The sequence below is a fragment of the Seriola dumerili genome, unplaced genomic scaffold, assembly GCF_002260705.1.
Source record: "Seriola dumerili isolate Sdu_G_001 unplaced genomic scaffold, Sdu_1.0 BDQW01000091.1, whole genome shotgun sequence".
Taxonomy (NCBI): domain Eukaryota; kingdom Metazoa; phylum Chordata; class Actinopteri; order Carangiformes; family Carangidae; genus Seriola; species Seriola dumerili.
Genome location: NW_019174346.1, coordinates 775,766 through 891,619, shown reverse-complemented (window position 1 = coordinate 891,619; position 115,854 = coordinate 775,766). Strand labels below are relative to the sequence as shown.

General features: G+C 40.4%; 1 protein-coding gene across 1 annotated transcript; it reads right to left on the bottom strand.

Annotated features, from left to right (window-relative positions):
* Positions 1–20,701: 20,701 nt before the first annotated feature.
* On the bottom strand, positions 20,702–106,150 carry LOC111222370 (seizure protein 6 homolog). The gene is made up of 16 exons (XM_022746081.1): positions 105,906–106,150; positions 61,972–62,724; positions 61,397–61,518; positions 49,087–49,279; positions 35,448–35,633; positions 34,447–34,615; positions 33,755–33,921; positions 33,477–33,671; positions 32,517–32,655; positions 24,862–25,058; positions 23,258–23,452; positions 22,103–22,294; positions 21,378–21,572; positions 21,148–21,186; positions 20,945–21,053; positions 20,702–20,861 (listed from the first exon to the last, which is right to left on the bottom strand). Exons 1-16 carry the CDS (start codon positions 105,991–105,993, stop codon positions 20,702–20,704), a joined length of 3,099 nt encoding a protein of 1,032 aa, XP_022601802.1. The 5' UTR covers positions 105,994–106,150.
* Between the last annotated feature and the right edge of the window lie 9,704 nt (positions 106,151–115,854).

Genomic DNA, 115,854 nt, shown 5'->3' with positions numbered 1-115,854 from the left:
TCAAATGTGACTCTACTCCACACCACCATCACTGTCACATTACCACAGCAACTCTTAGTCCAAACAGCCTCATCAATGCAGACGTTACATTTGTCATGTCAGTGAGCTATTTGCAGGGAATCGATCAGTTGCAACCTCTCGGCTCCAGCGAGATACGGTGTATGTGTGAGAATTCAAAAGAGAGAGACCAGTAGAACGAGTGAGACTCACCGATTCCTTACATCTGACCTCAGATAATATCACAGGACCTGTGCTCAGCTCTTCTCAGTGGCCTTAGCTATGGGTCCTCTCTCTAGAGATAGTGAGGGATCAAAGCAGCCATGACACCGAACTCCCTCATCAGGAGCTGTCAGAGATCAGATCAAACCCTGGAGAGAGAGAAGGTTCTGCAGATAAACCAATCTGTGATTATCGCAGGGCTGATAGCAGAGCACAGAACAGTAGATCTGGAGCCTTTTTCTGTTCCTGCTCAAGCATGAGGCAGGTGATCAAACACATCACTGCACCCTGCTTACCCACAATGCTTTTGTGTATGCCGACCATGGGAGAAAAGGAAGACGTATCTGTCAGTTGAACAAAGCTTTCCTGTTTTTTGAAAAGAGGAGGGAAAATCAATGGCTATCTCCAGTTTGTGGAGGCACAATCAATGTTGTGTGGGTCTTATCCTCTCAATGGAGATGAGAGAACAATAACAGACTGTGGTCATTTCAGGGTCACAGCAGACTTTGGGAGATGGCTTCTGGTTGAGGGGCTTGTGTTGGATCCCAAGTGTTGTGTTCTGTATTGATTACTTCTTTATCCTCTGTGTCTTCGAGAACCTGTGCCCCTTCACATAGAGAGGAGGCAAATCAGGCCGTCATGGCTGCTCAACTTCCTGTTTCTGAAGGAGACCTGAGGCCTGCTGTGCTCTCTTTGATAACGCTGCACCTACCAGGACCTACAGCGTTTTAAAACACGCAGCCTACGGACTCAATACGTTTCCTGGGGCTTTCCTGTTTTGGAAATATTTTACATTATAATTGTAATTTCAAAATTTGCATTTGGTATTTCCTGTGTAAAATAAATAACTAAACAAACAAACAAACAAACAAATAAATAAATAAATAATTCCAAATATTATTATGAAAAAATAGAATTAATAAATAAATATATTTCCTAGCTAGCTAGTTCCTACTACTACTACTACTACTACTACTAATAATAATAATAATAATAATAATAATTACAATAATAATAATAACAATAATAATAATATCAGGAGAGGATCAGTCAGTAGACAGTTTGATGTTGATGAAGAAAATATTAATAGATAAATGAGGCGCAGTAAAATTAATTAATATTGAAATAGACACTGTATCTTGTGATTATCACAAAGTATAAACCTCTCCTATTGTCCCAGGTGGAGTTTGTATGATACAAGATTTCCATTTTAATTTCTATCAATCCCCTAAAATAATTCTTAATTCAGTTTCTCACCCGGGGGATTAGACTACATCTGTTGTTTACCTCCTGTGATTTGTTACACCTCTGCCTGCCTGCAACCAAAAAACTCAAACCACTGCTATTCATTCAGTCTCTCTTTTTGAACCCAGATAATCCGTGATTGGCACAGTGTGATCCTCTGAAGCATTAACATGATTCAAAATGATTAGTCGTATTCTTCATGTAAATCCATCTTTGTTACAAGGCGTTCAGTAATACAACTGATGTGATTCTATTGATGTAAACCACAGTCAAACTTCTCTGGGTGATGCAAGTACATTGACAGGCAATGCATCATATCACACAGGGATTTGCATCAGGCAGGAGACTGTCTGGGCCCTGAATCCACCTCAGACACTAGCAGCTGCTCTGAGATTTGTGACTACGACTGGTCCAGGATCAGATACGACTAACGTGAGCTAACAGCTGAAAAAGTCTATGGATTTTCTACCTGTAGCAGACACATTATCTCTGACAGATACTAACATGTACTATTGATGACATGTTTACCAGAAGGCTGACAATGCAGCACACTTTGGTCAAACCAGTATCCCTCCATCTCACACCATAGATGATTACATCACATGTGAAGAAAGCATTTACATTTCTAACAGGGGCTGTACTGTGCACAGACTGCACTAAACACCTGGACACGAAGTGACGTGAGACGGTGTTGCTACAGTGGTTGCTTTCTGATTGCTCATTTTGTGAAATGCTCAGGTTGTTTTCTTAAGTGGCGGTAATCTCTGACATCAAGCGAAGGATAAATCAACCTGCAGAGTGCATCGAGGGGCCAAGTGTAGAAAGATGGAAAATGAGAAGTGGGACAATCTGTCAGTATTTGTGATGAATGGAAATGGAGCTCTCCTGGGTGACATTTCTCTGATCAGTCATGTTTTGTACATTTGTGGCAAATTACTCCATCAGACATTGGTAGCACCTGCCTGTCAGACTGAAGGAAAGCCTGATGTCTCACAGACAGGTGAGTGACAAGGACGAGTCCGGGCAGAAAACCAACTGGAGGCTGTGGTGCCAAACGAAAGAGGAGAGAAAAAAAAGAGTGAAGCCTGTGACTCCTTTGTACATGAATTCCTGTGGGTGAAGCAGTATCAGTCAATCTGGGGCTAATTCATGTCAGAGTGTGTGAGCTATCTCCTTCAGAGGGCAGCAGCAGGTTGATAAAATGCAAGTGGAAATGAAGTTTTGTTGCACAAGCGGACAGATACAACAGCAGGACAGAGATGCTGATGCTGTGACTTTCCTTGATCTCAGAGCAGATTCTGACCATCTTTCTAACTCCCTGTTTCATTTGTGAGAGTCTGCTTAGTGCGAAAAGTCAACATGGGTGAGGCCGGAAATGTTGAACGGCAGGAAAAATGTGTAAGCAGTTGTTTACAGTTTCCAAATACAATTCCTTTTTAAACTGAAGACGTAAACCTGCGTCTCTCCTTCATTTTATATATATATATATATATATATTCATTCCATTCTTACTTGGATGAGCACATATATATACATACATATAATTCAGTAATTAATTTATAAATAAGAGTTTTGTACAATATTATAAAATATCATTTATATTCATATTTTCATTTTCCTGACAGTGAAAACTAAATAAAAGAATCTGATTGGACATTGTGAGAAAGGAGACAGAGGACGTGCGGTCAGAGGCAGGTGAGAAAATAAAGCAGATGGTGAGGTGGGGGTTCCATGGCGAGTGCATAATGTGCCCTTGGGCCTGGGGAAGCAATGTCTGAATTAATATGATTTGTCCACCTTTGATATTTAAGAGGATTATACCTTATGTTCAAACACAAGGTTATGAATAACCCGGGATGAAAAGTGACACACAGCAGAATAGAATTAGCGGCTCCTGAAAGACTTCTTCATTCATTGTTAACTTCTCTCCTAATCCTTATTAGGATGTCCAGGTCTGAGGGAGCTGGTCGTGGCTATGGGGACATGTGCCCCTATTGTGTGTCTGATGGTTAATCATGCTGTCATGGCAGGAGGAGGGGAAGCAAATGGGAAGAGAATGAGGGATCAAGAAAATGCATAAAGGCCCCCCGCTCTTTGTGGGTGTTACCCAGTCTGGAGCTCTGATCCTCCACCGTGGCGTTAAATATGAAGTGCAGAGCGCAGGCACTGGCTCCCAGCATGTGCACATGAGGTATATCACATGTGTGTTCACTCACACACAGACCTGCAAATTACATGCAGCCTATTGAAGAAAAACAGCAGGTGCTACTGGAACATCAGCCAAATACTATATTTCATTCTGGATATCAGCTAATAATTTTGTTTTATGACATTGTTGGTTTGTTTCATTTCAAGACAACGAACCTTCAGCGGGAAGAACTTTGACTCACTGCTTGATGATGTTTTGTGTAATTTATAGTGGATGTCATCACAAGTCTTTGCAGCTGAAACAGCGAGTGAACATTTCAACTAGAATGCAAACTGTTCTCCATGAAATGAACTAATGAATGCTTCTAGAGAAAGGAACATAATGAACATCGAATGGTGTGTTTTGACTTGTGTGTGTTATACATTATGTTTTCTTCCCGTTGATGGAGGCACCGGATGTTTCTGACGCTTTTCAGCACAAGGCTGGAGATGATGCGTTGTTTCCCTTCCCAACATCCAGCGACACTGATCCACGGGATTTTTATCTGTGAATTACAAAAATATCAAACACAAACACACACACACACACACACACACACACTGGAGAGCCCAAAACTGTTTGAAATTTTCCCCTCATAAACCAGAACACAACAGAGTTAATATTTAGTTATTTTGAATTCCTGGGATCATTTAATATTCATTTTCACATTGAGTCTATGGGAATCTTTCCAAACACTGGATGAATTTCCAGCAACCAGACTCATCCCTCAACTTTCCAGAGGCTGAAGATGTGGATCCATGGGCCAATGAATGGTCATGTGACCTGATACATGACAGGTCTGTGAATATCTGCGTCAGTATCATGCACATGGAACGAGTCAGGACATTTATTAATGTGTTGAATGATTGGAGAGAAATTCATTTGCATCAAACAGCTACAATATAATGTGCCAAGCAATTAGCTACAAGATACAATCAACTGTAATTAGAGATATTCAAGAAGCTCACACACTTTGAACAGAAGTGTTCTCCTCTCAGTTAAGACCTGAGAAACAAGAAGTGTACATGCTATTTGTATTCCTCGAGGTGTTCACCTTCCCCTCACCCCTCACCCCTCACCCCTCACCACCGTACTTCCATCACATGCTATATTGCGCTGGTGTGACCTCAGCACGCTCACATACACACTGTAGCAGCACCATCATGTAAATGAAGTCATGAATGCCTTTGGGAGACCGCAGGTTTATCAGAAACATGTCCGCCAGAGCAGCTCAGTATTGTCCATCCACAGAGCGCGAGTCATACTCACAGCCCAAAGGTCAACACCGACACCGATGCAAACACAGCTGCATACATAAAAAGCAATTCAGGCTGTATACCTGTTGTTGTTGTCGTGCTTTGAGGGCCTACTTTCTAATTCTCCATAATGACTTCATTTACATATCAACTCCTGCGTGTGTTTATTCTGTTTAAAGAACGATTCAGGAATTCCCTTCACATTTCCTCCTGTCAACATTTGACATTTCTCAATCACCAAAACAAAAATAAAAATAAGGGTGTTGTTATGGAAACCAAAAAGGTTTTTATACTTCAGTATCTGAACCATAATAAACCAAACAGTGCATGACATTGACAGCAGTGAAAGCTCCTGGTTATTCTTACGCCTGCAGAGCTCGCCATCAAAAATGTAATTAAATTATGAAGCGATAAACACTGGGCTCGTCACGCTTGTTTGTTTATCCATTATTAGAAGCAGAGAGCTCTCACCCTGTGAATAAAAATCAGGGCTGACCCGAGCGCCTCCCCCACCGTACTCCGGCATAGTTATATATGAGGCAGATGGAAGATGGATTTATACCATTGTTTTATGAATTGGTCTTAACAAATAATGAAATGTGTGGTTTGACTTCTATCACTGTACATCCAACCAGTGGTGACAAATTGTTAACACAGACGTGTATTGACCCTTCTCCATTGAAATGAAAGTTCTCAACAATATTTTTCAAGTTAAAGGTTACATAAAATACAAATACAAATAAATAAGAAACTTGCAGTCTCTCCTGTGTGAAACCTTAACCCTTAAAAAATCACCTTTTCAGGACTGTTGACATCATTCTTGCAACAATCCATTTTCCTGTCGCTGCCTTTTGTTCACCTGCTTGTGCAAAGCTTTTGTCAGGAGTGAAACACTTGCCCTACTTTATGTGTAAATACACACACACACACACACACACACACACACACACACACACACACACACACACACACACACACACACACACACACACACACACACACACAAAAATTGGAGATGCATTATTCTTTGAGGGTGAAATTCAGGGCCAAGTCAGGCGACAATTCAGCCACATCTTTTCTCCGACAACTAATACAAGTTATAATGACAGATACTGTTGTTCTCATTTAATATACTGTATGTCTAAAAAAAATAAAATGGCATAATTGTCGTAGTTAGAGCAAATTATGACACTTGTGGGTAAACGTTCTGTAAACTGCCATTAGAAGTGAGGAGGCTGTAAAAACAGCACAGAGAGCAGGTGGAGAGGCAACAGGCTGCAGCCCCCAACAATCTGCCATAATAGCCCCTCCATTTACTGACAACTCCCACCTCCCATTCTTCTGTGTGACTGAAGTAGTTTCAGCAGTGAGATGCTCCACTTATCATCTTATCTGTGTTTAAACTTTGTGGTACAGTATTATAAATGCTTTATAAAAGCTTTATGAAATCTATTTTTTATTCATCATATTTTCATGTTAAACTCCGTGTTTCTCATTTCTTATAAAACTATATGTAATATTTTCTTTATTCCTCCTGTGACGGTCATTTGCTAAAAAAGAAGTGAGTTGTTCTAACTATTTCAGGTAAGTAACAGTGTACAAAATCACAGGGTGAATTTCTCCTTAATTAACAGTGAGAGCTCTTCATTTGAAGAGGCTTGTCACTCCTCTCAGGTGAGGTTCAATTAGAACAATTACACAAGTGTAAAGTGGCACTCTGTCCTCAGAGAGAGAGGAAGTGTGTATTGTGATCCTGTGGCTGATTACAGACTCCACTTCATACCACAGACATGATGAGGGTGGAGTTCACGCCTTGCTGAGGTTATGAACTCTAGCTGGACTCCTGATTCCATGTTTTCTGATATGATAATGATCCACTCGTGTCTGCCACTGACTCCCCTCCTCTTCATCAGCACAGAGAATCACAGTGAATGTAACAAGGAGAGGAGAGTTTTAGTGATAACACTACAAGGAGAACTTTTATAACTATTATATAGACGCTTTACATCTGTTACCATATAAAAGGAAATAATATATAATGATAATGATATAATGATTCTGTATATTATGGTTTTATTTCAGCAGGATAAATCATATGTGGTGTCTTGTGTAGTTTATAGTATGGTGTGTGTGTGTGTGTGTGTGTGTGTGTGTGGCCTCAGTATCTCTTCGTCATTCATCTCTGGACTTGAGCTCAGCTCTTCTGTCTGTAATGAACTTTGTCTCAGATGCTCGATGATTCACAAGCAGCTCGTGACTGGTTTTAAACTTCTCTTTACATTTTCAGACAGAAGAGTTTTGTTTTTCTTTTTTACCAGGAAATGAGTAAAACAAAAAGATCACAGCTGGTACAAATGGTACACATCTTGCTTGACTTCCTTTTACTTCAACTCTTCATTATCATTTGAACCTGAGACTAAAGTGACGTGACAGAATTTCATGTCCATGGACTTTAGCAGCAGCGAGCCGGTGCAGAGTTGAGCGGTGTGACAGCTGCGAGTGAAACAGTATGTGTTTGATTATAACACAGACAAGGTCACACTTTCATTCGTGCACTATACACTTACCTTGCACATTATCACACATGCTTCATGACAGTTGCTGCAGAGACTTGATGGTACATGACGCCTTAATCATCTTTACAGGTCGATTCACTCAAAGAAGAAAACTCACCTTATAATCAATATGCTAATTTTCAGTGATTAGGTATGTTAAACACTGAATACATGTCTTTTTTATTTTCTTCCTTCTTCATAGATTGATTAATGTTCATTGTGTTACTGTGCTCTGTTTGGAGCCTGGTCATTAGAGGATGAACTGCTATTAGTGGAGGAGCAAATATCCTCAGGCCTTAGAAACAGGATCGAGCTCCTTCTCTTCTTTGTCATGTTTCTGCTGCAGCTGTGACACTGCTCCCTGCAACAGTCCCATAAACAAGATCTATCTGCAGTAAGGCTCCCGCCTCCTGCCATGACAATATTACAGTAAGATATCTAATAACTCAAACAACAGAGAGCCTTTTCCTTCTAATTAGCTTGAAAGTGCTGCTGACAGCAACAGGAGTGTGGAGATCTGGGTAATTTGACTGAAGGTTGCTGGGAGATCTTCATGTTTTATTATTAGGGAAATAAAGTCCTGTATCACCACTGAAAGCATTTATTTAGGCTCTATCTGTAGAGTTCATCCACAGATATGTAGTTAAACCTTAACAAAGCCTGTGGTTCATCTCCTAGACCTGCACTTCTTTACAATCAAGTCACATTAATTATCTTTGACTCATTGAGATCAACTGACAATTCATCCATCTGTACATTATCAATATCAGCTTATCCATAGTACAGGATCACAGAGATCCAACTCACAGTGGGTAAACATTCACCCTGATAATTTGCACTTTGTCATTCATCATTCCAATGTCATTAAATGGTCGAAAAATATCTGTCATTTAGGATTCATTCATATAAATTATCCATGAATAATAATTTAAATAATCAAAAGAATGGGAATCAAAATGAAGTATAAGAACAGTACATGCCCATCATACTGCATGTCATTATATAAGAAACATTAATTGACTTTAAATGAATTTAGTATCAGTGTTAATACATTGAGTGTAGTGTATTTTAAAGGGTCAGGCAATTGCAGCAAGATGGAAAAAATTAGCATGGAGAGGAAATTATTTTACCAGCTAACATAAAAATAACACACAGTCATTAATGAAGTAAAGGACAATCAATAACCAGAGTTAATTAATATTTAGCCATCACTTTCCAAATGGAAGGTGCTAGAAGAAGGTTAATAGGCTGACACACTCACATTACATTGCTGTTTTACAAATGACTTTGGAATTGCATGTACACAGTGTGACACTGGCTCAGGGAATGAATGAGTGAATCAGGCCTCTGCTGCAGTCTGGTCATCAGGCGTTATGAATGTGCCATTAACAGGACGTCTGCTGACACACACTGAAGCTGTGACACTGTTTGTTTCCACCAAAGAGAAGCGACAGAGTTCAGTCATCCACAGGCTGTTTCAAAACAGTAACACCTCTCACAGTGCACTGTACATGTGAAATATTCATGTATTTTAATGAAACATTTTTGTTAATAAAGAATCACATCCTTTCAATGGAAATTTCCGCCAGCTTTTCCTTATATATCTTCAGCCACAAATGAAACGTAGAATGATTAATAATAGTATAATTTGAAAATGCATTTGCTGCTAAGTGATTAATCAAGACACTTGTAAAATATAGTCCTGCGCTGTAGTGCCTCCTGGTTAACATATTAAAGAACATGTTAAATTTTAATGTTTAATTATAAGAAGATCTCAAATGAAATATTTAAGACTTTTAATGATTCAGGTGCTGATTTTGATTTGTATTTGCAGTGTTTCTTCCACCGCTGCCTTTAAAAAACTAATGTTCTAAATATGTTTAAATATCATTGGAACAACTATAACTATTACCGTATCATTAAATAATTAAATATCTGTCCTACAAATACATTCTTGTCCTTGTTGCTGTTAGATGATCAGTGTCTGTAATAGGCCTCAGGACAGGTGCATACAGTGAGCGCTGCTTGCTAATAGTTAAATGTAGAGCACTTGACAAATGATATTGAACTTCAAACCAACAGTGGAGTTATTAATGTTTAAACACCTGCTCAGCTCAGTTCGACTTAAACTGATCTGTCCTCTTTGTCCAGTTTTGCTCCGTCTCACCTGCTGTAACTCTCGTCCTCTCTCATGGCTTATCAACTCTCAGGTTATGAGAAGGTTTTTTCCACATTCAAGATGTTACCGGATGTGAAACTGTGCATTTTTATATAGATCCCCTTTATTCAGGATTCTTGATGTTTGCACTTGTATCTTTAAATATTTCTTTGTTTTTTTGTTTTTTTTGAAGGTTATGATTCCAAACAATAACTTCAACAGAAATTATCTCCAAAATGGGAGAGCACACGATCTGCAAACAGAGTATTGTTTACTTCATCTTAGTCTCCTCATGCATCTAATAAGCAGCATAAAGACACATTTTCCAAATCAGAATTGGTTGATAATGATTATTTATCACTGTGCTGAGCTGAAACGTGTGAGAAGACATTGAAATCGATGCGACCTGCAGATTCTTCCCTCCATGGCAGAGAGGGGATCTATTATGGAGAAATCATGATTTATGTCAACGGCAGCAGGGGTGTCAGGTTGAGCTAGGGATGGAGGTAAGAGCCAATAATGATAAATGCCCCCATCCACATGCCCACCCAGCCCCTCCCCAGTACACTCCTCTGTGACCAGAGGTGAAGCGCTTCAGCACTTCTCTCCATCCCTGCACCTCCACACCTTCATCCAATCGTATTGTTCCCCTCTCTATTATCGTACCTGTCTTTTCTTTTCCTCATCACATGTAGTCTCCTCGTCGTCTCCCCTGCTCTGATGTTGTCTGTTCCATGAGATCTGTCTCTGTGGAGACCAGTGCTACTGCTCATGATGGATTCCAATGATCCAGCGCTTTAGGGAACAGGGAGCGACGCAGTCACCTTTAAGCTGTGGCGGAGCAATCTGTCTCTGTCAGACATCCCCCATACATGCAACATGGGCCAGACAGTGAGGAAGAGGAAGAGGAGGGGACGAGGAAAAGATATGGCCAAGATGGTTACGGGATGGGATCAAATAGACTAAATGGAGATAAAAGAAGAAGAAGAAGTTGATTTATTTACATGCCTAAAAAAGACAGTACTGTATATACAGTAGAGTTGTAATGTAATGTGCTGGATGCATTGGTTGATTTGAAATATTACGCTATAGAAATAAAACTACATTAACACGACGCTATAATGTATACATTTCAGTATAATTAGTAAGACGATAATCAGTGGTTCATCTCAGACTCATACGTTGTGCAGTTAAATCTGTGGTCTTGACATTTCTGAGGTCGGTACTGATTTTATTTTAGTTTAATTAGTTTTGATTTCTGCATCAGTGAAATCTGCTACAAACGACAGGTTCACTCAGACTCACTGTGGTCGTCAGTGACGATTAGCTCCAACAGAAATATGATGTTATCATTTGTTAACGACATTATCAACTGTGACTGGAATGATTTTCTTTTATGAGAGCTATTTAATTTGTATCGATAATAATGATCAGTGACTATCATGGCCACTCTGACCTGTATTTGTACTAGCATGTGTTTTGTTCCCACAAGTAAGACAAGCAGCTCAGGTGAGTCATTAACTGTCGAACTGACTGGAGGTGCGTCAGTTAACCCTGAATAGTAGTTATAATACTTTGCCTTCATTGTCCTTTCATTGACACAGTTCAGTGATCAGACATAAATGAATGTTGCTATAGGGGGCACAGCCAAACAGGCCTGACATTATTTACATTAGTTTTCAGCAAACAGCAGCTATGAGCTTTGAGTTGTCTGTGTCAGTTTGACCTTCTGCATGACACCGTCTCGAATATGCAAATAGGCCAATGTTCTACATTTAGATAAGCACGTTTTAACTTTTCATAAGCAGACATTTACATTCAGAAATGCCCCAGCTGATTGTCAAACAGATGAAATAAAATCTACTTAACGTGCTGAGATGCATGAGTAAATAAGAGCGTGCCACTCACCCCAACTCCATATTTGCTATGTGGCACATAGACACCTCCCGGCTCTTAAGCTTCTAGCAAACAGGATTGTCCGCTGCTGATTTACATATGGGATGGATAAGCAATGACATCCCAGTGCACCTGGGTACTTTGTTGGGAAGGTTAGCCCATAGGTGAATTAGCTATTATATTTCTAATGATAGGAAAATAATGACATTACTCACATTATGTACACAACGCTAGTAGACTCAACAAACCAATATACACAACAAAACAACAACTTTTCATATATTACACAATTAAAACATGTAGTGTGTATGTTGAAGTTATCCTGGCTGAACGATCGACCTTTATAGGCGACAGTTAGTAACTTGAGTTGATTCTGTAAAGATCAGAGTTGGAAGGATTCACATTTCCTGCTGTGGACTGAACAATAGCAGAGGTAGTGATGCACGGACAGCTGACAAAATGACTTTTCTGAGCAGGAACATGATCTAAATACTAATCAAACATCGTTTACAGCTGGCTTTATTTCAGGCTCCTGAGAGACTGTCCCGTCCTGCTTTTTCACCATGGTAACCAGGGATTCATTTCAGAGGTGTCATGCTGCATTACCATCTCACCGGCTCATCCACTCCCCTCCACCCTCTGCTTCGCTCGCTTTGTCCCCTCTCCATTCAGACCCCCCAGTCTCAAACCTGCAAGGAAAACATCTCGTCTCTTCCTCTACACACACACACACACAAACACACACACACACACACACACACACGCTTGCTCATGACGCTACACCCACTGAAACAGACCAACATGTTTCCAACACACTGAAGTAACAGGGTTTAAAATTCTGGTTGTTGAACTTTCTCTAAAGCTGTTGTCACTCTCATTGTTACACACTGAGATATGGAGTAACACTGTAAGTTAACACTGGTTCAGGAACAGAGCTCACACCTCAACTACACCCATAAGATTCTGTCAGTGACTGTGTTCACAGTTTCTTTTCGATCACTAACGTGCACTGGTCAAGACTGAAGTCACACAGTCAGTCATTGTTCATTGCTTTCACTCACAATGCATTCAATGACCACATATTCCAAAACCCATGATCTCTTTTCCATTCACACTCCACCACCAGCAAAACACTCTGCAGCACATTTTTCAAATGCTAACACACTGTTTTCAAAACTGTTTTAACTATTTCATGCATTTCTGCAGGAACCATATTGAAATATATAGAAAATCTTTTTGCAGAATATAAATAATAATGATTGATCCAAACCAGTGTAAACAGTGAACGTGTGAAAGAACTGCGGTATCAATATGTCCAGGTGAGATGTTCAATAACCAAACAGGGACATACACAGCTACACATAATGTAGATACTGTAACACATGTATTAAGTGTTCAGTTGGCTTGAGTGAGTTCTGGAGGTGAGATTAACTGTTTGGCCAAGATGCAGACAGTATGAAGAGTTTTGAAAAAGTGGCCTCAGTATTGAATAATGCTTGTTAGGAATTTAAAAAAAAACTGTAAATAGTGGCCTTATGCATCCAGAAGCACATTCTCACACACACACACACACACACACACACACCAGTGGCAGCGATGGAAGGTGGTCGCCTAAAGATTGAGTGAGTGTGTTCACCCTGTCTCTCCTCTGGTAGATCATATAAAGGCCAGATTCCCAACACTGAGTCATTTTCCCTCTGAGGTTCCACGTGAGCAGCACAAGTCCAACAACCTCCTGCTTTATTCATCCTTACAATCTTTTATCCTCCCTCTGCATCCATTTGTCCCGTTCACGTAAATGCTACCTTTACATCATTTAACCTTAATCATCAATTAGCATATGTCTTTGACAATAAACAAATCACTTTACATGGAAAAGGGCAAAGATGTGCATCCCACTGGTCAAAGGTCATGTGTTTGACTGGACGTGATGTGGAGGAGGAGATAAAGATGAGCCACAGGAGCCTTATCAAGATCAATCTGCTGAAACAGAAGATGTGTGAGTGAGTTCACATGCTCAATAATCTGTGGAGGAACACTCAAACCTCACAGAGTAATCTTCAACACCCCGTCTGAAATCTCTTATCCACAATATACACACACAAGATTGTTAAAGACAGTGATAATCCTCCTCACACTATATCATTCTTCCATTTAGACAAACTAAGATTTCCTCTGTGTCCATGCACACTGTCACTTTTCACAGCACTTGTCTAGTGTGTCCTTCTCTACAGGAACAAGGTAAACAAGAATTCAATGCACCATTCAAACAAACACAAGAGATAAAAATGTATTTCCTTCTCAGTCTGAGATCGACTGTCAGAAGTCGTCTGGAAGTCGGAGCAGTAAATTCAAGCAGTTCTTTGTTTGGATGAGTCCCGGTGATCACAGTGCATTAAGGAAGCCCTGACCCTCCATGTCTGCCGGAGAGTGAGATTTGGCATCTTGCCACATCAAACAACACCAGAGGCGTGCAGAGTGTTCACCCCTTTGTTCTGTGTGAAATGGTTTCCTGGGGCTGCACTTTGTAAGAACAAAGACAGTGAGCTCTGTCTGCGTGTGTGATTATGACTTGGCAGCCTGCTCATCGGCCGCTGCTCCACGGGAACTGTAACACATACAATACAGAAGCAGATCGGAGAATTTCCCTACATGAAAACTGAATGGATCAAGAGAAGTCAAAGAAGAGAGAATCACTTTCTCACAATTAACTTCATTGTTGAAGCAGTAAAATTACTCATTCAACAAATCTGTTAAAATAAATGATCAATAGCACCTGCATGAGGTCAGTAGTATTCAGATTATGTCATGGTGTATTTCCATGTCTCTACATCCGTCCTCAGTCAGTGTTACTGTAAGTTGTAACAGGACATTAGTGATTGTCAGGCCTCTTGATTAAAACTGCTAATTAGAAAAAACAGGATCAAAGATTCAGTAGTTTCTGACCAACACGATACTTTACTATTACCTATTGAAAAATGTTTGATAAACGTGATGAAAAGGCAACATAAAGTTTGTGGGTTTCAAATGAACAGAGACAATAGCTGTCTGAAACATAAAGTGAGTAGGCTGCTGTATGTCTGATGGTGCACAGACAAGCTTCTACAGAAATGAAGTGTGGTGGCCCATGCACTGCAGGTCTATGTGAACAGAGGTCAGGTATGTGAGGCCCACAGCCTCGATGGAGCAACCAACCGTGGAGGCCTCTTCATTTCTGCAGCACCTGGTGCTAAAGGTGACACAGCTTCACGCTGTCCAGTTCTCCAGGTTCCATTTCTGAGCAGCTGTCTCTGCTGCTGTCTCTGCTGCTGTCTTAATGTTAATCAGATTAATAGACTCATGCTTCAGGGAGAGATAGATAGACAGAGAGAGAGAGAGCTGTCTGTTAATTTCAGCTAAAAACACAGAAGTAAAAGGTGAGAGGAGCCTCAGGGTGAAACGTCAACGCTGTGATAAATCTGATTAATCTAAAAATCTATGTATTTTTTCAAAAAAATGAAAGTGAAGAAAGAAAACCATAATCTGTTATCTGTCTGACCAGTGTTAAGGAATAACAAGTGACACTTTGTGCATCAAATACTTAACATTTAACTAATATTAAATGACAAATCACTGTTTTCTTTTATCAGCCACATGTTTTCTCAGCATACAAAGCTGCTGGTCATTCCTAACTGCTACAACTAAAAGCACACTATACAAGAGACTGTGTGAATGGGTCATTACGTTAAACTATCCTTCATAATAAGTATCCCACAGCCCCGTGGTGAGCGCACTGTGAGCTCAGACAGGGAGCTCTAATGGTCTGCTGTATTAGCGGGTTAATTGCCACGTCCTGGTCTCTATTGGATTGTGAGTTGGGGCATTTTAGCTTAATTGTGAGCCATCCGCAGCTCACCACCAGTGCATTGTGGGAATAATAAGTGTTGGAGATGGTCTTCATGATGCACTTGATGCACAGTTTACCCCTCAGAAAACTGACCTGGTAGTAGAGTGCCACCTGCTGGCTCCACGATATAAGAACACCTCTTTGATGACAACAGAGCCAATACAAAGGGCAGATGATGATAACTGAAACACAGTACTGTACTATACTATACTATACTATACTGTAGTACACTATACTATACTATACTCTACTTAGGTCAATAACTTCTGAAATGTAACTTTAACAAAACAATTTAACAGAAACCAAGTTACAAACAAAGTAAATGTGATTTTACATATTTGTCAATTGTTTATCTTTGCAAACAGAAATATAATTTTCCACAGTGACATGTGTCAGAGAGATGTTATGATACCAATCTGCTGCTGTTATTTTTATTTAGTCTTTATCAGCAGTTATGTGTTGTATTTTGTTGTTATTTATGTTATAATTTATATAGTTTATGATTATCAGCTGCTTCTAATAGCACCAAACAGAAAGTGGAGTGATGAGATATCTGTATTTTGATTGGTTGCTCTAAGTTCTAATTATTTTTTTAATGCAGTAAGATTACATACAGCAACACAGAAGCTGGGCAATAAAAATAAAAAACAACAATAAAAAAGCACTAAGTCTTATTAAATGACATTTTATCATACATTTTTATAATTTTCTATTTGTTCTTTCTTGTATTTTCTAACATTGTGGTATTATAATACTCTATCTTTTATAATAGAGGTGGATCCTCAGTTGTTGTCCTCTTCCTAGGCTGCACAGGAAATTTACATTTTAATGGCTGAAGCTGCTGTTCTCCGCTGCATCAGACTGAAAGCTCAGCTGAAATCGTGGGTGACTGCCCCCAAACGACAGACAGAGACACACCAGCTCCCACATAAACACAGGCAGAAAAAAATGAACATGGCTGAATACACAAACACTGTATATAATTTAACCTCATGCAAAATAAAGAGCCAGACAGAAAAGAATAATGTGACAGGACAGTTTAATCCCCTCCAGGTTAACATACTGTGACTGGTACCGACTGCCACTGCTCATGTAACAAATAACGAGGTAGACGTGGATTATAATTTGGGATTACTTGGCATAACATCGTATGATAAAACATACACAGTGAATAACTCTAGTTGTTTTATCATAATATCAAAAATCTTAGTCCCTTTAATCAGACACCAAGAAACATCACACACATTTGAAGCTGCTAAATCTTCTGTCACTGAGAACGAGCTCAAAGGCCTCAGTCAATTCCTCTAATCCCAATGGATCCCTAAAAGTTGAAGTCTTTATTTGTTGAAAGGTCAAATGGGATGCTTGTTAGATACAGTTCATGTGTTTTTATAATGCAAAGATGTCTGACAGTTTAGTTTGATGTCTGCAGCTCAAACAGTGTGAAGACGTGTTCATGACCTGAAAATCATCTTCAGAAATTTAAACTTTGCAGAACTTTTTCTTCTTTGATTTGACAGGTTCCTGCAAACAGCCCTGACAACACGGTGTGCTAAATATGTTTTTGATAAAACAACATATATTAAAAATTCCCTGTAATTCTCCCATAAACAGCTTGAGGCTGACTCCTCACTCCACCAGTGTCAGAGAATGTGAACTGTCAGTCTAACATATCCTTATAGTCTAAATCAAGTCCCACCTTCTGTCTGTTCCTCGTTGTGTAATGAAACTTTCAATGTTCCATTTCTCTGTGTCGTGTGTGTGATAAATTATATAATATAATGTACAAATGTGAACTGAGTGAGAAGTATGAGACCTGCTGGCATAGCACACAGTTTCTAACAAAAGCTTAAGAATATGGATTTCACCTCATGTAGGCCTCAGAGTGATGGCTGCCTGTTGTCATGCTGCCATCTAGAGGTAAATGATTGTATGACAAATTTATTTTTGCTGTCCCCTCTCCTATATTGCTCATACAAGATTTTCTACAGGTTTCATTTGAATATGAATGTGTTTTCTACACAGTGGTAATTGGTTTAACAACTTATCAGATACTGATTAAATTCATACGGTCTCAGTGTTATTGCTGATACTTCTGCTTGATCAAGTATTCTGAGTATTTGAGTCTACTGCAGTTAGCCTGGGATAGAAATCTATGGTATATTTTGACTTGTCATAGTAGGAAAGGTAATAATAATAATAATAATAATTATGGCTCTGTTCAATTAAAATGTCCTGACCAAAAAGTATGTTAATCAAATATGAATGTATATCAATCAAACACAACGATACTTTAAACAACAATTAATTTTATTATTAATCAGAGGATTATAGATATTTGAAGGTGATTTGGTTTCACCAGCTGTGATGCTGAAAGAAAGATTTGTTAGATTGTAAAGGATATGCACAAAGGATATGAGGTCTATCTACAAATTTAACACAAGCAGATGCACCACAACAATGTGACACAGAATAAAAACCCAGCCTGTTACCTAAGGATTTATTTTGCAACATCAGAAAATAAATCCACATTGTGTTGATTTGTAACACAGGAATCAATCTGAATTTTTTTGTTATCACTGGATTTCGCTGGGCTTTATCTCACGGTCTGCTGATGTTGTGGTGCAACCACATTTTGGAACATACACAAATGAACTAGTTGCTACTTATTCTTTGAGGCAGACTTGACAGTGTGACATAGGAACAAAGTTATGCATAGCTGATGGGTCCCATATAAGAACATGAATCCTCTGAGGCTATATGCAGTGGGAACCACTCTTCAGCTAGTAGGAAAAAATCCGGCATCATTTGGTATTGTTTGATGAAGATAAACCGTGTGATGGAAAAGCCGGAGCACAGTCTGAGTGCTAAGAACGTCAGGCCTACAAATACAAAATAATAGTTGAATGAAAGATTTACAAACATTTCCACATGTGATTTCTCAGGTTATAGTCATTCGTGAGGCACTCATATTGGACAGGCAGTTTATTTACAAAGAGCAGACCCATACACACACAAAAAAAGTTATAATGGCAAATTTTCCAAAGAATCCTGGGTAATGGGGAAATGTATCCAACAGATCTCAACAATCAAAGCACAACCTCCCTCCATCTCTAACTGCTACTTGCTGGGGGCCTCAAAAAGTACTCAGAAACATACAATCACCAACGGTCATCAGCAATTTACTTTATAAAAATATCACCATGGTGACCCACAGATTCACAGGTTTGACTGTGAAAAGAAGGACTTATTTACAATAATAATCAATGTGAAGGGAAATGGGAAGACAAAAAACATTTAGGAACAATAAAAAAAAAAGTTGGAGGAAAGATGAGCAGTGCAGAGAGGGTCCCAAAAGGCAAAGCTTGAGCAATTCTTGCTTTAAGGTCTCTAAACAGACACCTCTTAAATCTTTTTCATTTGTCCTGTAAAGACCAGACAAACACACCAGTTAAAACGAGGATGGGACAATTTATCAAGTGGAAATAAACATTTTAAAAGCAGAACTTATGAGTTCCTCATTTACAATACAATAAAAATAACTGTTCAATATTACAACAAACACTCAGTAAATGTTTTCTATTTCAGTGGTTTGACATAAAACGACCTCTGTGCGTTTAAATGAAGAGAGAAGATCTTTATAGTACAGATATATTCGTAGTTATCAGATGATTTACTATAAAATACTTTATTAGAAAATATAGACTATAATCGCAACCACTCAGTATGAACATGACAAAAACAGAAACAATATGATGAGATATTGTTGGATATGCTATTACTTTACTTTAGGGTGGACAGCTATTCATTTTCATTATTTATTATCATAAAAAAGTGATTGACTAATAATAATATTTGTAATTTGTAAATACTGTATATAAATTAACTGCAGTTTCAAAATAGTCTTTTTCCAACAGTTCTTTATCCCAATTATTCCTTATCTTTTCTAGATTAATTCATCTTGATATATGTATTAACTTCAGTTTCTGGATCAAACACAGTAATCAGTAACATACCCTAAAGTAAGGTGGTGCAAAAGACGCTGTTAACAAAATATGACCAGTGTGTATGTGACACAAACTTACATACAATTGTTATTTGGGCATGACAGCACATCATTATCAGCTTTATTGAAATGTTGGGATGACAGGGGCATAGGGAGGGAGAGCAGTGGCTTCAAAACTTGTTTGAAAAAGTCATATTTTTCATCCTCTATAAATTATTTTAGGTGTAAAGAAACAGGATTTGAATTCATCAATAGGTCACTTGTCTCATCAGCCAGTGGTTCTGGTTGTATGTAAATGCAGAGATGTAGGTTCAGACTGGATCTGCTGCAGAAACATATTCCTAAATACGTCATACCTACAAAGTGCCGATTGAAGCCTGATCAGAATGTGCTTCAGGTTGGGAGAGGTAGTCAGAAATGTGTGGCTGCGGGTCAGGGGACAGTGAGAGGGATGTGCTCTCAGTATCAGACGGAGATCTCACCTCAGTTGTTCTGCAGTGGAGCCAGAGTGGACAGACTGACTGTGTTTAGTATCTAGAGTGAGTCTGCCAGTGCTGAAGGAGCAGGGAGAAAGAGCAGGACGTGCCGGTCACAAGTGAGACCAGCACATGAAAAGAATTATGAACAATAGGAAACTTATATCCATATAGTCATCACAAGTCACACAGCAGCCTATGACTATATCATAGGATCTTATAGATCTACTCTATATGTATAGTGTTGTGATTTATCAGTGCGTTGGAAACAAGGAAGGAAGATAGAGTAAAAGTTTAAAATGACTGAATAGCTTTTTCAAAGTAAAATATCTGTTACTGTGATTGGCCCACTCTGACAAAGTGGAGCCTGCTTTGATCCTCCACCTTTGATAGACGTGAGGAAGATATTCATTTCAAATAAACAATGTCTATGAATCAATAATACTGTCTTTTTTTTCAAATAAACTAGTTTCATTTGCGCAGAGCAGTTTCGAAAATGTTCATTCACCCACCTGGTGTGAATGCAGCATTCAACAGAATACATGCATATGACATGGGTAAGGGACAACATACCACAAGGTGACAGAATGTAAGGCTGACGTGTTACTGTCACTCCTCCGAGTGGATGAAGAATGGAAATCCAGGGTGTAAACCTCAGAGCAGGGTGAGGGGAAAGTGTCTGTCTTTATATTCTTATGAGCAACATCATCGGCTCACACCACTAGCTCTTACTGATGAGGGAATGGTGAGGAGAGATGAGGCCCTCTGCTGGTGAAACATGAGATGACGACAGGGTGACGGCCAGATGGGAAAGGATCAGGACAGCACACTGGTGTTCTGTGAATCCACGTCTTGCATGCTCATGACATCTGTACTTACTCCACTCTCATATATCGGGTTGTCGAAAGCTGACTCTTCCGTCATGTTGTCATACGGTGGCGAGGATGTCGGCATTCTGATAGACTTCCCTTGTAGCCTGAGTAAAGAGAAGAGGAACAGTCCTGTAAAGGCTCATTTGATTTCAAATGAAATTAAAGTAAGTTTTAAGTTGTGACTTACTTTGAGAAGTAGACATAAATCCCGAGGACAACCACCAGGATGATTGCAGTTGGAACAAAAACTGCAAGGGCAATATTGGTTCCCTCCATGCCATAATCCAGATTAACAACTTGAAGGAAAAACACAAGAACAGGTATTATTTCTGTGAAATATTCACAATAAAAAAATACACTAATACTGAATTGTTTGAAAACATGGCTCACCATCCAGCCTGCGTTCATTCACATACTGGGTCGAGGATGCTACAAAGACACACGAGGGAGTATTTGGACCAGAGTTGTAAGACAGAGAACACAGTGCACGTATTACACTGGTACATAAAATAAGTACAAAGGCTTTACATTCACAAACAGCAAGAAAATCAATATACATTATATAGTCTAGGACACACTGTATTCACTAATGTTGTGACAGTTGTGTGGATGTGGTTCACCTCTGCAGGCGGGGGGAGTGCTGTTCCACTGTGATGGGTGTCCAGGGACGCAGTAGATGGTGGCCTCTCCCTGCAGCTCGTAGCCTGAGTGGCAGGAGAAGGTCAGCGTCTCTCCTGCTTGGTAAAAGGCCTTTTCAGAGCTCTGCACGCTGGTGGAAGCAGCACCAGGGTTCCTGCACGGCTCGTACTTTTCAGCTGAGAGCAAGAACGATGTCTTTATTCTCACAAAATGATTCTGATGCATCTTTTTTTAACAATAGAAACACTGAGATACACGCAGATGAACACATGTAGAAAAGGCAACAAACACATTAACTGAGACATGAAAAGGTAATATTTTGTTTTTACTTGTTTTGCAAGTCACCAAAAATACATTAAATTAGACAAATGTTCCTAAGTGACAAATCACAAATGATCCAGTGGTCTGACAGAACTTCACATGAAGTGTATGGTGAATGGAATCAAGTTTAAAATCACAGACATGCTTCATGTGTTTGTTGTTGCTCTGAAATGAGCAAATCACTTGTATTTGTTGAGTTTCATTCATGCAACATTTTGAGGGTGAGATTTTGTGTTTTTAACTTTATAAGATGAAACATAAATAATTCAGTGTATCTGCATTTCTGATAGTTTGTCAACAAATAAAACAAAATTAGCACAACAATAACTCACAGTATGGATGTGTGCAAGAGTACGTGCATGTGAGTGTGACCTGTGCGACTTACGGACACACTTGGGCAGCCTCTCGCTCCACTTGGGCGTGGCTGAGTCTCGGTTGTAGCAGGTGAGGAGGCCGCTGCCGGACAGGATGTAGCCTTTGTTACAGATGAACTGCACAGTGGATCCGACAGCGAAGCGGCTGCCCGTCATCACCTTGCGACTGTGTTCCACGTTTCCAGGGTCGTGACACGTCATAACTGGTGAATCACAAAAACAAAGGATGATCATCATTTGTCATCTCTGCCATTGTAGTGTGCTAGAGTAAAATACAATTTTTTTACATTATTGTTATTATATTAATTTTCTATGATTCCATGTATAAATGAACCAGGTAAATTCCCAACAGGTACCTGATACACCTGTGTTAATGCCACACGAGATACTGAAGGACTATTCACAGTGAAAATGTAGCTAATGTAGCCGCTAGCCAATAGCCTCAAGCAGAGAAGAGGAGCCGGCTACAGAGGTCTGGTGAGCTCACTTCTCTCCAACTCCACCAACATTGACTGACATGACATCACCTATGCAGTCGTCCTCTCCAAGTGCACACATTACAGTAGCAGCCACTGCAGCTAAAGAAGGTCACAGCCAAATACCAGTGCGTAGTATTACACAGCTAAAGAGAAAGTCACAATGTGACAAACACTACAGTTTATAGGGGCTTGAAACTGGCTTCTAACTGGGATTGGACTGAAATATGACCCACCTTTGAGTCAGTGTTTGCTACTGTGAAGTCTTTATTTCCCTGGATCATCAGTCTCTATCCAGTTCCAATCTGCTTTGAATATGTTTGTATATTTGGTGTCTTTTTTTAAATTGTGTTCATACTGTATAGGATGTATATGGTAACTGATCAGGTGTTTCATTCCTTTCACTTCATTTTATCTGTAAATTAAAATGTTAGTCGTTTTAAGGAGCTTTATAAAAATGTACCTTGCACTGGAGGATTGTGCTGCTGCATGCACTGCTGAGTGCTGTGACGATAACTAAACTGGCTGAACAGCTGTTCTGAAAGAAACTGATGACCAGAACACAATGAGAATTTGATTACATAATCAAGTCTGATCAATACGAGACCTCCAAGGATTCAGAGATCATGTGACTGGTGAGGTTTTACTCTCATTCATTCTCCCTGTGCTGCTTTGTGTGCTTCCTCTCACCTTCCTCACACCTCGGCACATCGCCGCTCCAGGAGAGATCCCACTGGCACATGAGGATCTCAGAGCCGACCAGCTCGTATCCGGGGTAGCACTGGTAGGTGATGACGGTACCATGGATTAGATCAGGGTGGGACGTGCTCTTCCATCCATTGGTGATCTCCGGCAGCTCAGAGCACGTGTCGTTCCTCGGCACTTCTGTTGGCGTTCGACATGGAGCGGTTTGTGTTGGTGGGAGAGAGGAGAAATACAATTGGAAAAATTAATAATTCCAAAAGTGGTGGGAAAAGACATTGGCACTGGGAGTGCAGAAATAATTTAATGTTAAATTTTCTTGTATAATGAACATTACATTTTCATTCTTAATACAGAATCTAGATTGTAAAGGGACAAGATTTGTTGCTCCAGGAAATCCAAGCATTAATATGCAACAACTTCCTCTGCAGGGAATGAATACGGCTCGAATATTGTCTGTTCTGTGTGCACTAAACAGCAGCGGATGGGGAGGGAATGTAAATACAGGCTTGTGATGTTTGCTGGGAGGAACACAGCATGTGGTTTGGAACCAGTCAATCTGTGCCTTCTTAAATGCAGTATACATGGCCAAGAGCACAAAGCAGTGGGCAAAACCAGCTGATGTTGAAGTGAACCCTGTTATTGTGTTTCTGGGTCTGGTGTTATCTAAATCCTGTGCACCTGGGACAAGCAGGAGAACAGATGGACAAAGAGATGAAGAAAGAAACATATAGACTTTTGTTTTTCTAATTGGTGACCAGCTGAGTTCTAGATATGAGTAATGTTTATATGATGGGGAAATAAAGTATCTATCTTTCTATCTTTGTTTTATATTCCACACTTATCACCATTTTTTGGTTTTATGTCCATCTTGGAAATTAACTTTTAAAGGAGTATCATACATATAATTCTAAGAAAACTTGAAAATGTGATTTTATTTAATAAAAAGCATAATGTAATTAAAGTTGAAGGTTGTATACTTAAGATTTTTAAACATGAAAATAGCAGCAAACAACTGTTTTCTGTGTAGTGGAGTAATGGCGCTGTGAGCAGAGAACGAAGCTACACCCCCTCTGTGTGTGATGTCATCTGAGTGTCTCTGCTCTCTGTTTTGGTAGCCGGTCCTGCAGCATGTGCATGTTAGGGCATGTGAGTCCCTCCCCTACTCTTTAAAGCAGGATGGTAGGGTCCAGTATGAGGCGTTCAGGTGACAGTGATCTTCCAGAATTTCCTCCACTGCAGAAAAAAAACCACGTTCTTCAGCTGAAAAGGCCTCGGACAGAGACAGACATCAGACCAGAGACAATCCTGGTCTGTCTTCTCTGAGGTGGAGAGTCCTACGAGCTGGCTCCAGCTGGTTTTTCTTCTCCTTCATGTGTCAGTAACTTGATGGTTCATAATGTAACATGTCTGTTCATGAGTGACAGCTACAGTAGAAATGCTAACGTTAGCTAACGTGCTGTTACCCATATTATAGCTGAAGGATGTGGAGGCGTGGCAGACGAAGCTTTTGTTTTGGTGTGAGATTCTCTAGTGCGACACCTGGTGGTGGCAAATATCGTATATATAACCTTCGAGAATCAGGATCTTACCAAAGAAGTGGACCACAAAGCCGTTGTTGTATCCGTAGATGTTGGTGGCAGGATCTGACTGAAACTGAATAGTCACATCAGCCATGGACGTGTAGAGCTTGAAGCGTGACCGTGTGCCGCTGTATTGACCCAGGATGTTGGCTGTGAGGTCATCACCATCGTAGAAGGTCAGCAGGTCATTCTTACCCACATGGAGACTGTGAAACACATAAACAAGTGGTTACATTTCTTCCTAATGATATGAATGAAGCTTGTCATATAGAGCACAGCTCTAGCAGTTGGTTATGTGTTGTGTTTGCTGTGTGTCTTGCTCAGAGTCAACAGTTAAGTGACTGCTACACTCTTTGGCTGATGAAAGCAGAAGCTGATGACATAAGGCGATGTCAGCAGCACTTGGAAAATATTAATTCTGTTTATATTGGATGGATCTGACGTGAAGTAAACACTAAATAATTCATGATGTAAGACTCTGCCTCGCACATCGCTCTCATGAATATGTACTGAAATGTGCATGCACAAATATATCAGCATAATATAATAATATCCTTCAGGTGACTAGGCCTATACAAAAAAACCATACAGTACACTGCAATATTTACATAAAATATAATGTAAGGCAGCCGAGCCAGTCTGATAGAATCTCTGCTGAAAATGATTAACTTAAGAATGCATTAACCTTTTCCATTTGGTGATTCACATGTCCTTGCCCTCTTTATAGAGCATCGGTAAAGCTTGACATTTATTCGCACATCGGGGATGGTGAAGGGTGTAAAAAGTAATAAGCCGCAGAAGTTGTATTTCCCTGCTGATATAATAAGCAGGGGAAACTAGTTGCTCTTTATGTGCCTTAAGGCAGGCATCAAAATAGCTCTGCAGATTGGCTGGATGATTGTTCATATTCACAAGCTGTGCTGAATAGAAGTGAACAGTGATAATTAGCACAGTGCCATCACACACGTCAGGGAGCCAAACTTTGTGGCTATGAATCACCTGTCCCTTGCATGAGCTCTCCACTGCCGGGTTCATTTGCAGGATTGAACAACTGATTAACAAACCAGCGTTTTATTAGAATGGTAAATAATACTCTCCACTTTTCTCTAATATGCAAGTTGTAATACCTGGAAAAATAAAAAACCCTCTTCTCAAATCCTCTGTCTTGTCTTTTCGCCTGTATTCATCTCTCTTTTAATGATTTACTTTAAATTCACAAACATGTTATGCGGTGCTGAGTTGTGTTCTTTTTCAGACAAATGTTTGCAGATTTGCATCATTAGTTCGGTCAAACTCAAGACTGTCCAAATGAAAAAGTGGGATCAGAGACAATTTACTTTTCTGAGAATAAAAAGAAATGCACCCGAGCGTTGCCACATGAGAGGGAAGAAAGAGCTGCAAACTTTTAACTCTGATGCAATCTTTCAATAAAAAGCTGAACACATGCTGTTTTCTCTAGGTGTTTAAAAAAAATCCCACATCCCTGAGAGAGATAAAACAGAGTGGCAGACAGGTGATTCAAATCAATGAGGTCACAGCACAATCAACAGAAACACATAGAAACAGACTGCATAGAGATGTCAGACTTTGTCAAAAAAGCCCTCACTCTGTCCATGTCCTCACTCTAAGAACCAACAAAGCATATATTTAAACCATTGAGAAGAAATACGCATGCAATTTAAAATTCAGCAATAAGCCTGGTGAAGAAATGTGCTTCAGTAACATGCACAGTGAAATATTTAAAGTTTTTAAAGGTTTTTTATAGATATCGTTTACACTGTTCTGGAGTAAAAATATAAATATAAACAAAAAAGAACACTTGGATCGTATGTCAAAAGACACTTTAACACTGTCACAGTGAATGGGAAACTGTCCAGACTTTTGACTTTCGGTACTATATATAAAGGCTAAGTCCACAATACAGCACAATGATGCATCATCATTAAAGTTGCTCCAAGTAGCAAAAATAAATTTCATCTGCATAATGTTTTAAAGATGAGGAAAACAGTCACTGTGGTCCTCTGAGTATCTGAGTAGAAAGGTTGTGATCTCACAAAGAAACAAGAACATTAGATCCTCTCATGTTTAAATCTACTCTCTAGACATTTTGACTTTGTGATTTTTACTCTCTGATCTTTCTATTTTGTCTTTGTTGCTTCCTAAAATATGGACATGTGAATGTTGCAGGATTGTCTAACCTAACGAATAATATCTCTAAAAGCCCTGCTTCAATGTTCACATTGATTGCTGCCTGATTTGACCCACCTGGCTGACACACTATATAAGTGAGCGAGGGCGTTTCTTTTAGACTTTAAGAGGGCTTGTGTGAGGGTCTGTGCTGAAACACTGATGCACAGATTTAAACATGAGGTGTTTGCAGTGCAGTGCAGTGCAGTGCAGTGGAGTTTGAGGAGTTTGAGGCTCTCTCCTGTTTTTCTCACAGTCACCATCAGAGCTCATGAGGCTGAGGCTACTGAGCAGGAGATCTGAATATAGAGTTACTTACCACAGAGGTAGGAGTCTGCGATGAGGCTGCTTTATCAGTGATTGACAGAGTTTTAGGATGATGAAAGGAAATAAATGACCCGAGTCTGTTTACCTCCCCTCCGTCTCTTCTTCACAACAGAATCTCAATATTACCTCTGAGTAGAAACAAGCTGCAGTTAAAATCAAAGACATGCACCCACTTCAGCTTTAATTACCCAGACTAGGAACAAATCCTACCTATTCATGTTGAATATCCACTTCAATCAAAAATATATTCTAGGACCCACAAGCTGTATACTCAAGGACAACTAGTTAGGCTGGAACGTCCCTGAGGGTAAAATCATGTGACAAAAACATCTGAATGACACAATTCTGTCTAGTGGTAAAATTTGGACAAAACTAAATTCCAGCTTCTCCTGACACACAACACCTGTTTCCATTTCCACACCATCACAAGAACACTCCATGCATCCACCAAGTGTCTCTTAGGAAGACATTTGTTAACGAGTGTAACAAAGGATGAAAATAGCCACAAGGTTTTCACACTAAAAGCTTGTAACACTTTTCTATTTGATGCACTCCATGATTAGATGCATCCTGCCCACACACAGTGACTGTATCAGATGACAGACAGGATCTTAGTAGCTGGTCTACAGGTTCCCTCTGCAGAGTTGGTCAGTCTCATCTGATTCAGCCCTGTCACAATAAAGCAGGTGTCCATCAGTGTCTTTTTCTATCTACACATCTCATGCTTTGCACATTGCTACAAACCACATTCTTCAGCTCATTTCAATAATCCGGGAGGTAAACTCGATGGCATTGCTGTTGATCTTCATCCTTTTCTGATGACTGTATACCACAAACAATATTGGCACCATTAAATGCAATCTGCTTTTAGTTCTTTATCTTTCCATGAGTCAAAGCAGCTCAAGACTGAACCTGTGCTTCTCATTTTCATCTTTATGCAAAATACGCTTCATCCCTCAGACTACTGCAACATCAGCAACCCTAAAACTCTGCTTTTTCCTTCTGATATCCAAATGAACATTAGAAGACAGATGCTCCTTTTTTCCTCGGCAAAAAGCATAAATCTACTCTAACTTTTTCACAACAACACCGCAACGTCACACTGACTCCCATTCGATGATTTTGGTCAGATGTTAGACAAGATGTGAGGCCAACACTGCAGCCGCTGTCAAAAAAACATCAGATTTATAGTCGACAGCAAATCATACACTTCCCACTTGACACATTGTGACCTCTCCTCCTGTCTGGCTTCCTAAATATTCTCCGCAGTCGCTCTAACTCATCAAGAATGCTGCATTCAACCTTGGTTTTAAATTTTCCCACTGACTCCATCCATTTGCTCCACTGTCTGAAGTGTATTCAAAACCCCGGTGACAACACGGAAGAATGCCAAGCGAACAGTGCCTTTAGCCCAGACTCACTCAGCAGTCTGTGGTTAGTCACTACAGGCCGCTCAGCTGCCGTCTGTGTAGCAACCTGGCAGTCACTTCACCCAAATGTCGTCCCACCTGGCTTTTTTAAATGGTTTCCCCTCCAGTAAAGAAAGCAGTCGCTCTCTGTGTTGACTCTGACTAATATTCTAAAGAAATATTCGCACCCCATCTCCTCATGTTCTTTCCTTACTTCACACCTCAGAGTAACATTGATTAACTGTTGTCACAGTTGTTGTTTGATTAAATATCTCCTCCATTGACATAGTTAGGTGTTCCAGGTGACTGTCTGCCTGAAAAAGGACTTTTGAAAACTTCTCTGCATACTAATGGCACCAGCCCAATCCTGAGGGGGCGACAGCTGCAGCTTTATACAAGACTCTAGGCATTTTGTCACCTTCACTGACCTGTCAAGTCTAAAGAAGCCAACACTTCTCCTGTGACTCCGACCAAAAACAAAATCACTTTCAGTGTGAAGATTTCAACCTCCTTTTGCTTCTCATGCTCACATTTACCCTTTGAATTCTTCTGCTTAGTGAAAAATACAAATAACCAGTTTCCTGGAACCAGCTCAAGTCGACCTGCTGCTGTAATGCTAAGAGCCTCCACAAGAGGACTCTGTAAACCCAGTGTGTCCTATCTATACAAGGTGTCTGATCCTGCTCAGTACACTGACACGTAACACTGTAAAACAGACTTCCTCACTGTCTGGAATTGTGAAACATTTGTGGATATACCCTGAATGCTAAAATCCACATGTGAAGCATTTACCTTGCTGTGTTCCACAGGTGAGGCTATCAGCTGTAACTCTTGTCTCCAGCTCTTGCTGGAGCCATGCTCCATGCTAATTAGCAAAGAGCCAACCCTCCTGTTTGGCCTAAATTAATTAATCAGTCCTCATTATGCACACCGCTCCTCTGTAATTGCCAGCACAGACACAGTGATGAATGATAATATAGAAAACATTCTCATTAATGTGGAAAAGTGTGTGCCCACCCTAATAATGAGACAGCTCTCATCCACAAGAGGCTTTTGCCACTTAAACATGCATAACACATGCACACAAATAAACACCCTTTCACACAAATTACATGTTGACCGAGTCTTTAGGAGCGTTTTCTCAAGCTGAGCACACCAGACATGAGGGTAATGGAAGGGTGTGCGGGATCAGACAGGCTGTGGGTTTCTACAGCCCTGAAAGCCATGCATGACCAACCTTGTGATAAACTAGAGCTCGCCACAGCACCATTAATTTACAGCGAGTGGCCTCATGTGGCTCAGTTTAAAACAAACTTGAGGCTGGCGCAATTTAAAAAGAAATCTCTGAATGGAAATCACTTTACCTCCAATCAAACTTGTTTACTGCTGCATGGAAAAATCCCCTCTGATTTTTTTTTTTTTTTTTTTTTTTTTTTTTTTTGTCCTAGGTGCACTGGTTGACTTACAACATCAGTCATTAATCAGAGTCTTAATCTCCAGCTAAAAAAAACAAAAACAAAGGGGCAAGCAGGGCCGCACAAAGCCCATTGTGTATGATTGTGTATCCTTCCGTGATATTATTTCCTTTTTCATCTGTGGATCAAACTTGACTGATGGCTTATATCTGAGTGAAAGAAACGGTTTGGGACATTATGTGCATTGTGGCCACAAAACTGGGCCACTACAGCAACATCCACTTTCACCAAATCCTCCACTGACTCAATGCTACAGATACGAGGGAATCCCTGGAGTCGGTGTATTTCAGATGTAATTTAGCGACACATAAAAAAATCTGTTGGCTATAGGATCATTTTAATGCTATTCCAACATATTTGTTAATTTTATGTCGATATAAATTATCACTGATTTCTCTGATATATTCAATAATACAGTAACTTTGGGGTAAAACTAATACTGTCAATGAATCAATAAAGCCAAATTAAAATACAGTAATGTCTGATCGGGGGGGGGGGTGTATCCAGATTGAAGGATAAATGAAATGCTCAGTTTTGTTGTTTGAATACAAGTCAGCAAGGTTTTGTGGAACATCACAAAAAACCAAATAAAAGTTTTTTTTATTTTATTATTATTATTATTATTATTATAATTATTATTAATCTAGTTCTACAAAATATTTCGCTGCATTTGCTGCATTTTACAACATGTTTCCATTTTTTCTCAATAGCTTTTTCATTTTTTAAAGTATCTATTTATATTTTTTTGCTCATGTTTACATTGTATGAAACATGTTTCATTTAAGTTAAATAATCGTTTTACTTTTAAAGGAAAAAATTGTAGATTGTTGAAGTGTAGATGGAAATGTCAACCATGTGGTAGAGGCACAAAACTTAAAAAGGGAGGAAAAGGTCAGATGAAAATGGTGTGTGTGTTTTTCAAGTTGGTTTCCAAAGGAACAAGGAAAGCAAGATGATGATGATGATGATGATGATGATAATAATAAGGTATAAACATCATGTATTTTCTGTCTGCTACTATAGTTTACAATCTGTCTGCACAGCATCCAGACCCCATGTCAAAACAAAACCTTGTAATTTCTTCAAACCTCAGAAATATGTTTTCATTTCTTACAGTAAGAATGAGTGAGTGAATTAAGAAAGCAAAACTGGAGGCAGCAAATGCCTGCATGCATAAATAACCACAGTGACCAACAGCTAACAATAGCCTCTGTTTGAGATTTTGTCAGTGACTGTTTTTCTACAACCTCGGGCAGTATTCCCGCTGGTTTAATTTTAACCTCTCTGTGCCCTCTTGTGTGCAAGTGCTTCAGGCAATAACACAAATCGCTTATGCTGTAGTTTTTGTGCTCTCTGTAGGATGCATGTTCATTGAAATATTGTGGCAATCACTCACACAAGGCAAACAGATAAATCCATAGAAGATGAGCAAACAAAGATGGAGATTCTCAAGCATTTATGGAAACAGTTGGAATGGGAAATGTGTCCGTTTACACGTCAGAGCAATGACTGTGTGTGTGTGTGTGTGTGGTTGGGCCAGTCGTGTACAGTAAGAGTGAAGGTTAAATAGTTTGCCTATTTGCATCTGGATTAAATGAAATCTTTACAGTCATTGTGCTCAGGACAAACAAAAATCAGTTCAGCAATGTGCAGCATTAAGAAAAAAGTTCAATCAATAAAAGCAAAATATTTACAGACTCAAACAACAAGAATGAGTGGAGTGACCTCTACAGTCCAGTAGTGGTACAGTAGCAGCATATGGGCTGGTATGTGCAATATGACAGTAGTGCATAATGAGTGTGGGTGGGTCGGGTGGGGTATTTCTCACAGCAGTCACTCAGTCTTAGACATCTGTGTGCACGTGCATGTGCATTGTTTGTGTGTGTGTGTGTGTGTTGAATTACAGTTGGGAAGGCTGGATAAGTGGCTCAGTAGTTCACTGCCAGACCATATTCATTTCAAAGCCAACTCTGAGACACACACCAGGGAAGTGGGAGCAGGGAGGCTTACTGGCTAATCTGGTCAGAGAGTGAGTTGGAAGCTACACAGAATTCTTAATGTAGCGAATGGAGGGGATGGGGGGGATCTAATTAGTGACTGCACCCACAGAAACTCTTCCCCTTGTGCATGTCATGTGTGTCCAGATGAGAAACAAACCATGTGTGTGTTTGTGTCAGGAGATGGAGTGTTTAACATCCTGAGGTCAATCTGACCTCCTCTGACCTCTGTGTGATTTCTACTCTTACACCTGAGTGCTGTCTCTTACACTTGGATGTCAAGCATGATCCTCTTGTCCTCTTCCACATGGATGCCCCAGATGCAGTCCTGCCCCTTGTCGTAGGCCTCAGGCCAATTAGGAGACAACACCACACCGGCCGAGTCTGTGATCTCCCCACTGCACACAGCTGCAACACACACACACACACACACACACACACACACACACACACACACACACACACCTCAGATTGATGCTGAGAAACAAATGCATGCACTGCAACAGATTTCACATTAGAGAGGAAACGTCACATCATGCAGGTTGTGATGTGCAGATACCGATATACACTGATACATGAACTATGTGACTTCATAAGATGGTACCACAATCTTAATAAACAGCTGAAATGAAGAGTGCAAGGTCCATGACATGAAAACTGCATACTACCCCTGAACCACTTGGTGACCATGACCCACAGGAGCAGAAATTAAATTTCCTCATATCTAGCTTAACTAGAGAGCTTTTCAATTTCTCCATGGCAGAATGACTATGCTGGCAACAAAGAGCGGGAGTAAGGTCAGCATGTCGTGTGGGAAGCATGTGAGAGGGAAGGAGGCGAAGGGAAGGGCTCAGGGGTAGATCACTGTTTAGTATGGTGTGTAGTCTTTGCAGCACGGCAGTGTTCATCTTAGGCCAACTATTGTATGCCTTTAATCTTGCGCTCTTCTAAAATCTGCCCTGCAAATACACATATCAAAGTAAAATCATTGTTACAGTTTCAAGAGGAAATTTAACACGGATCAGAGGAAAGCAGCTTAGGAAGATATAGTTAACTGCCAGTGGTGTTTAATGTTTGAATAAAAAGACTTCACTAACCCTGCACTGATCAGGCAGACAATGAAAGCCTCAGGTCTTTAGCCACTCTAAGTTCTTCACCAGAGGAGGCACATTTTCATAAAAGATCTAATGTCGCACTATTACTGGATCAGATGAAATGTGTTGACTCACCCCTACAGGCCGGCTCAGTCTCATTCCACTGTGGGTTTTGTGCGTCCACACACTCAATCACCACAGAGCCTTGCTCTAGCGTGTAGCCAGGGTCACATGAGAATTCAACCACTGCTCCCACACTGTAAGTGGAGTCACTGCTGCTGAAGTTGCCGTATTTCACAAAAGGCTCGTAGCACATTCCTTTTGCAAAAGCTGTGGGACACAGGAACTGCATTAATACCTTGCAGTGTAATGTTGTTCGTTAGCAAACTCTGCAATCTGCCTGAGCAACTTGCCTTCGTATCTGATGGCTGCGCCAGTGGAAGTCACTGTCCCGTCTGTGGTGAACTCTATAAAGAGGTAACGTCCGGTGCTGAGCACACCCTCGTTGGGCAAATACTCCACCTCATAGGAGTCGTACACAGGGGGAGAGTCAATGTTGTTGCCATTCTTAATCATCAGCCTAAACACACACACACACACACACACACACATTAAAAGACATAAGCCTTGAAAGGTAAAATAAGCATAAACGAAGTTACAACCCATCTGAGAGCTGCTCACTGTTCCAATGTTGGTTGTAATAACTTTGTGATAACATTCTTCAACACTTGGTAATGAGGTGAATGGTCATGTGTGACGATAGCCATGTGGATCAGTGAAGAAAAATGTAATGCAATTGCAGTTTCTTTCCTCTCACTACCTTCTGTAGTCCCTTCAATTCCTTCGCTTGATAGAACACTGTTAAGGGATTATAATGATAAAGGGTCCTTTCAAATCCATCTGTCACTCCCTGAAGATTTTGGTTATTTATAGCCTCGAGGGTTTTAATGCTCTATCCACAGGCACACTGTTATTCAGAAAATGAGTTTAAAGCCCTGGTGCCATCTATTAGCTGAAGACAGACACACATACACACACACACACACACACACTCTAACTGTGCACTCTTACTCTCGATGTGATTTTAGCATTATGCATACGCCACCTGTCATCGTCCTCTGCCAGAGCCACCTTCTCAAAGTGAATGTGAAGCCTGTGGCCTTCAGGGACCTCCAGGACCCAGTGGCACGTCAGATTGTTGCTGTAGTTGCCAGGGAAACCAGGAGAGACAATACGGCCATAGGTAGCATTTTTTATCATTCCCCCGCAGGATGCTATATGGGAGGAGAGAGTGAGAGGAAGAAGACAAAGAGTTGGAAGGTAGGACTAGGTGAGAAAAGTAATGACACCAACTATGGTAGGGGTTTCGGAGAAAAGCCCCTGTCTGAGAACAGATATCATCAGTATCCAATGGACTGTGGCTGGGACTGCACTCGGTGGCTCAACCTGGGTGTAAGTGTGTGACTGTGTGTGATGGACTTGTAAAGAGAACAGCAAAACAGCAGCAGTAACACTATCAGTTCAGAGCAGCTGCAGGCAGGCGCACAGAAACGCTGGAGCTGGCAGATGAGCCTTTACCAGCAGGAGAAGGATTGTCATGCAGCCCAGTTCTAATTAAGGCAGCAGGTCCAATGGCCTTGTTTTGCACCATCTCCAAAGAATAGCTCCCTGCGCTGCTAATCACATGCAAACACACTCATTTGGCCTCGGAGTGTAAGTAATCAACTCAGCAGGAGACAACCTCGTGAAAGCTTTCGTTAATCAAAATCACCTGTATTAGAGGAAAGCTGAAGAGAGAGCGAGTTGCAACATATATCCCTCCTATTTTTAAGATCCTATTTTCCACATAATTTTAACTTCATTTGTACTCGGCAAAAATGTTTTTGGTTACATTATACATATGATATATATACATTTATAACTTGGTTATATATACATTTGGTCAAATCTAATTACAGATAAAATTGTGAAAGTCTGCCCCCAAGTCACTGTTAACTACTGAAACAAAATCATCCCAAAGGTTACAGTTATAGTCCCTCATTGGTCTGACATGCTCCTTTTATTGATGAGTTAATGTGTGTCTGGGAATGAACCGGTCCGTCTTACCCACACACTGGGGCTCCTTCCCACTCCAGTAAGGTGTGGTTGCATTGCGACAGGTGAGCATTTTGGGGCCTTGCAACTTGTAGCCGGTGAAACAGCGGAAGTAGGCCTCTCCTCCAGCGTGGAGGTGTGTCACCGACACTTCCCCACCAGCTGGCTCTTTGGGGAACGCACAGCTCAGCACGAAGGCTAGAGAGGAAATGGAGAGAAAATGTTTTTATCTTTGTAAAATCATCTGAATCTGAAATGTGCTCTACTGTATGAATGCTGATGTGGCTGTTTTAGTACTGTCAGTAAAATGTGTTCAGTGTGATGCTTGGTGCTGAGGTCTGTCCACTGTGTAATCTGTGATGCCCAGTAGTGATTAGACAGAGAGAGAGTGGGAGAGTTTTTAGAAACTGGAAGCACGTTCATGCTATAATGCAATGCAATTATATCCAAACTCAGCTAATTACCCTGATGATCCTGATGATGAACCACTTTATCAAGAGACCCGCTTTGTCTAACTTCATTTTTTATCACAACTTGAAATGTTCTTCCACGGTCCTGAGGCTCCAGGGAGATTTCATGACAAACTAAGTTTTTAGATATCTAATTTCCCAGGAGCCAAAGTATCATTCAGGACAAAAGTCCAATTCTCGCCAAAATAAACAGCCAGCAATGTTCACTGGCTCCACAACATAATCCTCTGTGTCCTGCATTGTGTATAAAACCTTGCTGTTTCGTTGCATTGTTGACCGTGTTGTCTCTGCTTCAAACCACTGAGCACCACACACATTTATATAAAAAGAGTTTCCCATTAATAAATCAGGTGTGTGTGTGTGTGTGTGTGTGTGTGTGTGTGTGTGTGTGTGTGTGTGTGTGTGTCTATCTTTGTAGGAATCTGGCACTGACATACCTTAACCCTAAAACCAACACTTAACCCTCCAACAGCCATTGTAACTTGTGGGCTCCAGCATTTGGACCCACAAATATAACAAAACACACACACACAGCCTTACAACCAACCCTCAGCTTTGTTTATGAACACTCCAGCTCTTAATTAATTGCAGTTTACCAGTATATACAATATGCAAATGTATAGAGACATGTTTGCAGCACAACAGTAATTAACATCACTGTGTGGTCCGGTGTAGAGCCTCTGCAAATACTTTGACAAATGGAAATGTTGCAGAACAGTTGAACATCATAGCGGGTCTGTAATGTGATAGCTGGAAGAGGAATTGCTTCTGTAGTGGCTGTCACAGAGTTGAGATTCCAGCAGGGTAAGATCAATGTCCCTGGACTTGCTTTGCATTGTTGTCCTGTCACTGCTTTAAACAAATGGTGCAGGATGGGATGGAGCTCACATGGATAATAGAGTGAACTAACCAAGTCTGTAATGGAAACTATTAAACAACCTTTTCTCCCTGTCTAATAGCCACACTGTTCTACCTCATTAGTGCGGGCACTTTAATGAGCAGACTAAAACTTTTAAACTTCTGGAAATGTGTGAACAACGTAACAAGCAACATAATTGGAGCCACTATGGCTTGTGTTACAACAACAGTGTAATTGTGTAGCCGCTAAATTACAGGGACCTTTTTAAAAAGCTGAAACTTTACTCCAGCTTTGCAAGTTGCATGCCGGTGTTACAGCATAATGGAGTGCATGTAAAGCCAAAATAAGAATGAATAGAAGAAGAAAACAACAAGGGAAAGGGCAGCTGGGAGAGCTGTCTGTGTTCAATTCATATTTGGATATATTAAAATTCATATTTGCAGTCTTAAAAGCAATTATGATAATAATCGGGCATGGGCCATGTTGGGTAAACACCTTAATCTACTTATGTAAATATGATTAAGTTGGTGTTTAAAGAATTAAGATGTGGAACACTTTCAGCTGTTTGGTGTGAGCCTGTAAAAAACTCCACTAACCTGTCTCATGGCTTGATTCTTATCCAATTGAACTGCATCATAAAACTGCTCACTGCTTGTCTAGTTGTATGAACCAATGAGGAAGAAATGGCAAGATCTTATCAGCATTTAAAGTTAGTATTTGCTGAGGAAGCTGAAAATCGTTGGTTGGGTTGGTTAGGTTAGGTTGTTTATAACATGTCTGACCCAATCTAAATTTTTCTGATAAAGTAAACAACCAGCCAAGAACATCTGTGAATAGACTGTGACTCTGGTCCCTCAATAAAAAGAGCTAAAAGCCTGGCCTCTCACCATCACGAGTTTAGAGCTGGGGAAGCAGCAGAAGCTGACACCTGATAGACAGGCTCTTTGGTCCACCGTGTGAATGCTTTCATATGTTTTGGTTGTGAGGTCTTTGCATCCACAGATGCTGAGCAATTGGAGGTTAAACAGGACAAAAAACACGGGACACTGTAGCAGGTTGGATTTGAACTGCTTTCATTCCAGGCAGCCATTTGTGGATGAAAAACATCACTTTACTGATGTCTCTCACATTACCTTGAAGCTAAATTGGATATTCAAAAATGTCACTCTATCAATCTTTGAACTTGAACTCAACGGAAAATGGGCCTAAATGGATAATGGCCATAAAGGCTTGTGAAACTGCCCCCATCTACAATGTTTTAATCTACTGACTTAGGTTTTCCTTTTATACAAGCCACTGGTTTCCACCGTAATGAAATGGGCCTTTCTTTTGCAGTAAATCAGTGAGCCACAGGGACGAGGTGCGCTGCTTCTGGGTCATCCATTCAATTCATGGTTTATCACTAGCTCCAATGAACCTAGTTATTGCCATTATCATAGCAGCATTTACATCCCTATTGAGCATGCAGTGGGAGAGCCAGAGGCAAATATTGTGGAGCCAATTCCTGAAGTATTAAATTACGTGCTGCCTCCATTCCAGTGGATGTGGTGCTGGGCCATAAAGTCTGATTGTTTTGCCATTACAAATAATAGATCCACAGTGCAGGCAGCCAGGAAGATTAGCTGATGGCACCGTAGGGCCACAGGAAACAGATGTGGAGCTTATGTCTTTTAGTTATTGTTGTAGAGGAGAGGAAATAGTCAGATTGGTAATATTCAGGTAAACCCTCAGTTTCGACTAGTGTGGACGAGACAAAAGATAAGTGTCCACTACATAAGAGTGCTGCCATAATACTGTTGAATACTGTTCATCTGAGGAAGGTGCAGGGTACAATAACATGTACATTATCTGAATTACATAGAACTACATACTCTGCTATGATTCATATTTAGTTGAACATGTTTTCACACATAAAATCTGGGTCTGAAGCTCATCTCCTCTTACTTCCTCATTGAGAAATCTGGATCAGGCCTTGAGCCCCGCCCACTACCCGCCTGCTCCAGGTGGACAGGTGAAAGAGCAGAGAGCATCAAGATGGTGAGAGGAGGAAACATCAGAGAGTCTCAGCCACATGTCTGAGCCTCAGTCAGAACCAGACTCAGAGGAGGAGTCTGTTGAGACCAGAACCAGAGACTAGCAGACGGAGCAGAACCGTTAGCGCAGTTAGCATCTTTTATTTGTTGTTTGTTAGCTTGTAACTGTCAGTGGCTGACCCAGTGTTAGCGGTTGTGCTAATGCTGACTCTCACTATCTCTGTACTGACAAGGTTTCAGGTGTATTTAGCCCCGCCCCCCGTCCCCACCGGTTGACATGATTGGTTCCTCAGGTCTGTGACGTATGAAACCCTGAATCTGTGTTTATGAGACTGTCTTTGGTTCATTGCAGTTCAAGGTGGAAACACTGAGTCATGGTGTTGATGGTTATTTCATTATCATATGTCTGTTATTATATGGACACATGGTAACACTTGATTTTCATTGGAAGGTCTTTAACTTAAGATAAAGCACTACTGTGGTGATGGCCACTCTGGTGATTTCTTTGGTAAATAAGATTTCCATTTTTAAATACTTACTTTGCTTTAATATAATACGTGTATAATGGCAGTAATATTTATGCTCACTGTGGACCAGTAAAAAAAAAAATCATCCCACTTCCATATTAGAAAGAGGACATCACAAGTCCAAACATGAAACACTGGGATCAATGCTGCAGTGACATACTGTTACTTTGTTTAAATATTGTTTAAAATCGGTGTCCTTAAAAAGATTACAATTAGTGGGGAAAATAGCTGAAAGCCTTGGGGACTTAAATGGCATGGTTTTAAATTTAGAAAGTTGCTTTATACACTATACAAGTAGCTTGTCATAACCAATGTGTAATCACAAGACATCTGAACATGAGCTAAATGTTTTTTTCACTTTGTTTTTGTCATTTCACAGAACTCGATCACAAGAGTTCAAGAGCAACACATCCTGTCTTAGTTTCTCTCTCTCTGTCTAATCTGTGCACCAGAAATGGATTTTTCCTGCATTTTATAGTTTCTGTTTAAATTGCTTCCTGCCCTTTCTCACCTATCTGAATTTAAGTGTCCTTGTTTAAAATATGGAACCACAAATGTGTATTTTGGATTCGATAATGAGTTCTAGTTTTTCAGCCCTCTCTCAAAAGTCACTAAAGATCAACTTTTGGAAATCATTTAAAGAAAGTCGACATTTCCTGAAAGAGTACTTGGTGCAACTCCTGCATTCACCCACACATCGCTGCCATTAATGAGCCTCATTCTGCTGTGTGCACATTTTTCATTTGCCTGAGTAGTTCCAAGTGAGAATGCTGCTCTTCAACCAATAATGGACAAATATTGTTGACTAGGGCACAATAGATGAGGTGAGGAAGCCAGCAATAGCAAGTTATCTACCACATTTGGACAAACAAATAAAATGCATTTCAATTTAGACCTAATAAACTGTTGCACTCTTAAATTTCAAGTGTTGAATCCCTTCCGGTAGAGAGCTGGAATGGGATCAAACTCTGCAAGGTGAGGGCAGGAGATAATGAAATGGTGTGGCAGGAAACACAACACAAATAATGAAAAGTAGGTCCGATTGTTATTATATTTAATGGGGAGAATATTATCCACCGTGTGTTGCATCAGCATTCAGAGGATTAAATGTGTGTCCACGGAGAAAAAATCCCATGCTGATGACTGGTCATATATTGTTAGCTGTCTGATGCGCTGACAGCAGTCCTGCAGTTATAGCAGGTGACTTGTGGGAGCTTGTGACCATCGCTGTAAATAAGCCTTATGTCCTGGTTGTGCACCAGAGCATTACCTTTTACAGGGAGATCAATAGTGTTGTCTCAGGGAAAGTGATCCACTTGTAAAAAGCCAGACCAATGTTCTGCCATGATCTGGCCTATTGATATTTATGTGGTTAGGTTAAAAACTCAATTTTAATGGTCATTTACTCAATAAACTCTATTAAAAAGAAATAACTTTGGACTGGAGGTGGCATCTCATCAATGCTGCTGAGAAATTGTGGCAAATGGTGAATCACTGCCAGTGGCACCGGCTCTCTGGCCACCTCACTTATCAGCCCAGCTTATTACAGCCAATCATTAATTTCTGTAGGAAATCATTGCCATTGGCAATGTCATGAAATATGTCCCATTTTAATTCAAAAAATCCTGAAATGACAATTCAAGCTAACCTATAGATGTAAAGAGGTCAGATATGATGATGAGGCTGGTTCAATTCCATCATAATTTAACTACAATTTCAAACGAAGTAACTTCTAATTAGGAGTACAATGGGTCTTGGGATGTGCACATTTACATGTGCAGTGTTACATTTAATTATTAGTTCCTACAGTGCTCATGCATACAGATGATTTTCCTTCTTAAATAAATGGCAGCATTCCTTGATCCTTCTATTTCTTGCCAAAAACTAGCAAAAATATTGTGCCAGTGCTGTGATTAATCTGTTATGCTTTCAGAAAAATAATCAAACATTAAAATTCCTTATAAGAACCTTATAGGATAAAGTATCCTCTCGACACTCGGATGCATTGTTGCACAGTAATCTTAGTTTTAGGAATTTCTGCCAATCCTTGTTACAAAAAGTCAGTTTAGGTTTTCACATTGCAAGTTGTAATAAACCTGCAAATAAGGAATATTTAACATTTTAATAAGGAATATTAATGTCAGTGATGAAAATGCTGTCAATTTAATTTCAGGGAGAATATGAGCTTGAACTGATTATTATTATTTTCTGTAATAACTTGGACAACAACTCTTTAATAATTGATGTCATTGATGCTTCGTGTGTGTGTGTGTGTGTGTGTGTGTGTGTGTGTGTGTGTGTGTGTGTGTGTGTGTGTGTGTGTAAATTTGGATTTACAGAGCCAAATATCAATTCTGGTTATTTTCCTACCAAAACATTTGGGTTGTGAGGAGAAAAACCTGTATATGCTAAACTTATAAATATCATTTCCCCAGCGAAGAATCCTGACTGTGTGCACACACTGTTTACACTCAGGATGCACTAACTCATGTGTAGCGTTAACGCCATATTTTAGGATTTACTCTCGTTGAAATGGGGCACCAGTCCTCTGGGAGGACAACAATGAATTACTTCATTGCCAAATTTATCAATCTCATATCGGAAGCCATGACTTCTCGATTCAATGGATCTCCAGTCTCTACGTCAAAAGAATACAACAGGACAACAACTGGGTGTGAATAAAGGAGTTTATTAACTAAACTACTGTCTACAGAGTAAATGCAAGGTGTAATAATCATAAAGATGAAAATAATAATGAAATGAGCAGTGTGATGAGTTGGCAATGGTGGGAGAGAATATGTTATGGCTATACACTATGGCTATACAGCTAATGATACTACATCTACGAATAAATATTGCTATATTTCGACATCAACCCAGTCATGAGCAGAGTGTTAAGACCGGCCTACTGTGAGTTGTGCTGCAGCTGAAGACCCTCGGCTGGAACCCAGGTGGCTGTGGTTGCCGTGGTAACCCCGGAGACGCGGGATCCAGGTGGATTCTCCTGGAGGCCGTGTCCCGTTATCACGATGACGGATTCTGCCGGTGTCTCAGCGGTTCAGCTCTGGTGGAGTTTGCCAGGAGACTTTCTGTCTCGGGCACTCTTGATTTCTGCTCGGCTTCTCTGCAGGCGGTCGTGCAGATGTTATCTGCTGGTGTCTCTTGCGGGTTGATGCGAAATAACTCTAATGCTCTTCACTTTGGCTGGATAACTTTAGAGGAGACTGGCGTTGACCAGATGACTCTAAAGTTGTCAAAATCTTCAAAAAGGAAAACTTGATGATGATTAAAAGTTACAAAATTACTCTGAGGCACTTCTGTTGCTTTGGTTCAGTTGGTCTTGACTTGGCTTATAAAAATAAAAGATCGCGCATGTAGACAAAAATCATGTTACTTGGAGCTTGTGGCAAAGAAAAATAAAAGACGCGAAAAGTGCAAAAATGACTAAGAGCCATGAGTTTGTGGCTAGCAGCTTAGAGCTAAGAGTTTACATGGCTACAGAGCCGGGCTTTGAGCCGGGACTCTGAACTTTGAGCAAAGATCTCAGCTTCTAGTTTCTGCATCGTTCCTCGCTTCTCGCATCTTCTTGTCTTTAGGCATTTGCTTTTGGCTTAGGCTATTTGGCTTTTTGCTTTTGGCTTTTGGCTTTTGGCTTTTGTTTTTTGGCAATGTGTGAATTGTTCACGACTGTTTTATCCCCTGGGGGCTGGCGCATGTTTCAGGGGCGTCACCCATCTTCTCCTGTGTTTCCACTTGGAGAAGAGAGTAATTTTCCACTGAACTTTGGAATAATTTAATTCTAGAGTTTACTTATAAACTCGCACATCCGTCTTCCACCATGACCACAAAACATTAAGTGAAATAACATATAAAACTACTTGCACTAATAATGGCAGAGAGGAGTAATAGGAGTGTTGATTTCATATTACATCCTTCAAACCTGGAATTAATCACGATACAAGTGGTTAATTGATCAAACAACAATATAAACATTTCCCAAAGCTAATAGTCTATAAATGTGGATTACACAGCAGTTCTTTGACTGTAATAATAATAATATAGACATCATGGATGTCATGTAGTGTGTGTTCCCTCGTGTGAAGGATGCTGACAGTATGGTCACAGGAAGGACATTGTCTTAAAATCTACATGTTACATTTCAAACATTCTATGGGATAGAAGTTTGGGGTTAAACTATTGCATAGGAACATCTCATGAGTTAGGGAACAGTTAGATATTTAATTTTACATTCTTCCTTAGATCTGTGTCTGTGAAGAGAGTTCTGCTGGTCACTACCCAGGATTGGAATGTGGGTTGTAGTTTATGACTCTTATCTAGAGAGGGACAGAGGAAGGGAGGTTGGTGTGTGTGTTCATGCATGGCACAGACAGGCCAGGATTCACACCTTAGTGTTAATCAGTCCTTTTGTTGTTACTTGTCCTATACAAGAAACAATCAAATATCATTAGACAAAGTCTTATTGTTACAAACTGGAGATTTTGCCTATATTCTCCAGTTGTCTGGTGTCCATTGGTTGATCCTCTGGAGCGGACCCTTTGACCTTTGGTCTGGTTCTGTGTCGTTCGGACATGCTAAAAGCATGGTCTGTTTGTGGAAGAGGGGTCCTTTATCCCTGTTTCCTATCAATTTGATAGTTTGATGGTGGGAAGAGTCGCAAAGTGTCAGTTGTGGGTCCGTAACTCTGTATGTCCTTATAATGAACTTCCTTAATGGCTTGTGACTGATGCCAGGCCACGCATGTACGTTACACATGTTTATGTCGTTAGCTTCATGCATGATTTATATTTTAAAACTATATGGAAGCTGCAGTGTCTGTGTGAAGACATTATAGTTAAATGGACACATTAATACTCCCTGTTCCAGGTGAAGGTGTGTGTATGTAGTGAGGAAAAGATAAGGATTTACATGGGATGTGGTCTTCCCCTCTCCAGCTCCACACTCTCTACATTAAAACACACTCACAGTCATGTTCCACGTGTCAGGCTGCTGCTGAAGTTTATAGAGGCATCCATCAGTCTGCCATCGCAGGCCCAGCCAACGCTGCAGCAGATATTAATTACCCTGAGCTGAGATCCATCTCTCCACAGCTCTGTCCCCTTCTCCATGCTTGTCCAATCACATTTCTCACAGCCCATTATAAAAGACAAGGTGATACGCTGATTACCAAGGGGAGGATCACAAATTGAAATATCTTCTGTGTCTCCAATATGTCCAGTCTTCAGGAAATCTGCTCGTTGCACTTTTTCTCATTAGTGGAACTAAATCTGTTCCATCAAATTACAAACCAAATAAATTCAGCTAACCCCACTCATCTGATCTGTTTTTATATGCTTATTGCTGGTGTAACCCAGGGTATTTTCTGTAGCTTCAGTTATAGATTTCCCTAAATGCCACTTATGCAGATAATCGGTAAACCCTGTAAATTACTGATGTTCCCTGAATGCATCACAGGCAGGTCAGCTAGAGGGCTGCCTGCGGAGAAGTATCCGGTAGTGGTGTGCGATACTGCATATTTTGGTATCGATCCGATACCAAGTAAATACGGGCCAGTATCGCCGATACCGATACTGATACTTTTCAATAAATAAGGTGGATGCGTCATTGAATTGCTAAATCTCAATTAATTTTGTTTTTCGTGATGTTTCCTTTTTTATTATTAAATAGTTAAAACCCAGGACAGAATTAGAATAGAAAATGCTTTATTATCAAATTTTTTTCAGAAAAATCTTAAATAAATAAATAATGTTTTCTTTTGGATGGTTTTTTATATGTTTATATAAATTGGTAGTGTTTCCACTATACCTGACTAGCTTTTTACAAATCCCACATTTTGCTGTTGTCTCGTTTCGGCTTGAAAATACAGCCACACGGCGCTCCTCTTCCTCTCTGCCATTCTTCTGTTGTATTTTCTCTGTGCGTGTGCTGATGAACCTGAGCCGGCAATTTGCTTGTTTGTTTGCTTTGCGCGTGTAAGTCACGTCACGTGACTCACATGACGGCGCAACATCTAAACACAAGAGGGGGGGGGGGAGCAAAGTGTGCCTGCTCTGCGCTGACACAGGAGCGGCGAGTCCGGCGACCTGGCTGTTTCCTTTTGCAGAAACCGCAGCATTGCAAACAAGAGCGGAACTTAAAGTAAAGAATCGATCTCACCAGGCTGGTATCGATCCGATACCGATACCGACTTGGTATCGATACTATCGATATTTGGATCGATCCGCCCACCACTAGTATCCAATCTTCCCTCAATGATGCAGCGTACGCAACGCAGGCATGGCTGTCTTTGTTGGAAAGAGTGAAATAAGTTTTTTAAAGTAAGATTCAGATAAGTTAAAACTGAACGGGTGTATCGCCAGAGAGAAAGAAAACTAAAGCTGCAGGGTCGCTGTGGAAAGAGGAGCGCATGAGAAACTCTGGCAGGTCATTTTTTGTTCTTGAAGCCAAGAGAGACTGAAAATTAAAGGGGAAAAACTAAAACGGACAATTGAACTGATAACTGAAACATAAGTGTATTTTGGTCCACTTGTGGATACATTTAAGTTGTGTATGAAGCACTGAGAATTGAATATTCCTTTATTTTCCAACCACTACGAATTTTGGTGAACTATTAATTTGTGTTTATCCTATCTTTATGGTATTTTGAGTTAAAGATTTGAGTCAAACAATCTTGTTCTTTTGAAGAGGTACTTGAATGTATATGAAGAAGGTATTTGAGAAGTGATATGCCATGATATGGCATTTTAATAATTACATTCTCCATCTTTTTCTACTAAGTCAGTGGTTGTGTGGGTTGGAGGCCTTATGCCTCTCCTCGTAGAGTCTTTTACTGCCAATCTCCTTACTGAACCTAGTGAATAGTGAACGTAGAACCTGAGTAAGCCTGTAATCATATTGAACTGTGAGGTCTTTGGGCTGAGGTATTTCAGAGAACCCCAGATTTAAATATTGTAGATACTTAAGCCAAGATCAGCAGTATAGGAACCCTACTAAAGGGGAAGGTGACGTGCAGGTTACACTGGCAACAATTACAATATGGAAAGTGGTCCAGGTTAAAGTGTTTTATAACAATGGATATAATGAAGTGCAGAGGGACATCTACTGTAGCATCAGACAAAACGGAAACAAACACTTCATAATCTGAAGGTCCATGTGAAGATGAAGCCCTCTTTGTATGAAATACATTATTCTGAGCCAATATCACTCAGTGTTGACCATGAAGTTATAGACGGTGAACAGCCCAGGGTCGCTTCTGCCTATGTGGTGCCCAAGGCCAGACATCCTCTGACACGCCTGAGAGGACCGATCTGCCCACAGCCACATCATTTAATGATACTTATTATTGTTGTTTTTTTTGTTTTTTTTTTATATCCTAGGTTGTTGATGGGTACATTAACATGTACATCATTGTCCCTGCTCTGACAGTGTTATCATGGTGCTATGCACATATTTGGGATATGACATGGAACATAGGAAACCTGAATATTCATATATTACAGGAATCACCAGTCTCTGACTTTCACTTGATGACCTGATCTACACATGATGAAATGCAGTAGCAGAACCATAATTAGTTATACTTGAATTTCATTCAGGGTGTTTATGATCACAGCTTTTAGCATTACATCTTTTCTTTAACAGGTGACTGACCAGTGCTTAAGGCAAATATGCACCATATCTAGGTTATTGTCTTACCCTAACCCTGTTTTCATTCCCATACAGAAATGTCATATATGACATATATGTCCCTATATCAGGAGTGATATTGCCATATATGTCACCTGTAAAGAGATATATTATCACATATATTCATCCTCTCCATATATGAAGATGTAAGTTCATAACGTATATGAAATACTCTTAGTAAAATCTGTATATGTACATATGTTAAAAAATATGAAGATTTTTTTATTGTATGATTGCATCTATGTTAACAATATACTGTATATATAATTCATATGTGGTTTATTAAAACAACATACCAACAACAAAACTGTATATGCTTATATATGTTTTTCTTATTAATTGTGTATATGTATGTATGTGTGTGTGTGTGTGTGTGTGTGTGTGTGTGTGTGTGTGTGTGTGTGTGTATATGTATGTGTGTTTGTATGTGTGTGTGTATATATATCTAGATATATATATCTAGATATATATATAGATATCTATATATATATAGATATATATATCTATATATATATAACATTTGCGTATGGGTCATATTTGAAATATGATGTGGGTGTTGGTAAGCAGAAGGATAAGGGACGATCATTGTCCTTCATGAAGCAGCCCCCTTATACAGTGTCTCCACTGGATCTGCAGACTGCTCAGCACCAAGTGCATGTTGTAGTGCAAGCATTGGGTTTATTTAATAGTGAATTGTTCATGGATGGATAGATGAAAATGTCTTTTAACAATACAACGGAGTCACAGAAATAGAACAAGGTGTTCATCTATAAATCAATAAATATGGAAAACCATGTCCCATAAAATTATCCTGAATAATGTTTACTAAAATGCAAAGGGGAGAAGTGAAGGAGAAAAGTGCACCTGACAGGGTGATGTATTCTAACTCTTTATCACCTTCTGTCCCCATCTATGCATCACCCTGTATGATCTGCACTGACCCCTCACTGTCGTCTTTCAGCCCGACCACACACCGATGTTCACACATCCAGCAGAGATGGGCTGATTTATCTCACGTCAGCGCCGCTGTTTTGACGGTCGCTTTCATTTCCCAGCTGATGAAAGTGCCATAGTAATACGGTGGAATGAATGTTTTGTCCACCAGCTTCCACCATCAACTCAAATCGATGGGGCATGTAATTGGTGGCCACTTTGTGTGATTGCTAAGATAAACAGACATTGTTGCGGACACGGAAGATCAATGTCACGCACAAAACAAGCGAGGAGGGGGGCGCGGTTTATGGGCCATCATATTCACCAACAACAAACAGTAACTATATCCACCCACAGGGTTTATGCTGCCAGACACTATTGTACTTACAATTTGATCAGATTTAATATTTTGCTCTGCATAGTTTTAATCTCGGCAAAGGCCAGCTGGATCTAGTGCTCACAGAACAAGCTTGAACATGTTCATCTGAGTAGTGAGCTTGTTTCCTGTCATCTTTCAGCCTACTTGCTAACTCAGCAGGACAACAGATGCCTCACGCTGTGCAGGTAGTTTAAGAGATGCTCTTTCACGCAATTCTCTTTTTGGGATTGTGGAATAAAAGAAAACAGGGACATACATGCACTCAGTAAATAGAATGAAATAGAGGTTTATAATGGACATTGTGGGAAATGATAATCCTACACATCATATGATTTTATGATCACGTTTTAATATAACTGCAGTAGTGTATACTTTCAGTAAGCTGACCACTCTGACCGAGCTCTGCATAAGAGTGAGACCTTATTACTCCTTTTTGAACTAAAGTGAGCATGACAGATTAAGGCAGAGACAGTTCTTCATATCTCTTCCTCAGTTGCAACCTGATGAGAGGTGACGCAGAAGAATCTCTGCTTGCTGGCATTTCTGTAAATAAAGGTTTTCTCACGACCCAAATTAATGTACCCATTTGTTCCTTTGGCTGGCACCACCGAAAGCAACCACCACTGAGAACAAATACTGATGTTAAATTGATGTTCATGCAGTTTCAGTCCGGTGTGAGCAACACTATAATCTTCACTAATCATCGGTATAATCTGACAGTAGTTTTTAGCATGGCATCGGCTCACCTTGGTAATGCAGCAGGAGGAATCCGGAGTTGTGCTGTTGGTCACTACGAAAACGGATGGAGATCTGGTTGCTCCAGCTGCGTAGAACAAGGCCTCTCACCAAGACTGACTCGTTGGCCAGGATGAGGGGTTCTTGGCCCCCAGTGTCCTCCACTGTCACCTGCTCCCCCTCCAACACGCTCACATTTAGCACCTACAATGAAAAGAGACCATGCCACATGATTCCACACAGGCCTTTTATTGCTGTACCTCTGTGCATCATGTGTGATGTCATGCTAGCAACCAGTTCAGACTGAGGTACGGTTTGCAAACACATTACACAGAGAATCATTATCTAACTGTCAGAGCGTGTTTAGCACTGCAAGAACGAGCAAATTTATTTCTATCCACACTTTGAAAACACAAATAGGTGAAATTCATTGACTTAAAACTCCAACATAAAAAGATCTCATTGCACACAGCTGTTGATTTGATGTTTCATTTCACACCAGATGGAATCTTATGGTTTAGTCTGATAATGTTGCCCTGGAAAAATGGGTTACCTGCTGTGTCCTTTAATCAGTCGCCTACCAACACAGTCGCACTTGGATTTGGTGGAGTTGGTTTGGTTCAGTCATTTCTTTGTTAACCTGCTCCTGGATTGTAGATGTTTTCAGTGTAGTGTAATTGTATATGCATTCTGGGTTATTAACTCTCGGTTTGTTGCATGATTGATTCGTCTTTCTGTGTTCTCCTTGTGCCTCTAAGCTACTGCCAGTGCTATATATCTTCAACAGGTTTGAGCAGCATCTGCAGCTAAATCTGGTGAAGGAACCTCAGGAGGATTTCATGTAGTTAAAGTGTCTGGATAATGGAGTGCTGACACATTTTGGAGCAACATCAGATTTATTCCCCACAGAACCATAAAAGAGGTATGTTAATCCAACAGCAGGTCATGATTATTATTCTTTTGTTTTTTATCATAAAGCTTTCACCTTCACTTGTTTTTGTAAGATTTGAACAGCATTAGTCACTTTTATTAAATCTAATCCAAGAGTGAATCTTCTTATCAATTCCAAATCCTTTGATTTCAATTTTTTTTTTGGGTGGGGGGTTAATTGCGGGATAACAAAGAAGCTTTCAGTAAATCTGTATAACACATGCAAGATAACTTTTAGAGCAAAGATTGACATTAAAATAACTGTTTTCAAAATTTGATTCTGTTTGCAAAATGAGAAGCTTAAAGTTTTGTACATTCATCTGTGCTAATAAAAAAAGAGAGAGAGAGAGGAGATAAACCAATATAAAATAAAGCTACAAGCCCCAATGACTCTTGCAGCCAGATCCAAAATGGACGCTGCTTCTGTCCTTAAAAAACAAATACACCATCAAAGCTCATTCAACCACATCTGCTTCAGCCAGCGGTGTAATTCATGTTGCGTTCTAAGAGCTGATGCTGTCATAGGTAGCGGGCTCACATCTCAGGTATGCCATGAGGCAGAAAAAGGGGCTGCCCTCCATAGGCTGATGTCCCCAAGGAAGTGTGTGTGCAAGGATTGTTAGTGCAGCAGCCTGGAGAAGCTGAAACAGTGGACACACAACATAAGAGCACATCGCACATAACGTTGGCAGCAGAATGAATTTGGTCACGTTGACTGTCACTCGGTCGGAGGGGAGGCTGACAATGAGCACGGAGAGGCTAATGGACACTGATGCTGAGCTTGGAGGTGACTTCCTGCAGAATGATCCACGAGGTCAGACCCTGTGATTGATTTGATTTTTATCTCGACCAGAATTAAACACAACGTCACGCTGTGGGTTTCAGACCAACTCAGAACACGGACGAGACGGCACATATTCCTGTTGTGTATATACTAAATCTGCATATTACCATTGCAGCGTAGGTAGTTCAGCCTCAAACAGCAGTGTCACAGTGAGTAATAAAGGAATGTCACATTATTTTAGAATCCCTGTTTCTCAGTCTCTCAAGGGCAATGACAATGACAAAGCCTGAGGCAGAGCTGCTTTTTTTCACTTCTGCCTTTTTGTCTCTGAGTTAATGTGGAGGGCTTAGATGTTTTGCAAATCAGGTTACTTCAGTTACTTGCTCATATTCTAACTTCAAATTTCACCCAACAGTACAGCACAGTAATTCTCCCTCAATTTAATATCCATACTCATCTATTCAAGGAATGCGGAACTGCGATTTCACTAACCATGGGTTTAAACTGATTGTCTGACAAATTTAGACCGTGGAAACTCAACTCTAAAGTACATCCATAACTGATTATATAGTGGTTGATTGATCCTAAACTTGAATTACTTTAAAAGAACGGGACATTTCGGAAGGTTTTAGACCGAAGCAAGGTCGAGTATAGATTAAAACACACCTGAGCCTATAAATTCCTTCTGGCTCTCAACTTCCATTTGAAATGATCTTCCTGGGATGTGTTTCTATGGCCTGATGTAAAACTGGTGAGTGAAGGAGAGATGGCTGATATTCCACCATGCTTCATACATATTTTAGTCAACCATCCCTCCAAAAAACATCAGGGAGCAAAGCAAGATGGCATGCTTGATAAAACACTGTAAAAAAGCTTGTGTATTCGTAGTGTAGTGTGAAAGGCTAGTGTAGAACACTACAATGATTTTATGGTGAACATTAAATATGACTTTTCTCTCACAACAAAGCAGTGGTTGCTGTTGTTCTGGTGTTAACCTGAATGCAGTTTACAGAAAGAAAATATAATACTGAACCGTGTGAGACAATCCAACACAAGTTTTAAAACAGCAGAATTTAATCTGTTAATCTTTATTCAGTGAACACCTGATTGCACAGGTGTTTATTGTGTTGGGACCACGTCAGTATCGTATGCTGTCTGCTTGACCTCACTGAATATGTTGTTCCAGTCACAGAGTGTGGGTCTGTGTCCACTTGGTTTACATATAGCATGGAGGCTTGTGAAGGACAGGTGAGCAGATAGTGGACAGTGAACATTTGGGCTGATAGATAGCTTGGCCCCAGAGGGCCCTATCATCTGTCATCCACCCTGGGACCTGTCAGTGCAGCCAGCTACAGCTGTCCTGCCTCAATTATGAATCATTGGCCATGTCAGGAGACATCAGACTACCTTATCTTCACCACTGCTGCAGCCAAATGCCCAGAGGGACTTCTTTCTCACCGTCTCTGTCTCTCTCTCTCACACACACACTCTCACACGTATATGCGTGTGTGTGTGTGTGTTTGCGCATGCATGTACACGCACATGCGTGTTCCTCTGGACTGTAATGAGAGCAGGCTTATTGTAACTCTGAGCTGGAATCTCTGCCTCAGCAGACACTTTTGTGGGACTGGAGATTTGGCTGACGAAGCACACTTCTGCACCAACCACAACATTATCAGAGGATAACATCTATACAGTGTTGTTGCATTTTCAGAATTGTGTTGAGACAAGAAAGAATGTCTGTTTAGTGTTTTTCATCCAGCGTCTGACAAAGGTCTAAACAATGCAAGAGATACATGGTTTCCTCTGTAGGTGCTCTGTCACTGCAAGCATTTCTTTTTTTCACCAACGACTGTTCCAGTCCAATCACAACGAGAGGAGAGGGTCATCGCTCTCCTCTAGCCACTGTCTTTTCAATCAAACCACTTTAATGAACAGACCATCCTGCAAGCCCACAGTACAACTGACAGTCCTAGAGCTGCACTTAGTATAACAAAAGATGGACGAGCCCCTCTAAAATAAAGGTTTCTAAGGACAACAATAATTGCAGTATTGAATACCTTGATCTTTCCGTGCTTGCCTTGACCTTTGTAAAACAGGGAGCCTCCAGTGAGCTGCAGTGTTTAACTATGAGAGTGAACAATGAGCAGAGGTGGGGATCCATCTTATCACATCCAAACAGAAAGCAGCCTGGCATGGTTTAATCTGTGACTAGAGTCGTTGCTGGTATCATACAATTAATCCCACATGAGATAAACCAAATAGTCTGCATCATGCAATTAGGAAGTTACTCCCAAAATAAAATCCAAGAAAAATACAATTTGGACAAGAAAAAAATTCTGATGATTTGAAACAAACAAACCATTTTTACACTTGACATGTAATCTTTATTCACTCATTAATTTATCCATAAGTAGACAGTGCGAGTTAACTATCCACAGAGGCTGCTTCTCACTGATAATTTACTGTTGAAAACATCTGCTGGTGCTCTGCAATGAACATTTACACTGACTCACAGGAGCCATTGCTGGTGCAGAAATGAGCAGTATGTAATCAAATGCTCCCAGTATAGATGGAAATTAAATGACCCTGCTGCTGGGGGAAGTAAATCAACAGCCATTGGACTCACCAGCTGCAGTGTCATCCTTACTATGATAAAAAAGCCACCGGCTCATACAGTGGAGCACAGTGGTGCTGTGTCTACCTCATCGCCCCTATCTGAGGCTCACATTTGAGCAGTCTTGGTACACCAAATCCATTTGGTGTTTTTGTGTATCTCCTGATAAATTCATACAAAACCAGAGGTCGTTGACTGCTCATTATATGAAAACTGTTATCTTAATTGAACATTCACCTCTATATAAAACAGCCAAGGCCGTTTCCTGCTTGGCCTGCTGTCTAAAACAATGGATCGTTACTAATCAGCAAAAGCTGCATGTTAATGAGAATGTGCCGGAGCCAGTGGCTGAATACAATACTCACTTGCTAACTGTCACATTTAATGTTCTCGAGATCGCCAAAGGCCACCACCATACAGTGACCATCTCCTTTCCTCCTTCACCTTCCAGATGCTCAGAGTAAAGCAGATGCTGACCTCTGCATTTCAAACATTTCATGAGATGAGATTCTTGCTTTCTGATAAATCAGCCTCACTTTTCTTCTCCTTGTTGGGACTCATCATTCAAGAGACCAGATGTTTCTTTGCTCCAGTGGACAAAGGAACTCACACCCCACAGTTGCTCACTGTTCACACCTGGGGACGACCCTTCCCCCAACGGACCTTACTGGCCAGCCAGTGTGGGTCAGCGTGTGACATGTGACCCCCAAGGGTGTTACCAAACAAAACCAGATCTCCTTCCTCTCTTCTCTCTCTTCTCGGTTTGCTCTGGAGAGCAGCTCCTGCTCTCTCCTCTCGGCTCTTCAAAGGGCAACAAGGCCCCAGCCCAGGTCAGCTCTGCTACCTGAGAAACCAGTTCTCCCTCCGGCCTGCTCACAGCAGCCTGCAAACACTCTTCTCCTCAACAGCAGCGACCTGCTTCGGATTAACTGAGAGTTAACCAAGTTCTCTTCGGAAATAGCAGCTACAACACAAGGCCAGCTGATTTTCCAAGGAACAGGAGACATAGCAGACTTACCATGGAACAGCTAACTCTGTGAGGAGAACAAAGGAGATAACGGCAAAGCAACACAAGCAACAGAGACTTATACTCCCACACCAGGAGCCTCCCAACTCACTGGACTTACAACAACACTGGAAAGGACCTCTTTGTTTGTTCCAAGACTGACGGTAACGTTAACTGACTGGGCCTAACCTCTTCCCAGCACAGCGTAGCACAGCACAGCATAGTATAAACTAAGCAGCAGAAGTCTTAACTTTGTTAATGTACTTGTTGATTGATGTCTTGTTGTTGTAATGTTTGCTTAGGTTGTGGTCAGTCATACAGTTAATCAGGTACTCGTATGCTTCACACGACATAGCAGTACGCTCCAGTTCTAGAACCTGCATGAAGCTAATCTCCTCCCTCTAACCTGGTACCCTTTCGATTACATGAGCTAGGCTAACAAAGAAACTCACACCTTCCCTCTCACCACACACCGAGTGGTCTCGGCGACCATTTTGAGTAGTTTCTTTGTTTACCGCCATTCTTGTGTAGTCTTCTTTGTTCAGGTCATGTGGTCACCAGTGACCACTTTGAATCGCCATCTTGCCTTTTGTTGTGTCCCCACAGACACACACACATACATACACACACCTGTATATACTAGAATCAGACATTGTGTTTACTTGCTCCATTGTAAATAAATGCCTTTAAGTATAACTACTGGCTGTGTTTAATGTTGCACAAGCTGAATATTGCCAACCTCTACTTTGTATAATTCCAATCCTTCAACTTTAACTTACTGTTTCTGATTTGGTACTTTGGTTATAGTTAGTAAGCTAATGGTTAATCAGAGTTCCAGATTAATGGTAATAAATTGAGACTAAAACCATATTGGCTATTTTGCCTATTAGTTTAGGCTGGTGCCCCATGAACTTTAATTAATTTTAAAGTTATTATTTAACATTAATATTTTTAATATTAATATTTTTCTTAATTTATGATAGCCAATAAATTGATAGATAACCGAAATCCAACATATTTGGTGTCCAGCTCATGAGGTAGAGCTCAGACCCAACAAGCTCGTCTCCTGGGATTTGACATCTCATTTGCTGCAGTGTGCATTTTTGCATAGATTTTAAATTCATGCATTGCTGATTACTCACATTCACGTTTTCTCGCATGCATCTTTACTCATCTCATCCTGATCGTGACACTGAAAGAGTTGGAGAGAACATAGCCTTCTGCCAGACAGTCTCCTCCCTTTATGACAGCTAGCTGGGTGGAGGAGCAATTAGTGTCACCTGAAAGCATTCCTCTCAGGATGGCTAGGCCCCATGAAAACTCATCTCAGCTAAGCCCTGACACCCTAAAAAGCTCATCAAGATCAAACTGGCCTTCTTTATGTCCTGCCTTACTCCCCTAAGGCACAACATGATGACGGCTTCCTTCTGCCTCATCTCGAGTTGATTAAAGGCAGCAAGCCTGTCTTGGCCCCTATTACTCAGTCAGGCTCAGTTTCTCTACGACATATCTGCTACGTGCTGTGTCTTTTGTGCTGCTGGGGACCCGAGTCACGTAATGACCAAAACATGTGCATCACCTTTACAAAATGCCAGTGTGTCAGATGTGAGGAAGGGGAGGGGGGGGGGGGGGGGTTACAGGCACAATTACATTTTAAAGAGGAACTCTTGGTTTTCTGACAAAAGTCTCCAGACTTGCTCTTGGTGATCAGAGTGACTGAACACCAACACAACAAATGTAATTCCCTTCCTCATCAGCCACAGTTGGTCGGGGTCAATGCCATCAGCATTTTGCTTCTTTTGTAAGAAATAGTGAAATTAAAATGAGAGTACAAAGATCAATACAGCAATTCAAGCAGCACTGAGAGGAGGCTGCATGTCAAGTATTGGTGTGGCTTATTAACATGACTATTGATTGGAGTCAGAGGAGCATGGTTGCAGAAGCAGCATCAAATACCAATCGTTAACCCTCTAGTTGGGGTTAGCTTTAAACACTCAGCATCCTCTGTAACATCTCAATCCATAAAGTGACATTTCACTGACGATCTACCTCAGCAGTTTGTACTTTGTCCTCACCTAGGTGTAACTCATTAGCGCATGCAGCCTTGAGCTCATTAGTTGCTTCAGTTTGGATTTATTTTGCTGTGTTTGGAATCATATTGACTCATTTTGAGGATGAAAAACTTGGAAGCTATAATTTTAGCCCCTGAGACCCAAATCCTTTGTTTGATATTTATTCATAAGCTTTAATTAAGGAAGCAAAAGTTTTGTTTGCTTTCACTTGATGCATAATTCTACATTTACTGTAAAATTCTTTAACTATACAGGGTGACTTCAAATTTTATAATCTTCTATCTTTGTTACAATCTTATGTTTGCTTATTATTTAAATCATTTGTTGCTCTAACCAACCAACACAATCATGAGAATAAAATAAAAAGTGCAATAGAAAAGGCAATCATATAGCAAGAGAAGCTATAGTCATGTTTATTTGTTCCTGTGTCCTCCTCATTTATTTCCAGGTTCACTGCAAGAAACTGGAAGTGACTGAGACAGGGCAGAGGAGATAGACAAATAGAAAAACTGATAAATGAGAGCAGGATGGAAAAAGAAAAAAATAGTTCAGAAAACGAGAGGGTGAAAGAGCTGGAAGAGGGATGAAGAAGGAAAAAGAAGAGAGATACAGTATTGACCTCAAATCCTTCCCCACCATCTTCTTGAATAATGTTGCTATAAACCTGTCAGAAAATACAAAACACTTTCCCAATCAGCCTTTGTGGCAGTGAGAGAAATTGGCCACATCTGGGCTCCTAACCCCTGAAACATATCGACCACTCTCAGTCCTCCCTGCACAATAACGTTCTCCTTTAGCAGGAGTGGAGGATGTAGTTTCTGTGAAAAGGAGCTGGGACAACCTGTGCAGAGCCTCAAACGGGAACTCCTCGAGGCCCAGGCAGGTAGATCATTGAGCAGAGGAGATGGAGGAATCAGAGTGGGACAGATGGTCTGGAAAGAGCTGATAGCTATAGCTAACCCACAGGATTTATTTGATCAAATAAAAAAAAGCTCCAAAATAGATTTTATGCACTTTATGCCAAAGACCAGTTGTAGAAAACCACCATCTTTCCTCTACTGAAACCCTACTGCACAAGTGACTTTGAGAAGAGGAGGAGGAGGATATGGAGGACAGAAATAAGATATTGACAATTCCCTAGTGAAAAATGTAATTTCTAAGATTTACATCCCATCAAGGCTAATTCATGGATGAAGATCTCTGCAGTTGTAATTGATAATCCAAAATCGAGCTTTTTTTGACATGGTCATTAAATGAGAATTTCTGTATTGGGGCCGATATGAACAAAATGTCTCTTTATTAATCAAAAAATATATCACACCCAAACCCATTTGAGTGAATGCTGAGATTAGTTCTTTTATATTTATATACAATCTCAAGGACATGAAAACTGTGAGAACTGAACCATGTAACGAAAAGCCTTTCTCTGTTATGACAGTAACCTGCTCTGATTTTAAAGCTATTCATCACTGCTAACCTTAATATAATAGCTGGGAGTGTCAGACAAAAAATCAATTTTCTACATCTTAACTCGTAACAAATAGTTTGCACCCTACGTGTTCAAATGTCCTGCACATATTTCACACATTTAGCCAGCAATTAGTTAAGTGCAATGCACACTGAAGTACAGTTTTTTATAGAAAAATACTTTAAGTGTTTATGACACTATTATTTATCTGTGCTGAAAGTTGGTGTTACATCAGCCTCCTAATATTTGTGCAATTATTCTGCAAATAAATCATAATGCAGCCAGAATCACCAGATGGGGCAATGCATTATATGCTGTTAGCGGTGGCAGAGGGGTTGAACAGTCAGGCTGAGGGCAGTAAATTCTCCTGATACATTTTTCATCCTGCCTCTCCTGCGAACTGCCAGACTGCAGAAAGGAGTATTGACTAAAGAGAGAAAGGGTCTGATCTTGCTTATATTCCTCACAGATGTCTGTGATGTTTTTGAAGGCGGGTGAAAGTCTGAAGGGTCTGTAAATGACTGACACTGTCTGCCTATAATTCTTTCACTGAATCACTACAGCAACATAAATATTTATCATGCAGTCACTGCATCTGTCCTCTAGTTTTCCTTCCACCTAATTTCCCTCCCTTGCCCTTGGACACCGCTGGTCTGTCTGTCATGATGATGCCTCCCTTCCATAACAGAGGCCGGCTGCCAGCACACAAGAACATGGACTTCACCATGAGGAAAATGTTCCACTCTTTAGAGCCAGGGACATTATGGTTGATGTTCTGCACAGTAAACGGTACCAAAACCCAAGTGAGTATGAAGTCATATATTTCTGTGTCTAACAGATGCAGCACCACAGAGAAAAATCTATGGCCACAAATCAACAAACTGTCATAATCTGACCAGACAAATAGCAGGGGGTCGTCTGTGAGCCCTCCAGAGGTTGTTGTGTGATGATGACAAATAATCTCATCAGAACCGTGGAAGCAATCAATTTAGAAGTTAGAACACTTCATTTCATCTCTCTTTTCTTATTGCATACTACGATTTAAAGGATTAGCATCTCCAGAATTTGATATGTAAAACCTGATGAAGAGGAGGACTCAGAGCACTGATCTAAACTGTCTAATTGAACTAGCGGAATAGTACAATTCAGCATGTTTGTGTGGAAACCCAGTGAAATGTATGATTATTCCACTTGTACTGTTTTCTTGATGTAGCCCATTAACAAGTGCAGTTATCATGGTGTGAATTATAATCACATCACTTTTACAATATAAAATGCCTGCAGGAGAAAATTTTTTTTTATTACTAGCTGCCCCATGAAACATGCAAAGTCCATGTACTGGGCACACATGTACCACATGTGCAGAAAAATGACAAATTGGCATTTGCACATTTGCATTGTTACTTAATCTCAAATACAGAAGAGTGATGCAAGCTGGTTAATATCATAGTGTTAACCTGTTTACCTGTCAAACAAAAATTAATGTATTCATAAAGAGTGGAAGCGTCCTGGTACATGACCTGATGGTAACTATAATGCCCCTGGTTCAAATCCGGCTGGAGACTCTTGTTGCATTTCACCTTTATCTTCTATTTATGTTTCCACTCACTCACAAATACCAAAGACGGGATTACAAAGGGAATCTGAGAAAGGTGTTAAATTTATAGACGCATCGCTGCAACTCTCAGATTTGAATTCCAGGTTTGTTCTGTGTACACGTACGTGTGTGTGTGTGTGTGTGTGTGTGTGTGTGTGTGTGTGTGTGTGTGTGTGTGTGCCTACATGTCTCGGATATGTCCGATCAAATAAGCAAATCTCATTCAGGGGTTGAACACAGGTGAGTGAGGAGGTTATACACTGTAAATTGTTGAGAACTAATTATCATCCGAGCATAAAAACAAAATTGGAGGTAAAAATTGTGCTGCTTGCATAAGACTTCCTGTGCACACTGCTGCTCCACAAGTCTACTTTGTGATCTCCTTCATTCCTTTAAAACCTTGAGACCTGGATAGCCTCCAGGCAGAGGAGCTTCACTCACTGCTGATGAGAAGGTATGACAAATTCTTGACTTCAATTTTATCTTTCTATCTTCAGTCAGTTCGCATCTTCGCCAGAAACGGAGACCATGGCTCCTCATTCCCTTCAGCTGTGCCAAACAGTTGTCTGTATAGTGCCATCAGATCACTATCAGTTTAGCGGTAGGAGGGAGAGAGACAGTGGCCCCATCTGTTCACATGGTGGTGCTGAACACATGGCTTCCTCCTGTTTCTTTATCAGGCCTGGTGGATGTGTTAGGATAAAATGTCTAGATTCTTTCCCTTTATAGCCTTACAGTTCAGAACATCTCAAAGAAATTTTCTGCCATATGCAGAATCTGTTGAAAGTTGACACTCAAATGTAGTGAGGTGTGTGTGTGTGTGTGTGTGTGTGCCTGTGCTTATGAGTGGTTTAAGATTTACTTAAGTTACACAGAGGAAGCTTTCAGAGAAAAACACACTCTCAAACATGTACTCTGTCAAGACTTATCTTCACCCTCCAGAGGCAGCAAGACAAAGCTCACACATTTTAAAGTCTCCAGTGGTAAATGACGCGTTTGAGGAATTGCAAATGCCAGAGAACACACACACACACACACACACACACACACACACACACACACACACACACACACTGACAGTTAATTTTTATAACCTTTTGTGATAAGACTTACCAAGCAAACATTCAACCTGAGACAGACCCTGTCACTAGTGCCCCCACCACCCTCTCAATCCAGCAATGTGCTGCCTGTCTATCTCCATCAGCCCACACACGAACAGCAAACACTGATCCAGAATATGTAATAATGTTCCTCTTGCTCCTGAATGAAGCCATTTTTTGTGGCGTTATTTCACTATATGTTCTATAAAGAATCAGACAGCACAGCTCATATTAAAACTCTTACAATCAACATTTATAGATTAACATGTGGTTTTTGGTTTATGGCCCAGAATGTCACTGTTTTTCATTCACAGCTTTCATTACTGTCGTTTCCAGATGCAGCTGTTTTCAGTGATGGGCAGGTGACTAACAGTAGCATATTAGAGCTTTTTTTAAAACAGCAGACAATGTTAGAAACCCAGCTGGTGAACAGAGCGTTGAGCAGCCAAAGAGTCAGATTAATCCTTTGTCTTTGGTCCACACCAAATTATGAGCTGAAAGGAGACTAAATATTGGACTTACATTCATCGGGTCATCAGAAACACAGCTCCACATGGACGTTAACGTTGCTGTGTATCTGCTGGATTTGTGAATAGGTGACTGTTTGTTTGCCACAACAATTTAAAAAGTGATAAAATGTCAATGTTCTACTTCCAGCTTGTGTCTGCTGCTTTATACAAAGTTGTACACGATAGTTTAGTTTATTGCTAATAAGGGACAACATCATAGTGAGTCTTTAGCACTGACCTGAACCTCGATGCCATATCCCAGGTAGACGGTAACCAAGTAGTTGCACTCCACTCCGGAGTCAAGTTGCTGCTGGATCTCGATGTTACCCTCAGGGTCAGTGAAATTCAGACCGCATGACTCTGTGGGAGACAGTAAGAAGACAAGTGATTCCCTTTTCCCCAGATCAGCGCACGGCGCACCTGTGTCCGTGGCCTTCTGACCCCCTAACTATCTCTGCAGATTCCCTCTCCGACACTGATGATCAGGGCCTTCAGCCCTCTGTGGGCAGTGGAAAGGACGGGCAGGACACATCAGGGCAAAATCAGATTGTTTTTGACACATGAGCGACTCTGTTATCCCTGCTGGAGAGATGACTGGCTGTGTGCAGCATGTGAAATGAACAGCAGTGATGCTGATGACCCGATGCTTAATTGTCTTGTCCTCTGTAACGGATGTGTTAAATCTTAGGGGGAAGATACTCTGCATTTTGAATTTACAATGGGAGAGAGTTATTCTATTGCTGCTGCTCTTTATTTCAAAGTCACTTTCCAACTTGTGCGTCTTTGAAAGTCAGAGAACATGAGCACGCCTACCTGATGTTTGTGTGATGGTGATGGTGGTAGTCGTGATGACGGTCGTGGACATTGTGGTGGCGCCCTCTGCCCGGGACACTTCAGTTAGGGTGGGGAGTGGCTGATCAGGGTTGCTTTTGTATTTTAGTGGTGCTTCACTTTTCTCCATCCTCACTGAGAAGGGTGCAAGGGTGGCGCCTACCAGAAAAGGACTCTGACTTCTCTGCGATGATGAGGAAGCCGCTGGGTTGTTCTCACTTCCAAAACCTCTATTATTTGGAGTCACTTGGGTGGTAAGGGTGTCTGTTGTTGGCTCTACCTTGTCTGCCCCCCCGGTCTTCTCCTTAGAGGACTTCTTTTGAGGGAGAGACATGGATGGCCCTGGTGTTGTGGGAGAAAATGTGGTCAGTGGAGAGGTGGCAGCCAGAGTGGCAGTAGTGGCAATGTCTGAGAAGGCTGGGGCATCCTCATGGGGCACCAGCTGGGTGGCAGGGTCTCCTGCGTCCGAGGCAGACACGGAGCCTGGCATGGTGGGAAATGCAGCCACAGAGCCATCCCTCCTAAAAAAGTGCTGGTCCCCCTGGAAGTCCCTTGTAAGTAGGTGCTCGTGAAGCAGCAGGCCCTTGAGGACAGGCCGGTGGTTGGGGATGTTCATTGGTGAGACAGTGGTAACCAAGTAGACTTCGCTCTCTGTGTCCTGCGTTGGTGAGTGTATGAAGAAGTCCCTCTCTGAGTCCAGCGTTCTCTTACTGATGCCATTGCTTTCCTTCAGACCTGGGAGAAGAGGAATGAAGACAATACAGTTGTGTTAGGCAAAAGATTAAAGTTCAGTGAACTACAAAGGCAACACACCAACTCTGCCAGCCTGTAATCCACTAAAATTATACCTAATGAGCTGTCCTCTTGTATAAGTCTTCCACACGTTTTGTTGCTATTTTAATCGGTTCGTTATGTACGTACTGTGTGTGTGTGTGTGTGTGTGTGTGTTTGTGCGCAAGCTTCTGCGTGTGTGTGTGGCAGTGTGGGGTACAGACGGTGGCAGAGTATAATCCTTTATACGTCTATAATAGAAGCTTTAATTATAGCTGGTGACTGAATGCACAGTATGAAGGTCACTACAAATAACATACAGTATACATGGTATTACATGATAGAAGTGTCCTATGTATATAGTTTATTTTAAAGTGCCTCTTCAGTGTTAAAATCAGAATCTTTCCGCTCAGTACTTGACATGCTATACTGTACATTTCACTGAACTACCAAGAAGGATATTATTTTAGGGGCCCTGCAGATTACTACTGACAGTGGTGAGGAGCAGCTTGCAAAAAGCCGCTTTATTATCAGAGATGAATTCCACAATCACTCCCCTGCAGGCAGTGAAATCTCAGAGCCCAGAAACCCTGAGAAATAGTCTAGTTACTTGTGCAATAAAAAGGTTTAAAAGCATTTTATTCTAAGGCCTCATTCTATGGGCTAGTATCCCCATTCCCTCTATTTTTCAAACTCACCAAGACACACACACCTTTCAAACACAGTGCAGGGCAGGCATTGTTAAAAGTTCCACCAGAGGAAAAGAACTCGACCCGTGAATACTCAGTAAAACACAAAAAAAAAAAATCAAAATGAATGGATGAACCTGTGGATCGAAACTGCAAAAAACCCACATAACCAGATATAGAAAATGCATTTGTATAATGACACATAAACAAATGAACAACGGAAACAAAAATAGTTTTCCTATAAGGATAGACCAGAAATGCGGATGCAGTGCAAAGGGAAGTCTGCACTCTTACTGAATATTATAATGTGATATATTATTGCAAGTCACTGAAGACACTTGCAGACACATGGAACTTGTACATGACACTTGACAGTAATAGCCAAAACAACAGATGCTCTCTGTTGTGACTTTGGCATCTTGACAGTGACACTGCTAATCCATTCAAAAGACAGACTGAGCTCCACTTGTAATGAAACAGCCATATAAACACAGTGAGAGTTTATTAATGAAATGATCGGCCTCCTCAGGCAGATGCATACATTTAATATTTGATTTAAACTATAACTTTCAAAAATAATAAAGTAAAATCACCGGTGTGAAATAAGCAACAAAAACCTGGTTGTTATTACAGGATTGACGCCTGTCTTTGTCACATCCAGCAGTAAAACCTCCTCCTCCTCCTCCTCTTCCTCCTCCTCCACCTTTTCCCCTTCATTGAGGCAGTGAATATTTGCTTCAGGCAAGTAATAAAAAATGGCTATGGAGGTTTCCTCACCTATAGAAAGTGACTATCCAAATATAAATACACAGCACAGCTCAATATAAAACTCACTTTTATGTCATTTTAATCATCACATCTTTTTCAACTCAGGAAGGACAGTCAGGCCAATCACTTCATGCAGAGCAAGTGTGTTATGTAGCCAAACGACTGCTCTGCGAGTCCAAGACGAGCGTATTTACCCCATTATCTGCTACATTTCCCTCACATCAGTTGTTTGGGGCAAAGCCGATGAATTGATGGTTCTTACCACTGAAAATCCTTAAATACTCCAGACAGTGTAAACATCAGCGGAGATAAACTTCCCTGCATGTCCTTAGTGGCTTTGAGGGGACAGTTATCCTGATATGATCAAATGTTGTCCAGCTGGCTGCTCGTCTCACACACACACACACACACACACACACACACACACACACACACACACACACACACACACACACACACACACACACAGACAACAAGCAGTTTTGCCTCATTTATCTATGTGTGAAGGGATTTTGTGAGGTTTTTGAAATTCTGGTGCTGACTTGCTGTTTTAAGGTGTGTGTGTGTGTGTGTGTGTGTGTGTGTGTGTGTGTGTGTGTGTGTGTTAGCAGGATTTCTATGTTGTTAATATAGAGGTGAAAATGCAGTGTATTTTTCTGGGTAATGCTGGACAAAATAATGAAACATCTATGGCACGGCTGACTGTGAATTCTTGCTTTCATGCCAGCATCAGTCCAATCTCCATGTCTCTCTTTTTGCATCTAATTTTCAGTATTTAATTGTTTCACCCTCTGTGCATCTCTGCCCAGTGCAGCTGGATACTGCATGGCTAATTTGCAGCTTAAAGCTGGAAATATTAACATAAAATAACTGTGTTTTGAAGTATGGCATCAATAAGAAATATTGAAAACACTGAGGGACTTCACATGATATTCTTATCTGCCTCCGTACATACATCGATCGAACAAGACGTCCGAAGGTGTCCTGTGGTATCAGGCACCAAGACATTAGCATCCTTCATGTCCTGTAAAATGTGAAGTCGGACCTCTGTGGATGAGACTCATTTTTCCAGCACATCTCACAGACGCTCTGTCAGACTGATCTGGAGTCAGCACCTTGAACTCTTTGTCATGTCCCTAAAACCAGTCCTGAACTTTTGTTGCAGTGTGGCATGTTGCATTATCCTGTTAAAAGAGGCCACTGTGATCAGGGAATACTGTTGCCATGAAGGTGGGTGTGTTTAGGTGGGTGGTGCCATCTCAGTTAAACGGAAACACCTGGCTGTCCTGGTTTGATATGATGACGAATCAGTGACCCCAGTTTGCCCAGGACCCTGTTGCTGGTCCATCCTTCCTTGGCCCACTACTGACCACTGCAGACTGGGACATGCTCTGACCCAGTCACAGCCATCACAATTTGACCCTATAGTTGAAGTCGCTCAGAATTTTCCTTTTTCTAACACATCAACTTGAAGAAGTGATTGTTCTCACGCTGCCTAATACATCCCACCCCTTGACAGGTGCCATTGTAACAAGATAATCAATGTTATTCACTTCACCTGTCAGTGGTTTTAATGTTGTGGCTGATGGGTTTATGTCTACATGAAACAATGCCGTGTGCTGCGACACCTTAATTAACTTGCATTCTGGGCGACAGTCTGTCTTAATGAGGCAGAGACACTGCCAGCACACTTTTCATGCTTTTAGATGAAAGCACGCTGTTGACACAGGTAATAAAATGAGTGAGATATTATCATGGAGAGTGTTTCTATTAGCTACAGCGCTCCAAGAGGAAGAGGGAGCCTCAGCTGGAGGTGGGAACAGAATCTAATAAGCTCTTTAGAGGTAGATGATATGATGTTTGCGTACATGTGAAAGGTCAGGAAAATACAGTGGCATGTCACAGCTGAAACATATCATCGCTGCTTTTCAAGGAAAACTTGTTGTTGTTTTTGTTGTTTGACATTTCCTTATAAATGTCTGCGCCTTGTAATTCCATATCCCAGAATATTCTCAGTGTCTGAATTGTATCGTACATCCTCTGCTTGACGGTTCATGATGAGGTTCATGACCGACTCCGGTTTAATCCCCATCACTGAATTATAAAGCTCGCACAGTCTACAATTGACTGGCTCATTTTGGCTCTATTGATTACAAGTGCAGTTGCTTTTCTTGCATATGAAATAGATGCTTAAATCTGCTCGCCAGGGGGCAAATGTTCAAACATTGGAAAAGTACAGCAGGAAGCTGATATTTAGGTTTTAAGTGAGAAAAGTGTCTGAATATAGGTGAAAATTGACTGTGCCACAGGAGAAGCCTCACTTTGCTCATAAAACTTTGAAAGCAATCACAAACCATTGTAATGTTTTGCTGATGCAGAGTGGTGTTAACAACATCCAGCATGCTAATAAAAGTTTGATCAGGCTATTCAAGAGGAAGAGTAAACAATTTTGTTACAAAGCCTCTCCCAGGCTGACATAATTGACACATGGTTTTACATTTTACTAGCAGCCGTGACAACACCACATTTCTTTCTTAGCGACAGAAGCAATTCAAAGACCTTTTTGATGTTCTAAGATGGAGGAGAAATATTTCCTTGTAGCCTTATTCTGTCACAACAAGAGCAGCCAAAGCTGCGCTATCAAGGCAAGCTAAGCATATTTGACGTGTCTCACTACCAGAGAGAATAAAGAGTGTAATCGGAGGTCTTCATAAATGATTTAAGCATATGGCTGCCCCCCTCTTCATAACTGGAAAGTATAGAGGAATCTTAAACATTAACATACTATCTGGTACACATGAAGAATTATCCTTTTGCCAAGATTATTGCCACTACTGCGTCCAGCTGGTCACTAACATCTGCCTCTTCCTACCTCGTCACCCTCTTTATCTTTATCTGTGGTGGTCAGCTTTCGACCATCCAGCTGCTGCCCTTCAGTCAGAATATCGAGTGAAAGAGGAGAGTGAGAATGGAGAACTGGGTTAAACCGGAGCTTCTCATACACAGATCGATGCAGGATCAATGTGTACAGGTTGGAGACCTCGCTGTGGTGATTACAGAGGAGCATGTACTGCTACCATACTGTTCTCAAGTCTGAACCTTAATTAAATGTTTACAGTTGAAGTTTCTGGGAGAAGAGAGGTGGAGCCAAAAACTGAATTTTAAATGTCATTTGTTGAGAATGAGTGTAGTATAAATCAATAAATACAAAACAGGAAACAACAAAGTAGCTACACAGCCTCTTTTTCTCATCAAGTTGTAGCCATCGGTTGCAAATATGACAAAATATCCTTCATGTGACAGTCACTGATTACTAATCTGTTCTGTAAATTATGTGAATTGTTTATGTCTCAGCTGCCAAAAATCTAAACAACTGAAATTGGGATTTGGTTGTGAAATGTCATATTTATAGCCTACTAACATTAACTCAATGAGGTCTTGAAAATGCTGCTGGCTGGGGAGATGCATAGCAGTCTTAAGACAAACTGGAACTGCAGAGCATGTCAAGCAAATAAGATGATTCCAAAATGTAAATTTACAGAGCATTTGAAGGCTAATAGCAATTTTTGGTTAAAAAAAACGACAAAACAAAACAAAAAAAAACAGTTCCTTGCCAGCGGCTGCACCAGGGGGTGGTAACAACCCCCAGTGAAATCTGATTGGCCACCTCCTGCCGCCTCCCCTCTGAACATGGCAGACAATTAGCTTGTCATTGTTCCTTGTCATTGTTCAGGTACTGAGAATGTGTAACCTGCAGCTGACAATGTCAGTGTAAAATAACAGTCTGTTTATTGATGGATGATGCAAATACAACATGTATGTAAGAATGCTCTGTGCACTTTAGTAATACTGGAACAAATTCTACCGATATGACAGGGAGGTGTAACCTCTGCTACCCAATCAGATTTGATTTGTTATCCAACCTTAAATTAATGTCAGACTGTTCCTAGGCTCTGATTTCCTATAGAGCAACACAGCAGGACCTGTTCTCACCTGTTTCCATAGTTAGAAAATCACACCCTCCTGACAGCCAATTTAAATTTATTGTGCTTGAAGGACTCCAATCAGGTATCGCTGTACTGTAATGTGTTGGCATAACCAGTGCGCTGCCACAACAAAGTGATGTTGATGTGCTCTGTCAGGTTCACAGAATAGGTGCAATGCTATTTAACCCTTCACACACTAGCAAGTCGCATTGAGTCCCAGGCAATAGATAAAGTCTCAGAGATTACAGATTTTAACATCTGTGACAGTTGAGCTGTGTATTGTACTGTACTAGAGGTCACGAATGTAGAGCTATAGGCTGAGTGCAAATGCTGAAGACATAGGTGCTAATGTGAAATCTAATGTAGCTTTTTACTCTGCAACTCTCACTTTAATTTCCAGCTGGAGTTAGATGCCATGTTGCACATTCACGAGGTTATGTGTTTAACTGCATTGCATTACACAACACTGAAGCTGGATAATTAGAGTTAATTCATAAATTAAAGGTGGTAATTAACATGACACAATGATATTACTGTGATCTTATTCTGAGCAGTAACACAAATACAATTTAATGCCATTTATTGTCTTTGGGGAAATGTAGTTAGCAAAATGTTTCTTCTGTGAGCTTATTCAGTAGAACATTTAGGACATACAAGGTTCTCACAGGAAGCAAAGGGGCTTAAGAGGACACGGTACAGTAGTTCTAAAGGAACCTATTGCTTTCCTGTTGCTAATGTTTAACACTGTTTTAAAACTAAATGTGGAGCGATCCTCTGGTTATTGATGCAGAAAAATCAGACTGGTCAGTGAAACTGATGTGTGTGACCTGAGGTCAGGCACATGGAGACATGGTGAAAATAAATACACCCTTCTTTCTGTTTTCTCCGGGTAAGGTGTATTCTTATCTTCTAAAAGTTGTAGGCTACATAAGACCCTGCCACATCAACACATTTTAAAAATGGACAGGGACAGCAGAGCGACGAGGGTCCTTCAAATCCAGCAGAGAAATGCGTCCTTTGTTCCCTGGGCAACGAAGGATCCACCCGTGACTCAACCTTACCCAAAATTCATTATGCATGTGGTGATGAATCAGTTCGAAAACACAATATGGTGGACTGTGTCTGATTTCAGTGCAGCCCTCACGGTCCACAATGGCCACATCTAGACCATGTCCTTCGAACGCTGCGGCCCCTAAATTGTGACACAGCCATAGATTGCACATGACTAAAATTATAAAGCATGTTTGCAGTCCAACAGCTCATCTCTACAGAGCCGATTATAATAAAGGGTGTCCGGATATGTGTGACATTTAGAGTGGAGTTAAAAGCTCATACTTCACTCTGATATTCCATGGATCCATGACAATCTCTCAGTCTACACTGACTAAGATGGCAGAGTGAGCAGTCATAGGGGAATCCTCCTCAAGATGGCAACAGACAGCCTCCTCTCTTCAGTTGCATATCAATGGAGTCATCAGTGAACACTCAGTGCATGGATAGAGCGCTAATAAGATGGGACAAGCCACACTTGAGGCAGGCGGCTGATTGACATCAATCTCCTTATATCCAGGGGCTTTATTTCCTTATTATAACTGAGAGTCACTAGACAAGCAAATCAATACGCAGCTTCCGCTGGGCTCAGATACAAGGCTTTCAGATCACTCTACATGACTCCTTCTGGGGTCCTCGGTGGAGGTTTGCGTTCATGAATTCATTTCAACACCTAAGGTGAAAATATCCTGTTAGTGACATTTGCTTCGATTCCTGCAGTACGTGCAGATTCTACAATTGTTTGCATAAAGCAATGAGGAAAGGCTAGAAAATAATGGGGCGAAACTGATAAATGATTCCATTAGTCAATTTAATGAATTGATAATTTAATTTGGTTTGTGGGTGTGACAGGTCTCTGAAAGTGGAAATAAATTTGAAAAAAAGTAGCAGGAAGGAAATGAAGAAAATTAAATTAAGTGAGCAGCGGCTGGAAGAACCAGCCTTTCAAAAAAACAAAAAAACCAAACAAACAAACAACAAACAATAGGTCACAGTGTCGTGATTTATATTCTAAAACCAGAATAGTGCTTCCATGACTGTGTAGAGATGCCAATTTCAAAGCATCAAATTTTCCTTTTACTGCCTGTCTGGTTTTTGAGTCATGGGGATAACACAGCTATTGAGATGAGACACAGTCTTATCCTCCACCTGCCCTTTGACTTCATTGAGCGGAACCATAACTTTTCCCTTTCATTTATTACGGCCTGTCTGTGTTCTGGTTCATTGAGCATTGTCCTTCAGACAGGCTCTAAACAAACTGTCTCTTAATGGTGCTGGGAAACTCATAAGCCCTGACCTTTAAGCGGGAGCATAACAAAAACAGAGTTATCCAGCACCACTATTTGCATGAAATCTACAGTAAAGCACTGAGGCTTCAGAGGGTAAATGGGTCAACCTGAAACAAATCTGAACTCTGACGGGATGAAAGTTAAATTAGCAATAAATTGTTTTATTATTGATCATTCTTTTAGCTCAATCAATTTGTATTCATGCCACAGTTTTCTTCTTCTTCAATACATTTGTTTGTGTTTCATCTTTTATGTCGTGTGAATGAGTACAGTACATGTCTTCTTGTACAAATGTCTGGTGTTAAAATTACATCATTTCTGTAATCATGGCAAAATCTGTTTTATATAGAAGCTGGATCCTTGTTGTATTTCAATTTACCAACGTGCTGCATCCTCGAAAATACTGGGAGGAATGTCTCTTTTCACACTTCATTTCCTTCCATTAGAGTAATTTATCTTTTCATTTTCTTCTCATTTACTCCGTGCTGGAGTCAATTAAAGAGCTGTGGGTGAAATAAGACCTACAACTTTGAAATCTGTCGTGGATTACTATGTTGTGAGAAATTAGCTGTGTTTTTTCTCAGTAGTTGTGAAGTAGAAGGATTAACAACAGAAACATTTAATAATTATAACAATTATACTCACTCTAAAACACTCTCTTTAGCTCTGTCCTGTATTACTAATCATTAGCAAACCCTAGCTGGTATACTGTTCACTATATAGATTTCTATAATACAATGTTGTACTCTAAAAGGTGCTGGGTGCATCTGGCTCTCCTGACAGCTTACACATTAGTGGTGAATTTATAAGCCTCTTGATTGATGTCATGCTCTCTGTCCCTTCTCAAACTCCCTCCATAACAATTCCATCAGCTCAAGGAAAACACTATCAAAGGACAACACTGGCTGATTTTCAACCTTATCTGTGTACTTGTCATAGGCCGACACGCCTATAAACACCATTATACTTATCAATACTACATACTGTCATAGACAGGCTTTTGTTATACGACTGAATCAGTCACAGGCCAAGAACGTCTCTGTCTTCTTTACAGCAGAGACATTTGATACTCGGAAGAACAAAGTGCCAACTAAATACAATGAGGACATCTGTCCTTGTTGTTTTCCATGTATTGCTTTTGAAAACTAGAAGAGCACTCAGAGAGTGCAGACCTCCGCCAAAGGCCAAACACTAGACTACAGAGGAAAAATAATAGTAAATGATTTGGATCTGCCCCAGAATTTAAAGAGTTCCTGTCTGGCCCAGGCTTCATCCCTCCGCCAAGTTCGGTGCAGATTGGTCTGGTACTTTTTGTATAATCCTGCTGACAAACAGCAGAGCTGGAGGTAACAAATACAGTCGGCTTGTGTTCATGTTGTCAGTGTTCTGCAAGCACAGCAGTCTTCGGCGACGCCTTGAAGAGGAGGTTAAGAATCAGTGAGGTGGCCTGCTTGGTGACTCTGCTATTTTAGTTTGTTTTATTGCAGCAGAGAGGAAGGAAGAAACGCTCACTGGATTTAATACAAACAGAACTTCTATCATAAATATCTATGTCTGTGCATTTTTGCATAGGATAAATTGAGCAGCTGACTTCACTCTGGCTGTGCCAGCTTCACTCTTCACAATTGTCCACATTGTTCAGATTCACTCACACAAACACTGATGCAAACTAGAAATCTGTTGCCTCAGTCTTACACTATGTGGGAATCTTCTCCTGCAGAGTCACCTTCCTTTGAAATAAGCCTCCTGGCATTCGTACTAAACCGCACACTGTCTCTTCCCTGTTTAAGTCCACACTTAAGACCCAGTACAGTTTACCTTGTACTTTAGTTCTCTCCTGACCAGCTGCTCCGTATGTCTAACCCTTTATACTCTGACATACAGCACCGCTCCTGTGATCTGGGCTGCCTGATGCACTCACACAGACACACACTCTAAACCCGGTTTCATCACAACTCTGTATTTCCCACAGCCACACTCGGGTTTGACAACAAACTCAATTGTGTCTCATTACTCATGCTCAAAACAGTCAGGCCGAGTCATGTTTCAGGACGAGCTTTTCTCTGAATATCAGGCGCAGTGTCTGGTGTGATGTTTTAAATTTGTGGTCCCAGTGTTGCTCCAGGCCAGAGCTGGACATTTCCACATGCTGCCATGAGCAACGTGTAAGATAATCATGACATGAATATTACATTTTCATCAGTGATTTCTGGTGTGGTTACTAGTCTGTCAGACACAGGTGTATGTTAGGAGTGATATGCAGGGTGATGTGAATTTCCTCTACAAAATAATATTTTTCCTCTGTGTTTTCCTTCGGTTGGAAGGAGGCGAATGTGCAGATTTTCAGATAAAAGTCACTTCTCTTTTGGCACTAACATCTGCCAGAATCTGAGCAAAGTGAACAGCACAAGTGTTTTCTCTGCACTCTACTAAAGTAAGCAAGAATAAAGTATGATTGGTCAAAGGGGCTGGAAAAGAAGAGAAAAGTCAAAAAGATCAGAGAGACAATGAGTTTAAAACTGCTGTATGTTGTTGATGCATGATGGTTGAATCTCTTTTAAGGAAAGGCAGCCACGCGGATAGAAAATATCCACAATTATGTTATCATTCTTTGAAGGAGATGTTATTTTCTTCCCTCGAAACATGACAGACACATTGTGCAAAATTGCATCTAAGTGGAGAAACGGTATTCACCTAAACATAGAAAAGATGCTTGAGTCTGTTGTTTTGGCTTTGATCAGAACTACAGCTTGATTTCTTACACTACAGCTTTCTATTTTAGCATGTTCAACCCCCTTGTTAGTATTTTTTCAGTCATTGCCAGTTGGATATCTGTGGAAAACATTTTTTTACTTTATACTTTAAGTTTTCCACGAACCACTGTGGTGGGGTATTGGATTCGGAGATTCAGACGGTAGTGAGAGTAGTTGTTGCAGTATTACCCGTATCTGTCCTTTTTTAACAATGAATAACTGTTTGAAGCGTTTGATCGTCATTGATTACAGTACAACTCTTGTCATCCTCTAACTGCATCAAATCTCAGCAATTTAGAGAGAACATTTTTCAAAGCAATCTTGAAACAAGATTCAGAACATAAGAAAACGAACAATAATAAGCTAAATCCTGGAGGGAGTGATGAGAGAGAGAGAGAGAGAGAGAGAGAGAGAGAGAGAGAGAGAGAGAGAGAGAGAGAGATGTCTCCGAGCAGCATTTTAATATGGCTGCATGTAATGTTGAAATTAGTTTTATGCGTTTTGGCAGGGGGATGCCAGAGAGCAAAGCCAGGTGAGGGCCTGTGAGTACACGAGTCTGAAAACATAAATGCTGTAAACCAAAACACAAGCTGCCTATTGGGAAGTGAGGGGAAACACTATTAACACTGACAGTGATGGATGATGCTGCTTCCTGTAGAGGTCTGATAGATACACAGCCCTTCGGAGCCGAGAAGCACCGTGTTGTAGATGTGCACGTGATCGTGAAACTCCTGTCAGTAATAGGTGAACATTACCAATGTGCCTTTTCCTGAGGATGAATTCATTTGTTCTGTGACTTTTTTTTCATTTATATTTACAAGCCAGACTGTAACTGTGAAGTAAATGCTGGAAAGCACCTTCATACTCCGCAGTAGTATTTAAACAGATGTCCAATCTCCCAAATTTATGAACCACCGCTGTTTAGACTTGTGACATCATCAGTCTCAGAGCAAGTGAACAGCATGTGGTGATATAACAGCTATTGTTTCCCAGCACCTCTGCTGCAGGTTTGAAAGTGACTTCTGTCATTTTTCTTTTCATCTGTGGAATTATTGGTCAAAATGTCAGATTACAATAATCTGTAATCTGTTTTGCTTGAAGATGAAGTACCAGAAGACAACAGGATAACATAATGGCAGATGGATGAGTTGCCCTAGCAACTGGTGTGTGTACGTGTGTCTGAATGGTTCTCATTAGCTTTCCTTGGCTATTAGTAATGTCACAGTGAACATCCAGAGTTCAGACAGCAGACACAAATGAAGTCGAGCTCAGTTTACTCCCCTCTCAGAAGCCCTCCTCTACAAAAAACAATATCCTCTCATGCTCCTCTGCAGAGCTAAAATTCATGTTGGTCTTCTCACCACAACAGCTCTATTCAACACATCAACCAGCCACTTGTAGTATTATTTAAGATACGCATGGAGGATCAAATAAAACATGAAATTGTCATTGATAATAAGAAGATGTAAGTCATGTAAGTTTTAACATTTTTGCCATGTTTTTGTTTGTCAACTTTAGTTTAAAAAAACACATTTATTGATTATATTTACCTGTAATACTCTGGTCATTCCTGTTTCATGAACGCAGTCGTCTCCTTGCAGTAGGAGGGTGTTTTAAATAAGTGCAATTCAAAGGCTCTTGCAGCTTATTGCATTAATAAATGTGACTGATAGAGCAGGAGTCCAAATACTGGGCTCTGATCTTATTTAACCTTCTCACAGACAAGGAGGGCTCTGCCTCATGGTGCAGGAGCAGGTTATTATGAAGTGCTGTAAATTACCACACCACCACGTAATTGGAGAACATCAGTAGAACCAATAAAGTTGAAGCGCTGGCAGATGGTAAAAACAAAAGCCAGATGATGAACAAGTCTCTTGGCAAGCAGCTGTTACTCTTTGGAAACAGACTTTACATTAACACTGTTGACTTCATGTGTACAATCTCAAAAACACCTATCACTGCACTAAAGTTGCAAAGTTGTTTTCCCACTGGTGACTGAGTAATGGAAAGAATCATCACACTTTATAAACTTTTTATTTCATTAAATTCTTTTTTTTTTTTTCTGTACTTTATAGCTTTACCAAAATTGGATTTCAAGCCCGGCTACCCTAAGAGGATCTACAAACACATGTGGTGCAACAGCAAATCTGTGTGGAGGAGCACCGAGTGAAAAAAAAAGTGTGAAAATGAAAGTGGTTTAGACTGAATGGATTTAATGGCTGCAAAATAAATTTTAGTGGCCAGTCATTCATCTTTCTCACACCACTGTTAATGTACATTTTTAATGGTTTGTCTGTTTCAGCTCAGCAGAAATCTTGAAGCATTCATCAGGAGGTGCTTCACTCTTGCCCTCCTTCACGCTACACTGTTGTGTGGGTGGCATTAAATTTTTGCATCATTAATCCAGTTCAATTAATTATAGATCCCTGCAAGCAACAATACTGTGTAACTGATGAGTTGCCAATCAAAACCATTACTGCACCAAGAGACACACTGGACTGATAATTCAGTTTGTCCCCCTCCCTTTCAGATACCTTTCCATTGTTACAAGGTCGGGGGTAACCCATAATCCAATGAGCATGACAAGCTCTTCACACTTGATTTCGTACTTCACACATAATCGTGAATGAGGGATGATCATCATATCCCTCCTCTCTCTATGTTGGCAGGTTTTCCTCTCCTTTATCTATGTCCATTTAGAAGAGGTTAAAAACAGATATGAAATATAAATTCTTTGTCATGTCTTAATGGCACTTAAATCACACTGAACCCTTTACTTTCACATGCATTCTCCTGAGGAACCTCCACTATGCTTACTGTATTTATTATATACATAATAATCCTTCAAGCCCCTGAAAACCCGATTCAAAAGATTAAATATTACTATAAATCAAGTAGTATTATTTTTTAAATAAGCAGCCACCATGAGTGAGTGTTGGTAAATCCTGACTGGTGATTAAAGGTTTAGACCAGAGACATGAAATAAACAAAAACTGATATTACTTTGTTCTGTTGAGTCTAGATCACACGTGGGCATTTTACGGCCCGCGGGCCAGACCCGGCCCGTGGGCCGTCTCAGTCCAGCCCGCGACATCCACAGAGGAGAAAAGAAAAGAAAAAAAAAATCCCGCATTATAGAGGCATGAGTTTGAACTGCTATACGATCTGATTGCAACAGAGGGCTATTTTAATTTGGAGTGGGTGAAAATGCACTTCCTTGACTCTTGCATAGACAGTTCGATGATCATCAGGATGAGTGCTGTGAAAAAGGGAAAAGTTGATTCAGAATGTCGTGTTTTTAACACCGAGTGGACTTATAAATATTTTGTTACTCATGTGGGTTCAAAGGCTGTATGCCTGATATGCCAAAATGCAATTTCTGTTTTCAAAGAATATAATATTAAGAGACATTTTTCGACCAAGCATGCCAACTATGCCACCAACCTATCGTCGCGGGAGAGAGAACAAAGGGCCCTGAAATTGTCCTCCGATTTAACCGCCCGTCAGAATATTTTTGTGAAGCAGACGGCCATACAAGAGACAGTCACAAAAGTAAGCTACATGCCGGCTCTTAAGCTAGCCAAACACAGCAGGTCGTTCTCAGAGGGTGAGTTTTTGAAAGACCGTATGGTTGAGACTGTGCCCTGACAATAAAAGTCAGTTTGAAAAAGTCAGTCTGTCTCGTCGGGCCGTTACCAGGCGTGTGGAAGTGATTGATGCGCAGTCTCACTGAATCATAGTAGTTAATTGAGATGTTAATTGTAATATTCATGAGTATGATCATGTATTTGTTTAAAAAGGGCTAGTGAATAACACAATCAAGCCCACCAAATCTATGTACCGGTAGTTTAAAGTAATTCTGCAGTAAATATTTCATGTTTAAATTTTATTTCCAATTGTGTGGCCCTTCACTTACTTTAACGGAGTCAGTATGGCCCACTGGAAAAAAATATTGCCCACTAATGGTCTAGATCGTTAAACTGTACGAAGCTAATTGAGAAAATAGGTTTTTAGGAGTCAGTAATATTTCAGCTTTACGTGGCAGCAAGTGTCTTTTAATAATTCAGGTCGTGGAGTTCAGGTTGCAGTAACATGTTTACTGACCACAGCGCACAGCAAACACGTGTTCGGCTAATTCAACAGAGATGCAACAGAAGAACGGATGAACTCTCGTCATCAGCTGTGTCCCAGTTCAGGGGCCACATCCTGCAGAGGACGCGGTCCATGAGGGGGCCGCGAAGGCTGAACCCAAAAGAGATGGTCTGGTATTCGAAGGGTTTTCACTTTGGCCCACCCTCACCGTAGCTCTTGTTGCCTAGCAACTTGACAACACGTGACTTTTTTTCTCCTTTTTGGAGGTTTTAAGGTCCTTGGTTTTAACAGTTGTACCGTTTGCTGTTGAACTGAGCTGAAACCCAATACTTACATTCAACAGTGTAATCCTCAGGCTCTCTGTTAGTGTTGTTTGCCAACATATTATTTTCATTACCGGCGTGCAATGAATCTTGGGATATTTTGGACCATGAAGGATCCACTGGTTGGTTTCTCAGGAAAAGAAGGACTCATTTCTCGGCCACATTTGAAGGAGCCTTCGAACTGGGACAGCCTTGTCACTAATGCAGCCTCTGAAGGATGCAGCCCCTGAATTGGGACACAGCCATAGTGTTGTAGTGTGGTATTGTTTAAATGAGGAACACCACAGTAGACATGCATGCTGTCAATCCCTTGTACATGACACAATTTGAAACTATATAGGAAGCTGATGCTGAAAAATAACTGCTGTAAATATTAAAAAAGTAGTTGGTTATTAGATTTGCCGTAAATGCAAACAACCAATAGCTTCATGTCACATTCCTCTGGTGTGTTCTGTGTTTTCTTAATTGACGCTGAAACAGTGAGACTTCAGCAGCTCTGAAGGGACAGACTCATATATTTTCCCAATGATTGCACCACAAGTAACAACAACAGCTAGCAAATGTAAGTCTCCATCCACTATGAAATTTAACAGAATCAGTTTCAGCAGTTTATATAAACTGAACCCTTTTCAGAAAGTCTGCCTGCAGCACGTTACTGCAGAGTTTCAACAGGGTCAATTCAACTTTAAATTTGCAGTCTCAGTGCTAGACTGCAGTCCTGACACAAAATTGGCAGCATCATGCTTATAAGGAAAGTTGTATATATGTCTTACTGTATTTTACTTGCATGTGAGGCACCATGATTAATTGGATGCCATCTAGACTAAACCGAACAGAAATAACCTGGAGGACCATCAGCTGGGTGGTGAGAGGCAGCACAAAGCTGACAGTGCTCTAACAATGAGGGAAATCTTCCCTCATTTGCCTCCTTCAAGTCTCTTTGTGTGCTCCTATTTGAACCCTGTTGAGAATGTAGCACAGCGCCTCAAGGTCTTTAAAGACAGCAGGTGGTCACAGCACCCACACCAGCACTAACCCTTGTCATCGCACATCAAAGCTGATACCCGCATCTGCAGCTGTTTGTTTATGCCATAGTTATGCAGAAAGATAGGAGATGAACAGCTCTTGATTTAGGGGCATTAGTTGTCTTCAGTATAAACACACATACAAGTTCTCCTTTCAAATCCTGCACCGTGATCATCCGGGATGTGTTATCATTATGCTGCAAAATCAAACTTGTCAGCTACAAAAATGTGCTGCAGTGCACAACAAGAGGATGTGATTTGTCAAAGAAAATTGCCATGTAATCTCTTTTAAGGGGGGGCGGGGCAAAGTTCAGATTTGTTGTGGTTCCTTTTGAGAATGTGAATCTGTCCACCAGGAGCAGTAAGTCGGGTGGATGATGTCTGCTCTGATGTTTGATCTGTTTCACTATTCTTCTCTTGCTTCTGTGGTTTAATACCACATTGTAGTGTCTCTGGGTTGAATCACACTCATCTAGTAATTCTTTAAAATTGTGCAGAACACAGCTGAGTTTCAGCTCCAACAGATCTGACTAGAAAACAGTTATATGACAAGGCTATAAAGTGCACAACCTCACTTTTCTGGTAGATCTGTTTCCATTTGAAGTTTTTGTACATGAAAGTTCAGACAGCAGCAGGAAGTACAAAAAGTCTTGATATGATTTCATGTCCATATATAACAATGAAAAACCTTATCAGCACTGATCAGTATCCGCTGGCAGGTTTCACAAACATGACCCAAAAACTTCCCTCTTATCTGTTTTCAAAGTGATGTGGACTGACAGTAGCAGTATCATGCATGAAGCAGGGTGAATAATTCAATGTATTTTTTAAAAGGACAAAAGACTAGGAGAGACTGACAACTTGTCAGTGAGAGATAAACTGGGCGAATGAATAAGAGATGAAGAAAAATAAATATGTGTGCTAGCTCATGTAGGTAACCCAGTGCCATCCTCTTTTCTGCAGCGTCCTTTTATATGTGTTTACCCTTCTCCATCTTTTTCCTCTTTGTAGTTTTAAAAAGAAACACTTCCTGTTCATTCTTCACTTGCTGTAGATCTGATGAGGCCTGGGCATGGATTTCTAGTTCAGAAGGCTTTCTAGGTTAGAGAGGTGAAGAGATGTTTTAATGGTGACTAACACTGGCTGCTAATGCCTTTGGCCACTATGTGACTCATTCTTGCTCCTATCAAAGTGAACTCTGACCAAGTGTGTCCAACACGACAGCCATGCGCAGGGCTGAAGGGGCTACACGAACAAGACAGGAGGGGAGAGCTGCAGAGTGTAACTCGGGGCGAGGCCAGGAGGCAGGTTCTGCTATGATTTGACAGTTTATGGTCAGTGCATTTATCACAAATGTCATTCCTCATCACTGTTGAGCTGCAGCACACAGCCCACATATATGAAGTACACAGTAAAGGTCTTGATAAAGGCATCAGTGAAGTGCTGGAGAGAATTCTTATGGATATTTTGTTGTAGAAAATGTATTCCAAAAGCTATGAAATGCCAGATGCCAGTGAAAGATCATCTACAGTGGCACAATTATATCATGAGCTGTATTTTATATAGACACAATAGTCTGAAAGATTTTGAGTAGTGACAATATTTCTGTGTAATCCCAGTAGTAAAAAATCTCACATTCCAAAACCCAGTCATATAGTAATAAAAGAAAAATCTCACCTGTGTTGATGATTTGATTGGCAATGCAGCATGGTGCGAAAAGAGAGAGAAAGAGACAGGAAGTGTACAATAAGTAATATTTCTGTAACTAACATTAACCATCAAAATTCAGGCTTTACATCAAAACCTCATCAAACCTCACTCTGAAACGTCTTTATTTGAGCAAGGACACACAAGAAACAAACAAAGCCGGTACTAGCGTAGCATGGTAGCATATGTGACTGTCAGCTGCGGTGTTAACGGCTCAAGAAAAGCACACGTGCATGCAGATTTATTTTTCTTTCAATCATCACTACACTGATTGTTCTCTCATCTTGACTTCAGTTGTAGAGATCTTTTGTGTTTTTTTTTCACTGACTTCACATCTCCAGCCATATGACACCTCTCTGATTTTGTGGTTTCTTTTGCCCTTTTAAATCTTAGGATTTAAAAGGGCAAAAGAAATCATGACTTTCCATATGGGGCTTAGAAGATGTTTGTGATGTATAAATGGTTTAAGTCGGATATTTGTGTAATCGGATATTCTGGTCTCCACAATCGCAGTGCACCACAGCCTTGTGGGAAACAGTACAGTGCATGTTATTAACATCAACCAAGGGTAGAAATTAAGACATCGACCACCAGATATCGACCTCAGATTGTGAAAGAGCCATTATCTTCAGGATCAAATCATCTGTCTTAAACAGTGGCAGCACGTTTCATAATTGATACGTGACATTTTGGAATAAAATCTGTGGTTCCACTCAGTTGTTTGTTTTATCGTTTTTTAGTGTAAAACATTTAGTCTGAAGTTTGTTCCTGTATTTCACTTTTCATGCTGCCTTTAACTAGGTCATATGTATTTAAGGTCTCATGAATTTTTCTACCACACCTTATTTCTGTGGAATATAATGAAAGGTAAATTCAGGGACTGCACCACTGACTGTATGTTTATGATATGGAAATGTCATGAACTCCATGATAGCTAAACATGTTAAAGATTTGCTCATAAAATAAGGTTTACTTTCTGGTAGATACGAGGGAAAACAATTAAAGTGCACATTTATCAGTGGTGTACAGGACAGTAAACATGTACGGTTCCAAAGTAAATTTGCTGGTTAATCTGAGTGGAAAACGGTCATCACAGTAGTGCAAGGTTAAGCGGTTTGTAGCACCATGGAAAATAAAAACCCCGGTCTAATCCTTTAAATCTTGGCAGATCTACCAGCACTGGGGAAAAAAACCATCCACCCAGCATTACTGGAAACAGATACCATGTGATACACATTGTCTCTTTGTTAAATGTTTGATTAGTTCAGCCTTCTGTGAAAAGATTTTTCCCATGTGGTCACCTGATATTTGACCCATGTTTGGCAGGAAAAAACAGACATCAATCATCCCATTGCCCTTAGTTATTTACTTGTTAAGTTTTATACATAACTTGCTGCATTGCCCCTACTTACTTGCTAGATAAATAACTACATAAGGAAAAGAGTATATTAAATTCATTTCAGGATTGCTAAATTGAGTCCTCAGTGTTTATTAGTTTTGACCAGCAGCTTTGCAGCCAAGTGTAAAGCCGGTCCTCAGAAAGGCCTGAGGTCATAGTGGCACCAGCAGCCAGTGACTTAAATACTTAAATGAAGGAGGCTTTCTGTTTATGGCATCAGTTGTCATCACTACAAAGTCAGCCAGCACACTCACACGGCTCCAGCTACCTGTCTGCTCCGTCCCGTGGGGAGGTGAATAAGCAAGTGGTCCGACACGTCAGTGTGTCAGTGCTGCGAGCGGTGCCAGCCACAAGGTTAAAGGGACAGCAACCTTTATGTACGGCTGTTCGCGGAGACGTTATGCTAATTCAGATCTAAACTGAGCCTGAAAGAGTTTTTTTTTTTTCATTCTGTAGCAACACATCATTGTAGATTCATCGCTTCTCTGCAGGAAAGAAATAAATAAAAGTAAAACTAAATAGGAGATTTGGGCCGACTTGGAGCCTGAGAGCATCAGACCTTGTCACCCTTATTTTAATATTCTGGACTCAAAACACAGACACACATCCATCTGCCCCTAAGGCTATGTTTGAGGTAGGTGTTTACAAAAAGAAAATTAAAAAAGGAGCATGCAAATGACTGGAAGAATGATGAATGTAAAATTAAATATTAATAAGCAAAACATGTAAGTCTAAAGTCTGCTTGGTTTCCATGCTTGTTCTGAATTCTTTAGGTCTCATAATGAAGAATAAAATATCTGCACCTTTACATCTTTCATGTTTTTCCCTTATGGAAATCTTTCTTATTAAAAGTTATTTTTTCCCCATTGGAATTCCTTAGCATCTTTGAGTATTTGATTTAAGATTTGAAGAATTTTCTGTGGCACTTTTCTAATCCAGACGAGCAGCAGCTCACTCCACTAAACTGCAGTTTCTTCAGTCGATGCCCTCTGCCATCCTGTATCCATCAAGCTTAGCATCAATACTGCTGATGGCTGACTCCCTGCATTGAGGTCTGAGGATGAGGGACACAGTGCCACAATGATAATCAACTACTTGTGAGAAGGTTTATCCGAGAGCAGAGGCTCCAGGTGGGATATTTAGTTAAAATACATATTGTAGAAATTGCTGGAAAGTAGTGACGGACAATTCCTTTCTTTTACTGGAGTACACGCTGAACCACAACATGGCGCCCTGGTCATTGTCTGATACCGAGTCACTGAGGCGCCCAGTCTGCCCTGAAGACGTGGCGCTCTTCAGAGGACAGATTATTACCTCTGCATTATAAACACAATGATTGCAGAAAACACTTATAAATAAATAGCCCCATTAATATTATAATGTTATTTTACATTTGGGATTGGAAGTGTTGTTGTTGCTGCTGTGTTGCTCTACACCATAACTGGCTCTGTAACCCTAAAAACAGACACGCATTTGTTGTTCATTGTGGTCACATTAGTTACTACCAAATACCACTTTATTGTAATTGTTATTTATAAAACTGGGTAAACAGTCTGATTTTTACTCTTTTCCATGCTGCACAGGGAAATTCAGCAGCAGCCCTGACCTGCCAACTGGCCTGTAAAGTGCTCCTCTTATCAGCTTGGAATTTATGTCAGCATGTGTAGTGCAATGGCCACATTCACAGATAAAACCATCTATCTCTCTCAGTCTGATGGCTGAGGACAGAGAGAGCTTAGGTCGTGTGGCTGTTATAGTAGACAGATAACTGATGAAGCGATGACCCTCCGACGACACAGAGATTGGCACAGACAGAGTTTTATGGCCCAGAAAAGGTCACGGAAGCTATAAACAAAATCAAATGCCAACTGAGCGGGCAAGGTTGTTGATTAAAACTCCTGAATTTTGCTCATAACTCCGTGGAACTTATAAATGAGACGTGGACTCATCGACCAATTGCACCATCAGTATAACTCAGAGACAAAGGGTAGTTCAATAGGGGGATAGAGCAGATAAACAGCTGGCATTTGAGGCAACAAGTGGCAAAAATAGAGAAAGAATAAATAAAACAGGAATGATGGCACCTCTGTACCATCCCAAATACGATCAGCTGCACAGCTTGCAAAACAGGGTAGATTAGTGTCATCAAAGATCTTTCAAAGTGTGGACTGCTGAGCTTCACTGGGTTGGTGACATTGCCTTCTGAAAGATTTAGATAAGGAGCAGATTTCTTTACAGTATTTTTATATCTGTTATTTCTTTGACTGCTGTCACTCTTAAGAAGAAAACCAGTCAGGATCAGACATGAAGCCAAAATCTTGACATTAAAGGAGTGAAACAAACATGTCTGACCGGAGAGCTGATGTTCAGCATCCAGGGGGAAACTAATGGATTTAATGTCACAAACTGAGAGGTGAGAAACGGCAGAGAAAACACTTTGATTTAACTGTGAATATCATTTTGTTTACAAATGATAGTGTTGTTCTGTGTATGTGTGTGTGTGTGTGTGTGTGTGTGTGTGTGCGTGTGTGTGTGTGAAAATAGAAATCACAGCGGTAAAAGTCAAGGTCTGACAACAATCCTTTGTTAAATGTCCTGTATGAATGTTAATGACTTTATCAGATGAAAACACACTTTTTCCCTGAGATGACCATAATGATGAAAGATTGATGGAGACCATCCATAGATTATGCAAGTGTCTCCATTCCTCCAGTGCAATGAGTCACAAGTTTGGCTGTGAATAGTCTAAATTATTAAGCTGTTTGTCAGACGTCAGCTTCAAAATCTGCACTGACTTTGCATACTGCTGATGCTGCAACAGGATGCACAATGGCATTTCATTCTGTTTGTGATTGAGTGCAATTGTCAAGCTATGAGCAATAGTGTCATGAAATACATGTTTACTGAGCAAGACAGCCAGTCTCAGACAGGCGCAGCTTGTAGGATCAGTTCAGCAGAAGGCCACATGACTGAGTCAAAAGACAGCAATTTTCATCCAAGATGGATTTGATTAGAAATTATTGACTAAACAGATGCACGCACATGCAGATTTTTTTTTTTTTTTTTTTTTTTTACCTCGCTCACAATAATAAACGTCATAACTTGGAAACCTTGCTGCAGAATATTTGGCTGGTAGAATTGGTTTTAATAGCAAATCAATATGAATAGAGTCACTGGACTTTCTGTGTCTGTCATGTTGAGAATTTAAATATAACTGTTATCATAAATCAGCCATTCTCTGCCACCTTTACTGCTTTGAATAGCCACAAATAACAATATAAATCTGATAATTTTTCACTTTCAGATAATACTTTAGACCGGCACAGCCGTGATCCCCGCGATAAGATTTAAAGCCACAGAAGTAGATGGCTGTCATTGGCAATCTCTGGGTTTATTTCTCGCTGAGGCCTCTTTGTTCTTCCCGCTTATCATCTGCTTAACTACAAAAAGAATACTGTTATCAGGCTTGAAATGTATTGTAATTGATTAAAACTATTGAGAGGGACAAAAGGACAAAGAGAGTGAGTGAGACAGACTAGCGAGTGATGTTTGGAGGAGATGATGGCAGGAGAAGCCCTGGCCATCCAGCAGAATTTTAATTACTGCAGGCAGCAGCAATTCTGGCAGACTAATCTCCTCCACAGTAGGATTTATAGGCATTACTGATGCTGACAAAGTGATCGCTCAGGGAGAGATAAAACATTATAAAATAAAGCATGAAAATGGATATGAATAACACTTCCTCCTCAAGGCAAGGTTGTTTTAATGTTTGTTTCACTAAACAGCGTTGCTTATTAACCGATTGTTATGGATTATTACATTTTGTAAAAAATAAGTGGGTGTTTGTGCATGTGGTTGTTGAGGCTTAAAGAAACATTTTTGATTGGGATTCAAAAAGATGCCGTTTCACTGGAAACTGGTTATTTAAGAATTTTTGTTCCAAAAAAAAGAATAAAATGTCTTTCACCAGAATTTTAGCATCACTAGTGTGAACATTTCCTCAACAGCAAAGGTTAGTGCCATTTTAAAGCCAGTGCGAGTGGGAAGTAATAACGACTCTACACTAGCTGTGATTACCAAGGCTTGGAGTTAGGACGTCCCCTCACCCCTCCTTTCCCTCCCTCTTTCCCCTTCCTGACATTCTATTATTGAGAAACAGCAACTCTCGGATAGCATGCTACTGCTGCCACACTACATCCGCTCCGACTTAATCCTCCTGGCATTTCACTAGCCTGCTCTCCTTCCTCACACACGCCAAACTATTTAATATTTAATCCACTTTGGATGAGATTACCACGCTACGGGTTAGCTGAAAATTTTGGCAGGGGACAGCCTTATCAATGGGTATGATGCATGGCAATTTTTCCTTTATTTCCCTTTGGCTATGAAATGGAACGTGGGTTGATTGTGCTTGTTGAGGTGAACAGGGATTGATGAGAGGTCTGAGACTGCAGAGAGAGTTCCTAATGAACAAATAAATCAAACATCTCTCCGAGATTGAGCGGGTGTCTCGCCGCGTGGATCGCAAAGTCACACCACATCAGACTTGCTAAAGAAGATGATCAGGGGCACTAATTGAATTGCAGCATACACATGCGTACAGTGCAGCAATGCCCCGCCCCCGAACAACCGGCGCTATCACCTCAGTGGATATTGCCTTTAATTTCACAGCCTGAAGTCAATTTCACACCCTGCAATCTCCATATGTTTATCTACAGAAATTTAATTTCTGTTATTAGTGACAGTCCTTTCGGCCACATGCTCAAGTGCTCATGCACACATGCCGCAAACAAGACACACACACACATTCAGACACAAACATACCCTGAACAAACACGCATACACCCTCGAGGTTTATGTGTGAGAACAAATATCATGTATAAATTCAGAGCAAAAGATAATGCATTCATTCTGGCTGATGAAGGAAATTGCTGGCTGATATTAAAACAAAGAGTCTGACAGAACAATGCTATGTGAAAATGAAGACACTGATGACTTTGGACTGACATTCAGCTTCACAAAGGTCTTACGAGCAGCAAAAGAATATAGTGGCTTTGTGTTGAACGGTTACGTGGGAGGGTAGAACGTACAGCTGAGCACATAACTTCTTGTATTTTCCTTTAAAGGCGCGCTGATGGGCTGAAGCAGAATTCTCAAGGTATGATTAATGCTTTAAGTCAGAGCTTCCCATATATCTACATTGTTGAAATGTTCCCTTTAATTTCCCAGACTAGCTGTTTGTCTACAGGGAGTCTTGCTGCCAGTCTCACAGATGGAGAGGACGAGGATCATTACTGGAAAAAATCAGGATATATTCTTGTGTGATCAAAATAAAAGCGAGGGCCCCTCTGGAGGCTCGTCTGGCTAAGAATAGAAACAAAAACATCATCTCACAAATCTTGTGAACTAAACGTAGTGATGGAAATGCAATAGAAGTTGTTTCAAAGCGTTCCACAGTTAACCACGTGACTGTATCTACCACTGTGGTAGCTGCAGCAATCCTGAAACCTTCCACTAATATACACAAAGGCAGAGTAATGGTTTGCACACACAAAGCCCTCTTAAAATTTATTTTATTTATATCATATTTCAGTTTAGCAATCTGCATCAAAAGTGCCTTTTAGCAAAAATGAAATGATAAATGTTCTGAGGTTCAGTTAAAGGCGGGAAAAACACACTGATACACTGTGACTAGATGTGGAATGACCTCATACATTTTATTTTCACTCTAAATCCAGATTACTATTCCATTTATTACCAGAGGGGATGCAGGTTTGCTCATGTTTATGCTTGGAACAAGAGCTTTGTGTTTCCTTTGCCACAGACAATAATCCCAAAGTTATCAGGTAGGTTAAAGGGAAGAATTTCAAAATAAGCTGATGCATTCACCTGCATGCTTTCAAGTTGTTTTTTCATACCTGCCTTGAGTCATTCTTCCCCAATCTTACATCTTACAGTGTAGAGTTTCCTTGATGGAAGTTCACTAGTGGCTGCAGTGATGTGCAGTATGAATAGACTGATCTTGGGCACAGAAAGATAATTAGGTATTATGCCTGTCTGGATATGCCTTCAGCATACAGTGAGCCTCAGGTTGTTTACTGCTTACACTTTGTGTATGTGGCTCAGGAAACATCACAACCAGTCTCATGTGGAATTGGGAACCTGTAGGAGAGGGATTTAGATGTGTCGCCAACCAGACTATGTGATTATTGAGAAACTGTGTGAGAGCTCAGCACACCAGCATGAAGAATGAGATTTGTAATGTAGAGATGTGGACTCAATACGACTACACGGAACGTGGGAATGCCCACTGGCCCCGTTCCCCGAGCTTACATATGATAAGCTGCAACTATCTTGTCTTGAGCCGCCAAGTTGGTGTGTAACACAGCCTCATCTGGCCAGGGCAGTGGGCCTTGACATTTCAGCCCCCTGCCAAGAAGATCCTTCTTCTATCTTCTCTCTCCAAAGCCCCCGTGGCCCCTGAGAGCACCGTCAGCATGAAGCAGTCAGCTGAGGCTGATTGAATTAACTGACACAAAATGTATTCTACTTGCTCAACCTGCTGGACAGATGAATGCATCACTGACAGACTTTGAATCCAGGCAATCTGAGCGTGTGTGTGATACAAGCTTTCACCAGGATATAGTGGCTCAGACAGCCATTAGGATAAACACATTCTCAGTGCTACATCAAATACAACTGGGACGACTGTAAAAGATAACAACCCTCAACCCTGGCATGGAGCTCTCCGCGGCTCAGAGAAAAGGTTTCTTGTTTCTGCACTGCTTCAAAAGCATGGTTGGGTGTCTGACGTCAATTTATTTGTTTCCTAGCAATGGGGCAGTGGTAGCCTAAGGTTAAAGAAGCAGACTTGTGACTGGAGGTTGCCTGGAAAGTCTGGGTTGTGGAAATTAATGAGAAACGCTTTCCTGTGGTTGCAGCAGGCAGCCCTCAAGCGTGAGTGAACACAATTCCATGAAATGCGTATAATCCTCCTTTCCCTACAACGTTTGCCCCAAGGATGTAAATGAATGTGAGCTATAAGTCAACGTACCTGGTAGAATAAAACGCAAACTTCCTGTGAAATCCACAACAACAACATCAACCATTAGTGCCACCAATATGATGCTGGGGTGCCCTGAGGAGAGTTACACTATGATCAAAATACTCAAGAGCACTAATGGATGTTTAGACCAGTGTTGTTGCTCCATTTGGAGCACTCAAGGCCACAGGGCAAAGCGTACATACAGTTTCAGGGTTGCTTAAAGCAGAGACTCCACAACTTTTTCAGTTTCCTGGTTGAACTGTGGCGTGTGCTCCGGAGATAAAATCCTGTTCGATAAAGGAAGAAGATTTTGGGACCTTTTGCATGAGAAGTTTTTTGAGATAATTTGTATTAAGATAACCAAATAAAGAATCTATGATAAAGTTAATGTTCCACTGAACCCTTTAAAGGACACTGTACTGTGTTTCCTTTAACAGTAATCACTTTTTCCTCTCTAAATTTAGTGCGGCTGTCTCAACGAGACCCACAATTGGAACCATCCTGGAGGATGGGCGTGGGTTCATCCTCGGGGATTGACTCATTGATTCCCCTCAGCCCTCGAGTCTGGCTTTGAGAGCCACTAGGCAGGTTTCAAGGGCTCTCATTACCGACGCGTACATGTAAAGCTGTTCACTGCTGCCTCAAGCTGTCGGCAGAAGAACCCTAAATTGAGCGCTGCAGCGAGGATGATGGATAGTCTTGTCCAGGATACAGATGGCTCCTGGAGGGGGTCCGGCTCCCCTTTGGGGACAAGTCAGCTGGGCTGAAGACCACATAATGACAGCTAGAATCTCTTTGCAGTGTAACATAAGCCACCACAGAGCCATCTATAACAGCTCGGAGACCATGCACGTCTCTGAGATGTTGCACTAGTACCACACAATCAATAAAGCAGCCAAGCGTAACACTAACAGCTCCAATGTGCATGTCATCAACTCTGGACTGTGCATAGTCATGTGTGATGTGGGTCCCCTATGGAAACTATTATCCCCACCTCACCTCCTCCACTGTGTTATAATGATACTCTGTTACATAATTAGTAATAATCAGAAGGAATTTAAAAAGTACACTATGAAAATATGATCTTTGTAAATATCATTTTACTGGAAATAACAAAAACCACGCATCACTCATTCTGTGTCATCATGGTTATGACATAATTATTCACCAATCATCCATACACATTAGTAAATTATTGATGACTCATGTTGAAATGAACATATCATTAATGTATTATTTTCCTTTTATGAACGTTTAGATTATTCAGACCTGCTGGTCTATTACTGTATATGAATCCTTCATAAACCATGAGAAGTATTAGTTAACGAGCACATATACTAAATACATAGCGTTTCAAAGGCTTCTTCTAAATGGAGACTTGTTTGGATTATTTCTGGAAGCTGTTGCCACAGCAAAGGAAGAACAGCAGTTAGTTCAACAGAATCTTAAAATAATTATATCCTGATTGGCCAATTACTTCTTCCTGCTCCCTAAGAAGAACTCATGATCTATAACCAGCAGTCCTCCACTGAACGTGCTGCCACGACTTCACAGCGCAGCGACTGAGCAAGTGCAGGTTTAATGTTGCTATAGAAGAGGAAGACCTGTGCTGTTTGTCCCTTTGAGTGAGAGAGCTGGAAGGTAGTGGGTGATGGAGTGCACTTGTGTGAGCGAGGGCTCCAGGGTCACATGTCTTTGTGTCCTGCCCTTAGAGGAGGCCTTGCCCTCCTGTTCCTGCTGGCCCTGGCTCTCCTGTTGGTACAGGTATGGCTAATCACAGACTGTGGCATCGGGTCCATGCAGTCAGCCCTGAATAAAACATGGAGCGAAAAATTTAATCAAGAGAGGGCATCTGCGGCTGTCTCAGGCTGCTGGTACTAACACTCCAGCTATTCACCACATGTGTCCTCATACTAATGTAAGGCCTAAAAGGAAGCAGAGGGCAACCTCTTTTCATAATCAAAGTGTTTTTATTCATGACATGTCTATTAATTAGTTTGGAATAGTCTGCACCATGTGCTCAGGAGAATTTAAATTGGCTGAAGAGGATTTGCCCTTTCTCTGTTAAGCCAATGATTTCTTGGCAAGTCTTTATAACCAGGGAGGGACAAAGAGGGGGGAGGAAGAGACAAGGAGATAGAAAGGGTGTCTGTGTGCGTGTCTGTCTGTCTCTCTCTCTGTGAGTGAGTGAGTGAGTGAGTGACACATATAGTCTATAGATCACTGTTAGAAACAAAACTGAAGCTGCAAGTGTTGTTTGCCGTGTTTCAACGTATCTGATCTAGGAGTGGATATTAGTAAGAAGTGCACATCAACTCATTTGAATCCAGTAAAAAGAATTACAAGTAATATGTGCTTGTTGCTTGGATTGATACATCAGCTAAAAAGGGGAGATTTAACCTAAGAATCAAATGCATTAGAAAAGCATTAGATGAGCTGAAGAACATACATTATAATAATTGGAAGTCTGTGTTACATTTTGCCAAAGAAAGGAAGAGTAAAAAGATTGTGAGGGAATGTCCATGGAGGCGTCTTCGAGTGGATCATTTTCTCCAATTAAGATATATGTATATTTAAGTAAATAAATAAATAGAATCGTTTGATGGGCACAACACCAGAGTCTTGAGAGACAGCTACGTGACAAACCTTATTGCTGGGTTGCGTGATATCCTTTTAAATTCCTGCACCAGTGGCTCCCATGTATTATTCCACTGTAACAACTCGCAAGACTTAGATAATTAAATGTCTTCTCTCGTGGCTTAATGCCTATCCTCCATGTCTCACCTCCTCAGAAAAGAAGCTATTAATGTTTGTCTCCTGTCATTAAAGCTGTACTTCTGCTTCTGTCACAGCACAACCTGACACAATTATCTGCTTTCATTCAAATTATGAATCAATAACAGTATCCAATTCAAAACCAAAATAATGGAACCTCATAAACAACCTGTCTCTGGTTCAATTAACAAACAGGCATACAGTATTGACACTTGTCAAGACATAATCAGCAGTGATATTTTAGTCATGGTGAAGGATGGAACAGGAGGCAAATTGTTTGCTAATTCTCATTTCACACTCCCAACGTGAAATCATCCAGGCACACAGAGCACCAGTTCCTTTACATGCACAATGGTCTGGCTCACTGCGTTACACCAAATTATCTTTCCCTTGGCTTAATTATTCATTAGGCAAACATAATTAATTTAAGAAGCTTCTCTCACAGGAAGTGTTTCAAATAAAGGCCAGAAGGACAGCTTTCTGCTTAATCATTAACTGAACACAGAACCCAGCCAAGAACCTGCAAGGGTATAAATGCTTTATTGAACATAATCTTAATCTGTGCCAACAGTTTTTACAGCACTGAAAAGTTGGTGCTCTGTGCAGAAAATGCACCGGAACATGTTTATTGGTTCAGCTGATGCAGCTAGAAATGCCTTGAAAATCAAGCTTTTAAACCGTACTTTAATGTCATGTGCATGTAATTTAACATCCACATACAAGTGCACAAATTCTGAAAAGGCAGCTGCAACATTTTCAAGTGGTTACTTTCATACATCATTTACCAGGCCCTACTTTGTCTCAAGGTGTCTGAGGGGCCTGATGCCTGTGACAGAGAGAGGATGTGAAACCCAGACAGAGGGATTAGCTTCTGCGGCTCTTCTTAGCCGATCCATCTCCTACCCCACATATTTACCAGAAAACCACCCTAATTAGACACACTGAGTACACAGGCACACAGGCACAAACTTTGCCCTCTCCTCTCCTCCTTTATCTCCTCTTCCTTCGCTCAATCTTCCCGACTCTAACAGAAGCATCTTGGAGAGAAGGCGCAGGCTTTGATCTATCTTTTCCGTGATTCTGAGCTTTCAGATCAAGGGGCGGTTTGTCTTCAAGCTCACCAAATCCTCAGGCGGCCTGAGACAAAGAGCAAACATACTGAAGTGCCTTTCCAGATCCATTTGCCTAATGGCAGATCTGTCTGTTAGTGTGTGTGTGTGTGTGTGTGTGTGTGTGTGTGTGTGTGTGTGTGTGTGTGTGTGTGTGTGTGTGTGTGTGTGTGTGTGTGTGTGGGTGTGTGTGTGTGGGTGTGTGTGTGTGTGTGTACATTGACCCTCCTCTGTTGCATCCCCTTGTGCCACTCCATTCCAACAATTATTACTCTTCTTTTTGTGAGTCTATCATTATTATTATTCCACTATATTTTTCAGTCTTCATGAGATGTGAAATTTGACTGACTGAAGTTTCCAAACCACTTTTGCCATGTCCTAATTTACCTTATTTCAAGTAAAGTTTCTTCCTGGAATTAATCTCTGCAAGCAAACTATCCTCTTAATATTACCATGGAAACAACAAGACTTTTTTTCCCTGGGGATCTATTAAAACACTTCTATTCTGAGGATCTATTCATGAGTCAATGAAAAGGGTGAATATGACACCTCTGAGCTACTGCCAGTGTGTCTCCTGGTCAATAATTTTTAGTTTAAAAGCTCCAAACCGAGCCGAGCTGTAACCAAGGAGGGATGGATTGTTTTGGTGATAATATATTTTTGAGAAAGAATATTTCAACCCTTAAAGTTTGTCTCAGCTACATTTGAGTATTGTTTTTCAGTCACACTCCTCTATGTGTAGTTTAGTTTTACAGTTTTAGCTGCTGCTGCTGCTGTTGTTGTTTTTCTCTGATGTGTTTTTTTTATTAAAAAATAGTAAAATAAAAACACAAACTGTAAAAATGTCACTTGTTTATAGATGACAGCTCTTTTAGAGATTTATAAATGAACTTGTGTTTGAATATGATTGAAGTGGCAACAAAAGACAAAAGCTGTGGAAACTTCAGTTTAAAATACAAATGTTATAATATAATATTAATGTTATAATGTTTATTACCTCCAGTACATAATATTTTGCATTTGCCATAATCATTCTTACAAACTCTTTGTTTTTTTTTTAGCCACAATCTAATCCCTGTAGATCCATCCCTTTTGTGAGCAGTGGCATGCAAAAGCAAATGAGAGGGAAAAAACATTTGCAAACCTTTTAGTATCTGTTTGAACTCGTGCCTTCAAATGTGTCCTCATATTTGCCTTCATAATCAGTTTGGACAGACTGGATTGTGCTGTGAAATGAAATGTGAGCTCACAAATCCCATTGGCTTATAGGGTGACAAATCCAGCTGGCTAGAAACCTTTCTCTCATCCCTACTTTCATTTACAGTTGAGTGCAGTAAATATGAAAAAAAAAAGTCGATAGTTAACTTTGTTTGAGTTTAAAAGGTTAAAACAGCAAAGAGCAACCTCACAAATGGCAAGGGATACTGAGACAGAGAGTGCACATGCAGACAATAAAAGGAAAGGCTGCAGAATAAAATGACTCCAAAATCACAGCAGGCGTTTAATCCAATTTCCTTGGCAGTTGGAGCTGTGTAAAAATCACATAGTGGTTTGTCCCCTATAAAAGCCATAGGGAGGGGTGTATGCCATCCAAATAGAAAATCCTAAAGCAGAATTGATCAACAGTCTAATAAGAGAAAGACAGATTCAAAGGGAATGAACTGCAGAGAGAGACAATCAACATGAGCCAGTAATTTAACTCACATGTTCTTGTTGAGATTTTAAGGTTAAATACCATGTAGACATTCATTTTTTCTTGTGTATCATTTTTTGAATAAAATCCCTTAGTGTCTAAAATGATAATACTATAGTTCTTCGACAAGTGAGAGTTATAAGATCTCTGACATAGACCTGGATCTGATAGAGCTCTCTGGAAGTCAGACCATGCTTTATCTGATTTTGTATTTCCTCTACACTACTAAAACTTTAACAACACTATAGTCTGACTTAAGCTACTTAAACAGTGTTACTGGGAGCTGCTCCTCCCTCCTGTTTCTGCACTACCTTTCATCACTACCTCAAATGTGCATCCACACGCAGAGCCGGGCTCCTGGAGCTGGGCCAGAGAGTGTCCCTGCAGCCTCTCAGCAGAAACAGCTTTGTCAAACTCAGTTAGCCGCCTCCGAGGGGAAACACCTCTTTCCACAGTAATACTCCCAACTATTCTCATCATGCCCCTGCCTCTGCCTCAGCCACCTCATCAATCCACACAGCAACAAAGGTAAACAGCCTCGCACCTTCCACACAGAGGCCCGTGCTGCTTTGTTGACAGAGTGCATGTGCAAACCGCCTGCACAGAGGCTGCACGACTCACAGGATAGACTGAGCTTCATTTACAGAAGGTAATTGCACTGGAGCCAAGTGCTGCACTATTGTGATGAGATTTTTCACAGCTTTGCTAAAACCTTGTCTAGATTTGTTTACTGGTCGGATGAAGCTACTTTGACAAGGACATATAATAAGTTCAGCTAAACACAGTCGTATCACCTTCAGGCAGATGCAGTCACTGACATTGACAGGCTATTTACCAACTCTCCTCCTCATTCTGTAGTTGACCCTTGTCTGGTTGGGATCGCTTAAGAAGCTGGGAATGAAAACATTTTCATGGTTATTGTTTGGAGCAGTTGGGTTCTTTATGCTCTCCTGGTTTCTTCTGTTAAGGCACTCTAGATAAAAGCATCCACAGACGGTGTATCTAATGTTCTTCCTCATATAAATCGAAGGATTGAAGCAGAAACAATTCCCCACTACCTTCCTCTGTAGCTCTGCTCTCAGTTTTGCTCCCTCCTCGTGAAATAGTTTCTAACCTGCTACTTTAATTAGCAGAAGCACAATTTTTCCCGTTAAAACACAGCTGCAATCTCATTGAAGATGTCCCACTCCTCTCAATGAAATCTGCAACTTATATGCTATGTCCATGTTCCACAAAAAATATGAGAAAAGCATCTTTGAAAACAACCAATCGCTGTCACCCAGCATGTGCAGACAATAAGAGACAGACACTGTGTAGTGGAGAGTCTAACCAAGTCATTATTTCAACAGCTGTCCTGTCGTTTTGAATTCAAATGTATTCCTTTTGTCCTGATGAAAAACTCAGGATGTAGCAGAATATCTTACGCATAATACAGCCATAGAAATGGAGAAAACTGAAGAAGCATTTGAGTGGTTGGAAGCTGCATGGACACTTGTTCAAGAAATGTCCCCAGGACCATCTTCCACAGAATATTTTCTCTCCTTTTCCCAAGACTGCCAGCTGATAAACATCTGGGTGTTGGGTGTTTGTTCCTGGTAAAACCAGAGATGTGTTTACAATGCTACAAAAAAGGGATAAATCTGAAGTGTTTCCTTTGTGCCTCTTCAGACTGCGTCTTAAAACCAGTAATGATTACAATATATACACTATTAAGTGTAGGTACTTAGTTTTTCAGGGCAAGGACATTTTGCTGTTTAAGTATTATCTGTTGCAAGGATAGAAGTGAAATGTAGGGGAGAGTGAATCCTACACGGTGGTTAGTACTGTTGACTCACAGACATGATTTGTTTCTTTGTAGATTCTCTGTCTGCTGAGACACACTGAGATTAATTATCATTATGGCCATAATCACATCAACATAAGAGCATGGTGTTTACATGAGTGTGATGTTATTTGGATTAGGGCAAATTGACTGTACTGATGATGGACTGTTCTCATGTTTCCACCAAAGGAATGATGTTAACATTTTCATGTTTTATCTTCAAGACAATCACGGGGGTTCGTATTGCACTTCAGAATCATTTGGCTATTCTCACCCAGTCTCTTCCTGAGTACCTCAGTTTACCAAAAACTCATCCCCTACTGTTAGAATTCCTTTTCTCTGTTTGCATTTATAATTCACATATGATCATAGACAGTACACACAGCCAGGCTTCACAAACCGAATATGTGTACGTCCCCAAAACTGGCAAACTACGTTTGAAAAATGATCTCTGGGTTAAATGAGGAGTCAAATAAAGGTTTTTAAATGTAGTGCCACGGTAATGTCACATTCACATTTACATGGAAAAATAAACAGACTAAACTGTAAAACAAGCCACGACCAAAACAGCATGAAATAGTCAAAGTTAAGAGTGTGTTCAGTATATTTTTCTGTATTTTGTGTTTGATCTTTCAGTGATGTTTTGAACTCAGAGGCAGTCGTAAAACCTTTAATTCAATTAAAGGAAGAAAGCTGGGTGATTACAGATATCAGCGACGTGTATTGCTTGAGTAATAATCTATTTAGTTCATTTAAATATATCATGCTCTGTGAATGCATGGGTCTGCAGGCTTCAGCAAATCAGCCAAAAACAACTAGAAGGTAACCAAGAAGAGCAGCTTAACAATATACACACACACACACACACACACACACACACACACACACACACACACACACACACACACACGCATGCATCTAAATACACATCTATTTCCAGGCAAACACAGTGGTCTCATATTTAAAGCAGAATGATAAAAGCCAGAATCAGAAGCAGATAAATGGAAGAGATTAACATTTTAATGTCTGCCAGGTCTTTTCAAACGGTATCAGGATACTACTGTATGAAACTAATTCCACTTTGTTTTTAACAATAACAAGTTTGTGATGCTTTTTAGTTGTTGAACTCTTCTCTCAAGCAAGGATATCTGAATTACTCCTGATACTGGAAACACAATTCAGGTAGTGCCACATGAAACCATTTGGTGCTTTTAAAGACAACTTCAGAGAAGCTAAAGGGAAAAAATGAAAATGAAAGATCAGTAAATGTCTGAGCTTTCCTCTGTGATGCAGGTTGGTTGAATGATGAAGGCAGCAGACTCTTCACTCTCAGCTCTGTCCTCGAAGGATAAACATATTGACAGCTAACTCCAGAGAAGAGGACACAGAGAAGACTCTCCAGTAATGTGAGTGGCTCTGAGGCTGTACTTAGACACAGCATTCTCACAATGACAGTGCTGACAGAATGATGTTCAGCATCTTCATTTAGGGTGTTAGCATGCTAACATATGCTAATGAGTTCAATCACAAAGAACAGCCGAGGCTGAAATGTCCTTACTAGGTATTTGCTGAAAACTCAAAGTATTGGACAAATGCTGACCTGGTGATGGTGATAGATGAACAGTCAGGGGACAAAGTTATTAATAATGTCTGTGGCAAATTCAGTGCTAATCCATCTAATAGCTGTCAAGGCAGTTCACTCAAAACCACAACTCTCAACTTCATGGTGACCAAAGTCATTAGGATTATTCATCTGGACACAATGAATAAATTTACTAAATTTAATACTCATCATCCAACAGCTGTCAAGACATTTCACTAAAAACAACAAGGACTAAAATTCACAAAAATCAGCAGGTTCCATTCCAAAATTCCCCAGCAATCCTCCCGCACTTGTTGAGGTATTTCAGATGTCATCCTTTATTTATTTTACAAACTGAATTGTAAAAGGAGCAGAAACATAAACATATATTAAGTGATATGGTTACATTATGTTCCTGTCAACTGTATTGTCTGCTTCACAAAGCTTTGCCTCTATTAATGGGAAGCTGCTAAACATCTCTTCTATTCCTTTCACATACCATCTGAAAGAAATGTCAGAAATGCACAGACCAGCTTTTACCACTAAAAGCTGTGGTTCTGCAATCAATGACGTGGTCCAACAGAGCTCCAGCTGCTCCCTGCTAAGTAGTCCATTCTTACAGGCAAGCATCATTTTTAAAGGCCGCTCACTGCTCTGACAGATGAGAGCGGCCACAATGAGCCGGCGCTCTGTCACCAGGAGAGAAGCAGAGGACTGCCTTATAACTGACAGACAATTGCCTGGCCACCCGGCAGTTGCTTGGACTGAAAATGTTCGATATTTTGAAGATGGCGGTCGATGTTAGAACCTCTAAATTATACACAAGGTCCTCTGGGACATCGCTTCAATACATCTCACTACAGAGAGTGAGGCTCCCAGTCGCTGTGTCTGTATTGTCTGTACTGAAGACATCAGCTGTATAAAATGCCTGGGAATGGATGTGTGCCTGTGATACTACCCTGCTCCATTTTAGCCAGTGGCTTAAAAGCAGGGATGTTATTTCCACTGCAAGAATTCAGTGTTTTTAGAGATCTTACAATGAGTTTGTGATCGGTCGTACATGAACTTAAAATCATGCATCATCGGAAATAAAATCAAAATGTGTCATACGTGTAAATGAAAAGCAGACGGGCTGCGACTTTCCCCAGCATCTTGCACACTTTCTTTGCTTGTGTTTGTCTTTGGCTATTTTCAATTACTGGCGGAGCTACTATCCCCTTCCTTGATCTATCCACAACATTGTTATCTTTCTCTGCTACTTATAATATGTTTACTCATCCTGATGAATTCAATTACATCTTTTCAGAGGAAATTACTGAGGGGGTGGCTCAGCCTGCCAGAGGTCAGCACTAACTGTGAATACTAAAACTACTCCCCCAAATACATTACACAGCCTATTACCTGCTGCTTTCCACACAGCACTCTCCAGCCCTACATAAGCCTTTCCACTGCCACAGATGAAATGCTTTCTAGATGGGATCTGGCGTGGAGAAGAGGGGAAGAGAGCTGGAGCTGTCCCCGGGCCTAATCGTTTCAGAGAGCCATCCCCAGTGCAGCCGCAAAACACGCCAGTGCTGATTAGGGAGGTGTGTACACGGCCAGGCAGAGCGTGAAAGGTGCAGAAGGGAGGCTTGGCCTGGGGGAGGCTACCATGCCGACTCTTTTTTTTCTTTTCCAGTGAAGGACTGGTAGGATCGATAAGGCGCAAGGCCAAAGGCAAGGCAGGTGGAAAGTAAGCCGGTGGCGTACTGCCCTGACAAACTGGTAGACATCGCTTCATTTGGGGTTTTGCTAGAGGGGTACTCTTCATTTGGAATAAATTAGATGTGGAGGCCCCACCTCCACTTCCACCAGCGTTGGCCAGTCGCAGTGTTTGAGACCATTGGCCTCTCTGCTGGATGTCCGACCACACTCCTCTGCTTTGAGAGGGAGATTTCATAAATGGAGCAGCTCAGAGACACTTCCTCTCCTCTGCTGAGGATATATGTTGACAATTCCATTGTAAACCTGTTACTTTAAATCTCTGAAGAGACTGTTGTGTAGAGACAAAACACAGGTTGCTACAGAGACTTCTCACCTCATTATCTAAACAGAGGAACCCATTTCAGGTCTATAACTGACAAAGTGATTAAACAAACAGGATGGGAAATGCTATCTAGAAAAAAGCCAGTTTCTTCTCTCAGCATTGTTCTGTATTTTTTTATTTTGACCTCTTTACTCTACTATGTACTATTTCTTTCTATTTTTAATATATCAGGGGCAGGAACAGACTCTAATTTACCTGGGATAAGAATGTAGGCTAAACGCTCCAAAGGTAAATGTACCAAGGCAAATGATGTTACGCTGTTAGCTCTATAATCATTATATATTGGTTGGTTGGTGTATTCTCTGCATATCTGTGTGTTAACAGTAATTTCTATGTGCAGGAATTAAAAAGTGAAATTATTAGGTGCTTATAATATTCTGTTTTTAGCTCTATTGCTTAATTGCTTAATGGCCAAGTAGCCAGCACTGTAATTAACACAGAAGTACATAGTTTGATTGTGAGTATGATGTTAGTGTTGGTGTTATTTTAATAAGCTGTTCAAGCAAATTATATGTATACATGCAGACTTCAAAACATACACATAGCAAAATGCATAAATACCTAAAATACAGGAAACATGTATAAGAGGAATTCATACATCCTGACTGAATGCCCAGTAATCTAAAGATGATGCTGCCTTTTGACCAAATAGTAAGAATATGGAGAAAAAAATCAAAAGATTAAACCGTAGTCTTCTTCAACATTTAGGCAAAGTACAGTCTGATTTAGTGAGAACACCAGGGTTCATTTTCTATAGGGTAAAAGCCAGCTGTTGGAGAACCAATCCAAGCACAACAGTGATGAAATCCAAAAAGATCCTTGCAAAAATACTCCCTCTCTCCTCCGACAAATAAAGCTCCACAGTTTTGACGAAGAAAATATATGAGGCAATGACTCAAATTAGGATGCATAGAACATTCTCTCAGAGTGAGAGAGGCATTTGCACATGAAGAGTTGAAAATGAGTCGCATTCAGCCAAGCTGTGAGCTCCACCTAGGAGGCAGTGAAAGAGACCGCGACAGGCACAGAGAGGGGCTGAGGCAGGCAGGCACCAAGCCTTGAAGAGGGGCATTCTGGCATAATGACTCTCATTTACCATTGACAGGCCTTGGGAAAGTTAAACTAATTATGACAGCACACAGATGCTGAATAGCCCTTGATGAAGTTAATCACTAGCAATCCAACAAACAGGTGGTGAATGATTTCTGTTACCTCCCCTAGAATTATGGGATGTTGGGATTTTTCTAGCGCACCACGATCCTGGGAAATGTCATGAATGTGTGTGAATATGAACAACACAGAAAACAGAAAGCTAGCGCTGTGACCTCTAATGCTGGCGAGACAAACAGAGAGATTTTCCATTGAGCTGGATGAGCTCACATGAAACGCTGCTTCGGGAAATGCAGAAATGAGCTTCATTCCACTGTAGTGGGAACAGGTGTTAAAACAAAAGCTAAAAAAATACGCACAATGTAAAAGCACAACGCAAAATGTTGCTTCACCCTCTTCAATTCAGTCTCTCAGTGGCTGTCAGTGCTGCAGACTTAATACGTTCCTCTTCCATATTAACCTTCAGACTTACACAGACTTAGACAGAGTAAGAAAATGTTTCCATGTAAATATGTTAAAGTAATAATTATATTGTCAATCTACTGATGTCTTATCAAATATGAGTCATTACAGGTAATCTTCTGATCTTAAACAACAAAGACTCATTATTCACATCCACATCACAACACTTTCAACACCTTCTTAAAACCAATAGTGGCATTTCAAGGAGAGCTGCGTCAACCGGGAGGAGAGCATAACTTAAATTAATGAGCTCTCCGATACATAAAACATCTCTTTCTCCAACTCCCACATCACTGCAGATCGCTGTTAACAGGCGGAGATAAATGTGTAAGCATAAAGATAATAGGCTTGGCTGAATGTCATTAAGTTGTGTAAAGCTCCAAGTGCCTCACTAGGGCCAAAGAAAACTCTCCACACTGAATGGATGCATGATTAGCTATTAAATATCTGTCTTTTTTTTTCAATCACATGTGTTAATTTGAACATTTTTACAAAATTCAATTAATAAGCTGGTTTGTTGGGAATGAATGACGAGCAGCTGTAAAAAAAATATATATATATATATATTTGTCAGTGTATGTAGATTCAGTCCAAGGACTTAAAGTGATTAGGTCTATTCATGATTTCCTCCAGTATTTCTGACTTAGAATCTGACTGGGCACATCACTGTAAAAGTAAAAGCTACTTCTGATAACAGGCTTTACATGTAGAAATTTGACTGATACGGCTTATGACAAGTTCAAGCTGTTGCCTTCTGGTTGTCTATGCAAGTTAATGTTCATAAAAACTTCTGTCACTTTGTCCCTCAGAGATTCGCAGTGAGATGATTAAAGGCCTGTAGCGTTCTCACACAGTGCTCCGTCTGACTTGTTGCAATTTGGAAATCATAAACATAGCCACTGGTTGCCGTGCATGGGCCTCTTCGTTACTCACACCACACACACTTCATCAATTCACAGAAACATCACGTTTGAATTCTAATGAAGTGAACACTGTTTTTATTTCATTTATATTCATTATTAATTAACATGTTTCATTTACCCATTTATGATGTGAGACAGACTCTATCCCACAAGACGAGCCGCCATTCAATCAAAGGACAAATGAATATGTGATGTCTACGGAGTTGCAAAACATTTGACCTGTTTGCCTTTAGATGTTGAAGAAACCCAAATAAATGTAGATATAAGGAAACCATGCAAACTCCACTAAGAACAACTGAGTCACTGCGACATTCTCAGAAACATAAGTGAAGGCTAGAGGACAAACTAAATGAAAGTGCCTCATGAAAAGCTTGGGAGAGATTTAGGGTTTGTCCATTTTATTTTTCTTGTTGTTTTTGCAGTTAAAGTTTCACATGAGGAGCTGAGAGGTTTGGATCAGACTTTTAATCATCCTCCTGTTTTCTTTTCTCTCTCCCTAAATGACCTCTTCTTATTAATGTAAAAAAATAAAAGGATCAAAGACTTGAAAAATTCATTTACAAAGCAACATTATTTGTCATAAAAATGGACTTAGTGCCTACAGTCCTATGATTATTTTTTACCTAATCATTAGGTAATTATTTCTTGCCATTGTCATTTAAATGGTTGGCTGTGTATTTGATGCTAATGTTTTCACCACCTTGACCCTGGATGATCATATGATGCTAAAACTGTAGTCTAAGGCCACGACACACTGCTTTCTGTAAAACCTATGAAGTCTTTAATCCACCTGCCTGCACATTTTCTTCTGACTTTGAAAAGTTCGAAGCCAACATAATCTCACATGAATTCACACAACAAGAAAGAGAATTAAAACAGTTCAAGCAATGTAATGTTTTAGTAATGTAATGTTTCTACCACAGTGACAACACACAGGATGTTGTTTCAAAAAATCTTCACAGTGCCTGAACACTTCAGTTGCACTGCACATTCAAAAAAACGTAATCAGCTATTAGAAAAGACTGTTTCATGAGTCACTATTGATGTCCTGTTAACTCTCGAGTGTGAAATCCTGAATAACAAAAGCAGCCTGATCTCGCACTGCAAATAGCAAGTGTAAGGAACAATGCAACATGAATGGAAAATAAAAAAATAAATTAAAAAACAGCAGTTAAGGAACAATCAGTTGCTTGTTCTTTTGATGACCCTATAAAGTTATAATTATAATGAAAATGATTGACTGGAAGGGACATTATTCTTTACACAATAATTTGCTCACCATACATGGGAAAAATGTCTGTGTTCCTCTGCCCATGACAGTGGTGATAGATGAGTGTTTGTATTCCCTGCTAGGTAACAGAATGAAGCAAGTTCCCCAACAACAGCCTGTGCCACAAATGAGAAATCAAGGCGTCGTAACAACCTAAACTTCACTCGCTGCCGTGCATGTATACACATTCAAAACTTCTGACAACAGCAAAACATCAAACCCAAGAGAATTAAAAATTGAAATGGCCCACCTTGGAGAGTTTACAAAGAGATGAACATTTGCTGGCTAAGCAACAGCAGAGAATTCACTAATGGAAAAATTTAGTTTGCTTCAAAAATAGTGCACTGTGCACTTTTTCCTCTCCCTAGGGTTTTGAGCCGTGAGTGAATTGTGTAGGTGTGTTCATGGGAAAACACTCAAAAAAATCACACATTTACTACCAAGCACTACTTTACAGCGTTCTACTGCTTAGTGTGTGTTTACTCATATAAGTTAATTGAACATTTAAACAATATAAAATGTATTCTGGGGGTTTCAGGTTTTACCACAAATTACTGGATTTTCACCTTTGCTTACATGAGTTTGTGAAACTCTGCAACGAGGCAATGCATCACTTCTCCTCCACTAGATATTCAATCAGCAGATGTTTCGTTGATAGTATTGTTTCCGGCACCGGTCCAGAATTGCACCACGGTTTTGGATAGGCTGGGATGTAATGACTGAAACAGCCGAGGCGGTATGAATTCATTTTCACAGTTATTGCGTTGTTTAGTAATCACTTGGTCCTCATGAATGTGCTCATTTTCAACGTGAAACAGAAAGCTGTTTCATCAAAAGAGGATGTGGAAAGGCATTCAATCTACTGGCATTTATATGACTTCATGCTATAAAGGAATGTGTTACAATATTGTGCATTACAATGAACTGATGATACAACGTGAGTGCTCTGTCCTGTTCCTAGAAAAACACCTAAAATGTGCAAATTCTTATTTTTACTCTATATTTAACTTTTAATCCAGCTCAGATAAATATGTACAAATACACATGACTGTACAGTGACTGCACAGTGCATGATGTTTTATTCACCTTATTTAAAACCCATGTCCAGCATAGTGGGCGAAGTGTATCTGCATGCACTACCTTGAAGGGGACTCCTGTCCACGTCCATTACCTTGACAAATAAGTGATATACTACCACAGAGATAAAAAAGGACGGTGACTGTAAAACTGTGGAGACAAGTTGAAACACAGAAAGCGTACTCATGATGATGAAGAGAGGGCAGACGCACAATAGAGAAATAATTAGGACAAGGCCACTGTGCATGGATCTGTCGCTGCTTCCCACACAAGCACTCAACTGTGTCAAACAGCTTGGTCAATAATCTTCAGCAATTCCTGAGGATTAGAGTCTTATTACCGAGCACCGTCTGTCACACAGACCTCACTGCCCAAACAAGTCACTTCCTGACTGTTTACGCCCGGTTTCAACAAAGAGATGAAGAATTCACTGGAAGTGACCTCATCAGGTTGAATATGTTTTTTTTATGTTTAGTTTGTATTTCTTACAAAGCTTTATTCTGCCCAAGGTTTGTTTTCATGCTGTATCTGGGCCCAAGTGTGTGTGTGTGTGTGTGTGTGTGTGTGTGTTTGTGTGTGTGTGTGTGTGTGTGTGTGTGTGTGTGTGTGGTGAGGTGTGTGTTGTGTGTACATGCACTTAGAGCAATCTGAAGAGGCTCTTTAAATTGTCTGACAGTCAACTGTTATGTAACTGACTGTTAAACACATTTTTAATTAGCCATACTCTGTGTTCACTATAGAGCCACTTTATTTGCTGCTTGGTTCTGATTTCAGATTTGAGTTTTCTCTGAAGTTAAAGGAGAAGACAGGAGTTTAAAATGTGTGTAGATGATTCATAGAAGTATTTTTGTGGTTTACAACTTTTAAACCAGCAATATTGTGTCTTGTCTCTTTATATCTTGCACATTGTAAGATTTTCACATTGTAAACTTCATATCAATTTGAAAGCACTCCATTTTGTTCATAGGGCTACGTGCACATTTGTAGCTGAGAGAGTCGTGAACCTGGTGTCATAGCCAGCACTCAGCTCTACCTTCGCCTTGTATAGTTTGACAAAAGGAAGTAAACGGAACAATCCCCCCAAAGTACGTGTAAGACCCAAGTTCTTACCTTGTCCATGCATTTCGGTCACGGCAACAGCAGCAAGAACCAAAACCGTGAAGAGGCTCTTTAATGGACAGTCTTGTCTTCTACACATGTCTACTAAAGTCGAGGTCGCTCTTCGCGCAGCTACACAACACGTCCTTGTGTTGAAATATAAGAATACTTCCAGGGCTTAAAAAAGGGGGGAAACAAGCAAAGCGAGAATTTTAACGTCTGCAAAATACAAACAGAGCCTTGCGGGTTGCCGTCGCACTTCCTTTGTAATTCGCGGGGTGAAAACAGTCGAGAATAATCAAGTGAAAGACGGAGGTCCCTGTTCAATTTGGACGCTCGGTAAACGGATTCGTGGCTGTGTGAGCTGTGGGCACATGGAGAGAAGAAGCAGCCGAGGCTTCAGCACCGCGGACAGCTCCTAGCGTCAGCCGAGGGAACAGCCTCCTCAAAGTTAGTTCAACCTGTTTAAACCCTGTGGCTGCTCCCTGCATCTCCTTTACATCTCAATGACATCCTTCCTCCACTCATCTTTTCATTTCATATTCATCAACAGTGACCACATTCAAATGTACAGAAGAGGATATTTTTAGGAATACCACTCTACTTCTGCTGTTATGATAAAAACCAGCAGCAACTGGGTCTTTTCTTTAACCTATTATTTAATCCTTTGTTTAAACTGGTAGACTCCCGGGGATCATAATCTCCCTTTTCTATTATTTATCCTTTTTTTATATGAGATCTTTGCACAGACCACAGTATGAGAATGGACTAAAACTTCAAACAAAAAATAAAAAAGCTACATATTAAGAAATAATAATGACCAGTGAAATTAGATGTGATTGAGTGCAATATTTCAAAATATGCAGAAGAAATGATAAATTTTCATTTCTATTCCTGAATAGTATAGTATCGAAAACCTGTTTTCTGAGCTGCATGCAGTACAGATTAATTAAAAATGTCCCAACCAAACATTAAATGACTGTATTTAGATGATGAAGTAGACATAGCTTTATTGGCACGACAGTTTTCACAGTACAGCTTAATAGATAAATGATTTATTGTTTCCCCAAGAAGACCACCCCACCTTCCACATGTGATAAAGCATAGTGATCTGTGATACATGGAGTTAAGAGGCTTTCGGGTATACAGTACATGTTTACACTCTCACCATAAAAGACAGAATGGTGGATTGAACAATGGCCTTCTGTACAGATATCCAGGTTTGGTCTTCAGTGTGCCGGTGACTTGTTCCACATGGATCTTAAAAGTGAGTGTTATCTATCTGCTTTTGTTCATACCACCATTACATTGCATTGCTTTTAATGACCAACCCTACTTTGAAAAAAACACACACCATTTTTTTGCCCACAGGACTCAGGACTGCAGCTGAGTTTTTTTTTTTTTTAATCCCACTCCCAGTCAGGCTCAGACTGTGCATGACGAGCTCTGGGGTGAAACGCTCCTCAGGTGCTGGAAATAATCATGACATGAGTCTCTGAGTCTCCTAGGTCAACTCCTTTGTCCTTTTTTCCAGATTCAGTTTATGTCTCAGGGCTGTATCTATCTGCCAGCGATGTATGTCTGCCCAGTGCTTGAAGGAGTGCTTTAATGAATAAAGTAGTGGTTGCTAAATCGATTACTGAGGGTAAGGCAGTAAAAGTAAAAGCATACAGAATGTAACAATGACACATACTCTTCAGGAAAATCTGCATTCGGTTTCCTGTGGAGGCACAAGACAAGTCAACGACCAAGGCCAGTGGAGAGCAGCACAATACATGCATGGCCAACAACAGACACATACACATATACATATACATATACATATACAAATACACATAACCACACAAAGGTGAATGGTATGTGTGAGGAGGGAACTACAGGGGGGAGTTCCGAGTCCTGATAACTCTGGGAAAAAGCTGTTTGTGAGTGTTTGCGGGTAGTGACCTGCAGAGGTGACAAGCAGCATGGGAGGGGTCAGAGATGATCTTTACAGTCCATTGAGTATGTATGGTTTCAGCTGAGGGGAATGAGTTGCCTTGTTGACAATCATCCATGACGATGCATGCGATGACGTGTTCAGTGTTAATTTTTCACTTCAAGTTATTGCTGATGTGTGTTCAGTTTGTCTGGGATTCAACGTGCATCACAAGTCAACACAGAGAAACTGAAGCATGAGCAAGACACTCAACTGCTACAAGCTTTAAGAGTTGTTATATGACCTTTGACCTCCCTGCGGAGTCTGAACGAATGAATGAGAGGTGAATGAAATGAAAAGGTGATTTCTTCTGCAAGATCAATAAAGTCCCATCATTACATTATTGTTCTTGTAACAGGAATTAATCAGACTGTGCTTTTACTTTATTAACAATCTCATCATCCAGTCTTATTCAGAAATAACTAATCTGATAAGTTTGGAGAAATATGCTTTCCCCTTATGACACCAAAATCATCAAAAAGTATTAGTAGATAGTATCTACTGTGCTTATCATTACACCCCCTTTAGTTATCTAGGTCATATTAGTCTGTATCAAAAGAGGCTTAATATAGCCAGTAACATAATTGCTATGTGCCCATATTCTGTTCAGCCACTCAGTAATTTCCACATAAGTGAGAAATGAGCAACACCACATACCACAGGGTGGATCTCTGTGCTGCTGTATTGCACTCTGCAGTACTCTGACCATGAAGACGCAGCAGGTTGACATGTATTCAGAGGCAGTCTGTTTGGCAAGACAGCATCAAAATATAAGTAATTAGAAGACAAGAAGAGAGATGGGGATGTGCGTGAGGAATAAAGATGTTGGAAGAGAACCAGAGTCAGACTTTAAAAAGTATAAGTAAGCAGATCATTTCAAAACAAGACCACTCACTCTGAAAATAAGATGTGCACACTGGCAGCAGTGAAATGTTCACACCTGCTCTTTGAGATCCACACAAAAGCCATGTGTGATTTGTTATCATCGGTTGATGGATGAATCACACACTCTTGTGTCACCCCTCTGGCCCTTAAGACTCAACTGCCCTGGATTAACAGGGAATTTATTTCAGAAATATATTGTGTGTCAGTGTCATCGCACACAGACTCATTTTGTTCTCTCCTTTATTTGCTCTGTCTCATTTTCTCTTTTTTATGTTGACTCTCCTTTCAGGTTCTATTTGACTTTGTCTCACTTTGCCTCTCTCTGTCTCCTCTATCACTGCGCCAATGTCTCTGTTTTTCTTCTAAATTTATCTCTCTGTCCCCCCCCCCACACACACACACACACACACACACACACACACACACACACCCAAGTGTGGGACACTCTCCTTGCATCAGTCCTGTACTCCCTCTGGCCGGACTCAGAAAAGGCTCTAATAGTGCAACTTTCCCTTTAGTGAAGCTCGGTGGAGCCATAAAGCAGCCCCGAGGTCTAGTTGGCAGCCAGATGGTTGCAGCCGAGCTTTCATTCTGCTAATGGGTAAGGGGGTGTGGGGGTGGAGGGGCAGAGCAGTTAATGAAAATCAGACTCTTGAAATGAAATGACCAATGTCCCAAGGTAATGAGGCACACATCAGCAGCAAGCCTTTACAAGCATTAAGGCAATGTTAGATGGCAGGATTATGTAAAAACATCTTATGATGACTGTTCATTAGATAGCTAAGGACTGACTGATTATTACACGGCATGTTCGGCTAACAAACACACTCCTACTGACTCAGAGCGCTGTCTGTGATATTTAGATTGACTGGCTTGGCTAAGTGCTTCATCCAAGCAAGGCTGTGTGCCAAATGCTATCAATGAGTCTCCACCCACGCAGCATTATAACCTACAAATTACAGCCCGTATTACAGTCACAGACAACAACTATATCAGAGTTACAGGACTCACAAATGCACGCAAGGCTAATCATCGCGAATTACATTCACAGTGCAGAACCATGACCCCTTTCAGCCAACAATCGCAATTAGAGTAGTGTCCTGAAATGTGTGCAGCATTCACTGTTATTTACTGCTGTTTGTCTGGCTGCACCAATCAGTCCTCAGCTGTTAGAGGGGAGGGAACTGTGAGACATTTAGGGTTTGAAACTGAGGGCTGATATCAGTGTTTGTAGTAGAAATTGATATATTCCCAAATCAACACACAACAGCAAATTTCCTTATCTGATGCAATTCAATCCTTAGTTGATCATTCCAGTACGTTGTTTTCAACTTTTTTATTCGAAAGTTTTAATGGTGTTTGAACTTTTTTTTTTCTTTTTTAAGAGTTTAAGAAAAATATTCATGATTACCACAGAAGTGCAACAGACAGTCTTAATTATTTAAGTATAGTAAACACTCAGAGACGCTTGATCACAGAGAACAGACCAGCTCGTGTTATTGTGTATTTTCTCTGCTGAAGATTGTCAGGGACGTGGATTTCTAATAGCATTGATTTCCTCCGAGACTTTCTTTTTGTGATTGCTCGAGCGTAGATTTGGTTTTTTTTTTTTAAAGCAATTTTCTTCAGCAAAACACCATTCTGGGAAACAGATTACACATTTTTCACAATAGTCAAATTATTGTTGTCATGTGTTTTCACATGAACGCATGCTGGCATTGTTTTTTTTTATGTCAGTATTATTTAGTCACATAAATAGTGAATGTTTTGAAAGTTCATGTTAGTGTTTCAGATTTTGTGTTTCAAACCTTGTCAAATTTTATCACTAAAAGATAAGAAAACAAAAAAAACCTGTTTGTTTCTTTCTGATTGTCTGTTTTCATTTTACTTTGAGTTTTCCTAACGTACATGCATATAATGCACCTCCCCTTATATGCATTCATTTCTTACATGGCTAAAATGTGTGAATATGTGTGAATAGAGAAAACAGAGTCTTCCACATTCCTGATGAGGAGAGGACCATCTCTTTGATGATCATCTCTTTGTACAACACTGATTTATATTTTCATTTATTTTTTGTTTTTATTGTAATTTTTTATCATTTATTCTATGTAATGTCTTTTGTTTGGACCCTGAATCTGTAATACAGTTTTGATTGATTGATTGATTGATTGATTGATTGATTGATTGATTGATTGATTGATTGATTGATTGATTGATTGTTATTAAAACAGAGTTGACACACTCTGTTTTCTCTTATGCTTCTTATTTTCATTGGAGTTGACATTTCGTCACAGTTGTTACATATTTAATAGATAAAACTGGTAAATGATGATGATGTCTATTGAGGAGACCAAACTGATTCCTTTCTGCTCAGAGCCTTAAGATGCTGTTTCAGCTTTTGTGTGAGATCACAGTACTGCATAAAGTCTGCATTTTTAAAGATGTAAATATTTCAAAACGAATAAAACAAAACTACCTTTAAAAGAAAAGATCCATGGCGTCATCACATGTGAAAAACAATGTTATTTAAAAGTATGAATTAGAGTGTTTTATCATCAGATGAGCAATGAATTAGCACACAATAACTGACCATGAATATATTGTTTCTGTGTGTTGTCTTTAATGTTTTTTTTTTTCGCCTCTATCCGCTCACCCTGGTCGTTGCCTGTGCAATGACCCAATTTCCCTATAAATATCCCATTTCTCCTGAACTTGCCCATGCTAAGCATAAATAGTTCAGTGTAGTTTGCAGCTTTGTACTGTCGTCCTTCTCTCCCACCGCCTCCCCTTTGTTTGGAGCTTCCTCCTGGCAGAGCCCGGTTAATTGCAAATTCCTCATTACCATGTATTGGAAAAGAACTCCCTCTGAGCAAGTCCACTGAGCAGGAGACAGTTTTTCAAAGCTTTCTGTGCAAATCCATTCTCTACAGGAGAAAAGAGAAGGGGTGGGGTAGGGTATATCAAGCTCCACCTGACCTTTGGCCTCAAATTATGAATTTCACAAACTGCTTCATGGATTTGTAACAGTTGGGTACGGAGCATTGGGAGAGGCTGTGGGAGGAAACATTTCTCTTAGCTGTCCATTTTCTTGTTTCCACAGCAAACTGCGGTGTAGATGGCTGTTGTGCTCACTCCAGCTCAGTGTGAGCTCCAGCAGTGGGAATAGAGTGGATGTGACCCCAAAGACTGAGCAGCATCTGTTAACCCCCTGATCATTGCCTCTATCTGACGGCTAGGCTGGAGCAGTGTCTGCCCAGTCATGCGGGGCCTTGCCAATAGATTCAGCAGACTATGGTAATGAGCCTGAAAGGATTCCCAAGCTCAGTGCTGTCACTTTGATGACTCCAAAATTAACACTGGGCCAGAAATTCTCAACACCTGCTGTATTAACATTCAAGATAGAAGGAATATGTCTTCAGAAATACAGGTACAAGAAAATTAATGTAACCCCTCTTGTCAAGTGTAATTAGAACCATAGTGGGACAGATATGGTGCAGTGGATGTTTTGAAAGGGTGAAGGGAGAAATTACTGCTGCAGTGAGAAACTCTACTCTGCCTTGAAAAAACAGCAGCTTCTGTGTGCAGAGGCAAATTTGAACATATAGTTTCTGTCCATAATAAAATGCTTGGCTGCATGGGTTCATACAGAAAAGACTAAACCGTGCATTTAAACAGCAACACACACACACAAAGGCAAACACATGCCGCCATGCCAGATACTATGGCAGGAACACACACTTTCATGGAGTGTGTGACATGTTGTCCCTTATTTTTACATCCACATGTCTGTTCAGCATTTCTCCTCCTCCTCTCACTGTGTGCCCCTCCCTCGCCTTGACCTTCTCTTTTCATTAGTCAGAGTGTGTCTCATGCCTCTGAGCATGCTGATAGTGCACTGCTTCAAGGCTGCATTTATCAAGATGATAAAGCACTCTCAGACAACAGCCAAGTATCTCAAGGCTAGTAGCTGCGATACCTGACAAGTGACAACAAGTCACACAAACAGCTCCACCTCTACCCCCCCCCCCCCCCCCCCCCCACACACACACACACACACACACACACTCGCGTCACCCATACACCGCGTCTAGTTGGTCACAGGTTGTTGCCTTATGTCACACAAGCCCCTAATGAGAAGTTAAGTGCAGATAAAGGCGGGTGACTGCACAAGACAACAGATCTGCCCCCACCTTTGCATTCACACACACACACACACACTTTCTTTGAGCAGTGTTTGTGTGTGTAAGGATTGCTCTGTGTGTCTGGGTTCAGCAACATCCTGTTAGAGCATGCAGGCCCTGAGTCACAGAAATCCAAGTCTTGCCATTTTGGCTTCAGCTTTCATCTTTTCTGGCTGCTCACCTCACTTTCCTCAATTCAGTGGCAGTTTTCCACTTTCAGCTGTTGAAGTGCTGCCTGCCCTGAGTGAACAGTGTCTCCAGCCGGCAATCACTGCTCAAACTCTCACAAACTTGACGGCTGAGATGATGGGAAGTTATGTGATTCTCATCAAAAATTACTAGCAATTACTCTAACGGGAGGCAATTTATAGCGCACTTTTATAAATATAATCAAACCTTTTACATCTGAGACACTGTGCAAACCAACAGCAACATTGCTGCTTCACTGCAACATTAATCCAAAGCATATATTTAAAATGTGTTTTGTGAACGCAGCAGAGAAGTCTGTGTGAAACAAATATGTTGAAGTGTTGGACATCTTTCTGCTATACAATCTAGATACCAGAGCAAAGATTATAATTTTTTTTTTTTTGTTACTTTGGAAATGTTATAATCATAGCTATATACAGTGATTGCTGTAAAAGACAATAGCTTGAAATTGGACATCTTGACAAAATATTAGTTTTATAATATATTATAAATGGCTCAGTGTGCAGTGTATCTTGGTGTAGAGGCAGAGTAGTGCACACTGCTGAGGGCTCTGGTGATGTCTGGGTAATAGATGACCTCTTCGAAGTGGCTCTGAAATACCAAATGTCAAGGAGGATGGATGGTCAGTCTGTTACTTTTTTTTCAGGTTAACAAACCATTTAAAAAATGTGCAGCTGTTGACAAATTATTTTATACGTTATCTATATTTTTTGTGTGTGTTTGTTTTTTTAAAGCATGACTATATTTTAACACAGAGATCTTCTTTGTCAGGTAGATCAGCACTTAAGACTTCTGAAGCCTTTCTGTCTTTTTGGCTTCACTTCACCAAAGGACTGTTATTTAAAGGCCTTTGTATTGGAGATTGTCCAATGTAATCTATCGTGTAATAATTGTACACCTACATTAAAAAATCAAATATTTAAAATACAAATACACATAATACATTTCATTCATCAATCATCAACCTTTCGTTGAGTTGCAGCAACTAAATTTAAAAACTGCGAACTGTTCGACAAACACAGAATGTTTTTCTATTGTTTAATCGAAAAAAAAAAAAAAAAATATATATATATATATATATATATATATATATATATATATATAGAGAGAGAGAGCAGAGAGAGAAGAGAGAGAGAGAGAGAGTTTTATCTTCTTTCTCCTCTGTCTATGTAAATGAGCCTGTCTGTAATGTAATTACTGAGTGTCAAAGCATTGTAAACACAAGGAATACTTAGATTTCAGTATCCTCCATTCACACAAAGATGAAACCCTTCGCGCTTAAAAGACACAAGATAAACATGATTTTTTGATTTTAGTTTTCTGCTTTTATTCTGCGTAAACACCAGCTGAATAAAATTACCAACCAAAATCTTAAAGTTACAATAACAAAGTTACCTGGGGGTCATACAATTTCCAGTGATTGATTTATCTTTAGTTTGCTTGTTGGTTTTCTCAGACATCTTTGTCTCATTTCTATGACATGACATAGATCATTGTAAGTGATTACTGTTTGCAATGATAACAGCCTGTATCAACATTCATAAGAAGGCACGTTGGTCGAGGTTTGAACACTCACTCCCCCTCAAAGGCAATTTTCTGTCTGCCCTTCAGCAAAACCTCTTCATAACCAAGAAAGAGAGTAGAAAATATGATAATGCCTGAGCAAAGAAGCCAAGCAGGTGTTGTTCTAGGTCTTTGTAATAAAACATAAGACTGAAATTAAAAAAGGCGGCTGTCTGTATTTAGAGTTAGGCCTGTATCCGACTGATGGTGGCGTGGATAGGCTGTGACCTGGTGCAGGTAGACTTTGAACTCTTGAATGGCTTTAAGCTGCAAAGAGCGTGATGAGATGCTGTTTGCCAGGAAAAGCTGAATTATGGGCAAGTGCTTGCTCTTGAAATCCTTCCATTTTTTATAATTCCATCCTTTACTGCAAATGAACTCAGTATTGAATGACTCTTCATAGAGAGCTGGGTGACAGTATGATTGGTTTCAGTTTAATCTGTTCGGACCTTAGTCAACAGTCTAGGCTCTTGCTGAGGCATAAACATAGAATTGTTATATAAATGTCACTGTATGTGTATATCACCTGGGTGTTCAACCAGCTATTATAAAATGCTCATTCATCAAACCTTGGACTCAAAGAAATTATTTTCAAGATTATTTTGAATACCAAAGACTTTGCTATGTTTTACGTTGCTTGTGTTTCAACCAACACTATCTAAATCAAATCACATAAAACTTCATGCACATAGTAACAACATCCAAGCAATGGGGGTGATCTCATCCTACAGAACATATTCCCAAGATGCTTTTCCTTAAAAATAATTTTTGCTTTTTTTTTTTTAAAACTAGGGCGTTAAGAGGTCAATTTGTTTTAGCAGAAAAATTGGTATTTTAGTTTTTTAAATAAAAATGTGGCCAGCAGGAAAGAGGGCATAAAAAAGGAATAGCATACAACATACGAGTAGATTGAACAATAGAGATGCACTGGTACTAGAACTTGAAGGCCAATTCAGATATATTTCATGTGTAATAAAGGTCAAGTGCAGTTTGTCAATAACGTAGTCAAAAGCACAAATGACGTCCACTGAGCTATTATCAGAAATATAATAGAAGAGCCAACCTGGTTACCTCTGTTTTATGCAGTGGCAGCCACAATAAAACTCACATTGTGGATTAGCGTGTGTGATAGGGTCTGGCATGA

Coding starts and splice junctions, on each gene's coding strand:
- LOC111222370 (XM_022746081.1), bottom strand. CDS start 105,993: ATGTGTAGAAGACAAGACTGTCCATTAAAGAGCCTCTTCACGGTTTTG. Junction 32,656..33,476: donor GACTGAGCCGGCCTGTAGGG/GTGAGTCAACAC, acceptor TGTGTGTTGCAG/CTGTGTGCAGTGGGGAGATC. Junction 23,453..24,861: donor CTTTGTGGTCCACTTCTTTG/GTAAGATCCTGA, acceptor GAACGCCAACAG/AAGTGCCGAGGAACGACACG.